The sequence below is a fragment of the Netta rufina genome (genome assembly GCF_964035555.1).
Source record: "Netta rufina genome assembly, chromosome: 6".
Lineage (NCBI taxonomy): Eukaryota > Metazoa > Chordata > Aves > Anseriformes > Anatidae > Netta > Netta rufina.
The window spans coordinates 19,544,967-19,646,419 of NC_140129.1; the positions used below are offsets into that span (position 1 = coordinate 19,544,967).

Below are 101,453 nucleotides of genomic sequence, written 5' to 3' on the forward strand. Positions count from 1 at the left end.
AGCGGTGACAAGCCCATGCTACTAATAGGTTAAGCTTGGTTATAGTCCTGTGTAGGGGTGTAAAGTGACTCTTCTGTGTATTCAGTTTGGCAAGGTGTTTTTTTTTTCATTTTGGACAGAAGAATGAACATTTTTTCCCTTATGATCTGCCTTTTTGATATGCAAATTCCCCGTTCAGCTTCATAGAAAATATGATAAGCTGACTTGGTCATAATTATAAATAACTATAGAGAAGAAAAACAGCTGACTAGTAGAGAATCCTTTAGTTACCAGGAAAAAAATGTAAAATCCAATGATTAAAAGTTGAAAGTAGATAAATTGAAATTATAAATTTGGTACAAAAAATATTCATTACGATTTGGATCAATGTATCTCCTAGAATATAGGAGAAATATTCTATCACCTAAATTATTCAACTGGCAGGGTTTTGCTGTATATCTGAGGCACATTTTGTGAATTGACACAGGAATTGCTATTCAAAGGCCAACCTTTGAGTTCTAGGAGGTTAGAATAGTTCACAGGAGCTGGATTTTAGTCTTTAGTCTCTGAATTCCTGGTGAGAGTTCTTGCCCTGAATTTTGTCATTAGAAATCTTATTAGCCAACCACAGAGAACAGAGAGGGGAGAAATAAGGGCACCTGTTGTTCCCCATAGTTCTCTGCCCACCAAAGAGAAATTAAAAAAACAAAACAAAACATAAACATGACATAGTAGGAGGTAGTAAAGTAAATAAATGATTTTGAAACGGAAAAACTACTTTCTAAAAGGGGGAGAGGATAAAACCCCAAAACTAATATCCATTTACTGGAGAAAAAAAAAAAAAAAAGTTCCAGAAGGTAAATCACTAATGAGTCTGTCATAATCCTTGTGGTAATTTTGTAGGCTTGTATCCTGTTACTAGGGTTTTCTTCAAAACAATTGTGTGTTCTGGGGAGTCTCAATGGAACGGAGGGTTCATGAAGTTTTTGGGCAGTACCAACTGCTCAGCTAAACATCTAAACTCCTGGAAGGTTGTCTAAAGTCCACATAGTCTATAGTCCAAATGCAAGGCTTTACTAAGATTTCTGTTCAAGAAACACAGAGCAAAGATAATCTTTAGCATAAGCAAAAATATCAAGCAATTATTGTCAATGACCCTAAGATGATGTTTTACTTCAAAATATACCTGATGAAAATTCTGCAGGTGATAATTGAGTATCTCAAGTATGTTGCTATTATCTAGCAGCAAAACCAGTATTACAACAGGTGCAACATTATTAAAGGGTCGGTTATCTGTAATAATTAAATTTCATGAAAGAATCATAACTTGGCAATCAACAACGGGCAAAAACATAAAATCAGTCATTCTAGTTAGACAATTTGACTTTGATATCAGGATAAACTGTTGTCCATGCAATTAAATGAAGAAAAAGGGAACGATAGGAATTCTTACCTATTCTTAATTTTTCCATTATATATGCCTTATTCAGGAACTCTAGAATATTTACCTAGGTATACTGTCTTCTACTTCTCCTAATTGCTGGATTTTTAAATATTTAGATTTTGAGACTAAATGGATAATATATTTTTTCTCTCTCTCTCTCTTTTTTTTTTTTTTTACTTACTGTCTAATTGTGTGATTTAATTTTATTTATTCACTGTATTTAATTTGGAAAATGAGTAATAACTTGACTAATAACATCTGTTAATAATTACATTTCAAAACCTACACCCTGTCAGTGCTAAACTTCCTCAAACTGCCTTCTGCCCTTGGTATTTACTGCACTCTTACTACGGAGTCTTGGTTTGTTCATGAATTTCCATGTGTTGTGATACAGGCATATGTCAGTATCTTAAAACATTGCATTTTCCATAGGTACTGTATGATTAACAAAAGAAAACAGTCTGAAAACATAAATGATTTGATTTTGCGCAAGTCTGCCGTATAAGGAAAAATCTTACCTATTGTTTTAACATTCAAAGCATGTCATCTAAAACCAAAGGATGTGCAAAAGGCAATGCATTGCTAAAATAGCCGCAATAGTGCACATTTCTACAACCGCTCTTTTCTCTCTGCCAGAGAACCCTGCATATAAGGCAAGTCTCCACCTGGCAAATTATAATGACAGTTTTCCTTAATTACACATCTGTTACAAGATGCACCATGATCAACTCTATCTAAAAAGAGTATATTGTTTCCATTATAGTTGGACATTTACATTAAAACACAAATAGTTTATTTGCTCATCTGTCTTCCTGGCTTGAGGCCAGTAGCTTTCCTGTCTTTTATTAGTTGCAGCATAATCTAAAATAGAAGCTGAATAAAATAATTGACCAAGAATGTAGCTCCAGATAATACTGTCCGTGTGCCCTATTCTGTCTTTCCCTTTTTGTCTCTCCCTAGGGGAAAAGCAGTTATCTTCCTTATGCTAAATGCAGTCTTTCTCCACAGCTATCATGTAAATCTTGGCATCAGTCTCACAGCAGAATAAAAAGTCAAATCAGCAGGAAACTTCCACATAAGAGCAACAGGCAGCCCCAGGAGGAAAAAAAACTAACAACCCAACAATAAAAAACCCACCACCAACAACAAAAATATCCTCTCAAACTCTTCCATTTATTTTCTCTCAAAAATAAGAGTTCTACTCATTAAAACACTCCAATTTTCTTGTGATTTTTAAGATAATATGCCTTCAGAGAATAACATTGTTCAGCAGACTTGCCAGCCTTCCAAAGCGTTTTATTTCAAAGCCTTTTTCAGAATAAACAAATCTGTAAAGAGAACAAATTGATGTTTCTGCTTTTCCTAGTGTTCTGCATACAAGCCATACAAGCTGTCTTCTCTCAAAATGGGTCAAGCCTTAAATTACTGATTTAAAGTAACAAAAAAATTGTTGGGTGTAGCTGTTGGGATGGATTTTGCATATTTTTCCTAAAGACAAACTTTAAAGCCACAAAAAATATTTTGAATTCTTTATTATGACAGTTCAACATATTCAAAAATATTACTATCCATTTTATTATGGGTACTTTTAATGTTTAGAGGTATGGAAAAGGAAACTAAGTATAATACAAATAACTACCATATAAGCATAATGACAACGTAATGAATCCAGAAGTGTGGTTTGTAATTGAATTTGAACGTACTGGACTGATGTACAAAACATCTTTTTATCCAGTTACTACATTCCACAAGAGCTTACTTTAGCATGAATTAGTTCTTTAAGCTATTACGAACTATCTTACTTGTACTAAACTTGATTTGTCCTCCTCAAAGTGAGAGAACAATTTACCAAGGTTATAAAATACAGAATGCATACTCAGATATAAAGATTGTTTATCACCTTTTAATGTAGGAAGTAGGCCTGAGCATTGCTGTGAAGAAGAGCTCAAAGCATGCGCAAGTGCAGTCAGATCCCTTGATAGGGGGGTTCCTGTATTCTTTCTGGGTTGGCACCTGAGTGACAATTGAAAATTCCCTAGTCATACCAATAATGACAAGTCACGTTACGGAGAATCAGAATTACACTGAATTTTGCCACTAAGTTGACCTAAACATGAATACTTGGCTTTGTGGATAACCACAGTGCCCTGCCTATGTCAGCACTCCCACTGGTCTAACAGTAAGAGTCAAAACATCTTGCAGCATGGACAGGCTGAGAGGAGAAGTAAGCAATTAGATCAGGAAGTAGCACCAGTGCCACATGTCCCAAATAGCTTTCAGTGGTTTGAGATATTCAGTAGAATATATCAGAAACATGCTTACAAAGCCAGTATCTACAAATAGAGTAAATTAAGAACAGAAACTGTTAGCATAGATCAGAGGGGAGAACATTACTTTTTGATGGTTTGATATCCAAATTGGCATTAATGTTCATTTTTTTTTCTGGGCCAAATTTAATATAAGACTACAAAATCAAGTGGCAGAAAAGTTAGAGTTTCATTTTTTTCCCCCTAATTCTTGCTACTTTTGTATCTTGTTTATGAGCTTCTCCCTAAACTTTCATGCTCTCATTCTTTTTATTGCTTCTTTTAACTAAGCTTCTACTGGCACAGGAGTTACAAACAGCAGTTTAAGAAGTCTGTAGAGCACCATATATTTTCCAGTATCAGAGGGATGAAGAAATATCATATTTCAATTGTCCCATATAAGTGAATATAAAAATAAATATATACATTATGATATGACTGTGTATTTTACGTCTACTAAACTTGAAATTTTATTTTAAAGCAGATGACTCATCGTATCATCTAAAGCAGGGATAGACTAGCATCTGCCAACAGCCATTGTGGTAGTGCTTGCCACCTAGTGGATTAGTGCTTGTGTACACGTATAATGAGAAAAACCATCTGCTACGAGAGTGTTTGCAAATCTGTATATTTAATAATATCCTGCAGACTTTTTGTACAGCTGGATGGAATTGTATTTTGAATGAAATACCGTTGAATATTGAAATTTAAATTGCAAACATTTAAATATTTTTTATCCATTTTCTTACAGCTGTATTTATACCTATTGCTTGACCTAATTTGTGATGGGCAAAAGATGGACTTCCCTTGTGTTTGTTGTAGTTCATAGACTTTAAATAACATACCAGTTGGTCTAGTAAAAGACTCGAGAGTCCAGAGTCAGTAATTTTGCTGACTTAAAGACAGTGGAGAAGACATGTATAGTACCTACAGCCTCAGCTTAATGCCCAATTTTTAAAATCTTTTGATGTTATGCCATAGCCTTTGATTTAAATAGACGTGATACATTCTCCTCCAATCAAGAACAAACTGAAATGAGAAATGATATGTTTGCATAATGTAGCTTTTAAAAGGCATCAATGCCTTTTACTTGTAAAATTTACTTCTACAATGCCATATCTTACTACAAAATGCCTGTCTTAATAGAAGGAATTTCACCCATTTGTGGAGTAGAACATAGCATTTTTTCAACTCCCCTGAACACGAGTATATTTTAGGAGAAGGTGCATCTAATATTACACCAGAATAAAGGTACAATAGAAGAAAGTGAAACAGAATGAAAATGATGACCAAAATTTAAAATTTGATCAGTATATAGTGGTTATTTTTTATTTTTATTTTTTTTTTAAATAGCAGAAAAGAACAGTGAAGTCTACACCACATATAATTCCTCAGATTAGTTGTAGGATGAGATTCCACATTTATCTGTATAACAGAAACCTTAGTTATGAAGTTTAACCTTTTTATTTAATGCAGTTGTTTGGCATTGCTACTATTCAGCAAATACACAGGTGGTTGAATTAGATCCATAGTGAATGAATGATTTTACTGGGACTTAGCCTTAGACTTTTTGAAGAGGAGTCATATAATTAAGAGATTTAAATAATGCTTAAGATTAAAACAGTAGAGTATATAGTGTAAAGTAAATCCACCTAGAACTTCATTGCTTTGTCATTGACCATGGCCTGAATTTCTGTGCCTGAAGAACCAGTTTGCACATTTCAGAGGCAGGGTGGGAGCCAAGTAGTCAGTACACATGGCCATGGATGCAACTGTAAACTCAAGCCTCAAGCTGATATGTATTGGTTGGTGGTTTGCAATGGCCACAAGTGTCAAACCTGAGCTAATTGAAATTATACTAGTTGTTTCTTCTTCTGTCAGAGCTAGCTTATTTTTTTTGAGTTCTGTTATCTGCATTGAGTAACTGGATTTTCTCATTTTACCTCCCCTCTTCTACTAGTTGGATTACTTGGAGTGGTTTTCAGCCATTTTGTTGACCCATACTTATTTCTTCCTATGTAGTAATTTACTCTTTATTACATCCCACTAGTCTTAAAGAGATCAAAAGTGTTGCTCATATCATAATACAATGCAAAAAATCTGTATATAAGGATTCCATCATATATTTGCAGAAAACACGCCTGCACACAAATGCAGTCCTCCACCCCCCAAACTTTGATTCCTCTCTTTTAAGTGTGAATATAATTCAGCTTGTATTGAATTTTGAAATGACCAACATACTGAGAAGATATAGAGTATTTTATCAGAAAGGCCCTCCAGCAGAAGACGGTTAAAAGAAGTTATCAGCAACAGGGAATTGGTTTGAATGCAGCAAAATGAGGTTTGACTACAGCAAGTATTCTGTTGTAGTAATGATTGTAACAGTATTTTTTTACTCCTCCATGATTGTGATCATGTTAGAAAGGTTTAGCAAACAAATGTACATGTATGATATCCAGGAGTAATGAGTTTATGCTTTACACTCTGAGAAGATTTTCCAATTACTCTTAACCAAAGTCAAGAACATACTTTAATTCTTACTTTGTTGCAGATCTGTTCATACAGATGGTTTTGTTATTTATAGCATTTTATGATCAATAACATATTGATGAGTAATTTGATGTGTGGATACATTTTTATATGTATGCGTATGTCATTTTTCAGTTTGGGTCAGAACATTCTGTGAGTTCACAACATCTGCTCTGTGTTGTTTGCCTGTTGCTATGTGTCTGAGGGTATTTGGATTTTACAGCATGTTATGTGACCATTTAACAGTCATACATCAGAATTTATGATCTTTCCTTATTTGCAATGGCAATCTCATGCCTGAGGATATTTTTTCCCCTCTAACAACTGCTATGGGAAAGTTCTAGAATCATCACGAGGTGTAATACAGATTTTCTTTAAACAGTGAACTCCTTCATTTTCCATTGTATACTGATTATCCTTCTAGTACTACACAGTACATAAATTTCACGAGGAATATCATCAGCAATACTTGGAATATTTAAACAAATAAAAGAAATAGTGTAAAATACCCTCCTATTTTCAAAAAAAGTAATCATATGAGTAATTCAATCTTTTGCCAAATTTAAAAAGTTGTGTTTTAGTACCATAATATAAATCTGCACTCAGTGGTATCATAAGCTTGAAAATTCTTTTTTATTAACATAAAAAAGAGTAAGAAAATATACATTGTAATTAAACATTTGCTTTAGTCTACAAGTAAATAAGGCAAGTAACAAAACAATAAAATAATTCTTTACGTTCTTGTGAACAATTAGAAACAGAGGAAAGATTTTTCAGATATGGAAACAAAAGGAAGTCTTCCGTATTAGAAAATATTTGGCAATATCAGATACTCTCTCAATAAAATATCCAAGTCTATAAGTAATCCATATTTACAATATCATATGCAATCTTCATGGCTACATGTAGTAAGATGTGTACATATAATTACTGTACATTCAATTTTAAAATCTAATTTGCACCATTATCTTTCAGTTTCATTAATGTCAGAAAAAAACACTGTTCTGCCTTTGTATTCAGTACAGCAAGACAGCAAGTATATTAAAAGTAATTATTTTTTCAGACATCTTAAAAATAGTACTTTTATTGGTAGGTTTTGTAACTTCCTGTTTTAATGGGAATTCAAACTTGGACTGTAAGCTGTACAATCATGTCCCTGTAAAAACGTAACAATGTAGAAGATGTTTGCACATGCCAAAAACTGGTAAAAAAAAAGCTAGAATTCTAACTTCTTTTTATATCTCTGAAAATGCACCCGTTTTATTTCCTGTGTTGATACCACTGCACATAACTACAGGTAAAAAAAAATAATATCTGTATGAAAGAAAAAGTGATGGAAGGCCCCTTTGAGAAGTGGCTGTATGAGTACATTTTTTCCAGAGAAAATTACTCTCCCAAGTCCTATGTATTTTTATTTAGCACTTGAACTAACCTTATATGTTGCAAGGATACTTAGAGATCTTTTAAATCAATTTAGAGCAGAAGCCAAAGTCTATAGCATGTTGAGGCTACTTTAAATGGCACACACTAAGGTTGAGCAAGGTTTTGGAGCTTGGAGCTACTCCCAGGGACCCTCCAAAGTTCAAAGCAGCCAGAAGCCCACACCACGCAAACGAAGTATCACTGATTACCTGCTTGTAACGGTAATTGCCCAGAATGAAATCTCCCAGCTCCCATTGAGTTTCTTACCATTGTGTTTATCCTCGAAGTTGAAAAACAAAAATAGAGTCTGACAGACTACCTCCAAACGTTTGCTAATCCTTGTTTTTCAATTAGATTTATATCATCAGAATAGAGAAGTAAAGAAATGCCACCTTTCTTTTTCAAGTGTCATGAACAGTTTGTGGAATAAAATGGAAAACAAAAGGCATACTGGTTACTGTAGCTTAACTTTAAACAGCATGTTCACCCAGAAGTTGTTATTTTGATACTTCTAAGTCAGTGTTGTAACAAAGGAAATAACAGGGTTTTTTTCTTCCCAATATACAATACGGTTAGAGTTTATTCCAGAACAGTCCTTGGACTACCTTGCACACATGCACACACTTTATATTAGATGACTCAGTGCTATGCAAGGATTGAATGGGCTCATGTTCAAACATAGATGAGACACAGCAACAAAGCAATACACACCAACTTAAAGTTGCCTGTGGTCCATGTGTTGTGAAGTGCATACATGAACTCATACTTCAAAAGCATTAACAGAGCATCTCACACAAAGACTAGATGTGCATCCACCAGCTGTAACAAAATGCTTACTGATTTCACCAGAAACACAGGCTTATTTGAGCAGAACATAAAGAGATCACAAGAAAAAATGGTAGCACAGTTTAGTGTTCTCCAGAAGCTACAGCAAATCCCTTTTGCTACTTAATATATAATATACACAGTAGGATGCATAACATCATGTCAGTTGAGCACTCATTTCAAGTAAAACAAGTGTTCTCATTTTTCTTTCAGAAAGCTGCTAGTAGTACTGTTTGGATTTTATGCTGTAGCTGCCCAGAACAATTTTAGGGAAAACAAATGATTGTGTAGAGCTTGAAAAACCAAGGAAAAAGCTGTCCAATCCATTGTGCATACTGGGACTGGACAAGCGTTTTCTCACATGAAACAGTTCACCAATGCTATATGGGTCTTAAGCATCCACATGTATATGTAAGTAAAAGCAGAACTCTGGGATGTAGTCCTTGAGTACCAAATAGTACAATAGGTAACTTTTTTTTTTTTTTCTAATAATGTGCTCTGCTAGGTTTCTATACTGCACTCACCAAATAATTAAATGTTATCACAAATCAAATAACAGGAATTGAGGTGCTTTTTGTCAAAGATGCAAAATAATGCATAATCAAAATTGTTTGTATTAATGCAACACTAACTACAAAAATATGTATTTGCCAAAGTTTAATGTGTTTGAATATTTTAATTAGATAGATGCAAATTTATCTAGCCTTAAAAAGGAAATGATCTACTGCCTGAAACAGTCTATGCAACATGAAGAATGGTAAATTTAGAACAGGTATTGCAGTTACCAAGATGACTTTTAATGGGTTCTGTAGCTTTTAGAAGACATTATAATAGAAAGGCTCATCACTTTGGAAATGTGCAATCAAAATAATCTATTACAATTATTCTTCTATGGTAATAAAAAAGTATTGTTTGTATCTGTGAAAGAACTGAATGAGCATAATACATTAATACACTGATTACTAGAAAGAACTATAAAACTAAAGTGCCAGTAGAGACTTGAACTGCATTATTTAACACTTTAATTTCAAATAAGCGAGGTCATAGAGTTAATGTAGCTTGCTTGTAGACTAAATTATGTCTTAATTCTTATCACAATAATGACTGTGACACCGGTACAGAGATGGCAAAATCAGCTTTCAGTTAACTGGTAGTATTTTAATCAAATCAGCAAAGCTCATCTGTTTCTTGGCAGAAAACATCTCTCACTTCAAGCTCCTTTCTTATCTGATATCACTACCAGTCTACTCTGGTTTCTAACCAACTAATTTCTAGTCTACTGCCATAAATCAATAGGAACTGTACAATCAAATCAAGATAGTAAAATGCTGCCTTCTGGGATAGAAAGAAGATTTGGTTAAGCGATACATATTTTTCTAAGTATGTATCTATAGCTTTCCAAGACAAATTCTTGGATGCATTGCAGTTTCCTAAGATTTCAGTAAAGTATATGTTATCTCTATAAAATATATATATTTGGTCGAAATTCAACAGATACATTCTGATTACAAACAAACAAACAACAAAAAATTCCATGAAGTTTTAAAAAGCCACATTTCACTATGATAACAGGCAAATTGTTCTATTTCTTTGTCTGAATTCAAAATTTTAGACTAAAAACTTTTACAGTGCAACTCTGCAAAGTGCTGAGTGACCTCAAAGCCTATAGGTCTTAGTTGTTTGTGAGGGGTTTAGTCAACTTGAGAAATCAAGTCCTTAAAAAAATAAACATTAGCATGGGCTTACAGCTAAATTCTCCTCTCTGGTACACGTCACAGCTTTCATTCATACCTGTAAAATCTCTCAGAACAGAATTTAATCTCCATAACTTTTCATGACTGTAAGAGATAAAAACATTAATTTAAAAAGTGACGTGGAAAACGTGTTCCCATTATGTGATGCCATTCATTTTTCTTTAAATGAGGACTGAGCATGAACCAATATGACGTGTTTGGGACTCACTGGAATTTAAATTCATATGCAGAAAGCTTGAATGTCTTTGAGCAAGCCATACCGTAAATAAAATTGCAACCTATATATATATATCTCCATATAACTGAGTTGGAAGGAACAGGCTTTTGGGCAGTATACTAGTACTGTTTTTCTATATATTTTCTTTACATAGTTGACCGTTGGCCTGCTTCATCAAGTTTGAAGTTTCGTTTTCTGGCCGCATCACTGTTGAACCCCGCGTCAGATCTGTCTGCATTACTGCAATCTGTCATGGTAGATTCTGCCTCCACACCTTCCGGAGCCCCGCCGTTGGGCCGCTGAACTTTAGCACTTTCTTCTGGCGGGCGCTTCCAGTGAGGCCTGCTTGCCATCCACAAAATAAGCGCACCAAATGTGACAATCAAGAGACCAAGACAGTTGACAAAAATTGCCTCTGGTGGGGATTCACTATATGCAGAACTTTTCATTTGCAAAGAGAAAAAAAAATAAAAAAAAATTGTTTTAAAGACAATCCTGGTCTAAACCAGCAGTCCTCTGATAGATAAGAGGTCTTTTTAAAAAACAAAATCAAAGAATGTCCCAATACTAGATAATTACTGTTCTATACAAACAGAATTACAGTATGCAATGAATAAATTTAATAAAAAGGTGGGAAAAAAAAAATACTTACAGAGAAAATAGAAGCTTTTCTGTGATTCCCATGAGAGCTGATGCAATCACTGCTACAAAGATGAGGAGACCCGAATAAACATGGATTGGCATGAGAGCCGCTCGGAGAGGAACTGGAGCAAATGGGAGCAGAAAGACAGCAAAGCCCAAGAAAAGCTAAACACAAAACAGATTCATGGTTAAAGCTTTAGGGAAAACAAGCTGCATGTCTCAGTCACAATCAAAACCATTATAAAAATTGAAATTTGAGATGTTTTCAGGTACAAATTTGACAAGAATTGGCATTTTTATTTTTGAATGGGTTTCCTTGCAAAACCAAAGCAATCATTCCGGATTAGTGCCTGGGAAGCAGACGTTAGATATTTGATAAATAATCCCACCTCATATCAGTGTCCAAATTTACGCTAATGCTAAAACTGCTACCAATCTGAGTATAGGAAATGCAAGTTTTCACTGTCAATAACTCAATCAGATATTAAAGGAATGACTAGCTACATGTTTACAGTCCCTTCAATTTCAAGTCCTGTTCTCCCCTTCTGTTAGGGATTTACACATAAATGAAGATCAGAAGGCAGTTTAACCTTTTGTCTTGAGTGGTCTAAAGAATTTCACCCAGTTAGAGCTTTCTCTAAATTAAAGGACACGCCTCTAGAAGGGCAGTGGTCTACTGGCATTACAGAGTGAAGATGTGGGTAGCGTGAAGCTGTTCAGGGCCACGAGTCCTCCCATTAGTGCTACGTCTGTGACAGAGGAGAGCACATCATGTCACATGGTGTTTTCAGTCACAGGCTTGCACTGGCACCTTAAGGCTGCATCCTTTCTTTAGTTTGTTCTTGTTTTCATTTCCAGCCTTCATTCTTGTTTTGTCTTTCCATGCTGGATTAAAGAGCTGGTTATTTTCTCCCAGGGAAGCTTTTTAATACACCTTAATCAAGTCATGTCTTAATCTCCTTCTATATCTGCTAAACAATTGGAGCTTTTTAAGTCTTTCACTAGAAGACAGTTTTTCTAGCTCTCAAATTACTTTTCCAGATTTTCTTTGCATTTTTTTTTTGAAATTAAAAGTTAAAAAGTGTATTCCATAGTATTGCATACTGATTTCTTCAGGCACTTCTTTCCAGAGTCACTGCTTTCCAAGAAATGGTGTCCATTTGACATTTCTGTCCTATTGGTGTCCTTGTGCTGTACTATATTAATATACATTGGCTTAAATATAACATATGTACACTACTATTCCTGCAGGTCTAGTATTATGTGAGCATCCCCCCTCAATAATTTATTAATTTTGAGAGTTTAATTAAATTAATTTAAATTAAGTTAAAAATAATTAAGTTTAATTAATTTCTTTAATTTTGAGGAAATGAAGACATTTCCAGTGTCTTCTCTACTAACGGAAATACTGTTTTATGACTCTTTCCTAATAATATTTCTCAATTGCTTCAAAAATATCAGTCTGACTGGAGACTTACTTCCCTGTTTGGAAGAAGTCACATCACTATTCTATTGATCAGACAGACAAGGCATTTAGTTAAGTGCCATTGATCATATTTAGAGTAGCAAAATGAAAAGCAGAATTAAGATGTTATTCACAGTTCTTCATCTTAACCATTAGAAAAAAATACTGATAGTAGCAGCAGAGATTTCCCTGAAATAACTGCTATTAAGACGAGGAAAATCTTAACATTATTCTCTTATTCATTAGCTGTAGTTGTTCAACTATAAAGTATATAGTTAACAATGCGGCAATATGCCTTCTTTCTTTTCTGAGTGTTAAAAACACTGTTCCAATACTAGTCCTAGCCTGAGCAGTGAAGGACAAAAGCATTAATGTCCCACACAAAAGATTTCTTCTTCCTAGCTAACTATTTTGTATTTCTACAAAATAGAAGGACTTCAGAATTTTAGGCACAGAAACATTACAGCTGTATGTGTACACTACATGTCATGGCATGCCTGCTCTTCTTCTAAGCCAAATGCAAAACATATCAAGTTAGTTCCTTTTAAATTATGGTAACTCCAACTCTCTGGCAATAGGAGCAGTTAAAAGCAAGCACATGAACATTTATCAAAGATTTGCTGATTCAGAAAAACTGTTTTCTCTATAGTAACTAATTTAATGTCAAAGCCTTTAGGTCTGCACTGCCCCCTGCTGTGCTTGTTGTGGTGATAGAGAAGCCCTGAGACCAAGAAAAAATTTTAAATTTATAAACTTATGCTAACTGCGAAAGAAACGTCAACAACAAAAAATGGAAAAGCAATTACTTCATTTGAAAATTCCTCAATAAAAGCTCTGTTTAAATATGTTACCAACAAACCAAATCACTTGCTTTAACTTCAACAGTTTATAGAACTTAGAAAAACACTACTGTATAATTGAACAGTAAATAAACCCAGCAAGTAAACAAAACATGCTTTAAAATACTTTTTTCCTTGAGGTCAAGGATCCAGTACTTGCTCATTTACATGCTAATTTGCCAAATCACAGAATTTAAGATGGGTATCCTAATAGTTAAGAGCATATTGTAGAATTGTAGGATATGATATATTATTATTTAGTGCCTATAGTACCTGAATTACTCAACACGTTCTTTAGCTTTACAATTGGTTTAAAGATACAGTTAGATTCTGACCTGGAGAGAATAAAATATAACAGCAGTCAGCCCAATCCAGCTGTGCAGACTGTACATGTTGGGAATATTCCTGGCATTGTGATATTCAAACACGGCTACCATAGAAACAATGGCAAGAATCATAGCTATGGTATTTAATCCAGCATGTATGAACTTCATTAGGAGTTTGCTGCACTTCCAGGTCCAAGGTAACCTGTACACAATAATGGCTGAAGAAAGAAGAGAAACAAGATGTTATGCCTTACAGTATAGCTTCTCTAAGATTTCGATAATCATGCATCATTCACATATTTCTATTGTAAATTAGGGAAAATCTGACCTTTAATCCTTAAAAAAAATAATAATAAAAAAAATCTATTAAAAAGCTTTTTCTTCTACATAGCCTAACACATAGCATATTCCAAATATACAACTGAGGCGTAAATATAGCTTTTAGGGAAATTTATTCCTAACTTTTTGAAAAATTCAAGTGTGTTTCAAAAAAGTACCAGTAAAAAACTTGTCATCTTTTCCTTGTTACTTAAGTTGATCTAACAGGAAGTCTGCATAGGATTTTGATTTTTTGCTACTAGCCAGATTGGAGGAATAAGGCCTAATTCTTATATCCAGAAGTTCACACACTGAGAAAGTGTGCAAGATTTTTTTTTTTTTTAACGTTTATTCTCTTTGCAACTTTTCATGATGCTATTTACTAATTACATAGATATTTATATAGCTGTATCTATTACCTTGATATTAGTAGGACTGTTTTAGACAGGAAAGGGCTACCCAGCATAAGGGAATCATAATCCTACTTTAAGTAATAATAGGATCTGGCAGCTACAACTCTTGAAACACTTAAATGCAAGTAAGATCTTTCGCCTATAGCTGCACGTATAACACTAGCATACTGTGTTTTGTCCAGTGTGAAGAAAACAACAATTTCTAGTACTCTGATTCCAGATGGTCCATAAGAATAACAGCCTGGAGCGCTCCTCTTTCCTCGAGGTCCTCACTGCTCCTTCGCTGCCATGACTGACCCCTGTCTGTTGCACACAGACCAGACCAGATCACTGAAGCCCCAGGTACTTCTGAATAAAAACTTGTAGTATTTCTGGATGTGTGCTAACACACAAGTACATTCAGATAACAGGGGACAAATATTTATGAGCAGGCCCATTCCTTTGACCAATACATGCTAATACCTTGCCTGGGCAAAAAGGCTGTGCTCCATTCATCTGATTCATCAAATCTTGATTTAAGGTTTCTGCTTATAAAATGATATTCAAATCCTTATATATAATTAGCTGTATCAAAACCAAAGAATATATCCAGGTTTGAAAAGAAGTTTCCATTCCAAACACTCATGAGAAAATAAATGCACTAGAAAATAAAATATCTATTACCTGATAAATATCTATTACCTGATACTACCTCCAAACATTAAGTACTTAAGTAATTCTCACGTGCTTTCCTCATTACTTCTTTATAACCCTATATTTTTATGCAAAAACAAACAAACAAAAAACACTCAATGTCGCAATGAATAAATGGCAAATTAATTTTAAAGTTCTGTTTACACATATGTATATTGACTTGGATACATGCCAGGAAATACAGCACTCCACTACATAATTCACAAAGAAAACACTGTTCACAAGTGGAATTTCCAGTCTACAAGCAGATTTTAAATCAATACATGCTTTTACATACTGTGTAAATATATAATACTGGAATGAAAGTGTCCCTTAAAATATTTAAATATATACAGCATTTAGATAGTTCTCAACTTTCTACTTTTTAAAAGAGGCAAGAGCAAATCAGAAAAAAATCAGGAAGATAGAAGCCTTGCTTTAAAGACAGCTTGACAGTACTCAGTCTATATGACATAATTTGATATGTGATTCAGCACAATAAGCTTATGATCACTTAAAACAGTTCCCCAAAATTTATACAGTAATCTTATAGCTTGTTAATATTGAAATAATTGCCTGCATTAGGCAGAATTTAGCATCAAGGATTTCTAACGTAGTACAGCTGGTAAGCCAAAAGGTCACAACCAAACCTCAGTATCCTATCAGGATATTCCCAGTAAATCTTCCATGCTTTGTCTATTATCAACAGTTTGTTCCAAGTGGAACAGAATACTGGACTCTAAATATCTTGAAGTCAATTTAAGCTGAGTAGATCCTGGTCTCAGATTTCAGCCTTGGTTCTCAAAGGGTAATGTCCAGGCTAAAATTTTTGTCTAACACTTTTCTTTGGTGCATAAGACACTGTCATCTATTTAACTTTCAAAATCACTATCAAGCTCCGTATCCATTTAGTCTCAGATCTCTGTATGGGCCATGAAACTTTTTGTCTGTCCAGCTTTTGGAAACATTGTAAGAGAAAAGCAGATAAATGGCTTGGACACTTACTAGCAATGCCATGCATTAGCATGTTATGTGCTGTAACCCAGAACAAATCCATGATAGCACGTTTTGGTTTAATCCCCTTTCAGTAAGGACCGTGTGAAGTTAAACATTGCAAGTTGAGTAGACCTGCCAGTTTAGCACTGACAAAAGGCACAGTCCCCTTTCCTCATCACCACTTTCACTTCCTTTCTGCTTCCCCCACCCTGCTTTGTCACAACTGGTGCTTCTCCAACCAGCAGGAGGGAACAAGACACTCCAGAGAACAATGCAGAGAGGAGGAAGGACCTTAGGCTTTCAGTGGCGCTCCTAAAAGAGTGACTCAGCTGTAATCTGTAATTTCATCTCAAATTTAAATTAGCCTGTGATCAAAGCACTTACACAGTTATAGCACTTTTAGTAGCATCGTGTTAAAGCAGTCCTGTAAAGAACTTCCTTTATGTACAACATCTCGCTTAGTAAGAGGATTGACATTATTCAAGTCTAGGCATCCTTAGACACAGCTGCTTCACTCTGATCTCACTCTTGCTTTGAACTCTGATTTTAAAGCACATCACATAGGGTGGAGTGATCTTGAAATATTTATGTCACATAGGACACCTTGTTCATCGCCAAATACACAAAGCAAAATTCTAGTGAGCTCTCTAGTACTTCTGACTGGTGCGTGCTGCAGTGCAGTATAATGGATTGCTAATGGGACACCTCCTACCCCAGAGGGCGCGTGGCATGGTTCTGGGGATGCACTGGGCTTGCACTACACAACACATCCCAGCTGCCAGAAGGGAACAATTCGCTTCATTCCTCTTGTGCTTCTTGGATGATCCTACTGCTTGCCTTTGGCAAGTTCTGTATGGCCACTAGATTCTTTGGGAAACACATTAGCACTAGAATGAATGAAGTAAACCCAATAAATTAAGTCCCTATTTATAATTTCAAAGAACTCTAAAGTCATCAAGAAAAGTACCTCTTCACAGCCTGCCTCTGATGAGACCCTTGCAGCTCAGAAGTCACTTGCCCTTCAAATTCCTCAGAATTCTAAAGCTCAGTGAACGTTAGAAACTCCAGGAATTAACCACTTTTCCTTTTATCAGATGTTTTGTTATATTCAAAGCAGAGGTAATTGTGTTTGTCAGATAATTTGGAGCAAGCATTATCTTTAGATATGGTTTAAAGATGAAAGAATATGATTACTTCAAAACAGATTTGCACCTGCTCTCCTGGCTGTTGCACCTTGTCTGCTATCTCCCTTCTCCTGTCTGTGGCACTTGTGAGAACCTTTGTGAAGACAATTCAACTTGCTATTCCAGAAAAAAAAAATACTGGAGGAGTAGGGTGGCAGGGAAAGGGTTGTTTATGGATCTGACAACAGCCGGAGATGGCAGAAATGAGGCAGGAGGAAGATGAAGCCAGAGTCAAGGAGAAAGCTGAAAGGGCAAGGTGGAGCAAAAATGTAGAATATTTCAGCCAGAGTGAGCTGTTACATTGTCTCATCCATTAACCCAATTTCATCCATACAGATGAAATTTCAGAGTTGTAGAATAGCTTGGGTTGGAAGGGTCTTTAAAGGTCATCTAGTACAACCCCCCATGGCACAGAAAGGGACACCTTTCACTAGATGAGGTTGCTCAAAGCCCCATCCAACCTGACATTTAATTGATTCTTGAACACCACACAGTAATGTGGTAGACCAGGATTTTTCCTTCTTTTTTTCTCTGCAAGATCTCTTACATAACATTCATGTTATACTCTTTTATCGATGTATTGCTGTCTTTTGGCCATGTCCTCATTTTAAGCCTATTTAAAATACAAGTTACATTATATTTATAAATCATATCTGATGAGGAATATTAGTTGTGCCAGTATCTTCCAAGACATAGCATCAACCTCTCTGAAAACTTTATTGTGCAGAGGTTAAATGTAACTAATAAATACCATAAAAGACTGACCCAAGGATGAGAGACAGAGTAGAATGGGATGAGAGACTACCCCATCCTCCTTGTTCTGATTGTCTTTATTCAATTTTCCACAACCCCAAAACACGCTCTGCTGTTTCTCAGTATCCAACATAAACTGTCACACCTCTGTAGATAAAAAAATATCCTTTTATGAGGTAATGAGTTGAGAAACCCTCAAAAATATTTTATTCTGCATTAGATCATAATGGAGATCTCATAATTAGTCCTTTGGAAGGAACCAAGCATTATCATTTACAGACCAAACACAAAACAGCAAGTAAATACTGCTTTGGAGCGTGCCCTGGTGTCTACAGTCATCGTGCAACAATTACGATGTAAAATAATTTTTCCTCATGTGTTTTCCCTATCTTATTCTTTTAAACAAATGTTGCTGTGCTAATATGCACATGAACTTTCATTGCCTGTATTTTTTCCCCACTTTAAAGTCTAGAAATATCATCTGGACAGTTACTGTGCACTGCCAGTGTTTTGTCAGGTATCATTTACGTACAGGTACTGATCCACAAATAGTCAGTATTAATACTACCATGCCTACAGCTTTTTCATTTGTGTGACAAGTTATATACAGCAATGTACTTCCCCACATCCACATTATTATGGTCATCCCTTCTGCCTCCCACAGACCAACAATACAGTTCTATCCTTTGTACAGACTTCAGTGAACTCAAGAAACAGGTGATTTCATTACTATTTCAAATCCTGCACACAAATTTATCCAAGGTTATTTAGCTATTCCTTTCCACGTTTAACAACTTTTTCTTTTTTTTTTCTTTTTTAACTACTTATTTTTCTTGTATGTACCCAAAGAAATAAGCTATTCCCCAGACTCATCCAAATTACTTTGAAATGTAGTTGACAGAAGTCTGCCATTGAATTCAATCAGATCCAGAGTAGTGTCTGATCTGCTGCTGTTTCACCTACTTTTATAATAATACTACATCAGTCTGCAACTTTGCTTCTTTATTATGTAACAGAATTTCCAACTCCAAATAATGCTCTATTATTAATGAATTTCTTGTGTATGTTCTTTTTTTTTTTTTCAAGCCACAGTAAACTTCCATTTACTTTACAAATACTCTTACCCTACACAAGGGTTGAGGAAACATCCTTACTCTGAAACAGGGGCAAACCGAGTTTCAGAGGAAATAGAAGCAAGTGAGTAGGAAGAAGTTCTGCAGAAAACCTCCCCCTATTTTCTGCAACAATTCTAGGTCTTTAAAAAGAAAAAGCACAGTAGTTTGATCACAATAAGTACTATTTATCTTAGTGAAGTCACAGGTGTTCTTCATTACTTATTTGTAGCCTGAAATTACACTTCACATGACCTATTGAGCAACATTATATAAAACAGCTTCAAAGAATTTTTATTGCTCAAAACTTATTTGTAACTTAAAGCAACGAAGCACAGAACACACCCCACTGCCACTGAGAAAATTGAATTTGCAGCGTCTGTTCAAATCACCAAATTCCCTACGTAACCAGAAGTAAGCAGCCACCCACTCCTCCTTCATCTTCCAGCCTCCGACTGGCTGGGCTCCTGCGGCAGAGCGAGCACACATGCGATCCAAACACCACGTTCCACGGGAATGAATGTCCAGATGTGCTGGACATGTTTCCTGGCAGGGTGAGTGCAATCTATCATTCAGCAACGAAGCAAATGTAAATAAGGTTACTAGCAATGAAATTCTAAGTTAATTCCCCCTATTACAAAGAAAAAATACTTCTGTTTACATTTATGCTTTAAACCTCTAGAGGCTCTTTGTTACTTAAGAACAGTAAAGTCTTCCCCTCACCTCCCCCCAAGAAGTCAGTGGTAAAACTGGAAGAATTTCCACTGTTGCCTGCAACATTCATTTGCCCTTCTTTGAGAAATTACTGACATTTCTTAGTGTATTCTCTGAACATTGAAACTAGCAAGAATTTGGTCACTGGCTTTATCAGAACATACCATTGGGAGCTGTTACGTCTGTCAAATTTTTCATGAGAGTATTGCATTTATCTCTCCTAAATTCTTACAATTTATCAACTGTATCATCTCTAATTTAGCCATTTTCTTGGAATTAGCTCATTACACTAGCAGCAAAACCACATAGTTCAAACTCCACATTCCTGTTGGCATCAAAGAGCAGCGCTTGCCCTCATGGCCTACCACAGGAGTGGTGCACGATGGAAGAAAAGGCACTGCTCACGTTGCGAGTAACGGGACGCTTTTAAGTTAGTCTGAGGCTGAACCATATGCGATCAAATGTTCAAGCACTATTGAAAAGTGATCCTACCCCGTCATAATAAAGTTTTATATTACTCAGGCAACAGAATTAAAAGTTAATTTAAAAGATGTATTTCTCAAAAGGATTTGCACAACATTGCACTGATGAACTGCACCGTGGTGATGCCTTTGGTGCTACGACTTCCCTGGCACCAACCCCGCTCCCGGGTCTGGCTTCAGTGGTGCTGAACTTTCCTTTCTCCTCGGGAGACTCAGGAGAGCGAGCCAGCAGGGACGCAGCCAAAAGAGAGAAACTTTCCTTGGGCAGCAGTTCTGGCATTTTGGTTCCCAGCTCCCCCGAAGCGAGGCTGGCTAGGAAAACACACCTCGAGCACTGCGCAAAGCGCTGCCAAACCCAGGCCAGGGTAAACAAGTGCTCGAAGGGAAAGAAAGAAAAAAAAAAGAAACGAAGAAAAAGAAAACAACAAAAACACACATCGCAGCTTCGCCTTACTACAAAGGACCATTTGTCCCGTCTCGGTGCGAGCGCTGCCTCGCCTCGCCTTGCCTTCCTTTCCTTTCGTTCCCCTGCCTTCCCTCCCCGGGGCCCCACGCACCGATGCCCTGGATGAAGACGAAGCCCGTGACGACGAGCACGGGGTGCCAGTTGAACTCCGCCGCGCCGCCGTCCCAGCCGAGCCCCTCTCGGTAACGGAAGACCCAGACGAGCGAGCAGACGACCGCCACGAAGCCGAGCAGCAGCGCCGACACCAGCAGCGCCAGGAACCGCCGGTAGCCCTCCATCTTCCGCGGCGCAGGGGAGGGACGGGATGGGACGGGACGGGACGGAGGGAGGGGAGGGGAAGGGAAGGGGCAGGGGCAGGGGCAGGGCGGGGTCGGGGTCGGCCCGGGGCCGGGGAGCTGCCCCGCTGCCGCTGCCGCTGCCGGCCGGGAGCCGGGGACGCGCCGCGCGCTCCCCCCCGGGCTGACCCCGCAGGGGCCGGCCCCGCTTGCGCCCTCCTTCGCCGGGGAGCCGGGGGGGCGAGGCAGCGGTTCGCCGGCACCGGGGGGCAAACCGGGACCGACCGGGGCAAATCGGGAGCACGGCGCGGTGCTGAGGCCAGGCATGCACAGGAGATGCGCGCTGAGAGGCTTCGGTGCGGCGTGCTCCGAACACACTTGGAGGCACGACCATCCGCTCTGCTTCCCAGCGGGTTCCCGAGTGTTGAAATGTAAAACAAATACTTGCCATTCTCATACGTGGATGCTGGCCTGCATCCGGAGGAGTGCTTGGGCATTGTGCTGTTGGGACCTGCCGGGATAGGCGGTTTAGTTACATAGAGACATTAGTTTGTTCGTTTTTTTTTTTTTCCATGTTTTAAGTCCACCATTGGTTACGATACTTAGCTAAGATCTTAGGATTAACGTCTCCTCTGGGTGGCCTGCCAATGTCCTTCCAATGGGCCAAGATACAACCCAGAGGGGTCATTTTATTAATAGTACTCAAAGTTGCTCCTGTTATGGTGTCTTTTCTCAATCTCTTACGCTTCGTCCATCTCTGTCTGTATTCCTCATGGGATAGTGGAACCTCAGACATGTAGTAACATTGAGCTGTGATAACGCAATTGTACGTTAACCACAACGACAGGACAACCTTAAAGATAAGGGAGTAAAAGACTGTATGCACAGAGATAATAGAACCAGCAAGAACTGGCTTGGACTGCTGAAGTCTGTCAAAGAAAGGAAGGATCAGAAGTTTAGCAGAGAGGAAGACTTCTGGCCTTCATCAAAAGACCACCAGAGTATGCTGGACAACCACCCAAGGACTCTAGCATGCATGCAAATAGGGGCAGGAACCTATGTTAATGATCCTTTGGAGACCTGATGAATATGCAAGAGACTCACAGGAAATGACATGAATATGTATATATGCCATTAACATAAGCACACTGCCAGTAACCCTTGGTCCCTTGGTGTGTGTGTTACAGCGATCTCCCCCACACCTGGTGTTGTAATATGGAATACCTGCTTAATAACTTCTGTTATTGAGTTTTCAATATGTCTACTGCATCAATGAGACCAGAAGCAGACCAGAAGCTGGAAGATGGCTGCTGGAGTGGAAAAAAAAGACCGTGGAAAATGCTGTGTACAAAAAAAAAAAAAAAAAAAAAAAGAAAAAAAAAAAAAAAAAAAGAGTGCTTAGCAATGGAAACAGTCAAGAAAATGTATGTAGCTGGTTTTGTTTTGCCTGGCTCCCCTGTAGCAGCAAGACACAAAGATAGACTGGGTTATGGGGAGTTCTGTCACCACCTGAGAGCTTATGTGGCTCATTTCATATTATATTTCCATCAGTGCCCAGCTGTCCTTGGACTTAAATCTGCATGATGCCAGCTCCAAAATTAATAGATAAGTAATCGGCAGCACCACCTTTTGCAGTGTAGTACAGATAGCCCAGTTTAGGATGTCCCAGGTATAGGTGTCCCACTTTGCCTCCATTTCTGCTTCTCATCTGTTTCTGCTCCCTTCCAGCCTGAGGCTGCTGGCTTCTGTTCTGCCAGCAGGAAAACAAAGTGACAGGACACAGAAGAGCATCAATCCTTTCCCCAGCAGCCTAGTGAAGCTGCCATGTTGCAAGGTCATGGTGCGCAGAAGGATGAGTGAAGAAAGCGTTGTTCTGGGCTGGATGTTTTGCACCATTACCATTAGTGGAGAGGAGAGGTGCCAGCACTCCTGATGCTGCTTTGCACTGAAGTCTCTATCATGGGGTGTTTCTCCCCAAACATTTCTTCACAAACATACCTCTCTGTCCAGCCTGAGGGGCAGAGCAGGCAGTGGTGAGAGAAACACTCATTTCTGGCTGAGGTATTTTGTACACACTGATAAGATCCCCCTGAGATATCTTCTCCAGGCTGAAGAGTCCCAGCTCTCTCAGTCTCTCCTCATCTGATGGGTGCTCCAGTCCTTTAATCATCTACATGGCCCTATTTCAGAAATTCCATGGTCCATTAACAGTTTAAGGGCATTGACAGACTGACAAATTTTGTGAATCCAAGGTCCTAATTCAAGCTCACTGTCTCTGCTTATTGTTGGTAAGATACTGACTTTTGCGTTGGAGTAATTGGGTCCTGGCCCTTGTTTCCTCCTGCCAATTTTGCAGTAGGAGTATAACTTCTGTTAAAGCACTGGGACATTAATTTAACAACTGCTGCAAAAGCCATGAGAATTTGCCAAAGCTGTAAGCACCCGCATTATTTTCCTTAAAGCAGCTGAAGCACAAGCACATTTCCATTCAGCTGCCTGTCATAGGGAGATGCTAGCCTGTGACAGGGTCTGGGTGAATAATGACAACTGAAGCCACCTTAAAAAGTTACAGCATGATATACTGGGGCTCATCTGCTGATATCCCCAGTTTAAGATATTTTGAAGTCAGCTTTAGCTGTAATGATAAAATCAAGGTTACAAACAACTAAACTGGTATATCTTTCTGGTACATCAGGCTCCAGTATTTGCTTACAACATTTTGTTAGAGTTGCAAAAAATTCTTTAAAATAAATATAAACTGGTATATCATACTATTGAGTCTATAGAAAATCTGAAATAATAGTTTCAAAAAGTGTAAAGTGCTTTGATTACATCCAGTCGCCCTAACAGTCCCATTTAGGAACCTTCTACCCAAGTGGATTTTACTTAAGCGTAAGTCCATATATCCCATACGCCTTTAATGACTTCGTATAGCTCAAACCCTGTTAAAGCAGCCAGTAACAAGAGCAAACACAGAATTTTATTGAACTGAAATCTGAGGCCCAGTTTTGCCAGCTAAATATGAACAAATTGCTTTTAAAATAGAAACTTGAAAGCTTAGACAGTGTCGAACACACCAAACCAGAATCAAGAGCAAAATAATTGTTGGGTCAATTAAAGTGGGCTTTAGGGAAAGTCTAATGTAGAAGATGTTTCTGGCAACACAGTTAGGAACTCCTGCCGGTATTTCTCTGTTTCCCATTCTTCCAACTCTTTTTGCCCACTTGATCCCTGTGTTGGATTGGTATGGGATCTGAAGCAATCTTTAGCACTGCTGCAACATCAGAGGGGATTGCACAGTTACATGCAGGAGGGAACTGTATCGTACAGTTGGCTGTTGAGGGCTCAGCTGCACACAGGATTCAAACATGAGTTCAGAACATAAACCCCTACTGGCATAGCCTGAATAGGGCTGTCAGATCTTATGGATCAGTGAACACCTGCTTTTGTTTACCATTGCTGTGGATAGGTGCCACAGTAGTTCAAGATCTCTGTTCTTTCCAAAGGCCTCTGTCTCCTAGAGCGTGTTGATGTTTTTTCAGAACAGTGCCTGTTCTCTGTTTGCTGCTTCTCTTAGCAGTTGTCAGGACATCAGCTAATACAAACTTTCTTTGTGCTGCTGCATTGCCAGGTGTAGAAGCAGGATGACCGTGACTTCAGGTTTGTAAGAACCTACAAAGTAGAAAACTGGACTACTTGCACGTTACTTTGGAGAAGCGGAAATGGCCTCCTGCCTGTATGGTGCCTGTGGTGCATGGCTACTCAGCAACCTCTGCCATAGCTGCTGTATCATTCATACACTTTGAGAGCAGCACTCTAGATGTAAACCTACGTAGATGTTTACCTAAGCAGCACACCATATCATCATAGATCATTACCTTGTGTTTTTTTTTTTTTTTTTTTTTTTTTGATGTAACTTTTTAAATACAAGTAGTGAAATTAGAATTCCCAGTGACCAGTAACTGAGTTGTGAGAGCTATAGTTAGGAAGACATTGGATTGTCTTTCAGCAGCAACAACTTTATCTGTTTTTCCAGGCTGGACAAATCACTGAAGATCCAGCCCTTAGAACAGGACATTCCAAAGTGGTTACAGTGTCCCTCAAAGCACTTGGATGAGCTTTTCAGAAGGCTGGTGGCTGTTCATCTTATAAACAAACAAAACTGCTGAGATAGTGCTAACTGAGCTGGCTGTTATGAAAGCTTTAGAAGTATTCCCTCAGGAGTTACCTTACCAGGAGTAATACTGACAAGTGAGTTTAAGTAATTAGTGCTTGAGTGGTGCTGACAGCTCAGAATGATCCTTCTGCTCTTTTTGGCAGCCAGATCCATGTCTATGAAGCAGAGCCATTTGACCTTTGCTGTTGAAGACATTACCAATTTTTGCAAAAATTGGGAATATTGAACGGGACCTTTCCTTGAAGTAATTTTTACTTACTCTCCACCCTTTAGAGAGCTTTCACTGAGATAAAGTAGATGATAGTGCAGCTTTTGACCAAATTTCTATATGAGTTATTACCTATGCAGTGAAACTCTTTATTATTTTAATCCATAAACATTTTGGTTCTGTGAGTTGTAAAATATTTTTCTAATAATTTAAAGCCTTCTGTAACAATTTTTGAAAATCGTGAGACTGCGGAGCAGGAGCTGGAACTCCCAAAGCAAGATTGTAAAATGTTACTGCTTATGCTTCTTGTTTAGCTTGTGCTATTTCATTTTCTTCACCACTGCTCAGCAGCCTTGTCAGTGAATACTTAGCAGAAAAACAGGGTGTGCACTCTTGAAATGCTTCTTACTCTAAATTGCAGCAAATCTTATCAAGCCACTCCCCTATCTTTTCAGTCCCTAGGCACTCACTGGGAAGTTCTTCGTACATTATTAAAAATACAAACAAAAATGGGAGTAGCACTTCTGGGATGCTGTTTTTGCTTCTCTGTCCAGATATCAGATCATTGAGAAGCCAGAGTGAAGTGGATAAGTGGGAATAAAAAACAATTTTGTTGAAGTAGAAATGCTGGAAATATGCTGCTTTGATCCACAATCCAAATATTTATGTGTTATACAATCAAGCCAGCTTTCAAGCAGTAGAAATAAGGGGCACTGGCATTATAAAGGACCATAATTGAAATGTGGTGTCAACAGTTGGGAGTGCCAACTCCCAACTGTTGACACTGTGCAAAGTAATTCTAGTGAATCTTAGCTTCTCCTTCCATGCTTTCTTTATCTGTTCTTAAGAATCTGCACTTACATTTCCCTTAAAATATAATATTCCTAGAAGTGTAATATTCCTTCCACACCCATGCAAGAATAAGGAATTGTACTCCCATTTTATGAAATGAGCTGTTAAGCTATACCAACCAAAGCAGTTCTTATAATTTTATCATTTTAACTATTCACTCTGCAAGAAGGGGACCTAGTTGCTTTCATTGTTAGAAAAAAAAATGCAGCTCATTTGTAATCACTTATCCAAAGCGAGCAGTATGACTCCTTTGAATTTATTTAATCTAAAAACATGAGAATGAGTTGGCAGAAAAAAGTCTTTTGGTGCTTCTGGAGGTTATTTAGGTCATCATTTTGTAACTTCAGTAAAGTAAAAATAAACGCTGAAGTTATGGTTGCGCAAATGCCAAGTCTAGCAACCAGAGAGCTTCAAGTGGTCTTCACTGAAAATCTAAGATTGTGAAATAGCTGGAAAAAAAAAGAAAAAAAGAAAAAAGAAAAAAAGATGCTCCCTTAAAAATCTCTAAAATTGATTTTAAATGCTGGAATATGTGTTTAATTGCTTTAGTACTCATGGCCTGTTCAGTCTGTGTATCAAGAGAGACATGTGGAATTTATGTTGATACATAGAAACTTTCTTGTGAATAGGACTAGTTGGCAATTACTGTATTATTAATTTATCCTTCAAATGTACCTCTTCTCCCCCCCCCCCCCCCCCCCCCCAAAATATCTGAATTTTTGTTTTAGGAGGGACTAACTAAATTTCTCCAGTTGTTCATGGAGATAAAGAAAAGATTCGGAATGTAGAGATATGCCATATGTTTTTAATTAGTGAGACATATAAACATATATTACACATAATACAAATATATTAGATCAGTTCACACACCTTAACCAAAAAAAAAATAGTCTGTTAAAGATACTGTACTTCTGACAGTGGCAATACTTGACAGTTGTAAAGAAAAGAACTCAGTCACTGCCCTATATATATATGTTTTCGTTTTTTTTTGCGTGGCTCAGCCTTAGGAAGTCACATTTTGACTATTTCCCCTTTTTGCTCATATCATTTAGGTTTTATACATACTGGCAGCAGCAGAAAGTAGGAATCAAGCAACCTTAAGGGAAACCCCAAATGAATTCATGAGTCCATAACCTGTTTAGTTATAGAATGCCCAGAGACTTTGCTTTAATTGGGTAACATCAGTCCCTCACAACTGGTATTTAAGAAAACACCCAGTCCCTCTACATACCACTCTATGCAGGTGGTATATCTTTCTACCAGATATTCCTAATAGCAACCTCTATCATAACTGGGAAGCAAATTAATTTGTTCATAAGCTTTTCCATCATGTGCGATAGCTCTCACAGTTCCAGAAGGAAAAAAAAAGTTTTTTGTTGGTGAGTTTTCAGTGATCTTCAGTTACTGTTAAGTAATAAGAAGGTATTTTTCTCAATGACAAGAGCAAAATAAAGGCAAAATGAGAATAAGATGAGCAAGAAACTCTGCTGTTGAAGTAACAGGACATATCCAGAAGAGAAGAAAAAGAAACCTAGAAAATGCAGAACACGTCTGTGATTCCCTGATTGGGAACATTGGCAAGAATGGCTTAAGGTCCCGTCAATTTTATGTTTGAAATATACATTTGAGAATCTCTACTTGGGTTAACAGTTCATATGTATATGTTTACCTTTTTTGTATACATACATATATATATTTTTTTTTTCTTGTGCATCTACTGCTAGTGAAAATAATGAAAGTGTGAGCTTTTCAGCTTCAATCTTTTAAACTATGTACTTGGTCCAGTTACTTTTGATTGTATTTGATCTAATTACTTGAGGCCTTTTCTACAGACTTTGGAAGCCACTGCATGAGTCATAAGCACTCACTGAAAAACAAAGGGAACTCAGAATTTCACATGAATAGTTCCTTAGTCCAATTTTTTTTGTAAATCAAAAAACTAACAGTAAATGGGTTTCCTGATAATAAAGCAGTTAGCTACTGCCTGTGAAGGATATATATATAGATATTTAATTTATTTTATTTATTTTAATTTCTGAATCTATAGATTGGAAACAAAATATATTGAAGAATTTATTCCTTTTTTTTTTTTTAGAGCAATTTGGTTTCTTTTTTCTTGGTACTAATGTCACGTTTTGGTGCTTGCAGAGATAATTATGATGGACAAGAATATTTTTTTATCTCTGTAATGGAAACCACAATAGCATTCTCAGAATTTCTCAACTTTACAAATACTGACACTCTTAAATATACTGAATTATTCAGATTGTGTAACAGACTTTTAAGTAACCTAGTTTACATCAGAAAAAAGAGAAAAGTTCTCTACATTCCTCTTATATGGACATGAAAGCATAGTTCTACAGGTCAGATCTAACGCCTTTATTCAGATTTTGTATCAATTTGACACAACGTAGTAGTACAGCTCTGCCAGCAGCCATGACTAAAAATGCTTAGGTGTCTTACATATAAAATCTCCTGGCAAAGAAAGGTACTACCTTTTTCTGCTGGATTGATTTTGTTTCAGGCTTTAATTTGAAATAAAAAGTTGATTCAGGTGGACTGCCAACAAGCATGCAGATACTTGTGTTTGGTTCAGATATAGGGTTATTTTTTGCAATGTAAAAATCTATAGGTTTGTGGTCAGGATTTTCATCCCTTTTAAATAAAAGTTTAGTTTTAGAATGTTCTGGGGCTTCCCATAGGTACAGAAGTCAACGCTACTGTTCACAACTTGAAAAGCATAATGCATAAGCATTCACTGACTCAGATTCTCTGGTGTGTCCCAGCCCATTTCTAAGCAGGGCTGTGAGTATGTTCATGAAAATATTCAGGGCTAGGTGTTCCGGATTCTCAATTCTTAAATAACGTAGGTGTTTTAAATTGAACGGAAACATCTCTCCTGTTTCTGAATGAAAACATCTAGGTGTGACCTTCCATGATGGAACATCTGCCATTATGTGTAGTTTAGCAACATCCTGTGTATAGAGAGTGATTGTTTCTTACACAAAGCCCATAATCTTCTTCATCAAAGTCTAGGCTGACTTTTGTTCACTATAAATTGCTTCATTTTTCAATAGATGGACACCTACGTACAACTGTTGATTTAACATGCAATCACAAGTCCACAGTAGCTTCAAAATAAGTCACTAGAAAGCATAGCAGAATCTTGAAAGCTTAAGCTGATCTTCATGAACAGAACATGCACTACTTAATAAACAATCCTCTAATGAAGTGTAAATGTCTTGCTCTGGGAATAACTGTTTTAACAATTCAAACAAAAATGATAATGAAATACCAATATGGAAAACCACATGTATGTCATGAAAATGTCAAAAACGTCACATGTTGGTAGTGGGGTTGGTATAGTCATTAACTGCAAAAAAATCCCATAAAATTCTCTGCGTTCTCCCATGCGTGGTTCTCTGCGTGGTTCTTGTGAAGGCTAGCAAAATGATTACGATGCCTTTCTTGAAATAAATTAGCTGTTAAATAGCTTCAGTATTTCTGCTTTACTCCATCTACTCTGGCCCCAAACAGATGATTCACAACCATCTGGCAACTGTACTTTTCCTTATTAAGTATCTTTTAAGTCTTATCAACTTGTTTTCATGTAGTAGTTCTTTATTAATAAAGATATCCAACTTGTCAACAGTACAGTAAAATTTCATCAGTTGTGTTACTAGCTATATAAAACAATTTGCATACATCAAAAATTGCAATGGAGAAAAGAGATGAGGAGTATCATGAAAAACAGCTCTGTAGCATTCTTCTCCAACTGGTCAACTTCTGGTCATTAGTTGTTGGTAAGATTGCAGAGTAAGGACAGAGGACAACAGGGAGTACAGAGGCAGAGCATTATGTTTCGCCAAGAACACAGATTGAAAACAACAGGAGAGGAAAATCTTTTTTCTTGTTTATATACTAATGCACCTCTGTTTTCCTTTAGTGTTGTTGTGACTTTTGAGTATCTGAAAAAAGAAAGTTTCGATTGTATTGCTTCTGTAATTAAGGAATTGTATTTATAGCCTTACTTTTCAGTTAGGCTATTTTTTTTCTTGTCCATGGTAAAGTAGTTTAGATTTGTTATCATTGACTGATGTGACAGATTCTTAGTGAAAGGAATTTAGTTACAAATAAATAATCCATACACACTCAGAACAGAAATTTCTGCCTAAGTGCTGGATCCTATGTTAATTTCTGCCCTCTTATCTCCCTGATACTTACATAGTAGTGTAATAGACAAGTGCCTTTTCCTGGCTATTAAGTGAATACTTTCTTAAGTTAGTGTGCAAGTAGTGTTGCTGCTGCTGCTCTGTATTTCCACTGTTGTTTATTACCATCTTAAGTCTCCCAGAGGACATCTTTGACTTGCATCTGGTCACTTCGCCTGGTCATTTGCATGGTCATACTTTGTGACCACAAAATCTACAGCTTGGGGGTTGCTTGTTTTTTGTTTGTTCATTTGTATTTTTAATGAGCATACGACATGGAACTTTCATGTATCAGACATGCTGCACTCATGGTAGCTTTGGCTCAAACTGAACATTCATGAACCTAAATATGGGGAAATACAGAAAAATGTCTTTTTTTTTTTTAAATAAAATATATCCATATAAAATAATAAAAAAAATATATACAAAAGGCAATAAACATGCCTTATTTATTCATACTTATTTAAACCAAAACAAAGGCAACCAGCAAACTCAAGTGGTTTTATGTGAAACAAAATCAACAGAAGGATTTTGTTTAAGTGTTTTAATGGTAACTGCCATTTTTTTTTACTACATATAAAATTTATCCTATCCAGTTTTACATACTTTGTTTAATTAACAGTCTATATTAAAGTTGCATAGGTAAAACTACGGAAGACAGAACACAGCAGATGGTAGACGATCAGTGAGTATACATCTTTCTCCTTGACATCCAATATTTCAATGCAGTTGCTCAAGAGAACCAAGAAATGCTGTAGCCAGCATTAATGATGACCTGGTAAACACATTAAAAGCCACTAGGGACTACAAACAAGTGGACAATATCAGAGAGAAAAAAGGAAGTAAAAAACCTCTCATAAAAAGTACGAAATGTTAAAATTAAACACTGAAGGAAAAACAGTAGCTGACTAATTCATATGTATGAAGTCCTTAAATAACATCCAAAATGAAGTTGCTGTAGTTATGTCTTAAATATATTCAAAAATTCTCCCTCCTTTTTTACAAAACACTCTCTGTTTTTTCACGGCGTGAGCATTCATCTTCTTTTGCAGTATCACAGACCATTTGGTAAACGTAACAGCTGAACCTCCTGTTAGGCTTCTGTTCTATGTGTAACACAGTGTCTCTATCAAAGTAAACTTCATGACTGTAAGTCTGAAATGAGAAAAATAATTCTGATTTCAGCTTCCATTTCCACAGCTTACTAAGAGTACTGTGCCTGTGTCATTTTCCATGTGTGCGTTATCTCCCTGATCAGACAGGAAATTTGTGTTGGGGCACAGTCTGCCCTTCCAGAAAAGGGACAGAATTTTTAAACTTCCAGAGGTTTTCTACACACCTATTTTAGGAATCTAAGCACAAGTTAAAGCATTGGAGTTAAGTTTGGATCCTTAGTTGCCTATACACATGATGATAAAAGAGGCATCAAAGGTGCTGAATAATTCAGACCATCTACGTTAGTACCTAAATTTGGACTATATGAACCATTGCATCTCTCCAAATATACACAGTGGGGTCCACTCTTAATTCTATGTATGAGTAGTTCTAGTTAAGTTAATGAGACTATTTATGAGCTATAAAGTTAAGCCGATGTAACTAGCCAGAGTGTGAGTATTCAAGTTGATAAATACTTCAGAAAGACTTAAAGAAATACAGAACAAACAAAACCAAAGCACAACCAACCAACAAACACTGATTTCAAATCATGAAGATTTTCAGATAAATGAACTACTTTCTGATGCAATACTTATGTTTCTAGAGTCATGACTATTATTTTGTGCAAATCTCATCCATAACATTTGGCAACACAATTGATATATCTGCTTCAAATCTGAACAAAAAATTAATGCAGAACAGTATATAAGCAGGTATGGGAAATGTTAGTATAAACAAAAAGAAAACACAAACAACCAAAAAAGGAATTCTTCTCACCACATCCCAGGATTCCAGTAATGGAATACTCTTAAGTAGAATCCCCTGCTCGTTACAGTGTAAGTCGAGGTGAGCTCTTCCATCAGCTCCTATTTGAGTAACTGCCACAGTAGATAATAAATCCAATTCATCTTCATAGTCTACAATTTTGAATGTCTTAGGAAAAAAAGAAAACCAAGTTCATGTATGAAACATAATTTCACATTCCCTTCTTCCTAAATTGTACAGCTATTTCTTTCAGGTAAAAGAAGAATTGGAAAAATTCTAATTCTTAAGTCTTATGGCATCAAGGAAAACTTTGTCAGCCTGATACACAACAGGCATCTTTCCCGGCACAAAGTGTCTAACGTATTTTAGCAAAATTCCTTAAGAATGGAAGAGAATAAATTGATGTTCTGAACAGTCTTAATGTGCAAATTGATGCATTTTATATATAACATACAGGAAACAAAAATACAGTGTGCAGACTGTAATTTTTATTATGTTGAAAGAGGTGAATAGAAATGAACTACAGACCTGGAGGACTGTCCTGTACTTAACAACAGTAAAATCTTTTTCGTCAGAAATAAAGAACAGGAATAACTGCCAGAAACTGATGAATTTTAACCATTGTGCTTATTCTAGCTCTAGATAGAAAGCTACAAAATATTCTTCACAGCCTCTTGAAGAGGCCGTGTGTGTGAAGACTCAACACACAGCATGTGCTGTTTTCACTCTCAAGAAGCAGTTACTTAAAGTAAGTGTTGAATACTTTCTCCTGCAATCAAATCAAAGTAGCTGGTAGAGAAAATATAGTTTAGGTATTTAGATTATATTGACTTGGTTCCTCTAGTCTTTTATTTAAAGCAGGGAAAAATATGCTTCTTCCAGTTCATAAAATACTTTGGAAGAAATGCTTAAAGGAAGCGTTTGAATAGAAAGAAGAGTAATGGTTCATCACATTAACATTTAATTTCTGTGCTACTGTAGTCACATGGAGTTATGACGGTGTCATGGGGCATTAGCTCAGTTCTTAAAAGAAACTGATTATCCACAGAACAAACACCAACAGTGGAGAAAACAAGTGGGAGGCAGAGGGGGGAGTGAGATACTTTGAAGTTAAGTCAAAGAGACAAAGACAGCCACAGAACATGGATAAAGAACTCAAAGATTAATACAGCTAATGGTTACAGGCACTGCACCTGTAACAGGAATGACTTCTGTCTAGCTAAACTTCTTAAATGAAAAAGAAGTCCATGACTTGTTTTTATTCAGAACATCAGTTACCTCTTGTTCTGGGTCATCATCCAGCAAGTTATAACACTTTTTCACTACTCGACCAGAAGCTGTTACAGTAACAGAGCTGTTCACCTTTGGAGAAAAAAAAAAAAAAAAGGCTCAGGACTTCAGAACATTATAGTTTCTTTATACCTATTTGACAACGCATCTATTTCACATCTTTTGCTTTCTGACTTTGCTTTAAACTCTGGGATCTTGTTTTACGCATTAGCAACACATGGCCCTATTGCTGCCATCTTTTTGTTTGTGAGATGCACAAAATTATCCGTCGTAACACCTTCATTTGAAAGAAATCTGTCACCATTTTGTATGTTTTACATCAGTGATATAGTTATACTATACATCTTAAAGAATGCTGAGAACTTGTGAAAAGACTTGAGGATTCAAAAAACTATCCAGAAAATGTAATTTGTTTTCAAAATTTCTTTCCTACAGCTTAATAGAAGTTCAATGAAGATGAGTAAGATCCTTCAAAAAGCTTTGAGTTATGCCCATAAAATACAGCACTTACTAATATACATAAAAACCCCATGTATTGCTCAAAATCATGCACAATGATTTCAGACATCAGAAATTCCTGTTAAACTCACACAGTTTTCTTCTCTGTTGGCCACTATTATAAAGTCTTCTGAAATTTCTGTTTGGTCTGTATTACTTTCAACTTCCTTAAGCTTCAAGACTCTATAAAAGAAACAGAAATCACAAAATGAGTCATGCATTCAAATCCACCTGCAACAAATGTTCTATATTTATAGTTAAAAAACAAAACAAAACAAAACAAAAACCACAGGTATATTTAAAGCCAACACAAATAACTGAAATTGAAATAAGTTATTTTTGTAATTTACATGTATCAGTGAAATTTTTAACACTGGTCCTAGATTTTTTTTTCATCTCATAATCTAGTGTTGACTGCCAAAGCCCACACTCATCATGTAGAAATCTGCAGGTGTTTCTACCAGGACTCCTGATTCTGACAAATTCATCATTTTTCCACTTTCTAGGAGCTGATGACAGTGCTTCGGCCCACAAATAATCAAACTACCGAATTTATGCAGTTCTGCAACTTTTCACCTAATGAGAGTAAAATTTGAGGAAGAAAAGTGGTCATACTTTATCAAATTTGGTCCCACATGGATGATTCTGCCCGACATATCTGGATGGAAATATATCCAATCAGGTTCCAGTGAACAGCATTTCATATCCTGTATGCCATTTTTTGCCTGAAGAAGGAAGGGAAAGCTTAGAATATTATTATACTTAAAGTCTCACAGATCTAATTTAGAAAGGAAATACTCAGCTCCTCTCCATGCTCCTCTGAAGATTTATAAATATTGCTGACAAACAAGATCAGAAAGGATGGCAGCGGACATCAATAATAATAACTCAGACAGTTCTAATTCTCATGGATATTCCATGGAACAGTTTCAACACTTTTTAAATATGCAATGAGCAATGGCCTTGTACCATGATTATACGTGGCCCAACCTCTTGTAAAACTATACAATATTAAGATGTACCCGACATTCTGCAAACACTCAAATAATTCTAGCAATTTGAGTTGTGTCAAGACATGAGAAAAGCATTAGTACAAACTTTGACTTGTGCATCACACCTCAGACTCAGCCTCTCTTGTGCAAGTATTTGTGGAATGTATAAGCCTGGTATAGCTTGTGATTTCAGCAGCAAAATGGTCAAAATTGTGGGATTTTGGCAGTTACTTTCTGTTAAATTCAGCTAACCTAATCATTCAAAATTTCAAATCATGAACCCATATAGGAAAAAAAAAAAACCAACAGGTGAGAAAGGATTGCTCAAGTCCTTTTGAATCAAAATTAATCTTCAGCTATAGTTGTGAAAGATGTTTTGAAGATAAAAAGAGACAGAAGAGGGATCACTGATTCAATCAGGCTAGTAAAAGAAATGAGGACGTTCACAGATGAGAAGTTTTTTGTGAAGAATTGTGAATTAAGAGGCCAGAAGCTGCTGATACTACAGAAGTATCTTCAGGTCAAAAGCAGATCCAAAATAAAGCCTGAGATGGTGAGCTCATGCAAAAGAATATATGACAAACAGCACATTAAATAAATAAATAGGGATGCTGTATTAAGCTGATTAATAAAGTCTTTCCAAAGAGAGAGAGAGAAGGTACAAATCAAGAATAAACCATAAACATTACGAAAACTTACTCTGCAGTGTCTTGAAACTTAAAATATTTCTTTCATCAAGCCACTTGGTAGGCTGAACAGTCAAAAATGAATTAAGATGTTACCATGCAAGGAATCAGGTATGAGATTATGCTAGAGTCTATAAAGATGGGAATACAGCACTACGTAGCACTGGCAGTGCTATGATTGTATTGGGATTAAGGAAATCACAGAAGCAACACTAATTCAGGAGAAAACATGACTTCACTGGATAGCAGATACAACAATGTGGGGTGATCCCTATGCGAGTGCCACATTGGAAAAAAGGACTTTGTTACTTCAAGCACTACTCAGAAGGAGAGGTGAGGACAAATGTGATAACACATTCATTCCAGAGAAGCTGCTACCTGAATATATTACCAAAGCATTGTCTTTCAGAGAACAAATATAGAAGACTCCTTTGTGTTTCTTCTTGTTAGGTGTGATGATATAATGCCAAGGGTAACCTCCAATTTGAAATGCATTCTCCAGAGAAGATGCTTCAAATAGCAAAGGTGGGGTATCTGCAAATATTGGGTAACATTAAGACCATTAGTAGCAGAACAATCATCGTTCTATTGATGCTTACAATTCTAAATTATAACAAAGTTATTCATCTTCAGCACTTTTGAAGACTGGTGGAAATACATTGGCTGTTATAATTTTTCTAGCACTAGCTATATTTCCTCACCTAGCCTCCAGGCATACATTTGCAATTCCCTGTGGAAAGTTACTGAGTTCTCAGATCTTCATGCTGAGCTGCTCTTCTGATATCTTTGACTTACTTCACTCCAAATGAGCTTCATAAGCAAAGACTCAGCAAACAGTTAAAATTAATTCATCTCATCTGAATGAGCATGGACTTAAGAACAGATCAAATTACACATCGAAAGGGTCACTATTCTCTTGAGAAAAATAGTGCTTAACAGCTGGAAACAGGCTAACAGCAGCAATCCTAAATAACAGAAATAAACACAGAAAGATACCTGAATCCAAATATTCCTTATCCTCTGATGTAATCCAACAAAATAGTGTGGACCACAATTTATTCAATCTGTAGCTGAGTTCATAAACAAAATTAAAGAATTCTTGCAATTGATGGCAAAAGGAACGTAGTTCTCCCTTCAGTTCAGCTGGGATAAATTACAGAGATACAATATGCCATTCCTACAGGTCTTCTGTGTACTAAGTTAGAGAAGCATCTTGAAAAGAAATGTACTCTGTACGGACTTTTATAACTTTTATCAAAATTGCTAAATTAAATTTATTTAATTGCTAAATAAAAGCAATTTCTACAGCTGCTATGACTGCATCAATTTTAAACTGAAAAACAAAACAAAACAAAACACATCTCTAACAGAACAAGAAGTGCTGAAAAAAAAAGGGGGGGGCGGGGGGACAAAGTGTAGAGAAAATCTGTAAATAGCATGGATGTTTAAACAGGCAGAACATAAACACCCAAGCTGAATTACTATGAGAACAAGGTTCTTATCTAGACTTGTTTTTGTCCCAAAGGTCTCACCCATATTTCGACTTGTTCTTGCCCTGCTTAGTCCAGCTAATTAACCAGACCCTGACAGTGCCAAGATTTTACATGACATCAGAAATTACGTTTATATAGTGCTTCTTTCTTTTTCTTTCATCCATAATTCAAAGAACTTTAGCCCTTTAGATTGAAAGGAATCACTTTCCATGGAAAAGGAAGTCTTTCCTGAGCTGGAGAGTGACTGTCTTCTAGTTGTCTTTTGGACTATAGGAAATAGAAAACTCCATGTGAGATATAACAAAGTATATAGTTTATGAAAACTGAGGCAGCTGCAGAAAATGTGGAGAACGTTGAGGATGAAGGCATATGCAAAGGACCTGCATTTATTAAAATCTGTCAGAAAATGAAAAACAGGCCAAGAACACTTGTTAATATTTCCCCCCATAGACTTACTATATATATTCTTTAAAATAAAAAGGTCCCTCAAAAATTCTGGTGGATGGACTAAATGATAGATTTAAATGGTTTTCAGTAATACAGCAATCCTAAGCAGTATAGGCTGCTCATAAGATACACCTTTCTTTTTATGCTCATTTGGCAAAACACTGCAAGGTCGTAATCACCTAAACCATGGTAATAGCGTGACTCTGCTGCTTCAACTCCCTCTTTCCTGTTATGTGTCACTTGTTCTTGTTGCTCAACGTTTCCTATTATCGTTGTTCCTGAGTCCTTTCCCTAGAATTGCAAGTTTTCAGTCTCCACTTGAGCCTCTTCATTCGTTTCCTTTGTTCGTTTCCAGTCTCATCTAAGCATAAGCCACAAAGTTGTTCCTGGCAGAACTAGCATGTATTTGTTCTAATATGTTGTGGAAAAAAAAAAAGAGAGCAGAATATCTTCTGGTTTTTGTTTAAATTACTGAATCATAAAATAATAAATCAAGCTATAATTTTAAGTTCTGGACATTCAGAAACTGATACGATGAAGATTTATAGCTACATTTTCCATTCTTTCCACTGTGACCAAAATCAATTTTCTTACCAGTCAATAGCTGTAAAGGTTGTGGTAGGTACATAGTAACTTATGTGTTTTGATCTCTCTGTACTTCCTCTTGGGTACCTAATGCACCATAAAAATAGCACCATATTAATTGCCATCCCTTCTGGCAATTTCTGTAGGGAAGCTAGGACTAAATAAGCAGGAAAATTATGAACAGTTAAATTACAGTAAATACAAGTTTAAACTCTGAAACTGTTAAAATCTCACTCACTGGAGCATTACATTACACTGAAGAGTCAGTCAGCCATCTCATTCTCAAAAAAAAAAAAAAAAAAAAAAAGCTCAGAAACCACAGGAATGCAACTATCTGCAACCAGCAGCCATGGTAAATATTTGTCCTAAGTTCAAAACTTCCTAACCACAAATTCTTGAATGCGATTCAAGATCAAAAATATTTTCCCCAATACATTGGTTTTAAATATCAAAACTAAAAACTATAATGATCTGTAAGACATGAGAACATATCTAGTACAGGCTTCTTTTTAAAGCTCCCACAGCGTGTTTTCCATAGGGCCATTAAATTGTGGTTTAGCAGAGAGGAAAATGAGGAGAAATTTCTTTTTGCAGAACCTGAGACATCAACTATAGCAACCTATCACTCTGTTTTGATACAACATTGCATCATAACTGAAAGCTTTAGCTAAGTCTGCATTTTATCTTTGTCTGTATTTCATTAAGTTTATATAAATCTGTTTTGTATCCTATTATATGACACTGTTTGTGAACATAAAGATCAAAAGCACTTTATGGGGACAGTCTCCTGTGAAAGCCATTTAATACAGAAATATTCAAAAATTTAAGGAAAGAAAGCATGCATTATTTGATTTTGGTGAAACCTGCTTTTTCTTCCCCCTCTCAAGTGCCTCACTTGAGCTTTTGAAAGTGTATTTTCAAAGGGAAAAACGTTTCACAGGAAGTCTCAGACTTTAGTCAATTATTAAGAGTCATAATATCAAATTCTAATCTCAAATGCACCAGCAGAAGTGAATGTTTGGTTTCAAAGAAGTTAAAGTCATTACATAAAGCAGAACAATTCATAAGTTAGTGATTTGAGGCATAAGAATTGTTTTTAAGAGATAATTTCTTCTCTCCTCGGGAATTAACTTTACTGAAACTGGCACATTTCCAACAATTAGAAAAATGAAAATGCAATTTGGCCAAGTTATAACCTGTCTCATTGAATTCTGACTCTTCAAGTCAGATTGAACTTCCTTTGACACCTTTTGCTTATGTACTATATACAGTTTTTGGGTGTTACTAACAGTTGTCCTAGCCCTTCCTCTTTCCCAGGAGCAGTTGTGTCTCAGAAACGAGGAAGGTATTTCCACTTTGTGTGTTGCTTACGAAGTTTCTCAAATAGCTAGTTTCTGTACTAATTTTCTAGGCAAGTCACCAAATCATAAAATCATGGAACATTTTGGGTTGTGTCCTATTTAATTAATTCTTGTAATTACAAGTAAAGCAAAGTGCATTTCTGCGGTAACGAAAAAACAGAAGCATAGCAGCACAATCTGAGGACAGTAATTTTAATGTTCTTGCTGCTAAAAATAGTCATAAATAAACCATGTAAGCCAAGATAATACAAAGATCATAAATACCTGTTATTTTAATGTTACACGGAAGACCAAATGGATACTTTCCTACAACTCCCACTTGACCATTCCAGTTGAATTCACATCCCAAATCAAACGGCTGTTCCATGAACTAAAATAATGCAGAACAATTCAGTTTATTGACGCATATTTACTTGCTGTTTGATTTTAGTGCTCCATTACTGCTGCATTCCTTATCTTGTTAGATGCTGCTTGAAGTCTTACTTTTGAATTAACATCTGTTTTTTTATAGGAAGAAGACAAATGTAAAAGTCTCACTGAGGTTCAGTTTCAGATCAAACAATCTTCCATGCCCATCATTTTCTACCCTTAGTATTTGCTGCTGTAACTACAGACCATGTATATAAAAAGCATCACACTCTGGTCTAGCATTTACAGAACTCCTCTCTACATGTGACTAGTGTGAGGAGAATTTTCTGATAGTGCATCCATTTGTATATTCAGATTGTAAATAGATTTAGGCAAGATCTCTATCCTTTGACACAATCCCCATGTACCAATGTGGCATTACATGAATATTAATGATTTGTTGCCACAACATAGCATGGATTGTATGAAAAATTTCACAGTACCTGTTCAGTGATGGCCTGGAAGTTATAGAGCCTGACCAGACCCATGCTATACATTACAATAAGGATTCCATTAGAAACATCAACATCTGTAACGCTATTACCAAATATCTGGAAAAGGGAAAATAAAAATACTCTATTAAGGAAGAAATAATTGAGAGAAAGCAAAATGTTAATATTACATACTTAATTATGCAATCAACTTCCTTTTTGACTCTGACCAAAACTTATGACCAGTGTTTTAGTTTAAGAAGGTTTCTGTAACTCATCTGTTCTGCTGAGTTTCTGTAATATTTTGCACTGCGATAACACCTGGAATTAAGTAAGTCATATTCTGCAAGCACATTTATTGTCTAATTGGTTCTCATTATGTCTTTGTATCATATTACCCAGTTATTACAAGAGATGAATAGATTTTACTACCTAGCATCCCACAGGAAGTCGATAACAAAGCTAACAGTTCAATCTAAAAGAACTGATTTTCTATCTTCCGTTCTTTCTTCATCACCAGGGCGAAATACTAGTCTAATCATGGCTCTATGACTGTGTACAGCTGTACTAAAACTACACTATCCAGCTGTCACAGAATACAGGATCCTCTTTGAATTCAAATTAGACACATACATGAGAAGCTGATTACCCTTTTAATGATTATGAAGTATTCATTTGTGCTACTCATTAGAACATCTCCACTAAAAAAAAAAAAAAAAACCAACAACAAAAAAAACAGTAGTTCTTAATATTTAATGAATAACAGCATGCAAAGTTGGTAATTTTTTTCATATTGAGATGTTTGGAAGACTAGAGTTTTCATTTCTTATTCAGAATCACTGTACAAAAAGCAAATAAAATAAGGTTAAAACAGGCTTAAATGTAATTCAAGAAAATAAAACCCAAGCTGGAATACTCCTAATTCTTAACTCTATGAATGATATAGTGATCAGTTTGTTCCTGAAAGGTGAATTCACCCCTTAGACCTTGTCTTTTTTTAGCCTTATGTTACTTTCTCAGTGCATTTGTTAGCTTAAGGTGCCAGACCCAAACTTTAATAGTCTCCCAGTCCCAAACTCTCATTACTATCCTTGAGACCTTTCTAGTCTGAACTTAGACTTTATTGTAGCATACCATCTCAGCAAAGCTGTGGCATTGGGTTCATTCTGCAGTCTTCAAGAGTAATCCTAATCCTAACTGTAACATAACAGTTCCATCCCACTGATCCGTATCAGGTTTAGCATTGCATTCGCTGGTTGCTTCCTCTTCTGAGTGTACTCTCAAGTTCCAAATTCTACCCCAACCTTATTCCTAGTTGTAACAATTGCTCTGATGATCAGCACAGGCCCAGTGGATTAAGTACTTTTCCTCATACATTCTGCCTGTTATAACCATGATGAATCCATCATGATATTCTCAAGCAGATTGAAAATACCCTTGATAATGGTAACATTTGTATTTTTCAGTCCTAAATACTAATTTTGAACAGAAATGCGTCCTTAACCATTCTTGGGCCCAAATGAAAAACTGTTGAACCCCCCTTCTTTCATTTACCAGCTCATTCTCTTTTCACAGCCTCAGTCCAACCCAGCACCAGCTAAATAGCTCTGGACTCTAAACAAGACCATAGCTTAAAGAGCTTTGAAGACAGACTCTGCATGTTCACACTGTTCCAATTTAAGTTGTATCTAGAACTGCCTTGACTTTAAAGAGACATTTTTTCACCAGAGCACTAGAACTTGTCATCTGGCTTACAGTTGCCTAATGTATACACTTACTTACAGGTCACAAACCAACCTCTGAAAGCTTGTTTCCTCTTGACTCATAAATCAATACACATATTTATATTTTGCCACCTGGTATCAATGATAATACAAGTTTGAAACATTTGTAACTGTATATAGAATTCATAGGCCATTACTAGGAACTGATCAGAAGCATATCTATCTTTAAAGAGGTAAAAAGAACTCTACAAACACTGTACAGTTCTCTAATTCTTATAATTTCTCTAAGTTCTGAAATCCTACACATCAAGAAGTAATGCACTAACTACGCATTTGCATTTTCTCTTCTGGAATTATTAATGTTCCCTCAACACAACTACCAGACACTAAAAGAACATTAGTGCTAATTAAAAAAATAGCGTCCAAAACATTAAGTAAGACTTCCAAAATCCTGAGACAATTGCCTGTATCATTCCTCTCATACAACTACATTATAGACTGAACTTACCTTTTTGTTTATTTCTAGCATTCCAACAAATGAAAGGGGTAATACTTGGAATACAGCGAGATGGAATAGTACAGACTGTTGGATACCTGCCTGGGAAGGAACAATATTGAATGTAGTTGTTATACTTGTTACATTGTTATACTATACATCGCCGTCTTCTACCATAGTAACAAAGCATAATGTCTCCATATCTGTCCTTGTAAATTTCTTGATTTTGTAAAAATGAGAGTTTTTCAACAAACTTACCTGCCGTGATGCTGCAGGCAGCTTATTCTGAGCTGACTTTATAACCATTACTTCTTGAGGAGTATCCCAGCTGAGGTACCTATTTGAGACAGGGAAGGCCTGTCTTAATCATTGTAAAATCCTTTAATAAAATTTTAAATAATAATATTAAAATAATTTTCATGTAAAATATGTAACTATGCAGATTTTGCAATAATGCAGAAGCCACAGAACTAGATACCAGGAATGGCTTATTCCAGAACAGGATTGTGACAAAACTTTTGAAAGTATGAACATTCACTGTCTTCTTTCCGTCCCTTCACAAATCACTGCTTTTTTATCCTTCAGTCTAAAGAAGATCATTACTTCTGAGAACTGAAAAAAAAACACGCTCCTTGCCAGAAACTCTAACTGTTCTGCTTTTAAAGAAAAAAATGGATACCCTACAGAGAAGTTAAAAACTGCTTACTTTAACTTTTAAACATATTTTTCTTATGCTTTATAAGGTTTGTTTTATAGTTCTTAGAGGTCCTCTCCTGGTATGTGTCTATTGCAATATTAACGGCTATAAAATTGTCAGAGAAAAGCAAATAGTAGCCTGTTTTTTGTGGCTTTTGTGGAACTTGATACCAACTTTGAGACCATAATACTTTAGCTGCTGAAATTCTTCTAAAGAAAACAGAGTGCAGGAATAGTACTCTAGCAAAACTGCTACACAAATAGACCTGTAGTCAGCCATAGGATATGTATGAGTGGGTACCTAAGGTTTTATGAGCTGTCTTTCACTCCAAAAACTCCCAGAACTATGATTCCTCTGATCTGCAGGGAGTGTTTCAAAGGTAGTATATTTCCACTATGTTCAATGACCAGCAGCAAAGAAGGATCTGGGAAAATAGGGTGAAGCTTGATGAGGAATTTGGGATTTCACCCTTTTTCTTCTCTGTATTTGGTGCAAATTTCCTCCAATAAAAAAATAACTTCTACATCCTTTGGCTAAATATTATAGATGTTGCCCTTCCCCAGGCATATATTATCAATAAAACAATACTTTCTGAACGCACAGAAATTGAACAGCTTAATATACTGCAAAATAAACATGATTCCCTTTCTCCATTTTAGTGTTAATGATGGTTAGTTACATAAACCTTTGCCAATGTTAATACCTGAATTTGCAGCCACAGCCCGCAAGGTATATTTTTTCCAGTATTTCCCCACTGTCAGCAGAGAGACGCAGAAGCCAGTTCTGTGCTGTCAAGACTATAAGGGAAGATTTATAGTCTGATGGATTTGGAAGCATTTCCCCCTACATAACAAAAAGATTGTCAGAAAGAAGTTTGTACCAGGAGGATACATAACATTTTAACATAGTAACAAGAAAACAAAAGTGAATACATATTCCTCAAAAGCTAAAGGTGAAAAGCTTCCTCCTAATCACACCTGGATCTCTTAGTTCATGTCTGTGCTAAATTGCTGACTATTACATAACTAATCTGTTATCTTATTTTTTGGAAGGTAGTTACTTTTTCTAGAAAACACATCGTTTAAGACTTCCTTTCCTTGCATAAGTGAAGTATAAGTGCTTATTCATCTGATACCAAACTTCATGAGAACTCTATTTAAGTATTGCAAAATAAATCATTGAAAGGTAACTCAACAGGAACTGCTGAGGATGGTCCTCACGATGCTTGTTTTTTGGCACCTCAAATGTTGGGCTAATATTCCTAGTCTCTAGGAATATGAAAAAACCCTCAAGAAAGGGAAATGTTCTCTACAGTCTAAGGAGTCCAGCCTTTTCATCTGTGTGCTCAAATTAGATTGTTAGAACTAAGTTGTATCAGCACCATATGAGTAACCATAAGGACCTTTTCTTATGAAACAGTGAAATTATATGGCAACCATTAGTTGCTTCAGAAAAGCTAAGAACAACAAATCACACCGTGAAGACTAAGGATTGTCAGTCCAACTGCTTGGCATCAAATGTGTCAAAATTTTGTAGATACGAAAAAAATTGTTGGTTTGAAGTCAAATGGAAAATCCACCTGTAATAGCAATGAACAGAGTTTTCAACTTGAACTGAAAGATATTCAAGTTGCACAACATTGCTGTACCATAGGCACTACAAAGAACAATATAGAAATCTTGTAGATTTTCTGTTTGCATTTTTCATTTATTTTTCCTCATATATTCCAGACTACATCCCAGCACAGTGTTGTCAAAATGTTAATAGTTAAAAATTCCACTAAGTGAATCAGAAGATTCAAACCAAACAGAACAACCCATGAATGAAGAAATACTTTTCCTTCTTCTCTTTACACTACTCAATGGAAAATGCCTAAATGAATCGTCCAACTTTTCTAAAAATTGACCTTTGAGAGAAAACAGAACAAGCTTCAGTCTAAATACTGAGGCAAGACTGACCATCTATGTACAGATATCTATGAATGTAAGGGAAGAAAAGAGGGAAATTATGTAATCTATTAACTGGAAACAGCAGAAAAGGTTTTGGACAGAGTTGCTTTAATAGGTCATTAGTTTATCTGCCTTTTTTTTTTTTTTTTTTTTAAAAAAAAAAAACGTTAACAGATCTGGTGAAAACAAATTCCCATGCTAACTCAAAAATAAATAATAGATTACAACAGAATTTATATTGTAAGGAATTAGAATTGCATAAACATAAAGGCAACAGCACTGTTTTTAAAAAATCTTCTACATTCATGAAGAAGCATTCAAATGCACTGTTGAGAAATTCAGAGAAGTAAACCTCTAAACATTCTCTCAAAATAAATAAACATAAGTTAAATGATTCAACTCTACAAAAATGTTGACAATAATAGTTCACAGGAAAAGAATGCTCTAAATCTATTCCACTGAAAGATATTAATTTGTTTTTCCACAACAATGCTCTAATAAAAAGTAATCTTACCAGTGGGCATTCCAATAATAAAGCATCTTCTATTTTTTCTGACTTAGAACACTTTGGCTTTTGATAAAGTATTCTTGGCTCTTGGGCAATGCTGGAGGAAAATGATTGCTGATCATTAGTTCATTTTATAAACTACGTTCTATCAACAAGTCATTTAACACACTTTTTCCACTTTTGCAAATCCTGTCTCTTTAGGCAAGTCAGAAATCTAGGTACCTTTTTTCCTTTGTAAATACTGCTCTCAAATTAAGCCTAATAATTAGGCGTAATATTAGGCTAATAATTAATCTCAAATTGCTCTCAAAATAAAGCCTAATAAGCAATATTAGTATAAAGTAATATCTAAAACCTAACCTTTCCTAATTTTTTAAGTTACTGTTAATAGTAATGTTCTTACTTTAGAGATAGACATTATAAAGAAAGCATATTCCAGAAACTAAGCATTATCCTGGAACCTTTCCCTGAGGCACTTTCAGTGTTACCTTCTGTCGTATAAAGGCATGGCATCATGTACAAATATTTATTAAAAGAAACCTACTACTAGAATAAAATCTTCATAGAGTGCACAGTTTTCCCCTTAGGGAGAGGATGAAACAAAAGCAAACCTTGAAAGGCGTTAGACAAGTTACCCCAGTACTGGAAAGCATTGAGACAATGTATGAATGAAACATGGGTAAGATTTCTATCTCTACCATGAGCAAATGACAGATTAATTTAATTAACTCTTAGTGGTTTACACCAACAAAATAATTGGTCTTTCATGTATCATATTACATTGTCTCAATACTGTTCTGACCACAGCTTAACACAGTTCTCCCAGTCCCTACTACTTCCCTCACAAGCAGAAGGAGCAAGGACAAGGACTGGTGTAAACAGGACTTCCCATCCTCTATCCTGCCCTGTGCCTAGCGGTTTCTGAGCTGTGCCTCTGCAGCAGTTCATGGAATAGGAGAGTAGTACATCAGAGCAGTGAACTGATCTGCAACATGCATTACAAGCAGCGAGTACTCAGCACTTGGTACCTTTGTATGAACAATACTTTACTTCTTTAATTAAAAGTTTGTAGACATCATACCAACCCTGTTACAAAGGCTGATTCTGTAATGCATTGACACATTCACACCAGCACACTGCTGGTTACTGGATCACAAAGAAGGGAATTACTGTTCATTTGTCTTAGTGCAAAATCCTAAAATGATGATCATCTGAAACTCCTGAAGTGCACTTGAAACCTAATGTTACACAGCATAAAAGTTACACAAAAGCTTTCCTTCACCAAAGCGGTTGTCACATTAAGAGGCAAATGAATTTCAGTGTAATTTAACAAAGATTTATGTATCTAGTTATTTTTTGCTCATAAGTATATTCCACTCAATTCACAAGGACTATTTGGATGAGCAAAGTTAGCTACGTTTCTAAAAAACAGCGTCACAGTATTGAAACTATAAGCTGGGGTAACTTTTTATTGTAAATTTATTACCTGCTAATACAGCACTGGTAGTTGTCTAAGTAAATTCTTCCTCTTTCATAAGCAATAGGAGATGCAGAATGAGTCGTCCAAACATTCTTGAATGTAGTACTTTCCTGAAAGAGACAATGGTTGCAACAGTTGGTAACAAATTATACTTTGGGAAAATACTTGGTTCCCCCGGCTTAGTAATTTAATTTAAATGAACCTTTCTTGCTGAATACATAAAGGATTCTTTTTTAAACCAAATCAAAAGATCTTTTAGGGAAGATTTGTCTTTTATAAGAACTAAATTAAAACATCTTTTTCTTAGCTTTCGGACAGCATGTGCAATGCACATTTTGTCATTAACTTGTCTGCATTAAGACCGGCAATTTTAATAGAAAATTTTTCAATCAAGAATAAAATCCTCCACTGTGTAAGTACACACATATATCTCTTTTGCATGTAATTAAATTTACTGAACTTGATTCCATTTTGCTCGTGGTGAATTGTGTGAAAGGTATAAAAGACTGTTTATAGAGAGTTATTTGCAAAAGGAACCTGAAATGGTAATGGGATAAACTACTCGCATTGATAAAGCTACTTGCAGGCATTACAGACATCAATAGCTCTGCAGCACTACCAAACGTTTCTAATAAATAAATAAATAAATAAATAAATAAATTTGTGTGAGAGACAGGTAGACTCATTTTTATTTCAATAACCCTTGCACGCCCTTAGATCTAGCAGTGTAAGCGGCCATTTACCTGACTGCTGATAAATGAATTTTCAGGTAGAAGAGAATTGCCAGCTCACTTCGACACAATAGCATTCAGTGCATTTCTAGCAGTTAACAAAATCAAATTTAGTCTGTAAGTGGTTTGATTCCTATTTTTTCTGTAAGAAATTTCAGTGACACTTCAGGGTTATGTTTACCTGAGGACCTCTGCTGATTATCTTATTTTATTGTGAAAACTTCATTCAACACTGATGCTCCCTAAAACATTGCAAATTTAATATTAAGTCACGTTAGAAGAAGAAATAAGCGATATAAAATCTCATATGAGACTGTTTCTACGTAGTGGGAATATTAGACATACAAGTGCTTCTCCCGTTTCTGTACGGCACAGTATTGTGTATGTTTCTAGGTCAGAGTCTCATGCAATAAACGCAACCACTTCTCCCTCTCTTCAGCAAAGTCCCGGCTCCTTTTTCCCCCAAACTTGTTAGCGCGACCCAAAGACTCGCGAGCCCCCCGCGCGGCGCCGCTACCTGGCAGACCAGGCTCCTGAGCAGCCCCATGTTCTTCCTCAGCGCGACCCCCGCGTCCCTGGCGTAGAAGCCGTGGGCCCTGCGGCCCAGCAGGCGGCAGGCGTTGGGAGCGCGGCAGGCGGCCCCCTTACAGCCGGCGGGGCACATCCCGGCGCCGGGCAGCGCTCGGCCTCCTGCGGTGTTTGGGGCCTCCCCGAGCCGATTGCGCTGCCCTCCGCGCCTTGCCAGCGCGAGGGGACGCGGAGCAGGGCGAGGCACCCCCCAGGGACGAGTTTCCCCGTTCCGACGCCGCCTGCCCCGCGGCCCGCCGGGTACTGTAGTTTTCCAGGGGTGGAGAGCGGCCGCACAAGGACTACGCCTCCCGCACCGCCCCTGAGGCGAACGGGACGGCGGGAGCGGGAGTTGTGGCGGCGAGAGCGGCCGTGAGACCGGCCGTGAGGCACCGGGACCGGCGTGAGGCGCCGTGAGCTCGGTGAGGGCCGCCGGGCGCTGCCCGTGTTAAGCTGCCTCCCGTCGCCTCGCTGCGGGGCTGAGGGGAGCGCGACGTTGGCGTACGGAGCGCGTCAGTGAAGTTAATTGCACCCGGGGGTTTTATTTTTTTATGTGAAAGCAGAAGAGGTTTGTTGGAGGTGGTTTAGCCGAGAAAGGCACCACAGCGGGAACTTATACCTCAGATCTGGGCCCCGTGCCCTGTGGGTGCGCTAGGGCCCCAGCCGTAAGGGCAAGGTGTTTCCAGGATCAACAGCAACTAACACTTACCTTTATATTTTTAGAGCTACATCCCCAAAGTTGTCATCTTCATCAACAGCACTTGCCGGCAGAAAATCCGGGCACGTGTGGAAAAGCTCGTTTTCCTTCCTTGCCAAAGGCCCGCATGGGGTAATGTGGAAGCTGCTCATCTTTATGTTTCCATAAAGTCTGTTCTTCAGGATCCCTCAGTGGGACCTGGCATCTTAGCTGGCGCTATCATGAACGAGAGATGCCTGAAGGGTGATGTTTTAAAGTTATTTGGATGAAGTGAGCAGGACATGCAGGCGCAGTGGTTGCAGTTGTACCACTGCAGAGTGGCTTAGGACAGTGTGTGCCACGGTGGATCTGTGACATTGGAGGTGACTTTGGAGCTGACAGGGTGGGTTGCACCTCTGCAAAGTCCCTGTAGGCATCCAGAGTCTTGCAGGGATGTAAATAAACGAGTTTATTCAATGTAAATTATGGATCATAGTAAAATCCATGTTGCTGTCTCAGTTCTCAACATGTTTAATGCTGGAAAGAATGTGTTCTGTGTTGAGACAAATCAGCTTTGGTTTGTTGTTACAGTTACATATTCAGTATTTTGTAGAAAGTAGGGTTGAAAAAAATTTTAGTAATTGCAAAACATCTTTGGAGACTTAAAAATCCCCTCACTATGTGTATATATATATATGTGTGTGTGTGTGCGCGCGCAAAGCGTTCTTCTTTTCCTTTCCTCCTTTTCTCCTTTTTCTCATATGTAAGCACCAGCCAGCAGAGGGTGCACAGGTTAACTAGGAAGCCTTATTTCTGAGCTATGTTGATGGCTTCCTCTTGATGATAACCTTGCAAATAGGTTAGTTTGATAAGTCAGTTTTATGTTATATTCTGCTGGATAAATAACAGAAAAAAAAAAAAAAACTCACAAAAAATGTGAAAAAAGTGGAAAAGGGAGATAGTAAAGGATTTTGCAAAATACTTATGGTTTAAATGCCATATCCTACAGTCTGAGAATTCAACCTTTTCTGTAAAGGTAAACAAATGCACAGGTATTTGCAGAATTGTAACCTAAAGAATCACTTGTGAATTTGTTGTCTTTGTTATGCAATATTTAACATACTTGTACTGAGTGACCAGTATCTTCCTAATTTTAATAATATTTATAGGTGTTTTGTTTCTGACCATACCTTTAGTAGGCATTACAAACACAAAGTGGAACAATCAACACTAGAAATGGTATTATAAATAGATTTAGCACAAAAGTGTAAATTCCATTCCAAGAATGATTCTAAGATATCAAAGTATACATTTAGCTTCAGTTGGAGTGAAAGTATTTTTCACAAGTTGGAAGTATTTTGTTCAATTAGAATACTTTATTGAAACTTCATTTTAAAGTCAAAGTAGTCTTTGATGGTGAAGCCAGGACATCTCTTCTCTATTACGAATTGAAATGATGTAGTTTCAACAAAACACTTGTCCTAATCAAAACAAAATCTTCAAATATTAAAAAAATACAGTAAAAAAGTGTAAGTAAAATTGCTAAATTTTGGATGCAAGTTTCTGTCAGAGCATTTTATTACCTGCTTTGGCAAGTGAAAAAGGAGCTCAGGTTAGTTTAGGATGGGACTAATTATGTTTGTCAATTACAGCAATTGAACTGCTATATTTTTTTCCATATAATTAATTCAAATAAAATACTTCAGTTGGTTGTTTCATGTTCATGGCACCCACATTAATTTACTAAAAAATCACTAAATAAAACATGTCTATATTTCTCAGATACCAGTACCTTTCTTCCTTGTTGGCCGTTTGTGTATCACATCTTGCAACTGCCATTATTTTATGGTTAGTTGCAAAATGTTTTTGCACTGTTTTCATTATCTTAAAAACATACTTACTACTGCAGTTGATTCCCTCAGCATTGGGGATAAAGCTTCTTTTGCTCCCAGATAATTAGGTTCGTATACCAACATGAACTTTCATACAGTTCATAGTCTCAGTTGAAGAACGCATTTTCCCCTTTTTGTGAGAATGGTGCAGTGGTTCCTTCTTAAAAATAAAAGAATAAAAATGGAATTATAAAACCCATAGTTTAAGAAGATATTGCAAAAATGGTTTATATAGCAGAATAATTTCAAGAAGAGTATCAAGAGAGAATAGCGGCTAAGAACAATTCTCCATGAATACTGAATTAGGAAATTAAATAGTAATAATATTCCTTAAACCCTCAAGGATTTTTAGTACTCTGCTTGTCCCTCATAGTAGTCCATCTGCTTTCTTTTTTAGTAGTGATTATGTAATACTGCCATATATTATTTTACCACAAATAATGTACCTTCAAGTTATGTTGCTGGTTTCCTGGATATTTGATGCTTAGCATAAATGTTTTCAGTAAATAAGCAGTTTTATCTATTGTTCTTCCTCATCCCACCTTCCCACTACTACTATAAACTATTTGTTCTTTCTTTGATCCTTTTTAACAGGCTACCTGAAAGTTAAACACACTCTTCTTACTCAACATTTCTGTATACATGGTTAAAAGTATATCTACTACGGGTTTTTTGTTTTGTTTGTTTTTATCTGCTGCTTTGTGTCTGTACAGGAGAGATGTTGTTTCTCTTTATTAATTAAAATATATATGTATTTGTTTTTATTTTCATCTTGGTAGTCAGTGCTCTTCAGTAATTTTACTTAAGTTGCTGTGTGCATACAGGAATACCTGCATCATTCTCATTGATGAGGTATGAGAAGGAAAAACAGTTCAGGGTTTTAGATCTGTTGAGTGTGAGAAGTTGTGAAATACCTTATTCTTACTGTTTCAACTGAGCACAATTTTTTGAAGTATATCATTAAAAGACTAACTATGAAGCCTCAAGAGAGCATGTTTAGTCACTTTCTAAAATAGGCTAGCATTAAATATTCATTTAACCAATTAATCTGGTTCACAGTGCAGTTGTCTCCTCCTCCTCCCCCTCTCCCATTTTGTTTGGCCTAGTCTTGGGCAATGGCTGGATCTCAGAAATATTAAGATGTGTATGTTTTAAGAATGAACACTAGGAATTCATAATTATACCTTCAGTGTGAGTATCATCGTAAGGAATTTTTCACTTTGTGTTCATGATCACTCCTTTAACACTTGCATCTGTTTTGTGTAACTAAGGTGTTCTGAGTTTTGGTGGTGTTTCATGGTGATGAAATAGGTCAGTATATGCTTTATAGGAGAGCATTTGGATTTGACTGTTTAATGTTCTGCCAATGAACTTCTAGGTGCAAAATAGAAGTATGTTGAATGAAGTTCATTGTTTCCAGGTTACCCTTCTGTAGAGAAATGTAACATAATCTTGCACATACTCTTCCTATATTGGGGCCCTTTTTTTTCTTTTCTTTATAATGATGACTCTACAGGTAGGCTCAGTGACTGCAGATCGAAGGAGTTGTTAGCTCTGTAGTGAGAGATCAGTCAGATGTCAATGTTCTCATCCAATAGGTTTGTTGAAACTAGATTCTCAGACTATGAGGGATTATTTTTGTTCTGACATCTGTTTCAGAGTTGATGCCTCTCAAGGATTTTACTAATCAAGTGGTTTATATGTGTTTTTATGTGAATTTCACTGTTTAAAAACAAAATTAGAACAGTTCTTTTCCCCTGTATTCTTATTTTTATCTCTGTGGATGTAACCACTCAGAGTTTTTAATGCCAACATCAATTAGAAATGTTTAATTTGTGGTCTGTGTGGCAGATGATACATGTACCTGCATGTCCACCTTCAAAAAGCTGTACTAAAAATCCTGTTAGATTGTTTGAAGAGAGGAGGATTTTCTCAAGGCTGATCTATGTTTGTAACAATAACAAATTTTTAAAGGCTAAAATGCAGTGCTCTACAGTGGGAAAAAAAATCTACCATTTTGCTTTTGAGTGTGGTCACTGAGTGCATTGTTTCCTTAAAGCTTTTTTTTTTTTTTTTTTTTTGTCTGAAAAACAGTTAAAGCTTGTACAAAACAGGCATTTTCAGTGTAATGCGGTTTCATGAGAATATCCTTAAAGGTGAAGGTTGGATTGCTTGGACTGATAATCAGACTGAAAGCTTTCCTGACTGTGGCTGTGAACAAGGAAATTATGTCTTTATTCTTTCAGACAACACTTCTTGCTATGTGATCATCCTATCTGACAAAGAGAAGGGGTTGTTGTCTATTTCATTAACGAAATCTATTAGAGAAACAATCAAGGAATGACTCCCTTCTGAAAATGAAAATTAGGCTTCCAAGTAACTTAAATGCTTTTTGGACCTTCTAGTAGCCAGATTGCCCATTAATCTCATGATCTTCTGATCACTAACTCTTAAGGACATGTGAGTGCTTGTGCCTTGATATTTATCACTGGATGCAACAGGAAAGTTAACTCTCCCACTTACCCCAGTGTCCTTATGGTTTTTTTTTTGATGTTTTAGAATTTATTAGCTAAACTTGTGCAATTATCACTCAGGATCATATTCTCATAAAAAGAGCTACATCTCTGGATTTTTACTGATGCTGGATCATTTTAGTCATCTGACTATATAATTCCCATCTGTGCATCTTGTCATGTTCTTACTGAGATATTTAGAAAGCCAAGAAAAATTATGTGACTAGCCTAGCAGCTGAATCATTGTATTTTATGTTGAATATAAATGCTGGCACAGGAAATGCAAGATACTAACTCAGGTCTTTTGAATGATTGAAGGAGGAAAAGGATTTGTAAACAGTTTGCAATGTGACCATGGAATCTTTATCCAGGCACTTTTATAATTTAATAATAATAATAATAATAGATCAGGTTTTTCTTTTTATTATTACTTATTTTTCTTTTCATATTTGTGTCTATCAACATTGCTTTTATGTAAATTATATGTTTTGAAAAACTTGTCAACTAAAAACTAACTTGTGTTAGTTTTTATGCCTTGTAGATATCATTTCATAGTATTTCACATGCATTAATAATTTTTCATCTTATGAGAAGTGATGCATACATACATGCTTTTGCATATGAAGTATGAATGATTTGTAGTAATTTAAGTTTAAGCTGGAATTTTAGTTGCTCAGCCCCTCCCCACCCCCCCCCAAAAAAAAATTAAAAAAACAAACCACCAACCAACCAAAAAAATGTACCTTAATAAAATCATCAAATTAGAAGAAGTTCTAGTGGTGTGAGGGTTTTTTAGTTGATAGGTCTAAATGTTACATTTTGCCTGTATGATAATGCCCAACATCTTGATAGCATGTTGCAGTCCCAGCAGCTCAAATATAACAGTATTTATATTTGGCATTGGCAGACATTTGATAGAATTAGATAGAAAATTTCATCTTTTTTTTCCCCTGTTGTTTTTCTGTAGGCTTAAACTGAATAAACAAGGCCCTTTTAAAAGTATGACTCATTCAAAAGTACACCTCAAGTAAGGAATTGTTCATTTAATTGAAGTAATTTCTTTGCCAGGCTTTGTATCAATGTGTACAAATTAATCTTTTTATTCACAGTATGCTTGTGATCAAATAGTAGTATTTTCCTCAAGATAAAAATCTTCATTTTGTAACCTTTTTGCACAGAATGTTTTCTAATAATGTGTGTGTTTAAATTGTGCCTGTTCTTTTGCAACTACATTTTGTATTTCCAGTGCACTAAATTTGTATGCGTGGCTTATACAGCAGAAGCACTCAAAAAAAAAAAAAAAGGTACTAAGAATCATTTTTAAAGTCATACACAGAGCAGCTGAAGGAAAAAAGAACAAAAGGCACATCAGAGTAAAAGTAGATGGAGGAGTATTTCATTTTACTCATCTCCCAGAAAGCCTACATTAACAAGAATATGCCAGAACCAAAAACAAAACAAAACAAAAAAGACAAACTTGTGGTACTAGCTACACACACTTGTTATCTTTTACTATTAATATTCTATAAAGAGATTCCATGTAAAGTAAAATACAGCAATAGAAGGCAGTTATACATGTAATAGAAAAATCTCAAGCATTTTATAAGTTGCATGAATAGAAGTTTAACCTCTAAAACCATTCATTTCAAAGGGAGCATTGAGCAGGGATAAGGAAAATACGCAGCAGAAATTTTGGAAGGCTTTCTGGTGCATAATATTGACACTTTTTGAATCTTTCACTTCCTGTCTAAAAGCATAAAACCACAGTCACAGTTCTAGAATTACAGTTTTTGCTGTTACCTAGTGAGTGAGGTGAAAAACGTCAAGTCCAATGGCAGTATGTACCCATTAGAACAAGTGGTTTCAATACTGATGACTTTTTGCTTGTCTTTTTAAAGGTACAATGTCAAACTTGGTTTATAGTTTTACTGTGAATTCTTTTTTTTTTTTTTTTCCTATGGTCTGACAAGGCTCTGAAAATATGCCAAATAATGAAATAATTTATATTTCAACTGATTTTGTTGCAGTAGCCTACTTTGGGTCAATTTGGGCCTTCAGCACATGCAGGGGATGTTGCTGCTTTCTAAAAGGCATTTAAACTGACATTACAGTAAAAGATTATTACTAAAGCTGATATTGGTTCTTGATTATTTGACCAGTTTCTCATCTAAATGACATAAACAACGAAGTTACAGCAAAACTGTAATTTGAGTTAATTGTGTTTTCAGATCTCTGAACAAAATGAATTTCATTACAAGGTTTTCTGCTTTGTGTCTGAGGAGAAAAAGCAAGATGCAACAGAGGCACCAAAGTAGTCGACGACCAGCTGTTCCACTTGGATCACGGATTTTAACTGATCCTTCTAAAGTTTTTGAGCACAACATGTGGTGAGATGTCTGTTCAAGGATGCTTTTCTTGTGTATTTGTATATTATTTACCACGATGAATAACAATATCTGTGTATATCTATACATATATATCATGCTGATATATGTATGTATATTATGTATGTATATATTTTTATATATTAATATATATACAAAGCAATGGGGTAACAGAATGGATATTGAAAGGTAGTGCTAGGGAGAACTTCAGACTGTCACAAGTAACCTGACAGTTACGAGTTTTCAGTGACTTCCGTAAAACAGCCGCTGAGGAAGTAGATAATCATGGAATGAGAGGCAAAATATTGTTATACATCAGTAATAAATTAGGAAACATAAAGTGTGGAGAATAATTAGTATATGTTGTAATGGCAGAAAGTTATTATCTAGGTACAATAGAGTTGCATAATGGATTAGCACTATATTCTAAAATTGACACCATATCAAAAGGAACTTGTAAGTTGTATTCTTCTGAAGATGTATTGAAAACGGTACTTGTAGTTGTGAACTGTATAGCAATCTCTGCTGAACCAAAAAAAAAAAAAAAAGCGAAACCAAATCAAAACAAAAACCAAACCAAAACAACAACAATAACATAAAGAATCGTAATAAGTGATCTTGTAGCAGAGAAAATATTAACATGCAAGTGCTAATAAGAATAATAATTGCCATGATAAGCAACAGAGCATTTCCATCTCTAAAAGGTATTTTTTATGACTAATGGGGGGTCAGAAAACAGTGAGAATGCTGGTCAACCCAATTGAAAACTGTCTTATGAGGTAAGATTGAATAGATTTTTCTCTATGAAATGGAGATGAATAAGATAAAGTGTACAGAACAGTAAACGATACGGAAGTTTTAAAAGACTATCTAAACCTATCTACAAAATCGAAAAATAACTTTCTAAGATATTAGGAATACAAGGAATTTTTTTATTCCTGTAGTTCATAACTTAAGAACAAGTGATATTTGCTGAAAATAGAAACGAGGAATCTAAAAGCTAAACAAGAAATTACTTTCTGCATAATTTGAAAATATATTTTGAATTCTGACTCGCACAATTTTTGAGCAAGGATTTAGCAATAGCTGAGAAGGGTCTGGATGTAACTAATGATAACCAAATGCTAAAGGAGAACATAACACAGGGTTAGCAGATTACAAATTTCAGAGCTTAGGCTTGCTGCGTAAGAGACCTAAAAATTAAGTTACTTGTATGTCTCCAAGCACAGAACAGGAAGATGCTTGATTGGTTTTAGAGACAGTGGACTCTTTTCAAGTTGGTGCATGGTTCCTTCTTCCGTAGTAAGCAGTAGAATTTTAGTCATGGGCTTTCAGTTAATTTTTTTTTAAGGATTAGGATCTAACATATTATCTGAATTATATAATTTAATTAAATATGATTTCTAAAACTCTTCAGACTGAAAGATTTGGAGGGACAAATGATTTGTTTTGAAAGCTGCCAGTGCGTTTTTCGGCACTCCCTGTTGTGGCCTCTATCCAAAAAGAATCTGCAGGGAGTGCAGTTTGGTCATCAGGGTCAGGTCTTTGCTTGGTTCTGTGACTATTTCATGAATTAATATGACATTAGTGAACCATTTTACACATGTACAGGTAGCATAGCCTCCGGAACCATTGCAGCACTGTTTTTCTTTTATTAGGGATATCTCATTCTTCCTTTTTAAAAATGTTTCCTATCTCTGTTCCCCAGATAAGTAAAATCTCGTTCAACAATTCCACCTATTCTGCTTGAATAGGTGGATTATGCTGCCTGTTTCAGAAACAGCTGATTCTTTTGCCGGATGACCTTTGTTTCTCATCATCATAAATGTTAGTAATGTGAGAAGTTTCTTGCATAAGGTTGTTTGTTGATAAGCCTGTTATTAAATCTAACTAAATACAGTTCTAATTGGATGCTGAAAATACATTTCTATAAACCCACTCAATTGACAAGGTATGTGTTAATCCTATTCTTAAGAAAAAAAAAAAAAAGCCTACTCCTTCAGACCATTTGCAGTTGGAAGTTTTTCTCAATCATTTCACTTGAGTTTTACCCAACTACTTATCTTTGTCTATCACACACTGAAACTTTGTTTTTAACTCTGTAGGTCTCCTTGTGGTTGTTTGCTTGTGTTTTAAGAGCAAGTGGACTTGAGACGATGTAGCTTATTTGTGACTGTTTTCCTCAGAAGATGATTATGGAAAGTTGTGTTTAAAGGCTAGTTCTTCAATTACCTTTTTGCAGGGACCATATGCAGTGGTCACAAGAAGAGGAGGAGCAAGCAAAGGAAAAAGCAGCAGAGAACTCACTTGAGAAAGTTCAGTTGGAAGACCAAGGTAACTAATTCTTAATTGCTTTAAAAATCGCATTTCAGTCCCAATTACTAAAGCATTTAATAATGCTTTGAAATCTGGTAGTACTGCTTTTATTTGTACGTTCTCCAGTCTAAATCTATTTTTGTTTATTATCCTTTGTTGCCTCAAAGGATTGTCCTAAGGTTTATTTTTCTAAAAATTCAGTTACTTCTTTGAGCAACTTTGCCTTTTGTGGGGGCAACAGAATATATGTAAGTCAATTAAATCAGTACAGAGCAGTTGCAAGTTCTGACTCCTTTTGCAGTTCTTCAGAATTAAGCTTCTGCTTCACAGACTCTTAACTTGACCAAAGGGAGTGAATTTGCACACAGTTAAGGTGCTGAAGGGATGAAAATTCCCATGTACAATATTCAAATTCTTTTTAATGATTTGTGGACTGTTTAGAGAGCTAGTGTTTGTACATTGCACCATGTTTCTAGTAAGTGTCACAAAAGTTGCGCTGGTCTCAGCTGGCCCCAGCTTGCTGCCTGGGCCAGGCTGAGCGAGGAGTGCTTCAGGAAGCAGCATGTTCACTGCATGTGGAAGGTGTTTCAAAACATCATGCTGAGTCTGTTCTGTAAATGATTAAGTTTCATGCCTGTCTTCAGAGGGAATACTTAACATATTCTGCATTTCTGAAGAATGATAGCTCTAGGTTCAAACTGGCAAACTAAACCTTAGACTGAACTCTTCAATACTTGCATATAAAGCTGGAGTATTAAGTTGATAGTAACGTAGAAGATTGGATTCTTAATTTGTTCTTTTATTAGAAAGATGCTCTGAAAACAATTACTTTGATGTCCTGGGCAACAGTTTACCTAGCGTATCTTAAATATGTCAAATTAGATAGTGTCGTTATGACCCTGTTCTCAGTTTTATTGATATAACTAGGGCACATGCTGGAGTGTATTTGAATTACCTGTGAGTGCACTTTGGATTGTGTGCCCTTCATCGCTTTAAATGCTCTGGGATTGTCATCTTGCCCTTTTCTGTTCTTGCCTCTCTCATTCTTTATCTTAATCCAGGTGTACAATGTTTGTTTTTCAGAACTGGCATATAGTATTTCCAGTGTTTTTGTATAAAAAGTTGAAAAAGAGCTCATGATTTAAAAGTAAACAGCATAACCACATAGCTCATGGATCCTTTTGTTATTTACCTACAGTCAATTAGAAATTAGTTTGGGCTGGTGAGAATTGAAATAATCAGGCATTTGTCTATTGCCAAAAAATAAAAGTATCCAAGAATGTTTCCTGTGAATGCCTCTCTGTTAAGAGCTTGAATAGGTGAGCATTGCTGATACTGTTCCTTCAGAAAGCTTCAACTTCATTCTGCAAGAACATTTTGGCCTATTTGTGTTAACAATGAACTAGACTGAAGCTAATGAGCAGGTTATTTTGGGGCCTTGGAAACTGCAAGTAAGGAGGGGAAAGAAAAGACAGATTTCAACAATACTATTATGGCACTAAAATAGAATCATTCTGTTGAGCCTCAGTAAAACAAGAGAAAGTGAACAAATATATGATGCTACTTTTAGGAACTTGATTTACTTATTAGCATGTTCGGTTTCTTCTCAGGCCTAACTGCCAGTGTATGAAATACAAGTCATAATGGATTCTGTTAAGGAGAGAAATCAAATGGACTAAGAAATAGATTTTGTTGTTGTTGTCTCAAAGGGTTATATCTTAATTAGTTTTGTGATTTTTACATGCTTTTGAAAATGTAGTAGTCAGGCTTTTAAATATTCAACAGGAGAGGGGGTAGAGGGAACAACAACGACAAAAATATATAACAAACCTTATGAGCCAATAGGGTGACTGCCCACTCTGCTTCAGGAAACGTACAGATTAACAAAGCAAAGTGAAAATTATAGTCTTGTTGATGAGAAACATGTAATGTTATCTTCTGATGAATTCAGAAAAAGATATATATTTTCTTCCAGAGTTGATATAATCACAGTTTCTGTAATGTCTGTGTGGGGAAAAAATATATAATGGTAATAATACTGCATGTGTGCCTGTGCAGGAGTGACCAGTGAGAGAAAGGAAAGCGTTCTTGCACTTGAACCTATGTAATATTAAACTAAAACAATTTGAATGGCTGACTTTAGCAATCGCTTTCTTTCAGTTTTGAAATCTGGAAAGCTCAGTGGGCATTTAAGTGCAAGGGTTCTGAGCAAACTTGTAGAAAAATAGTGACTATAATAAGGGGCGATAATGATTTAAGAATCTTTGGAGTAAGTGGTTTGTTCCTTAAATTGGAGCTGAGCAATCTCTATAAATGTCTAACTTTCACTATTGAAATCTGGTATATAGAGCCTCAGTCAGCTCTGCACTTAGATTATAAATACAGTTGCTGTGCATGGCTGGGTCTTGCCCTTTAATAATACAATTGAATGTATTAAATGTTAAATTCTAAAAATTATTCAGATTTCTAGGACAAGGCATTCTGCCACCTCCTTGCCACTTCCCACTGCCTGTCTGTGCCTCTAATGATAATTTGCAGCCTTGTTTATCTCTGAAAAGCTGTAATGATTTAGGAAATGGTACGTTAAGATATAAATGAGAGCAGTAGAAATGCTATATATATTTACTCTTTCTTTTGTATTAAAAGAATTAACTGGTTAATGTGAGTGAATAGGGACAAAATCAAAAAGACAACACATTATATGATGTACATTATGATTATATGATTTTTCAGCCTGGAGAAAAGGAGGCTCAGGGGCGACCTTATCGCTCTTTATAAGTACATTAAAGGAGGCTGTAGCGAAGTGGGGGTTGGTCTGTTCTCCCAAGTGCCTGGTGACAGGACAAGGGGGAATGGGCTAATGTTGCGCCAGGGGTATTTTAGGTTGGATATTAGGAAGAACTTCTTTACTGAGAGGGTTGTGAGACATTGGAATGGGCTGCCCAGGGAAGTGGTGGAGTCACCATCCCTGGAGGTCTTTAGAAGACGTTTAGATGTTGAACTCAGCGATATGGTTTAGTGGAGGACTTGTTAATGTTAGGTCAGAGGTTGGACTCAATGATACTGAGGTCTCTTCCAACCTAGATGATTCTGTGATTCTGTACACTTTGTAAGAGATGTTAAGGGTAATGAGAAACAATCCAGTAAATGCTTTGGAACTGGGGAAAAACAAGATAAAGATTTGGTTTGGTACTTAACAGGTAGGATAAGGAAGGGAAAACCATCAACCAAAGAGACATTGAAAAAGCAGTAATTCTTATCTTTTTATCAGCCTTCCTTTGAAAGGGTTAGCTGCAGTCCAGTTGCCAGCACAGTTAGTGCTAGTGAGAAGAAGGAAAGTTCTTGTTCTGCCTCCAAGAAAGAACAGGATACAAAGTACATCCATAGAGTATATGGGTGACCAGGAAAGCAGAAAACAGAGTACTTACTTTTTTTTTTTTTTTTTTTTTTTTTTTTTAATAAAGGAAGATGGGAAGAGATACGAGTCAGAGAATTATAGTTCCTGTTTCTAGAAAAATATTGGAACAGATAATCCACATTTTGTAGACACTGAGTTTGGAAGAATAAAGGAGATGAATACTGGCCAGCAAAATTTTTTTTAAAGAATAAATCATGTAAAATCAAGCTAATTTCCTTTTTGGAGAAGGTTATGAGCCCTGGGGATAAGTTAAAAACAGCAGATGTCCTGAATTTTATCCTTACTCAGGCTTTTGACTACTATTTACTTGACATTTTCATAGGCAAGTTAGGCAAGCAAGAGCTAATGAAACTGCTTTTTGGTGAATGAATACTTAGAGAGTTCCTTTGAGAATGGAAGCTGTGCTGGACAGAGGATCATTTTGTTCTGTGTCTAGTACTGCTGTATTGCTTGGTGTTTTCATTAGTCACTTCAAGAATGGGAGACTTGAAGATGATATTAACTGAAGAGGTGTTTCAATTACAGTGAAGAGCAGAATTAGGATTCAGAGATATCTCAGCAAATTATGAGGGGGAAAAAAGGGTTCTGAAAGATACAGAGTTAAATCTGATAAAAAAAAATAAGTGCAGAATACTTTACTTAGGAATAATTCCCTGCAGGGGGTGAGGGGGAAAGCTAGGTTCTGGAACAATTGGCTAGGTAGTCATTTTGTAGAAGATCTGAGGGTTGTGGTGAATCACCAGCTGAATCAGCAGTGTCATGCTGTTGCAAAATGGCACGTCGGGATTTATAAACAGGATTACAGCATGTAAGACTCATAAAATACTACTTTTTCTCCGTGTTGATAATGACTTCACCAGAATACAGCACCAAAAAGAAGAAGATGAATTGGAAAGAGTCTGAAGAAGAACAATAAAAATGATCAGAAGTCTAAAAATCACTACTTCTGCAGGGGGAAAAAGAGATTGTTTATGGGAGACATAGCAAAAGATTTAAAACAAGTACATAGGTGTTATAAAGAGAAATGAATAATCTTTGCTCTGTCTACTTTGTTAATGGGACAAGAATTGCTGGACTTAAATTGCAGTAAGTAGATTTCAGATTAGCTAGTGGAAAAGGTTTCTAACTGTACAGATGGTGAGGGATCGTAATACCTTACAGGAGAAAGTTGACAAACCTATATGAAAGGAGGTATTTTAAGAACAAGACAGACAGACTTCTCTGGGGAAGGGATATCAATTCCCTGACTGTGTGAAACCCATCCCAAACCTATTCGTTGATGATTCAATAAGAAATTAAAAGTGAACACAAAGGTCTGCTGTAAGACTCTTTGAAGTATTTTCAAAGAAAGCCAATATGTTGCTTCTGAATGTATTATCTGTCAAAAGTGTGTTGTTGAATGGTTAAGAGTAAATTCCTACCTATTGGCTATGCAGTAACATTTATCACTCCAGTTCACAGAACTGGATTTCTAAGTGATATATTTTAGAGATGTACTAGCTACCAATAACTTAGTAATTGTTCATAGTTTCATAAATCTTGGAAAATGCAGAAAGCCTCTGTGTCCCATCTTAAGCAAGATAAAATCTTATTAAAAACTCATTGAGTTTTTTTTAGAGTAGACCAAGTTGAGACCCCAAATCTGTATGTTTTTGTTTAGATGCATACCATATGGGAAACTACACATTTTTAAACTAAATTTGAGGTCCAAATTCCATGTTGCTTTACAATATTCTGTAGCAAAGCTCATAGTCACCAAGTTTTTGTTTTGGTTTAATTTCAGATAAATATGAGAGAGAAGCCAGTAAATATTGGAATGAATTTTACAAGACTCACAGAAATAACTTTTTCAAGGATCGCAATTGGCTGTTTTTGGAATTTCCAGAAATTCTTCCAGAAAAAATGAGACAACAGCTGAAAACAGAGGACAGATCTTTAGAACACACAAAAATAAATACAACCAACAGTTTTTCACACAAGAATGGAATGAAGGAAAGAGAAAAGTATTGGAAGAAAAGTTATGGAGATGATTCTACTTTTGCACAAGGATATGTATATAATAAAAACCAATCTAAATCTGTTGCTGACAACCCTCAGAATCAAAACTGTGAAGAAGAAGTTGGCAGGCTAGAATCATTCCCTGGTAGTGATGCCACTTACAGAATATTAGAGGTAACGCACTCAAATGCTTCATCCATTGTATTCAGCTCCATGTAATTGCTCAAAAGTCTGATGCTTAGCAACTATCAAGAAAGTAAACATTTAGAGTTTGAAGCACTACATTCATTTATGGCAGAAATTTTCAGAGGAACCCAGGATCTTTGCTTTGCTTTCCCTTTAAAGTTTCTCCCAAATCAGAATTGGTGATCAGATTCCATTTTCAGTGGAAGTTGGATTTCTAATTTCTTAGGAAAAATTCTGTTGTAAACTGGTTTGTTCTCCATACTTGACATGTTCTTGCCAAATGGTGAAATTGAAAAATTGCATAAAAATATTGCATTTTCCTATGCAGTTTGAGAGTTGGATTCTTGGAAAGATTGGAGGAGATACAGCATTGGAAAGATACTGAGGAGAAATGTGATCATAGGGACAGTGACTTGAGAACTGTTGTATAAGCTGTTTATACCTTTTCTGTCCAATGTACTTTCAAGTCTAATGGATGGGTCCTACCTACTAACTAAGATTTAAAAAAAAAAAAAAAAAAGGTTTTATTTGCTCATTTATATTAACTTTTATTTTTCCTCTTACGATTTTAGGTTGGCTGTGGTGCTGGAAATAGTGTCTTTCCTATTTTGAAAGTTATATGGTATGTAGTGACATATCTTCAGATATGGAAGTTCCATTTTCATCTCCATTTTACTCAAACATTGGTGCTAAACTAGTGCTGCAGGAACTGTTGACTGGACTGCTTTACAGCCCTGAAATTCTTAGTGTTTGAAGACCACAGACAGTGTTGCTAGCATCAGTACAAGATACTCCTCATACTGTTCAGCCCATAGTCTTCAGGGGACCATATTTGTTGATAAGTGTTTTTTTCAGGTGCATTCAGGCTGATTTGTTGTAGTTAATCTCAGACAGGTTAAATATCCTCATGTCCCTTGTTTTATATGCTCCTGTAAGGCTACCAGATACCTCTTTGAGGAGCCAAAAACAGACAGTAAATAATGATGTGATTTACTCTTGAGAAGTTCTGTTATTTCTGAATTTGGCTGGCGCACTTTATCATATTGCTTCAGGTTTTAGTGTCAAGGAAGGCACAAGTCCTGTATTGCATTACTTAATTTCCTGAAACATTTAATCCACTTAGCTTCTGGTTTTAGAAAATGCTGTTATGACAGCATGTCCTCCCTTCCATGTAGGCAGGAAGGTTTTATTGGAAGGGCTGTGTAGATATCAAGGATTGAAATAGATTTCTTTTTATTCATGCCTTCAGGAGATCATGCTCATTATTGTATAAATGAATTCTGATTGCTAGCATCATGATGATGCAAAAATACTCCATTTTGCAGATATGGAAACAGAGACCAGGAAGAACTGAGTGATGTACCGGGGTCATAAATGAAACCTATTAGTGTTAGCTATGCATCTTCATCCTAAAACACGTTTTGCTTTAGACAACATAGTCTGAAAGAGAAGCCCTGTGTCATATGAAAAGTTTGGAAATTAACACTACATCACTACATAGGAAAAAGACACCAAATATCTGTATTAAAATAGATAGGAGAAACTTTTGTTTTTTCCTCACAGGTAACATTAGTCATACGTTGGCACTTCTCATAATTAATAATCCATTCAAAAAATATTTTTCCTGGAGATCTGTATTCTTATGCAAATTCTTCAGATGGGTTGGTACATTGGACAACTTACACATCTGTCTTGTATGTGACCTGACTGAAATATCTCCTGCTTCTTAGCAGGCTTGACTTCTTGACTTTAAAGCACAGTTGGTTTTACTTTGAATTTAATAATATAAAAATTGCCTTTTGTATAAATGGAAAAAAAAGCCAGAGTCAAGTATGGTTGCACCCTGGCTACAGAAATATTCGACTTAGGTTTGTAACCAAACTCTTACACAGCTTGCCCATATTTCCTTAAAATTTAAGCTGCTTTTTAATACAAAACCATGGTCATGAAATAACCATCCAGATCAACCTGTGTCTTTATTTTAAATTGACTTTCCACATGACTCCTATTCTGCTTTCTGAGAAGGGGGGAAAAAAAAAAAAAAGAAAGTAATAACATTTTAACAAGTCAATTAGGTAACTAGCTTGACCTTTGCCAAGGGACTGGCTGAGTCCAAAGCCTGGCTGCTTGTCCTCATCCACAATAAATACCTTAACTCACCAACCCTCATCGTGATTGCAGAGCTCATAAAAGTTTTGTTCAGCAACAAGAATAGAAAATATTTGGTCCATAACGCTTCTCCTGAAGAGCCCTCAGACAAAGGGTACTAGCTCAGCTGTATATACTGTGAGATCTTATAGTCATAGCACTGTCATAGTTTAGTAATTCCATTTCCGAAGGAACAGTATGTTCAAAATCTCAAATAATTTTTAGGAGAGGTTAATTTATCATGAGTTGATGGTGAGGTCATCCCTCAGTTGTTTTTTGGGGGGCTTTTCTCAGTTTATTCTAAGCTAGTTTTTTGGAGGTGAAAAAAAAACACCTCCCTTGAGTTACTATTGTCTGATGAATGGTACAAGGAAATTTGCACCTGGCTTAGTTGTGGATGGGAGAGGAAGGCAAAACAGTGGTACAGGAAATTCTTACTCATTTTTGCTTATGAAACAAAAGGCATAATGGAGGGAAACAGTCAATACAGTTTAACCTAGTCAAAACCACAGCTAGGTGGCACATGGGAACCCAAACCTTTACAGAACTGAGTATGACTTTTGCAAACCTTACGCCCCTCTCTCGCCTCCCCATTTAGCAACATCTTGTTGCTAATTATACTGCATACGTGGGCTAATGATAGAGAGTTAGTCCAATGCTTTTGTAAGAAAATGTGACCTATTCATGTGCGTTTATGTGATACAACACCAGGACATTGTTGTCAATCCTGACAGCCCTCTACAACCTTCTTTCTTTTTCTTTTTCACTTCCTCCCTGACAAGGCTATAAGTCTCCATTTTATACCAACCGAATGTTGGCATTCTTATGAATTTGTCTGCCTGTTGGTTCATTACAACCTATGTGGCTTTCCACATGCTAGACATCAATAAACTGTGCTTGATCAAACCTGTGGAGAACCCCAAAAGGCCCTCTGTAGTTCTGTGAACACTGATTTTGACTTTCATCTTTTACAATAATAATTTTTTAACTGAAGTTGGTTTTGTTTTCCTAGCAATACACCTGGAACCTTCCTCTACTGTTGTGATTTTGCTTCAGGAGCAGTGGAGCTGGTAAAGGTAATTCATATGCTTGCTTTAGAGTAAGTTATAAGTCTGTAATTCAGGAGGCTGCCAGGAATCTGCCTTCATGAAAAAGAATGCGATAGCTTTGACAACTTTTAACTGAAGTTTTCAATATTCCAAAGAACAAAGTCTTACTCTATACAAGAAAAAATGAATACCATCAGTGAGCTTGCTTCTCAGCTTGAGTAAGATACCAGACAGAATAGGCTTTTATGTGAGGTGTTTTACAATGCTGAATAATTGAAGAAAAAAGTTTCTTGAGTCATAGTAAACGTATTAACTACTACTGTTCTCTCTGTGCCTCTTTTCATCTTGTTCCTGACAGTCGCATTCGTCCTACAATTCAGCCTGGTGTTCTGCCTTTGTTCATGATGTGTGTGATGATGCTTTACCCTATCCTTTTCCAGATGAGATCCTGGATGTCATTCTCCTTGTCTTTGTGCTCTCAACTATTCATCCTGACAGGTAAATGAAGACTAAAGGGCAAAGCAAATAGGTTAAATCTCTTTTATCCCTAGAGGTTTTCAAGAATATCAAAGGAAGATGATGAATCTTTAATTTATTATTTAGCAAGATATGATATTTATGTTGTAAAAACAGAAACAAAACACAAACACAACCAACCAACAACAACAAAATCCAAATCCAATCTTAAATGTTTCCTGTTTTCAGGCTTTGAGAGAAAAGCTGGTCAGACTATTAGTGAATTCACTCATTAGTGAACCTCCTGTCTCCATCAAATAAAAGGGGTATATTGTAACTAAGTACACCCCCATTAAATGTAGCAGTGCTTCAAGAAAATTGCTGTCTGCACCACGAGTACTGTGTTCAGCTTTGGGCCCCTCACTACAAGAAGGACATTGAGGCTCTGAATCATGTCCAGAGAAGGGCTATGAAGCAGGTGAAGGGCTTGGAACACAAGCCCTATGAAGAGCAGCTGAGAGAACTGGGGTTGTTTAGCCTGGAGAAGAGGATGCTCAGGGGAGACATTATTGCTCTCTACAGCTACCTGAAAGGAAGGTGTAGGGAGCTGGGGGTCGGCTGCTTCTCACAGGTAACTAGTGATAGGACTAGAGGGAATGGTCTCAAATTGCACCAGGGGAGGTTTAGGTTGGAAATTAAGTGACATTTCTTCTCAGAGAGTAGTCAGGCATTAGAACGGTTGCCCAGGGAGGTGGTAGAGTCACCATCCCTGGGCGTGTTCAAGGAAAGGTTGGACCTGGTGCTGAGGGATGTGCTTTAGTGGGTGACATTGGTGGGAGGGTGATGGTTGGACCAGATGATCTTGGAGGGCTTTTCCAACCTTAATGATTCTATGATTTAAATTCAAAAACAAACCAGTCTTCCAGAAAAAAAAAGTAATATATATTTTCAGTGATCAAAACCAAATATTCATGTTTTAACACCTTAACAGTATGTTGATAAGGATTTAGCTTGCTGATTTTGCCACACACAGATGCATACATACAGGCCTTTTAAGCTGAGATGCATTCAGAGTTTTTTAACTTCTTTGGATTTGAAGAAGTTAATCTAATTTCCATGCGGAGCGTTATGTTGAGAACTCTTTACCTTGTTACTAATGCCTCTCAGTGTCTAATGAACCAAACTGTTAAAGCTGGCTGATTTAAAAAAATACCTTTTTTAATAGAAGTGCAAAAGAGGGTATGTAAGTTAAACTACTTGACTCTTCCTTTAACCAAATCATAAGAAAGGAAATACATGCTGCATGTCTGATAATACACTTACTACTTTAAGAATGTCATTAAAATGGGCTTGGCAAACAGGACAGTGTTTGCCTAAGTCTCAGAACTGTTTCCCTGCCTCCTTGCCTAAGTTACTAACGATTAGCTTCACAGAAAAATCTTTCCCATATAGGATATTGCTCCTTCCTGTTTGTTCAGAGATGAGCACATGAGTCATGCGAAGCCTGGGTCCAGATTTCAAAAACAATTCACGCAGTAGATTTCAGATCTCTGTAACTGTAGTGATGCTGCCAGAAGGAAATTGGACAATAGAGATGTATTCATTCAATCATTTTGTCTGTAAGAAGCAGTAATCAGATGTTCTTACAAAATTTCTGTGGGTCTTTTCCCGTTCATCATTTGAGTATAAATGTGTATGTCTTTTTTTCCTCCTCATGTCAGGATCCAGAGGCTCACATGGATGTTTTTGAATACATGTGTACACACATCCATATATATATATACATATATATACACATAAAGATGTCCATGTAATTATTTGTGTGATAAGATCCACTTTCCCAAGATTTGTTAGTCACTACTGTCATATCCAAGAACTAAAGTGACTACACACAGACAAATGTAATCCAGATCCTTATTATTCAGTATACGTTTTCTTCTGAAAATTTTGTAAGTGGGAGATGAAAAAGAAAGCCAAGAGAATGATGGTACAGAACTTAGGTTCTTTGGAGAAGTGAAAAACATACATAATAGAGAGACACATTTGTGTTCAGCACAATTGCTACTTAGTGATTTCTCTCAGGCTCTTGTGTTTCATTTTTGGTAATCACTGCTTTTATACTTCGTAGGTAATAACTTCAATTCACTTGCTACAAGTCACCTCTAAGAATTGGTCAAGGAATTTGAAAGGAATTAATATGATCCAGTCCTCTTGAACAGATCTAGTCCTACCAGATGAGATTTCTCAAAGCACTTTCACTTTTTGTGCATGCATTTTTTTTTCTCTGTGTGTAAAACTTACATTTATGTAGGCAGCGTCTGTAGTTCTGTGCACAGCCACCTGTTTGAATGGTCTCCTATTTGTAGGTGGTGCTGATATTTCTGTCTGTGGCAGGATACTTGGCTGCCTGTGTTGAGCATGAGCAAAGAGGAGAACTATTAAAACACTTGGCTTTGTCTGAGGAAATTCCATGCTCAAAAAGTGTGTGCTTTATTTTATTTACTTATTGAGATATGCTGCTATTTTCTGCTGAATTACCTCTTAATTCTGTCCCTTAAAAATCAAGTCAGGATATCTGCACTGTTGTTGCATGAGGACTAAATTGTGTTATTCCTTGAGTTCTGACCTTCTTGGAGGAAGGGAGGTGAGGCTGCCTGAGTGACAGGCATGCTGTAAGGATTTTCTAAGGTTAGCAGTAAATGTATGTTGATTTTTGCATAAATGAGGAGGGCTTGCTGCTCTTTTAACTCTTTTAAGGTATGGATAGGTATTTGTATGATACCTATCTGTATGTTCTCTGTGGTCTGTCCACTTCCATGTGGGAACAAGGGTTGACTTAGGCATATGGACTTTTCTACTTTACAGCCCACTAGGTACAGAGTGCCTTTTGTGGTCTTTCATGAATTTGGAAAACATGAGTCCTTTATGTGGTTCTGAAAGAGTGAGGCAAACTCAAGCAATTATTCATTAGTAAGGTATTTTCAAGAGTAATACAAATGTACTTATAAGAAGCTCCAAGGTAAGGTTAAAAAATGATAATGAAGGTGCTCTTGTCTAGTAAAAGCAAAGAGCACCACATAAGGTACTTACTCCTATTATTCATACAGCTGCCTGCTGTGATCCTGGTAAGGAGAAGATGATGTTAGTTATGATCAAGACTCACAAATGTGTCAGCGTTTCAGAGGATGCAGACTTTCCTCCTATAACTAGCAGTAGCTCCAGATGGAGTTCTGCTGGATTACTCTCCTGAGGTACTACTTGTATTTGTCTTTCCATTTTCTACCATTAGGGGTTCAGATGCTGACTGTATGCATGATCAGTACCTCAATAAAGAAATCCAATAAGTTTTTGTCAGCCTTCCAAGCTCTTGGTTTTGCTGTCTATAGTGGAAGGGCTCAGCATAGCTCACCAATGCACATAGCTGACTGTTCATTCATTGTTTGTCACCTGACCTATATGACTCATATATTCAGGAGTTGTGTTTTAGCTTGAGATTCTGTTGAAGTGAAGGTAAAGGACTCTCTTTCCGGTTTGTATTCTCTAATAACATTTTCTTATAAATTTTTGTCATGGGAGTTGGTGGAGTTTTTGTTTCTTTGATTTTTTGCTTGGTTTGATTTCCCTTTTTGTCCCCCCTTTTTTCCTTCTTCCTTTTTTCCCTATTGTTGTAAGGAGCTCTTCCTGTTCGCTAGCGTTTGGCCTTTTTGTAGTAAACATGGACACATCTCATTGTAGCTTTGTAAATCTATGTTTTTCAAGCATCTAGGAAAAAAAAAAAAAAAAAAAAAAAAAGTTTGCAAATATCACAAGTATCTCATCTGTTTTCTAAGGATGCAAGGGGTTATAAATAGGTTGGCTAAACTACTGAAACCTGGAGGAATGTTGTTATTTCGAGACTATGGAAGATATGATACAGCTCAACTTCGTTTTAAAAAAGGTAATTCTTGAATGCTTTGGTAGCTTACTGTTTATTTAAACTCTTTTTGAAAGAAATGACACATCCTTTTTCTTTACTGTTCTAATTCCTTAGGTCGTTGCTTGTCAGAAAATTTTTATGTACGAGGAGATGGAACCAGAGTATATTTCTTTACAAAAGGTATGGAATGGTTTAGCTTAATAGGAAGTGTTGATTGTCTCTTAAGATGATTTGGGTTATAAAAGCTCATCTTAAAACAGAAATTTAAAGAAGGGTTTATGAGCTTCTTTTCTGATTCTCTGCTTTTACAAGGCCCAAAGCTAAATGTTGTGAGAAAATAATTCCCTTTACATGCATATGCTTGTTGCATCTGGGGTACTTCAAGATTGTTTGTGGTACTTCAAGATTGCTTGCAGACATCACTGGAATTTCTCTTTGACTAAGCGTCTTGTGTCTAATGATATTCTCAAATTCTGTTATTTAAAGGTGTACTTAATATATTTCTTAAAACTGAGAAACATGCTTGGAAGGATAGCTGGTGGCCATACTCTGATATTTTGATCTGCTGTGCTGGTCAGTCAGAGGTATGGGGCTGCTCTTTCTCCAAGAGCTAAACTTAAATTCCTTGTTATGGATATTACTGCTCTTTGCCCCTCCAGTCATCCAGTCTTGTTAGCAGTCAGCTTAGACTGGTGCACTATAGCTCAGCTGCTGAAAATTGTGAAAGTGAGCATCATACTACTTTTTTTTTTTTTTTTTTTTTTTTTTTTTTTTACTGTAATGTGAATAGAGAGCTGTGAAAATGTCTTTCTAACAAAAGACTTACTATGGTAAGTTTCCCTGATCTCTCAAATCACGGAACAGAATTACTTCTATCTTTGGTTGAACTGCCGGTTGTTAATTACTACGTTCTACAAATGTTTTTTTTTTTCTTCTTAATTGCAATAATTCTTTGTATGAGAAAACAGATGAGATATGGAACATGTTCAATTTGGCTGGATTAACCGAAGTACAGAATTTAGTTGATCGGCGATTACAAGTAAACAGGAAGAAAAAAGTGAAAATGCAGCGAGTTTGGGTACAAAGCAAGTTCCAAAAAACATTGCTGTTATCTGTGAATAATTCTGAAGAAGCCATGAAAAAGCATCCATATGGATAACTGTACCATGAACTTCAGAAATGGAAACAAATTTGAGTATGTATATTTCATATAAATCTTGTGTTAGCCAGTGAAAAGGAGAAATATATTGAATTAAAAGCCTTTCCCTGACATTTTGTAAATGTATGTATTTGAGAATAATCTGAAAAAAATATGTATTTCTGACTTCTGCTTTATATGCAATAAAGGGATATACATTAATCTGGTCATAACTGCAACCAGGTACTCTTTTACTTCCTGTAATGTGAATAGTCAATAAGTATAAGGATATATCTTGTTCTTGGTGAAATTCACACCATGTAAAATGTTTTAAGTTTTACTGAAGCATAATTGTTACAGAGATTTAAAGAATCAGAATATCTGTTCTCACTATCGTTACAAGCTGTGCTGTGTTGACTTCTGAGTCATGTCTCTTTTAACAACTGTGTGTCTTGCAACTGTATTTCCTCTTTTGGGGGAAGTTTCTTGGTGCATAAACAATGAAGACAAGATCTGTTTCTGATTTGCATGAAAGCTGTTATTTCATACTAACTGCATGTGATACACATGGGTGTCAGATTAGTCAGTGATTGTCATCCTGCACTGTGGCTGGTTTATTCCTCTGAGGTCTCCACTCTGCATCTATGTGCTTATCAGAAACATGCCAAACTCAAGTTTGTGTAACAGCTATGTAACACGTGTTATATTTCAAGTGTTGTAGGTTGTAAGCTCAACATCATGTAGAAAAGAATGCCCTAAATGCCAAAAAAGCTCTGAAACCAAAGCACTGTTAACATTAGCGGGGATAAATATAAGCATTATTTTCGTGATGTGCAATAGGCTAGAGAGAGGAGCAAAAAGAGTAGTCCAGAGTACATTTTATTAATATTGTTATGGGGTAATGTAATCACACTAAAATGGTGGTCTACATGGCAGCTGAAATATTTTTGTTGTTTACACAGAGAGGTTGGTTTCTTAGGGGTTGAGTCTTAGAAACAAGGCAATGTTTTTGTATTGTCCCTATGAAGAGACAGGACTATATTAAAATGTCACGTGCTTCTAAGGAGAAAACCAAAATGTGAGTATTGCTTTCAGAGGCACACCACGATACTGAGGCAGTTGAGCTAGTATTAAAAGATGCTATTTCTGCTATTTAAGTGTGATTTTACAATCACTTAGCCACAAGGAAGACAGGATAAGAAACAGTTGAATTAATAAAATAATACTTCAATGATTTTGTGTTACTTCAACAAGGATATAGAATGCATACAATCTATGACATGCATGCAGTTTTGAGTGCCATTAATCTAGTTCTCAGTCTCTTTTTTTACTTTTGTTTCAGTCTGAGCATGTTCTAGCTGAGAACCATGGTTTTTTTGTGGTTTTTTTTTTTTTTCAAATTGTTAGCTGCTAAGCTAAGTAAAACTGATTGTCTTCTAGAAAGAAAGAAGTTATCTAAATTTACATGTTAAGTATCTTCATCCCCTTAGACAAAATTTCCAAGACTTGCACAATTTCCATAAAACCAGTTATTTCAAGAATGAAATACAATAAGGGGTTTTAGAAGGTAGGATCCTATCCTGCATTTCTTGTGTATTCTGAGCTCCCATTACAGTAAGATACTGTTATATGAATTAAGTAGCTTAGGAAGCTTTGGTTAGCAAAGTTTTGGCTAGCTTTGTGTTACTGTACCTTGCAATAAAGCTCTTGTGGTATGAATCAGTTTAGGGGTTAAAATATAGCTGTGTTTCTTGAGGCCATCAGTTTTAGGAGACAACAGCATCTTCATGGAAAATGCAAATAAATATTTGCTTATATTTTAAAGAAGTTGCTACCCTGTGCAACTTTTATTTGTAATTTAATTTTTATTTTGCAGTATGCATAGCTCTGAGTCTAGTACAAAGTATTATTTTCAGTTGTAGAACTTTCCAGGAGGTGATGGTGATGATAAGCTTTTGAGCATCATACAGTCTTATTCATGTGTATGATGTAGATTTTCCATATGTAGAGGCATGTTTGCTTTGTCTCTCACACTGATATGTTGATCCTGGCAAGATTTTAATATGCTATATTGTTAGTTTAAGAAAAATATGACATCAGAAGAAACCAAACCCTAAATTCTAGTATGGCCTTGAGCAAAATTGGCTGTTTCTCTTCTGCGCGTTGCAGATGAAGTACTGACAGGCTCTTTTAGAAGAATGGTGCCTGTTGTAGAAGTAATAAGATCAGCTACTGTTTGTAAGAATGTAGAATATCCACTGTAAAGAGAGTTGTAACTAGTCCAAACTCTTTTAAGACTGATAAAAGGGGAAATGGTAGAAAGATATCTTTCCTGATAAGTCCTACCCAGATGCAAATTCTTTCTGTATTTTGACTTTATAAAATTTCAGTTTTCCAAAAGCTTAATAAGGGACTGTTTTTTTTTTAATAAAATAAAAACATCTTTTTGTTAGTTGGGAAAACTGATTATTTTGGAAATATTTATATAAAAGTAAGGTCAGTAGAACTACTGAAATGAAAGAAAGAAAAGAGCTGCAGGTAATAATATAGGAAGTGCAGTTTAAAATGGTTTATTGTTAATCTATAGGGGAAAGAAAAATTAGGGTATTGCAAAGAAAGAGGTGCCCAGTACATAAATGGTTCTCAGTATTACTTTTGAAATCTGTACTTCTTTAATGAGATACATGCCTGGACTCTCTAATAATATAAAATTATGTAAATATACATTATATAAATGTTTTAATTGTTAATTGCTAATGATTGTGTAGGTTTGGTTTGGTTCAGCATGATTTCCTGTGCGGGTAAGGCAGACTTGTGAATATGGAAGAATACCAATTACAGAAAGATAATCTTGATTTTTGGCTTCACTGGCTTTGGCTTCTTTTGTGATCTCCAATGATACTGCATTACATTTATGTAGAGGTAGATGAGAACGGCACTTGCTGGTTTAGACTAGGTGTTCTTCTATCTCACGTAGTTTTTAAGCAAAAACAAGAAAGCTATATAGTTTAAAACAACAACAAAAAAGAAAGTGACCAACCTTCTTTCCCTCACTAATTCTGAGGTATCTAGTCAATAACAATTTGTGGTTTTGTTTTGTTTTGTTTTGTTTTCCAGCAAAACCAGTGTATGTACTTGTGCAATATCTACAGATCCACTGAATCTGAAGAGGACAAAGAAAATGCAGGGCAGACAAGGAGACAACAGAAACTCCAGACACGAAAGACAACTTGCTTTTTATATTGGGAACTGCTGTCTTTCTGTTTTGTCTTTTGTTTGTAACTCAGCTAATCTGCAGGTTCTACTGTTGAAAAATGACTAAGTATTTGTAACAAACCATTGTGAAATTTGTATGAAAAACCAATGGTAATCATTTAACATAAATTTTGCTACTTCATTATTATTTGTGGTGTGGTCTTGTTTGACTGCTCTGGTGTGTTTTTTGATATACTGATATATCCTTTGTTTCCCATTTTTCCTGTGCATGGTAGACAGTTGAGCTGTTTCCACAGGAGCTATATATGCAAACATTTGGAGTAAAGTTTGCTGGATGGCTTACTTGTAAGATTGAAACAAGACAGTTTTATTTCCTTCTGTACAGAACACATTACTTTTTCTTTCTGTGTGAATGCAATGAATAGTATACATGTTCAATTAATACAGAGGTATTGGCTGTTTTTTATTATTTTAGACCAAAATATACCTTAGGCTATGGTGTCTGTGTGGTGTATCACTGGTGGCAATGATAATAGACGGTTCCTATATCAACCATTACTTCTTCCTAATGGGTGTCAGAACAACCTTAGCAATGAAACATATATATGCATTATAAAAATATTAAACATTTTAATTGTTAATAACGTAGGTCACTTTGATTTTCAGTATCTAAACTTCTCTCCATGTTAGGAACAAAGATTTGGCATGTGTGGTTTTTTTTTAATTTTATTTATTTATTTTTTTAAGCATCAGGGATGTGTCAGTTGCTCTTCCCTTGACAATCTGCCAAAAGTTGATTAAATCTGTCTTCTAATCACAATTATAGTTAGCATAGTGTCAGTAAGAATTACTTGGGTTGCCGTGGGCATCTCTAGCAGATTCTTTGCTGTATCTGCTAGTCTAGGCATGTTGGTTGTGCCTGGACTTGATGACTGAGCTGAGAAGGGAGCCCCTTCGTCCAATGACCATTGTTCATCTTTTGCTGGTGCCAAATAACTAAAAGGAAGAGCTTGACTGATTTGAAAGCAAGAGTCAAACAGGTGGGAGCAGAGGAAAATGAAGATGGCGCTCAAAGGCAGACAAGAGAAGGAGTGTTTCCTCTGGGAAGTGGGGTAAGAAGTAAGCTTGGTTGGACTAAAAAAACAGGAATGAAACATAGAACTGAATGGGAAAATGAGAGACAGAACATCATGGGCAACACAGAGGCAGATGTGTAATGAGACAGTGTGGCACAGGGTAAGGACACTGGGACTAGGAACTAGTGAAATGAAATGAAGGAGTTTAGAAGGTAAAAATAAGACTGATCTTTCACAGAAACAGTTCTGAGTAAACAAATCGGGATGAGGATTTGAGGTGGAAAGACCTATCTTCAAAGTCTATTTTCCATTGTGGTACTGTATTCACATCTTAGTAGACTATTACAGGCTTTGACTTTCATCCTAACGTGCACAATGTATTTTGGTTTCTTCCCAAGATGGAATGTTTCCTTTGTTGTAGATTATATGTGCTGCACACGTGCTTGCAACAGTGCAGGCAGGTTTATGATACACCTGTTTTTGGTTTTTCCTTAGGGAGCAACATTTTTACCTTCTTTCAAGTAGAATTCTAGAGTGACAGAAGCTACAATCCTAACCTCCTGGGAAGCAAATACAAAAGAATAACAGAAGTCTCCGCACCCTGACTGTGCTCAATCAAGGTAGGACAATTAAATTTACTCCATATGTTCTGAAGTTGTCCCATTTAAATCAAGACTGTATCTGCAGATTATCACCTTGAAGTGCCTCCCAATCTCTGTTGCTGTTATACTTGCATCTGTTCAACAGAACTTAATTGAATTTGTATGAACTAGAAATACAGCTTGGGAGGAAAACAGAATAGTCTTTAGGTTTTATCTAAGATTACAACAGTTTAGAGGAAAAATCTGTTTATTATTTTAAAACAACAGCCAAACCCAAAATCTCATGGTTGCAGAGGAGCACTCATCAAAAAGGCTGGAAATGTAGGTTATTCTTTGAAGTATAATGTACACCATTGAAAATATTAAATTGAATACCTGTGTGACAAAGCATAGCATGCTTACTGGTAGCCAAAGGTATTTTGTCATTGCTGTCATGAAAGAGGAGCGAGCAACAACATAGCCCCATTTTCAGAGGATGTTTTATTGATCAGGTTACTACAATTTTGCGGTGATTGTGAAAGATTAAGAAATCAAGTGAATTAATTTAATAACTGCTAAAACACACTGATGACATACACAATTTAGTAAATGCTCAAAGAATAATCTGAACATTCACACATTGACGCTAAACAAACTTTAAGCTCATTGAAAACACAGACTTGGTGTATGCTGCTGGTTGTAAAAACAAGCAAAATGTAAAGATGTTTACATATGATGTAAAAATAGAATGCTATACAGCTACTAAGTAAATCCAGTGTAAAATCTTCTCTGTTGTGTGTTGTATTCAACTAGAAAAAAGATGTGGTGGAAAAAATGGTGAAAATTACTAGAGACCCGGAAAAGCTTTATAGGAAGGCAGGTTAGGGATATTAATGATAGGCAATGTGAGGATGGCATATTAAATTATATTTTAGTATCTAGAAGGTAAAATGTATCCCTTTACATCACAAAAAAAAAACACAACCAAACAAACAAAAAAAAACACACAGGATAAGTTATTTAAGTTAGCAGGCAACAAATCTACATTGATAAAATAAGTATATGTGATATACCTTCCCCCCAAAAAGAAAAAGAGGAATCACAATATTTACAAGAGGAGTTACTAGAAGTAACTTATATGAGATTTTCCATTTTTATTTTTATATTATGTGTGAAAGAGGACATCTGCATATTTACTATTTAAGACTTTAAAATGCCATTCTCCATTTAAAACAAAACAACAAAACAGCAGACTAAAATATTTGTATTGCCTTTTGTGGGATCCTAATATTGCTCATCAGCAGAGCTGGAAAATAAACTTGAATATAAATTGGTCTCGTAGGCACATTTTACTGAATTAAGAAAAGATAGGTGGGGGGGGAGGAACATGCTAATTGGCATGACAACATGTAGTCCTGTAGCAATCATACAGCAGCTACTATTTTATACAGAATGACAAATTCAGCACAGTGCTGAAGAGAGAGGCATCACTCTTAGCACACTTTACTCTCACGACAATACCTCTGTTAATTGATATTTGGGCTAGGGAAAAGCCAGAGAATTAAAGTAATTTGTTTGCTAAAAGAATAATGATTAATTATGCTTGGTCAGTCTGGTCATATTAGAGGGCTTCACTGCAGAGCCAACGTTCACTTTTTTTTCCTTTCTTTACTGTCAGGCACACTCTAGCCTCCATTTCCTCCCAAATAGCAAGTGCTTTTTAAATGGAGGAACCTACCTCTAGTCTTTTATTCTACACTAGGAAAAGCTTTGCCATTTTTAATGGCTCTGTTTGCTGCGTATCTATCCTATTAAGCACAGTAGTCAGATGTCATTCCAGAAGAATCGGGCAGCTTAGTTTCCAATGACATTGATTACACTCAACAGTGAGGATGAGAAAGAATGGTGGGTGGAGAAGTGAAAAGACGGTGTGAGGCATTTCAAGGAGGAGGCTTGCACTCCAGAACTTACATGTGGGTGACAATCCCTTTGAGAAACAGTTTTTACTCTGAAGTGGAGCAGACTTGAATTTTCTATGCTCACTTCAGGTTTAATCTGCATCCCCACAAGCTACCAGTGCAGCCTTTAGTCAAATGTGTATTTACTTAAAAATGAAGAGAAAATAGCAGTAGCAAGAAGCTGCATCTTTGGAATGAATTTCACAGAGAGAGACCCTGGCATGTTAATCCCTGGTATAAACGGGTGTAATTCTCAATAACAATGCTAAGCTTGTTTACACAGGGGCTGAGCTAAACCCAAAGATGATAAACAATGCTGTTCAAAATCAATCATTTAATCATTTTGTGATCTAACAGCCAAAGATGTTTGTGTTAATAAAAGGTGGTGTGACAAAGCTGTGATTGTCACCAAGCATGATTTGCTTTGAGATAAAAATATATATATGACAAATACACTGATAATCATATTCTAGATAAACATTTCATCTTGTTATTCAAGAGCGAATATTAGCAAGTTGAATAAATACTTGGTGATAGTCACCAAACTGTGAAGATCTAGTTTTTAAATTGGAAACAGTGTGAGCTTGCTTGTACAAAGAGAGAACAACAAAATCACACTAGCAATAATTTTACATTTTATTTTACTGAAATTTACAAAGAATCAATATATTCAACAAGAGCCTGGTTTTAGCTTCTTTTTATTTTGTATGTATTTATTTCAATAACAAATGAAAGTCAATGAAAAAAAGAAGCAGTATGGCACAGTCTGCAAAGCATGTAAGTATTATTATATCATTTAAGATATTTAATGAACTACTAAACCACACTCTTCTTGCATCACTTGGCTTGAGGCAGAGTATCAGAAACAGTAAATATTTATTTTACTTTGAAGCAATTAATATTTAGCAAAAGGCCTAAAGGTTAAATCTGAAAAAAAGATCTTTGAATCCTTGACCCAGATTTCTAACATCATTTATGTCAGTGGGAGACCAGAAGACTCTGAAAGTCTGTGGAGTTGCTTCAAGATGTAGACTAGTTGCTTGTGATTAACCAGATTAACTGGTGCCCAGTATTTCGTATAAAAATAAAAATGCAAATATTGAAGTACAAAAATGTTCTATCAGTAAGAACATCTATATTAATATTTAAAATATCAAGATCAGTTGCACAGAGAGAATACCTTTTGTTCACTACTCTTGTTATTTTGCTTTAAGGGCTGAAGTTATTTTGGTTTGGGGATGCTTCCATATTTGTGTTTATATTTTAGGGTAAGATCTTCAGATTTTTTTATTCTACAACATTCTCTAATGGGTAATAATTATTATAAAACCTGACAACATAACAGACAAGCATGATTGATTAAGATAAGTGATTTACAATACAACTGCTTAAGACATGTTTATTTTTGCTCTCAAATACTTGAGAAAGTACCTGTGATAAAATATGCCTATTCTTAAACTCAACAGTCCTTTTGAGACTAAAAGAAAAAATATTGTGAAGGTAAGATTTAAAAAAGAAAAAAAAAAAAACAGATAGGAAAAAATGGCTTTTTTAATGCATTTTCAGAACATGAAAATAGATCGTTGTTTCCCCGTCTTTTTAGATTTCATAAAAATCTTTCTTATTCCATCACCAGAAGACTTTGCATATTGGTACATTTTTCTAAGGAAATACCGGTAAAGCATGATAATTTAAATTTACACTGTACTTTGGGATCCCGTTTTTTATGCAATTCTTCATTCTCCTTCCTCGAGATCAGTCTATCAAATAAAAAAAGAAAACAAAAACTGTAACACTATTTGAAAGCCACAAATTCCTGATGATAATACAGGCAAATATTAACTGGGTGTTTTTTCCAGTGGATTTTCCTACCACCTGTGAAATCAAGAATGGAACGGTTTTAACAGCCGTGTTGCCAGGATTTCTTTCAGTAGAGGTATTCTCTGTGTAAGTTTGTGATGCTTCATATAGCTTTCACATTCTTGTTTCCAACTGTTTTATATTAACAAAGTTTTCCAAGATTCCCAAGTGGAATATATTATTACTATTTGTATTCATAAAGTGACTAAATACAAAGTTTAGCGTGTGTAGCTACGTGAACAATGACAGCTTCAGGTCATTTGGTTTTCATCCCCAGCTTACTAGGCAAGAGCAGCAATGAACTTGCAAATGTTCCCGAGGTGAGCCTAGTTACCTTTTTTATCATACTACCAAGCTTTTCAGTGTCCCCCTGAATTTACAAAATCAAATAAAAAATAAAAATGACAGCTATTGCCAAAGAAAAGCCCAAAGGGCTTGGATTATGTGCATGCATATATATATATATATATATATCCTTAAATGAGAGAATAGGGAACATCAGCAGTCTGGGAGGTAGAGACATGGAAGTTGGCAGGCATCCAATTAAAGAGAAGTCCAGGCATGAGAAAAAAGAAATTCTGTAAAGAGGATTTTGACAATTTAAAAGAGAAGGTTTGTACACGCAGGAGTTCTTCCTAAACACAGTGGTAGCATGGGATGAGAAGTAAAATAAAAGTTATTAATGGACTTCCATTTTTTGGTCTGGAAAAGTGTGTAAGCCGTAACTGTCACGTCTGGACTTTCTAAGCACTTTTATACAAGAGGTCTGCTGGGGATCCAGATTCTTTTGCAGTTGGCACAGGTGCTGAGTCATCAGGAAAGTTGGCCATTTGGTTTTAGGTTTCTAAATATAGAGGTGAAGATTTAAAGCCGTAATCTGGGAACGGTGGTCACTTTTATGCAACTTTGGTGGCCTGAATGATTTCGTTCTTAACCGGGTTCAATACCAGAGCCTTAGCTGTGCTTAGATTATACATACTCTTGAAAATCGTCACTTCTGTGAAAAACAAACCTTAGTAATTACAATAAAAAAAATGAAGAAAAGAAGAAATGTAGAAGAGTGGCAAGTTTTAGTCTCTTAGCAAGCATGAAAACTCTTAGGATAGCTTGTGTGTGCTTTCAATCTATACAGAGGAGCTGGAACAAGTAGGCCTTGAGGGAGGCGATAGAAGAATAACCTAACGTAATGAAGAAAGCTTTGGTGAAACCTTAGAAAGGGTGAATTTTAACTATGCAGTTGGGCTGGTGGTTTTTTAATTTCTGATGAACTGCAGCACACGGTTGGAAACTTTGCTAAAATAGGACCTTATTTGACACTTAAAGTGCTGTCGCAGAGAATCAGAATTACAAAAAGGCATTTTCACTTTCGCTGTAGATTAATTTGAATAATCCAGTATCATATAGGATAGTAGTAGGAGCTTTTTCTTTAAAAAGCAAGGTTTTACATTGGTGAGTCATTGCTTTAGTGTGACAACGTTTTGTGCCTTTTGCATTGATGCTAGCTGAATAAATGCTTTCTGAGAGTGTCCCCGCTTGAAAATGCAAGGTGGGCTGGGGAGGGAAGGGAGAAATCCTGCCCGACCAGCAGCAAGGTCTGTCTGGTTAAATGTGTACATTACAGCAACGGAGTGCCTGCGCGGTGACATTGTGGTGCCCGTGGCTCATTCCTCATTCCTGCCACACCAGTGTGCTGCACAGCATGTGCATCATAGGTGTCATCTTCCCCCCTCCCCCAAAAGGCAAGGTATTCCAGGAAAATGAGCCTTGAACAAGCTGTGAGGTAGAATGGGTATTGTTTTGACAGGCCAGGTATGGCCCAGGGGTGCACCAGTGCCTGACTCTGCTTTAAGTTCAGTAAATGCTTCGTTATTTATATTGATTACAATCCAGGTAAGCAAAACTCTTGGTGATTTTAAATTAAGGGAAGGATATCTAGCAAGTGGATAGCAGCTGAGGAAAGAGTATTTTGAGCGAAAATAGTTCTTTCTATAAACTTTGTATCGAGCTTTTATCTGCTGTACCAGCAGTGCAAACAGAGCTTTCTAGTGGGGTGCAAAATACCTGTAGCTATGTTAAGCTTTGAAGGATTAGCCATTGCATCCAACATACAGTGCTTTTGTACAGTGGCAGTTCACATGCAGCTGATTGGTTAGTCAAAAAGAAAAAAAAAAAAAAGCGTTTCCCCTTACTATAAGATGTGAGCTTCAAAATGAGACTGTGCCCTCATTTTCCATGAGAACTTAAGACATGCAAAGCTTGAGGTTTTAAAAGTTAGTCAGCCATGTGTGAGTTACAAAACCACAATGAGTTAGAAACTTGTGTTAAAATTTGAAATGAGTATTTTTTTTATTTGCTTCTAACTTAAGACCAAATTGATAAGTTTCATTCCATCTGGTGTAAGACTAAGTATGACTGTTTTACAGCAAAAGGGGATTTCTTGATAATATTACAGTAGGATGATAACAAGAATCTGTTTCTGATTAAACTACAGCAGATGACTGCATTGGCGCTTAAAATGTACCATTATTAGTCTGCTGCTAGACGCAGACTTCTTGTCTGTTGTTTTGACACCTGCTGAACTCTTCTTTCAGTTGTTTTCTCAGTCTGAAGGCCCTCGAGTTTCAGTCACCCCTGTTAATTCTGAAAATGCTGCTACATGAGGTGAAATTAAATTTACATAGCAAATGCAGATTCATTGTATGAAATATACTTGCAGATTTCTCTAATGAATCTTCCAATGCCAAAAAGGGCCCACAACAGCTTCCTAGTCAGTGGCCACTGTTATGCAGTGCTTAAATTACTCACAAATACAGTCCCTCTAGTAGAGAGCATCTCTAGTATGACTTATTTTTAATATAATATAGTAGCATTCTTTCCCATGATTCCTACCTCAAAGCTGATATAACACATCCTGTTCCACCCACTGGGAAACAAATACAGGTTCTGTCACCAGCTTCATTCAAGGTATGAATTCATCAAGAAGAAATTTCATAATTGGGTCTGCATCTATTGCACATCCCTGTCCAGGTAGATCTCTTGATACTTTGATCAGTTCAGTATGGCATATTATTGGTCTACGTTTTCTGGACCTTATCGATTATTTGGGTTTGTTTTTTCTCTGAGATACAAAAATGTGGAATCTTCTGGCAAAATGAAAAGGAGAGAGAAAATCTTGAAGCTTGAGTATGTCTGTGCATTGCTGCATTGTTGGACTTACTTTTTAAAATCAGTTTTTCAGTTCTTCCCAGAAGCGCTTTAGTAAAAGATAAGTGTTGGTGTGCAGCAGTCACAGGACAGAACCAGCCTAGAGCCTGTGTCTGCACCTTACAGAAAAGGCCTGTAATGGGAGCAGTGCGATGACTTCATACAAAGAATCCTGAAGAAGAAGCTAAGCTGTTCTGTGTTCTCATTTATTAGACAGAGAGAGAGAACTGAGGAGTAACCTTTAAGGAATTCACATCGTACCTGAATAATTTGCATTTAGAAAGGATGTTCCTTTAGTGTTCAAATTGGTTTATTGAATCCATGTTAGACTCCTGTAAATGCTGCACAGCTTTTGCATCTCCAGTACTTTGCCTAAATGAAAAACTAACCTTTGGAGTCTGTCTTAGCTGTATTGCATTTATGTTTGGTCTAATAGAGGTGATGAAAGTCATTGAACTGAATGGCACAAATTTGCTTGGCCCTTTAGAAAGGAGCCTTAACAACAATCTCGCTTGGATGTTCAGAGTGACAGGAATTAACATCATTCCTATGCATAGGAACATACTTCTGCTCAAAACAGCCCTCACAAACTCATGTTTCAGTAATCTGTGGGACAGACTTTGGTGCTAAAGAAGGAAAAACAGAATGTATTTGTTTAACTTCTTCCAAGAGAAGTTAAAAAGAAGGCAAGTACTTTGAGTGGTTAGCAAGCCTCCCTTCATTTTGATTCTACTGACTGACCTACCGTAAAGAAGCTTGAAACAAAACTCATGTTACTGAACAAAAATATTTTGTACATAAGTGTGATAAGGAGCTATGGGATTGGTGTGGATGTGGACAGAGCTTGTTTTTTTCCTCTAGGGTACAGGTTATGTTGACAGTAAATTCTTCTCGCAGATAGTGGTCATAAGAAGTTTTGCCATGCAGATCAGACAGAAAACTGTATTGGAAGTGTAGGAGAAACTGGGGGGGTGATTAGGGAGAACGACACACCTCTGTCATACACCTGCTTCAGCCCCTTTCAGTTTCAGCATTTTTGTGTAGATCTCTTGGGATCTTATACAAAGACTTTATGGTCAAGATAGTATTTAACAAGCTGTTTAAGATCTGTAAGGTTTTAGGATTTGTTTGTGATTTTTTTTTACAAAAGCAAAATTTCATTGAAGCCAGACATGAATATAGTTTGTGAATTACATGTGGAAAATGCTTTGTGGGAAAAATGCCCATAATTCCTAACAGGGTATTTTAATATTCTACTTAATATATCCAGCATTAGAGACATGAGATTCTAAGTAGCATTTCTGAGTTTATTCATAGCAGTCACTGCTTGTTTGTGTTAAGGCAGGGTGACAGTTTAGCTGTGATCCTGAAAGTGGGGGAAAAAAAAAAAAAAAAAAGTTAATTTCTTTGTGAACTTTGCAGTATCAGTGCAATTGCTCTTTTCAGCCAGGGTCTGGGATTTCCTGAGTTATTCTGAACATATGGTAGCCTCAGTTACTGGTGTCTTGGTCTCCAGAAGGACTATTTTTTACACTGCCCTGCAGATCTCTTTGCCAAACAACCTGGATAGTTTGTAGCTGTCATATCAGCAAAAAGGGCATGGCTGCAATCCTGTAGTTCAGCACAGCTGCTTAACTGTTTTGGATGTGTGAGGCTCAGAAACTGTCCCATCCTGATGAATAATAATCTTATTTCAGTCCTTGTCAGCTTATGGCTGGGATAAGGCAAGGGAAATATAACGTGTGTAGCAGTAACTTTGGCTCAGAGCTAGCATAGAGCAGTACTGTGTACTCCCAGAGACCAAGGATACTTCCCTGTTTGCCTTCTATTCCTTGCTGTGCCTTTTCAAAGAATAAGAAATCAGCAGTATCCTGCTCTATTTTCCCTAGGCACTCCAAGAATGAGATGTGGGGTATTTAAGGGATCTCCTGAAGCTCAGAAATGAAACATGGATCATCTAGAACAATGGGTCTTCCCACAACAATAGCAAATCTTGACTGTGTGAGAACAGTGTTTTCTTTGGAAATGGTTCATCTCTGTCTCAGAAGCTACAGAAAAAGGAATATTTCTTTTATGTTGTGTGCTCCACCATAAGGACCCATATTTTTGTACGCATGTGCAAAGCAAAATAAAATTTCCAAAAGAAAGCAAGCTAACTTGCTCCTTCACAGCTCCATGCAGACAAAATCTTAGAACTGCATAAATAGCAGTTTGGTGCTTTATGCATGCCTACGACATGGTCAGGAAACAAGATAGAAATACATAAAGAATAGAATAAAAATAGAAACTATTATGTAAAGATGTCTTGATGCATTTTTGTTTCTCTTTAAATGTTATAAATAAATGAATATGTGCAATTGACCATAGATTATCATTTACTCCTAATGACCTGAAATCTTCATTTGGAACAAGGCTTACAGGATATTTTATAAGTTCTTTGGGATTATTTTTTTTAAAGGAACTTGGCATATGAATATATGAGTGTAATATGGCACTATCATCAAAAAGAAGATCAAAATAGTGACTAGAATAAGTGAAAAGGAGACAGAACTGGCACAAATCTGTATGGAACAAAGAAGTTACATTTATTATCCAAAGTACATCTCCCATTGGGAGCTTGGGTAGGTATCATACAAATCATGATGGAAGATGTCATCTAACGAAGGACCATTATTATGGGAAGCAGGTAGTCTCCATTTTGAATAAAAATCTAGGCACAATTACATCGCTTGTTAGCATGCAAGCAGCCAAAGGAGCCCTGTCTCTTATTAGGCACTTAGTCTTACTACCTGATGTGGAATTGTCTAATAGGAAATTGGGTAGGAATTTCTGTGAAAAAAAATGCAAATAATGTACAAAGTCATGTCTATGAGTCTTATGACTGGTTTTAGTGCTTTAAGGTTAAGTTCAGGTTGCAATGAAACAAATAGTTTGGCTGTTCTTGGGGTTTGTGAGTGTTATTAAGTATGTGAATATCAAATAACACCATACACCTGATTTATCTGATAGTAAGTTATGTTCCTGTTGCTTCCCTAGGATCCTGAAACCTTGCCTGAATGCCATCACCTGCGACAGGCATTTCTTTCACTGTTTTTTCTGTGACAGCGAATGTGAGTGCCAAATCTATCTTTGGAAGGCATAAATGAGATGCATCGTCTTTTAGTGGTCAGGTCTGATAGATATGCTCTTTTATGTATCTGCATAGAGTCTTATATAAGATTTTGCAAAAGTGCGAATAAGTTTTCCCTAGGGAGAGAGATGAGGAATAAAGGATTAGTACATCTCTCCATACAATAACTCCTAATGTGAAATTCTAGCCCTATTTATAACAATGAGAGCTTTGCTACTGACTTGAGTAGGATCACAGTTTTACCCCTAAGGTGCAGTTGTGCTTTCCTAGGAGAGCTAATGTACAAAATACAGCCTCTGCCAGCGCATCATCAATGCAATAGCATGGAAAGAGGGTAACATTAAATGACATCCATAGCCAATAATAGCTGCTGCAAGCATCCTGTCGAGCAGCGTATTGATGTTAGTCACCAGCCTTCTGGGTTTACATAATATTTTCTTCATACCTGGATGAAATGAACTTAGGATGAGTTGGGGTTCTTTGTCGAATTGTGGTTAGCATTTTGTTATTGTTGTTGCTTTATTTATTTATTAATTTTACTTTTTCTGAAACTCGTCAAAGAATGTCTCATGTGGTGTTGCTTCTTTGATTTTTATTAATAAATCACACCATATATAACTAAGTTTTTAAAGCCCTTCAAGGCACTGTTTAATTTTTCAGCTCTCCTTATCTGGTTCTGTCTAGCTCTTTATTAGCTTCCTGTCCTCAGGCCTTGCCTTTTGTAAAGCAGATATCATCATGCATGCATTTCTGTGAAGTGTCTTGCATCTCACTGAAGAAGGAAAAGACTCTTAACTGGGATCCCAGCCTTCCCTGACCCACTGCTCAGTAGGAAGTGTGCTGTGGATGACAGCAGCATTACAAAGTGTCTTTGGCCAGCAAAGGACCTACAAGTCACGGGCTGAAGACTGTTACTTAATATCTTCTAGGTAAGACTAACATACTCTTTTCGATAGGGCTGTTTAGATGTCAGACAAGAAAACAACTCCTTGATTTGTTTGCATGAGAATGAATCCTGCAGATAAAATTATATTGCGTAATAATTTTCTGCAGCTCCCCAGATACTTGTTAGAGTAGTCCAAAATTTAATTCAGCATCTCCCTATGAAATTGGATCTCTACTTTGTACTTCTGATTGCTTCTCTCAGCTCGATTAATGACATGGAAGCACTTGTTCTTTCTCTGAATAGTGTCTGGGTGTCTCCTGCCAGAGCAGTGAAGATCACCTTTTGCTGAGCTTATACATATATGCAGCAATAGCAGCCATAATGGGTGTTTCAGTGCACTGTGTAATATCTTCTTCCAAATTAAGGGGGCTTTGACACATCAGTCAGTTTCCTTTGCCTGTATTTGATTGCACACTTAAAATCAGCTGACTCAGATCAAGTGGTGCCTTGTAGCTTTAAACTCAGCAGTGGCTGTTGTCTATGTTAAGGGAATTCTTCTGTCACTGTAAATGAGAAAACAAGACTCAGACTAACACTGGCCTTGGAATTTCTTTGTAATGATCCTCCCTGAGAAACTTCAAGCTTTCTTGATTGTAAATAGGAAAACTTTTGAAGGAGTATGTGCACATGGCAGAGAGAACTTAAGAAAGTTTATTGAATAATTTCCAAAAATAAAGTGGAAAAAGATGATGTGTATCAAAACAGAAAGAAGCAAAGCAGTAGCGTGAGGTGACACAGTGCTTTAAGATTCTGAAGGCAAGCTGGAGATTGTACTTGGGACTAGGCAAAGTTCTGCATTGAGATATTGGAGGTCAACATCCTGAGATACTGAGACCACTTCATTGCCCCATTTCATGCTAATGTGTTTCAGGCTACTGTGTTGAGTATCTCTAATATTTGGCTTTTTATACTACATGCAGTAGATTCAATTTTCCTGTTTTTACAGGCATTGTTTACAGCAGTGTGCCCCAAAACGCCTTATGGATTCAAGCTGTCCCTGAATCAGTGTTGCAGAGGATGCAGTTTTGATCTTTTTCTCGAATATATGAACTATAGATGATACATCCTGGCATACATCTTTCAGACCAGACTGAAAGCATTCAGTTATAGACATTTCAATCTAAAAAAAAAGGGATAGAAATATAACATAGATGGGAAACAGAGGATATCTCAAAATGAGGTCATAATGGAGGACTTAAATTACACGTCTATTGAGACAGCAAAAGGACATGCTCAAAATATGCTGCAGTATCTGCATGCAGATACTGACTTTTACAAATATGCAACAAATATGGATTGTTTGTGAAAGCAACAGCAATAGGTCAAGATGTAACATAACAGAAATCAACTCTGCAAATATAAATATTTGTTATTAGTGGACAGTAACTGTTTCCTACTAAAACTGGCAAGAATGACGAATCCAACCCTCTCAATATTTACTGAAGAATTAGGAAGCTAATGAGAGAGAGTGCTGCAAAAAAACCCAACCTTGTGCATTCTAGAAAAACAAGCAAAGCTAGCATTGCCAGACCATAATGAAGAATACTCCAGTGTACTGAAAACTACTGGGCTGCAGATCCACCTACTTAAAATACACCAGTGCTTGCTACTGAACCAAGCAGTGACAAATATGAAATGAAAAATCCTGCATTGATTGAAGAATGTGCAGAATTCTTTCCCTTCTGTATTTTTTTGATTGTTAGTACTTCTATGAAACACTGCTGGATGGCCATTGAGCAGATTACAAGTAAGAGATGAATACGTCTGGTTTGATCTTTGAGCCTCTTTCATTAGGGGCAGGTAAGAGTCAATGTCATCTCTGCATACTGTAGCGTATTTTAATATCTGCTGTTATTCTCTGGGTTGGTTTGCAATTTGAGTCTTTAACTTATGACCTCTTTTTTCATTTAGCCTTTGATTACACCCCAAAAGAGTAGATTCACTTGAACTACAAAATCCCTGATTGTTGTGGTACTAATAAGCATTATGCCTACCGAGAGCTGCAGTAGAAGAGAAAGGGAGGCTTGACACCATCTTTTGTCTGTGTTAGAGCAAGAGGAGAGGGAAAGATGTCCAGGAATTGTCTTATCATCATATGCACATACGCAAGCATTTTTATTTATCTAATCTCCTGGCTGCTTTTTCAATGCCCGTCTTAATCCTTTGTTCTTGAAGTGAGCAAAAGAAAACTGTATGACAGGCATTTATTTTTTTTCTTTCTCAAGAGCAGCTAGTATCCCTTGTGTTGGGAAGAAAATGGGACCATGTGGAAAGCTAGACTTCAATTAACACATCAAAGGGCAGTTTGAGGGGTTTTGCCTAAAACTAACAGTTAGCTGAGTTGCGGGACTGTGGGAATTTTGTATTTTCCTATACGCTCGTGTGTTGCTTTTTTACCTCTCCTATTTCTCTACTTTTTCTTTCCTTCTCCGAAGGGGCTGAATGGAAAGCAGTATAATCTTGTTGAATATATTCTATGGTTCTTGCTGATGAATTAGATGAACAGCTGCTGGGAACAGTCTGGGAATACAATTTGGTGAAAAAAAGAGATGAGATACAAACAAATTCCCTTATGATGCCATTCATTCTATATGCAATATTATCCCAGAGGGGTGGAAGGATGGCAAGGCCTAAAATTCAATTTCAATTTGAGCTGGTTTTAAAAGAAGCAATTCTACATAAGCTGCACCCACAAAAACATGTATTTATAGGCACAAACTTCTACTTCGTAGGTAGAAATGGCACAGTTGTTTGTATACGTTTGTTCTTTGTATGCATAAGAGCTTACTTTTACAGGGACAACCAGTGTACTTTATTCTCAATATTTCCCAAACAGATATGTTAATTCTTACACTATAGAGTTCATATCTTTTCTGTGTGCTCTAAACAAGGTGTGGAGGGGAAAAAAGAAAAAAAAATAAATAAAGGCCTACATTTTAGCATACAGGATGATCAAAAATCAATTCTAGAAAATGAAAAGGAACTTAGTAGTATGTGTCAGTATTCCTGTAATGTCCTCCCAAACACGTTTCTGCATTGTAAAAATCCAGCATGCGATTGTGTGTTAAGATTGGAAATTAAAGCTAATCTCCTCCTCAGTTGCCTTTTGAATGTCATACAACAGCTAAGCAATGGGCATTTTGCTTTCTTGTCTTGCTGCTTCAGTAAATTCCTTCTCAGGTTCTCTTCAGCTAGCAGCATCTGGGAAACACACACAGAATTAAACATGCCTGTCCGAAGAAATGGGAGAGCCAAAGAATAACATTGATCTTGGATAAATTACCGTTTATTGTACTTCTGATAATTCACACTATTTTAGAAAGGTTGAACAGATTTTTGATGGGGATCTCGGTAATGTGGAACATGTTATGGCCTGTGGCCACACATCCCATAATTTGAACTAGACCTCTGTGTTTTAACAAGTTGTTTCCTTTTATCCCACTGTAGATCAGTATAACATAAGCCCAGGTAGTAGGAATTGGATGCATTTCTTTTCTTGATAGGTTGGGGCACCTGGAAAACCATACATTAGGCTCTGTATCTTTTGTAAACTACAAGCTTGGTCTGCGAAAGTAACCATTTTAGAGTCCTAGGAAAGTAAATCATTTTTAAATAAATATTTTATAATTTATTCTGGAACTGAATTGGTTTTGTGCTTGGATAATTGGGAGAAGCCTTCTTAGTAGTTATGAAAAATGGAGAAAGTATATATATATTTAAAGTAACTCTTAGAAATCATCTAAAAGCTTAATAGTAGTCATGGAGGCTGCAACACGAATGATGGTTTTGTTTCTTTAAAAGGGATTGCATTAGCTGTCAGGATGAAAGTGTCATCAGCTCAGCTGTAACTATAGCTTGACACTTTGTGCCTCTGTGCATGTGCATAGCTTGATATTATCTAAGTACGGGTAACAGTGATACCTAAGGCTACTGTGGATAAACATTGAAGGTTTCTGATGACAGCATCTTAAGCACAGGAGAAAAGCTCTTGTGTGGTTTGTGATACCATCATAACCCTGAGATGCTGACAGAGCTTCATTCACAGTTTTCCTGTGAGTTGCTTTTCATTATTTCTTGTATCACTTCTGTTTCCTGTTGAAAATCATAGGTATTTTTTTCTCTTTAAGTCCAGATTAAAGTTAAAAATCAAAATCAAAATACCTTTTACTGCCCTGCTTATTTTAAAATAATTAAAGATCTCAATTTTATGTATTGAAGGTTATAAAATGAATATTTTGGACAATACAAGTGTATTTTAAGAAACAATGCAATTAATCAAGAGTAATGTTTTATTTAGTTAAATTTATCACGGCATTATGATTTTTTGCTATGTGGTTAATCATATCACTCAACATGACAACCAACATCATCGTTATTAATAGAATATAGTGAGTACTGAATGGAGCCTTTGCAAAGATACATACGTGCAAGCTGGCTACAAATTGTAAGTAGCATTTGTCATTACAAAAATGTGGGTTGCATTTGTCTGTTTATTCTTGGGTTTTGTCATGTTTATGTTTTCATGTTGCTAGAATGAGTTTTCTTTATTTTTTCATTGTCCTAACTATTTCTTATTTTACATGGAAGTGTTCTTTATTTCACTAAGGTCTGGACTGCATCCAGTAGTTGTGCTGCCTAACCTACAGCAGCCAAGTGAAAGGAAACAGGTTATCTAGTACTGAAATCATTACGAGGTGGGGGGGGGGTGGGGGAGAAGAGAGGGGCAGAAAAAGCCCTTAAAAGGTCATCCAGTCCATCCCTGTTCTGAGGCAGGAAATGGGTAACTAGGTCATTCCTGACAGATGTTTCTGTAGGCTGCTGTTTAAAAACCACAAATGAAGGGGATTCCACAATCTCCATAAACCTATTCCATCTAATCTAGACTTTAAGTTGAAAGGTTTTTTTTTTTTTGTTGGCTTTTTTCCCCCATCTGGTCTACTCTTCATTGCTGCAAATTAAGCACTTATTTGTTATATTTCAGGTGGGAACAAAGAACTGTTGATCACTGCTTTCTGTATGATGCTTTTTAAAAGATGCATTTTCCCCCAGTCTTCTTTTTCTGAACTGACCAAGCCTCATTCCTTCAACCTTTCCTTGTAAGTCCTCTTTTCAAAAGAACTTATCATTCTTGTTGATTTCATTTCAACTCCATCCAAATTGTTTAAATTGTTCTCGGAGTGCATCGCCCAAAATTGCACAGAATACTCCAGCTGAGGCCTCAGCAGCCCGGAAGATTGCAAAATAATTAGGTCTTGCATCTCACATACTGTGCGCTTCCTAATACATCCTGGAATGAGAAATGTCTTTCTGCAGCATCATCGTGTTGTTGACTTGTATTTACTTGGAAATCTACTCTAACCTTCATATCATTTTCTGCAATCCTGTTGCCCCATTAAAGTGTCATTATATTATATTGATATGTTCTGTTTTATTTTTGTCATCAGTAGTATCTCTCTAGAATTTGTTGAAGTTAGACTGTTGCTCTAGATAAAATATCTAGATATTTTGAATTCTATTTCCAATGTGTTTGCAACCCCCTTCTAGATTTTTTTTATTTTTATTTATTTATTTATTTATTACAAATTTTACAGTTTACCTTCTGTTCTATTACCCAAGCTGTTAAATGAAAATTTGAATAAAATAGAATGGATGAGAAAACCCTGAAGGATGTTACTACTGTGCCATCCTGATTTGTCAGGAAACAGTTGATAAATACTGCTAGGGAGAAATATTTAACTACTTGTGTGTCAACTGTTACGTGATTTCATCTACTGCATTTTTTTGTATTGCAAGCAAAATTAAAGAAGACCAAACTAAGAGCTTTGCTAAATGACGGATACCACATTTGGTTCTTGCTTCTTATTCAACAGGGCCCTGTCTCAGAAGCAAATTAGAGTGGTTTGACACAACAAATTATTTTTAGATTACATTTTAATGTCTCATCGCTTAATTGTTTCTATTATATTATTGTCTCCATGCCTATACACTAACTGCCTAATAACCCATGTAGTACCCTTCAGTGATGGATGAAGTATTTATGAAAGTTAGGTCAAGTGAACTCTTAATTCCTGAGACAGGCAGTATTTTTATTATCCTTTCTAGTCTTGCAGAACCTCCCTTGTACTTCACGAATTCTCAAAATAAAATAAAAATAATCATGCAGAGATTATTTTATCTTTTTAAGTGTTCCAGCATATATTTTAGCATGTTTTCCTGTGGAAACAAAGTTTATATGGTCGCACTGTATGACCTGACCAGTCATGTCACACCATGTCTCCACGTTTTTGTTTGATGATTTCTTGTTTTTTAGTTAATCAAAAAGTTTGCTGCTCTCTTTCAATGCTTTTTTTGTGTCAAGGTAGTCTGCTGTTGTGTCTTTAGTATGCCTTTCTCAATAACTGTCAGCTCTCCTATGCTCTTATTTCCTTCTGACTTTATTCCAAAAGATCCACCCACCCTTTCATTCCCTAAGCCAACTAGAATCTGCTTTTGGAAGCCCGTTCTCTTTCTGCTATTCCATGCTTTCTTTCACATAATTAGTTTTATTGTTCTGCAATCAGTTATATACATACAGTCATCTACCTTTGCCTTATCAGTTAATGTTTAATGATTGAATAATATGCAAAACAGCATTTTTCCTCTCATCTCCTCACCTATCTGAAATCACAAGTTGTTCTCAGTACCTTTCGGAATCTGCTAGCCAGCTTGTCTCCTATCCTGTTATTTTCCAGAACCTTGTGTGTGTGCACCGAGGGGTGGTGGGTAAGAAGGAAAGGCTGTCCCAGATTTACCATGGGACCAGTATCTTTTTTTTTTTTTTTTTTTTTTTTTTAAGGTATGTGACCTGTCTGGACAGGACCAGGGAGAGGATGCTTGACTAGGTGGGTGTCAGATCTGATCAAGCAAAGCAGCTCCCTTGTTCCCAGCACAAGGGGCATCATGGAGTGAAGCAGCAGACCAGCAGGGCTAGAGCTGGAAGGGAGCAAAGGCAAGGAACCTGTAAATTATAATACTGCCACTTGAATATCTAACATTTCACCCTCTGTCAGGCTTATTGTTCATGTTATCTAGCCAAAATTTGAAGGCCTTATTCAATAATACAAAACAAGAACAACAAAAACAAACAAACAAGCAAAAACAGCTTGAAGTTGGTATGATTTTTGTCCGAATAAAGCACCAAGACGTGCCTCATTGCTGTTAGAAACTGTATACAGACATGGCTCTCTACAAATATTGTCTGTCTCTAATGGCTTAAAATCAAAGGCAACAAAATAAGCTCCAGGCAAGACAGATACTTTAGGAAAGAAGATATAAGGTGTAAAGAGTTAGATGCAAGTATGAAAGATGTATGGAAAAGCATGAGCTTAAAAAAAGGATGTAGAGGAAGCCTGACACATAAGAGGGGACTGTTTACCAGAAAACAGCATTATAAAAGGAATAGTCTGAGTGTAGGAAAAAATTGCAGGGAGTAGCAGACAAGTAGATTGCAAGGGACACAGGAAGAAAAGCAATAGAAGAAAATGAAAACAGACAGGTGGGAGAAAAGGAAGTGAATGTAACATCCATCAAGATTGAGTTTTTCATTTCTTCACCGGGGAACATTTAAAACCAAATTATATTTTATTAAAATGACATACACGAGAAAGGATTGTAAAATTGTCTTTCATTCTGACTGGAAGGTAGCTAATAATGTTAGTAGTTAAAGCAAGGAGAATGGAGTAGAGAGCAATGCTTCTATGGAAAGAATGGTTTAATTTTTGTTTCTGGTTTGCAGGAAAGCTGTTTGCAGGCTTCTCAGAGATTTAGAGTACAAATAATCATAGCAGAGGTGGATCACTGGGTCTGACTGCTGGTGATGATATCAAAGGTATATGATAAACGCAGTTTCTGACAATTACACGGATGATAAAAATAGATCTGTGCTTACATGGTGTTTCTGTTCTCGAATGTAGGCTTAATGTGATAGCATTTTTTTCATTTTGGCTTCTCTTCATCTTGATATGCTGGTATATTTAGGGAGGATATTTTTGCTAGTATATTATTTATGTATGTTTTTGTTACCTTGCAACTCAGAGTTGCTAGCAAGTGCTATATTAAAAAAATTATAAAGCATGTAGTGCAGTATGTGGCTCAGGGAGACAGCTCTAATTCAGTGAGCCTCAAAATTAATTTAATCAAGATCTGAATAACTTTTTCCTATGAAAATATCAGTGCTTTAAATCAGTTTTAGAAAAGTTTGATTAAACTGGAAAATTAACGTTAGTACAATTACATTTCTTTTTGCTCATAAATAGAAATGCTACGTGAGAATCAGGTGCAAGAGATGCTAAAATCTGCAAGTGTATTCCATGACAGTAATGCACATGCTGTCACAGTCACTTGGCATTTTACCTTGTATGCAGGCCAAAGCTGCATTTGGAGTCTTGTGAGCAACAGGACACAGATTGGAAGACTCCAGTCATCATCGCAACCCTGGCTGGCTGGGAGTGTGTCGGTATGGTATGGGGAGGGCCTGTACATGTACTCAGCTCTGTTAGGTGGAGGAAGTGCAGTGTCTGAGCTACAGACTTCCACCATTCACTAAGACGGAGAATGGTATTTTCTTTTTTTTTTTTTTTTTTCTAGAGTGCTACATTCCATCTAACCTAGAAATGTCATAAATACATCATTTTAATGATGAAGTAATTTAGGCGTTTTCTATTTGAGCTGCTGTACCAGTATGTCTGTTTCAGTTTCGAGAATATTTTTTTCTACCATGATAATCAGATCAGATTGGCTGCTGATATTGGCATAGTTATAGGGTGTGTGTATGTCCTTCTCTATATGGGATAAGTGAATGCATGTGCATATGTGTATACAAATATGTGTGTGTAAAATTAGCATATGTTGGCAATTATGGTGCTACATCAGCATATCCCTCTGTAACAGCTTTTGTTTCTCCTTTAAGAAAATAACTCTACAGCTGTAAGACACCTTTACAATGGCAGAGAGGGCCATACTATGACAAACTGCATAATGGTCACAGAAAAGTAGAGAGAATCAAATGAGGTAACCTGCTAAAAGTTCTCATGTGTCTATGATCCAGAACTGCCAGGATGACAGGGAACCAACAAAGAATTGGAAATCTTCTAAACAGAGTCCAGTTTCACTGGCATCGTGAATAATTGGTGGCCTAAATCGAAGGTCTTGAATAGCAGTTGCAAAAGAGAATTGCTTGTTTGAAAAAGACAGAAGCAAGGCTGGGTTACTCTATATTCTGTCCAGGAAGGTTAACTTGCTCGAAGTCTAAGAAGATGGAAGAAGGCTGCATATTGAATATTTCTGGTTAAATATATGGAAGGGTAAGAAGACCTAATACTATTGTTGAGCATATTACAGAACTCTTAATCAAAAGAAGCTGGTGCAGGAAGTAAATACCAAAAGCACCCAAAGTAAAGACACTGATGATCTGATTCCTGCCACTTCCCTGATCTCTAGCTGATAGAGACTGCTATAAGTTTGGAAGTACATAGTTAGTGCTACTCGAGGGATGTACTCATAATTCTGGTAACTCTTGTCTTTCATTCCTAGAAGTCGTACAAGCTAGCTAAATCCAACTCTTCTTCTACATCTATTTCTGATTGCCCATGAATTTAAAGCCTCCTTTCTAATTATTGACATAATTTTTTTAAAATGGTCTTATTTACAACCTATATGTAAACGTACGTTGTTTGTGTAATTGGTTACATGATTTGATCAGTCACCACTCCCAGATATTCTAGCATCTGATGCTTCATGAAATTTCAGCCAAATGATAGAAAATTGATAGCACTTTGGTGGGAAAGAGAGATATTGAACACTCCATTACTAAGAACATGTATTATTGGATGTTAAGAGTACATATTCCTCATGAGGACACCAAAACATATTTGGTGCCTAAAATCTCTTCCTGTAATTAGTCCCATGACTGTAGCATATTCTTTCCCAAAAACATCTAGGATAAACTGTGAATTTTATATGTAATTTTGAAATTACATCTCTTTGTTCTGTAATGGATGTTTGTAAAAGTTTTGAAATTGACGTTAGACCTGAGTGCAGTTATCATTATAGTTGCAATGCTGTAGGTCACTCCTGCCACAGTCATTCTTATTTTTGCCTGTCAGTCCTTTTCTTTAACCCCTTTCCTTCACTGTCTCCCAGTTAAGTTCTCTTTTCTAAAGATTTAGGGGTAGACTATCAATTTATTTGTGCACAAAACTTGCATCACAGTACTTCCACTGGCAAAGCTGCAAGTTCTCACAATTCTGTTGTGTTTCAGGATTTGTGTTGCTTGGCTTTTTTTTTTATCTTTGGAATAATAAAATTTCAAAATGTTTTTCTGTTCTTCAGCTGTCCTTGATACGAGGGCTGTTACTGTGATAAACCGTTGCTAACTTCCACTTGACATACTTTCAAGGGAGAAATAGCACACAGGCTATTTCACTCCTTTCTGTTCTTATTTGGATTTTGAGGTCCTTCTTTCTCACACAGCAAAACTAAATGAGATTCCTCAGCCTTAGCTTGGAATCAAGCTTTCCCTTGTATGCAGGCAGGTATGTGGCACCTTCTTCATTTCTATTCAGTGCAATCCCACTGAACAGGGATTTCCCCATTTCTACTGCCTCAGGTTATGCTGGATGTCAATGATATGTGGCGTGTTTCCTGCATATCACAGGGAATCATGATAGCAGGCTATCCCACTCCTGAACACTAGAAGGTAAGGAAAAAGACTGAATATAAAAATCATATATTTATTATTTTAAAAAAATATAAAAGAATGTGTAATACTTCTTCAGTACTATTAGGGCTAGAGTTGGTTTTCAATATTTTGGGTGGGTAACACAGAGCTGACTGCTCTCCACTGTGAGAGGTTATCCATCGGGCCACTGGACCATAAAGTTTTACTGCAAAATGAAGGCAGAGTATTGCCAGTGACTGAAAAGCATTATGCACGTTTACGATGCTATATAATATGGTAAGTATTTTAGAGTATGTTTGGAAAAATCTAAAAGGTACCATTTAAGTGATAGCACTGAAGCAATGTGGCTTTACAAGTAAAGGGATACCTAAAATCTGTGTTAAGACACATTAAGAAAGTAGGTTTTCTGTGAAATATGAAGGGGAAATATGTCAGCTCCATGCATTTTAAAGTCAAGCAGATCACCTTATCTGGAGATGGTCCATATAATTCATGCTCCGCTTTCGATCTTCATCAACAGCTCAGAAAAACAAGAGATACTGTTCTGTATTATGAAAACTAGATCCCAAATCTACAGAACCCAGTAGACCTCAAGCTGCATTTTGGGACTGGTACCCATTTCTGCAAAGCAAAAGGGGCAGAAAGAATGCTTGTTATGTCTGCTTTTGTAAAGGTAGCGGGCTTTGTGTTAAGTGATGCAAATAAATATAACAAAGTCACTGAGCTTATTTAACTGACTGTTTCTTACTTGGCAGATTTAACAATGGCACGCTAGAGCAGGATGTACTCCTCAGGAAATGAGGTACATGTTCACTTATGCTATGGTATGGACTGGGGGATCATGAGTATGTTTTGGTTTTAACCTTGCAAGAAATTTCTATGCTAACTGATAAATATTAATATTGCAGTCAGAGTGAACTAGCATGGCTTTACTTCATGTCTAAGTACTAGCCATTTCCTGGCGTAATTTGCTTAGGTGAAGCCTGAGAAGTCCTGTATCAAGCTGTTAAGAAGCAAGTCATGGTTGAAGTATTAGATCACTTCGCCATACCCACAAAAAAAGTATAGCTGTTGCTAAGTTTATGTCCTGGAACAGACTTGCTTAGCAAGTAAACGTACTAATTTTTACTTCAGGTTAATACCAAATTGCTAAGAAACTTGCAGTTATGCTGTATACTTGTGGGAGGTGAAGATCTTAGATAATTTGACAGATGCCACTAAGGAAGAGAAAAAAAAAAAAGGGTAGTATCTGCCTTGTGCAGGGATCTGCAACCCCCCGCTAGTGATCCGTGCTTGTTGTTCTCGAACAGAGGGGAAGGCAGGCGGCTGAGTGGAGGGCCAGGATGTCTCCACATGGCACCGCACCACGAGTGCCATGTCCAGCAGATGCAGATACTTACGCTGTATGCAGAACGCAATAAATCTGCGCGCTGGGACACTTCGAAGTACTCAAAGCCAGTTCCGTGCACAAGTTGCACTCAGCAGTTAAAAGGCTTTGTTCCAGCACTGACTTTATCACGCCTCTCCCATGCCCGCTCAAAACGCCGTTACTTGTGGGGAAGGAAGCGATGAGCGCGGGGCTCCGGCGCAGCTCCGCCCGCCCCGCAGCCGTCCTGCGGGCAGGGGTGCGGGTGGCAGGGCCGGGCCGGGCGGGGGCGATGCGCGAGCGGCGCCTCCCCCTGCTGCTGCTGCTGCTCCCCGCGGCCCCCGCTTCTCGCCGCTGCCGCCGGCTCCCCGGGCGCGGACTCCGCGTGCCCGCCCCGCGCCGAGGAGCGGCGCTCCCTGCCGGCGGCGCCCGCGGGCCGGGCTCTCGGCTCCGCGCCCCGGCGGC

The 101,453-nt window shown here is 36.7% G+C and overlaps 3 protein-coding genes across 5 annotated transcripts; 1 reads left to right on the plus strand and 2 right to left on the minus strand.

The window, feature by feature from the left end:
* Positions 1 to 10,386: 10,386 nt before the first annotated feature.
* Positions 10,387 to 21,136, minus strand: CYBRD1 (cytochrome b reductase 1; the record flags this gene model as incomplete). Its single annotated transcript, XM_084289657.1, has 4 exons — positions 10,387 to 10,917; positions 11,129 to 11,283; positions 13,758 to 13,966; positions 20,950 to 21,136. 4 exons carry the CDS (start codon positions 21,134 to 21,136, stop codon positions 10,623 to 10,625), a joined length of 846 nt encoding a protein of 281 aa, XP_084145783.1. The 3' UTR covers positions 10,387 to 10,622.
* On the plus strand, positions 20,995 to 76,121 carry METTL8 (methyltransferase 8, tRNA N3-cytidine). 3 transcript variants are annotated; one of them, XM_084289653.1, is made up of 12 exons: positions 49,073 to 49,266; positions 49,568 to 49,673; positions 56,154 to 56,312; positions 58,552 to 58,643; positions 63,827 to 64,215; positions 64,800 to 64,849; positions 67,388 to 67,451; positions 67,783 to 67,922; positions 71,711 to 71,817; positions 71,911 to 71,976; positions 72,765 to 72,991; positions 76,052 to 76,121. In XM_084289653.1, exons 2-11 carry the CDS (start codon positions 49,669 to 49,671, stop codon positions 72,953 to 72,955), a joined length of 1,263 nt encoding a protein of 420 aa, XP_084145779.1. In that variant the 5' UTR covers positions 49,073 to 49,266; positions 49,568 to 49,668; the 3' UTR covers positions 72,956 to 72,991; positions 76,052 to 76,121. The 3 variants fall into 3 exon arrangements, with proteins under 3 accessions (XP_084145780.1, XP_084145779.1, XP_084145781.1); XM_084289655.1 differs by lacking the exon at positions 76,052 to 76,121 and adding an exon at positions 72,587 to 72,626 and having other exon boundaries at positions 72,765 to 72,860; XM_084289654.1 differs by lacking the exons at positions 49,073 to 49,266; positions 49,568 to 49,673 and adding an exon at positions 20,995 to 21,124.
* DCAF17 (DDB1 and CUL4 associated factor 17) lies at positions 28,340 to 49,075 on the minus strand. Its single transcript, XM_084289652.1, has 14 exons — positions 48,795 to 49,075; positions 47,553 to 47,656; positions 46,073 to 46,163; positions 44,313 to 44,452; positions 43,171 to 43,249; positions 42,925 to 43,014; positions 40,705 to 40,812; positions 40,118 to 40,223; positions 36,359 to 36,501; positions 34,905 to 35,014; positions 34,382 to 34,472; positions 33,780 to 33,863; positions 32,514 to 32,669; positions 28,340 to 31,736 (listed from the first exon to the last, which is right to left on the minus strand). The coding sequence occupies exons 1-14, from the start codon at positions 48,939 to 48,941 to the stop codon at positions 31,581 to 31,583; spliced, it is 1,605 nt and encodes a 534-aa protein (XP_084145778.1). The 5' UTR covers positions 48,942 to 49,075; the 3' UTR covers positions 28,340 to 31,580.
* Positions 76,122 to 101,453: the final 25,332 nt, after the last annotated feature.

Coding starts and splice junctions, on each gene's coding strand:
- DCAF17 (XM_084289652.1), bottom strand. CDS start 48,941: ATGTGCCCCGCCGGCTGTAAGGGGGCCGCCTGCCGCGCTCCCAACGCC. Junction 44,453..46,072: donor TATTATTGGAATGCCCACTG/GTAAGATTACTT, acceptor TTTGTTATGTAG/GGGGAAATGCTTCCAAATCC. Junction 35,015..36,358: donor CTCTGAAAGACAATGCTTTG/GTAATATATTCA, acceptor TTCCTTCTTCAG/GCAAAAAATGGCATACAGGA.
- METTL8 (XM_084289653.1), top strand. Junction 64,216..64,799: donor CCACTTACAGAATATTAGAG/GTAACGCACTCA, acceptor TTACGATTTTAG/GTTGGCTGTGGTGCTGGAAA. Junction 67,923..71,710: donor TCAACTATTCATCCTGACAG/GTAAATGAAGAC, acceptor CTGTTTTCTAAG/GATGCAAGGGGTTATAAATA.